General features: G+C 32.7%; 1 protein-coding gene and 1 non-coding gene across 2 annotated transcripts; one reads left to right on the top strand and one right to left on the bottom strand.

Moving 5' to 3' along the window:
* The first annotated feature begins 34,932 nt into the window (after positions 1 to 34,932).
* On the top strand, positions 34,933 to 131,869 carry HTR1F (5-hydroxytryptamine receptor 1F). Its single transcript, XM_016145827.2, has 2 exons — positions 34,933 to 35,020; positions 130,694 to 131,869. Exon 2 carries the CDS (start codon positions 130,740 to 130,742, stop codon positions 131,838 to 131,840), a length of 1,101 nt encoding a protein of 366 aa, XP_016001313.2. The 5' UTR covers positions 34,933 to 35,020; positions 130,694 to 130,739; the 3' UTR covers positions 131,841 to 131,869.
* On the bottom strand, positions 86,824 to 86,957 carry LOC118602354. Its single transcript, XR_004950693.1, has one exon. It is a non-coding gene; the product is annotated as a U11 spliceosomal RNA (small nuclear RNA).
* Positions 131,870 to 144,179: the final 12,310 nt, after the last annotated feature.

Below are 144,179 nucleotides of genomic sequence, written 5' to 3'. Positions count from 1 at the left end.
ATTCAATGCAAAGCACATATTTCACAAGTCTGCTAGCACTGGAGGTACTTGGGACAAAACTAGATGACTACTTGCTGAGTTTGTTAAGAGAATTCATGCATCTATTACAGTAGGGTTTAGAGTCAACCTCCCAATTTTGATAGTTGTTCTAAAAGATTTTACTCTACATTCAGCCCACTGTAGATAAATACTTAAAATAAAATTTCTTCATATCTGCCTTTTATTCCAAACTTATTTATTTCTCTACAAGTTGCAGTTATCTCCATTAGCTAAGAACTCACATTTGAGGAGTTGAACTAAACTTGTTTTATTGTATTTACATAGAGATAAATTGTCACAGACATTATTTATCTCTTTATATTATATGGTTCTCTTCAAGAAAAATTTATGCAGTGCCTCTAATTTTTTTACTTAAAAATTGCCAAAAACAACAACAACAACACCCTATAATGTTCCATGAGCAAAGAAGAAATGGAACTAAATGAGCAGAAAATATCAACCTAATGCCTGGAAATCAGACATAAGTTCCCAAGACCTCATCTTACAGGTTTTGAGAGTCTGATTATATTCCTGCCAATGAAGTATGGGTTTGCTGTCCAAAAAATTTCTGTTTAAAATTCTTAACATTTTCCCAAATGTTCTACATTGCTACCACAGATGAAATAAATATCCCCGCCAGCCACATCAGACTGATTGGAAAAAAATAAACAAACAAGTGCCAAATTGCATTTCTTAATGAATTCTCTTAGCAGAGAAATCCAGAGAGAGTACTAAAGTGAAATTTAAATTGGTGCTATGACTAAAGCAGACAATAGGGGGATGGGAATTAGAGGTCGGAAGTGTCAGACAGGGATAGAAACAGGTGAGTGTTCTAATGAATAAACTCGCAAGAAATAGACTAAGATTGGGTCGTAGATAAGAGACCAAAAATTTGATGATAAAAAAAAAAAAACAGAAACAAAAACTTCAATCTATATAAAGAGTTGGAATAAGTAGGAAGTTTCTATGAAGTTTCAGAGTCAGGTACTTTTCACCTGGTTATTCTGTCAACTTTACTTATGGGCAGAAGTATGTGGTATTAAAAGCCTATGGTTATGGTAGCTCAGATTTACCAAATAGAAACATTCCTAATTATCTGGGACTTCCTCTATCTGTATTTGAGGGAAGAATTATTCCCTCATACTGTTTGGGGATAGTAGGATTGATTTTCACAAGAGAGGTTTTGAATTAATCAGAGATGGTCCCAAAATCCTTGCCTAAAATGTTGAAAGATTTCAAATGATAAGGTCCTCAGAATATGTTGTCCAGAACTGAAAAGAGGGTAAAACTGTAGGATACACTGCTGTGTGCTCTGGTGTCTGCTACATAAAGCTGAGTTTAGCTTAGAAAATTTAATAGATATCAATTATAACCTTATTATTCTATTGATGTATTATAGTAAAAACTTACAAAGCATAGCTATGTTCTATCATTTAACTATTTAGTAAGTTGAAAACAGTGTATTCTGTATAAGCATTCCACACTTTTGAAGTGAAAATTTGTTAATTATATACTCACCAATCGTGAGATTTATAACATAGTTAGCATGCCCTTTCCCTTACATGCACAAACAATGGGATTCCTTGATATTTTTAATAGTATACCTATTTATAATAAAAATATGCAATTGCCTTTCCAAAATAATTCTCTTCAAAGAATATTCACTCTTCCAAATTTATCTCTCAAAAAACTAAAAGCATTTAAAACCAAAAATATCAATGCTAATATTTGTTTCATTTATGAGACATTTTTCACATGATGAAGTCATAATTATTATGAAAATTTATAGTCTTTGCTATTTACCTATTCTAGAACCTAGAGAAGACAGGCATGGTTGCTGAATTTGACTAGTGGCCACAGAAGTTAATACTAATAATATAACATTATGGCATGGTTAGTCCTATAAATGAACTAACAAGAATATGAATTTGAAGGGGATCAAAATTTTGCCACCTTAAAGCTGTCTTTTTGGATATTAAGTTGGTTATTAAGGAGAAAAAGACTCTGAAAGATCATTTAATACCTCCCCCCTTTCCTGTCCAAGAGATTCAGTTAGAAAAACCTGTAAATATTTGAATATGTAAATTAAGAAAATAATCATAATGCCACATAAAGAGAAAGCAATTGTTTTACCACCTCTGTCCTGGCACTCCCTGATAGTTAGCTATCAGAGAAGGAATGTGTTTATTAGGATGAAGAATAGAGTTAAACAGCAAATAATGTGTCATTATTAAAAATCAAACTTTAATGCGTAGGTTGGAAATTTCACTTATTTGCATTGTCAAGTAATAAAAAGCATTAGATAATTTCTATAAAATTTCTCAAATTGATTTTCAGATGTAGAGTTCATAATTTCTAGTAATAGGGGACTCCAGATAGATAAATCAGTACAAATTGCTTATTTCTGAATTATACTATATTTTATAAAAATTAAAAGATTAACTATTTCAAAAAATATCACAAGCAAATATGGATCCAGCATAAGCAGCTGTTACTCCATACATGGAAAATGTAATTACAATATTTTTGAATTGCATTCTTGAGAGAAGTATATCAAAATGACATGGCAGTTGACACAGGTGAAAACAGATATGTTGTATGTAGGGCACGACACTCAAATATCTCTCTCTTGTTTTACTATCCTCTTGTGCTCTGACTTAAGTGCGTTGGCTGATATAGTACTTGTAGGCTTGGAGGGGAATTTTCCCAGAGTGTCACCACTTCTATGTTTGCATGGGAAGAACAGGAAACAAACAGCCTCTAATATGTGAAGAGAATTTCTAAATCCAAAGATATGCTCAACATTCAAATACTATAGCAGCACAAAGCAGCTGCTCAGGGAAAAATTTTGGAGGATATTAGCTGCTAATATTTTTCTTCTACTTAGTTGAGGTTTATTAGGCCCTTCTTTTTCTGGCTTTTTATTAGAAGCTTAAAACATTAATTTTAGACCTTTCATATTTCCTAATATAAGGAGTTACTTTAATTCCTCTTGATAATGCTAATGCTTTCTCTGCAAAATTCTTGCAAATATTTTATTAGATTTCCTCTGAAAGGAATCTTAGTTTTGTAGACCTAAAGCTGCCTTTTGGAATATTGATTTTAAGCTGCTTATTAAGAAACAAAACTCAGAAAGAACCTTTGACCCTTCCCCTTTTCCTGACTAAGAGATTAAGATGGAATGGTCTACTCTAGGAAAGAAATTTTAACCTATTCATCTTAGCCTAATTTGAATTTGAATATGGTAGATGGGAAAGTGTAAAGCAGGGGACTGTTAGCTAGATACCCCCTTTGTCCCATTGTTTCTGAGTTTCCTAGCAAGAATTTCCCTGCCATGTGTGTTTCCGCTCTTTCTCAACTATCTGTGAATCACCTATTCTCAGCTCTGAAATCTAAGACCCTGTTCTCTCTTTTTCTCTTTTGTCCAAAGTGTTATACATACCCAATGTTGCCTCACTGTCTTAGGAATTTTCACATTTATGTGAATCCCTCATGCACATTTATTAAAAATTTGATTTTCTCCTGTTTGGTAATTTATTAGGCCAGCAAGAAGAACTTAGAAGGTGGGAGGAAAAATATTGTTGTTTTTTTTTTTTGTAGCCCCCACACCTCTTACGCAATAGATATTTTTCTTGTTACTAAAAATATTATCTTTTAACATTTTGTTTCTAACTTTTTTTTTCTTGGCTGGAAAACAACTTTCAATTTGATTACATACCCTAATAATTTATTCTTTCTACTATAATCTAGGAAGAATGTTCTGATGAACATTCATAGGCAATGACAAGATTTAAGTAAAAGACCTCCTTCCCCTCACCCCAAAAGTTCGTAAATCCTATAGAATGATACCTTATTATGTAAATGCTTCCCTATTGAAATAATTACTATCGACCAAGAAAAAATGGTACTCATAAATAATAACCATATCTTTCTTTAGCATAACTGGAATTTCCTCAATCTATTTATATAGATGACATCACATTTCTAGCAGCAGTTCAAATTTCACTGCCTCTTTCCTCCATGTAGTAATGTAAGAATTTCAGTAATTTAAAAATGGCTCATCTCACATTTTCTCTCCCAGTGCAATTATTCTACGAGTGATCAGAAAGCCTCTTCCAATTAGTACAAAATCCAGCTGATTCCTGAGAGGGTTACCAAATAGAGTTTGTCCACCTAGAATTAGCAGAGCCAAATGCTAAACTGCAGCAGAGAAAGACTGGCTATTATGAATGGTGCCACCCAGGAGAACAGGAGGCTAATGCTTAAAAGCCTGAACAACCTGATCCAGGGTTTGAGGCAGGTTTTTAAGAGTTTAGGGAGAAGGAGTATGTAGAAGTGCTGGCAGAGCAAGTTGTAATTGGAGGACCTTTGAGTCTGCTGACCATTTATGGTAAGGGAAGTCGGCACTAGATCTTCCTGGACAATGGACCCTTATCTTCGAAAAGGGTTCAGGTGCTCAAGTTCCAGTTTTGCCTCAGTCCTTTGTATCCATTGGGGTTGGGGGCATGAAGACCTTGCTTCTGGGTACAGCCAGAGTTCAGAGTTCTCTCCTCTGTGCAGGCTTCGGCTGCATGACTTGCAGTTTTGATCATGGTCTCTGAAAAGCAACTCAGTATCTCATTATACAGGATAGGATATTTTGAGTTGGTTCTATGGTTACACAAGGTGCTTCCACTTTTCTCCCGAGTTGTGCTACAATTCTGCAAAGATAGGTACTACTCACCAGATACCACCAGAGACACAGAGAAGATATTTCGTGCAAAGAGAGGTTGTGTTCAATCTTGGGAGAACTCCTTTCTCATCTCTTCTTCATTCTGTTGATATCTCAAAACCTTGATATTTATGCAGCAAAATTTGAGAGAGCTTTAGGTATAATGCATCTGCACTTAACAGAACTCAGTTGGGGCAGAGTCAGAAGATAAACCTAAATAATAGAAACTACAGTATTCCTAAGTAAATATTAAGTTACATCTTAATAATTACCCTTCCATGTATCCAGTTGCACAGGCAGATTTATATAAGTACGTACAATATGATACATGCTGCATGTGTAAGGGTGTGTTTGGAACTAACATAAGCAGAATTTTAAAAAACTAACAAATTTCTATTGATAATACAAAAACTCATGCAAGTAGAAAAGGACATCTTGTCACCTAGGAAGAAAACTGCAGACATGGCGGATACACAAAGACACAAAACAGATGTTCTTATAAAAACAAAGTCAAGTGTTATTTGTATTTATAATTTGAAAGATATTGATATGACTGTCACAATTTCCCTCAAACTGATGTTGAAGTTCCAGCATTTAGATTCATTTGTCTTAAGTTTTTACAGCTCATGTTATTTTGAACATGAAGTGATTGGTTAGGAGCACCTCGACTTACTGTGGCCAGGAAGGATATTTGAAAGATTTATGGAAGAAGAATGATGTCAGCCCTATGATAGTTGAAAGAAAGATTCTTTTGCCCTGCAAAGCTGAGTGAAAAGAGAACACTTTTCATACACATAAATGGAGACAAAGCCAACTCTGTGAAACATGTAGCAAGTATTTTTCAGAGCGAATCAGAGGGGAAAAATGTCCCCTACATATCCTTGGATAAAACTCTGGCATTTAAATTGAACTTTTAATTTTTGCATTAAATGGCAAATATAATGTCACTTTTTTTTTCCTGAAAATCCAATAAACCTACAGTAAAGGGACTTTAAAGACATAACCTAATAAACATGAAGCAACGGCAAAGGATACAACAAAAGACAAAAGACAGAACAGGTGAATCATACAGAATAGCCAAGAAAACCAAACCTGAGTTCGACAAGTGAAGAAAGCTGAGAAATAACCCAGTTTATACCACAGTGTACCAGAGGTATCACCAGATACCTCTATAATTGGAGAAGCAGGAAAACAAAAAAGTAAAGAAGATTGAGTGAATGTTGTTTGAGTAGCATTTAGATTGCCCTATCATACTCCTGTATAAAGCCCTCCCCAACCCAATTCCTTCAGCCTCACTACTTTTTCTGAAAATTTATTCATTAGAAAGGATATAATGAAGAGTCTTTGTGCTATATTATGCTAGATATGGTTGAGGATCTGGACTCTATACAAAAGTAAGGGAATTAGTGAATATACACATTTTGAATGCTAAATGCTAAGGATCACATATCTCTTCTACAATTTAATTCTCAGTAAACTGTTATTTTATGTGTAGACTAATTTTTTTTTTCTCTAGGAAATCTGTTAAGCCCAAAAGAAAAGACCTAAAAATACAGTATGAAGAGTTTCCAACAAATTTCTCATCTATGTTACTGTAGAACAAGGATTGTCAACAGTCCCCACTATAAAAAAATAGGGCAAGATTTTCAACCTAGGTATTATTCAAAGAAATGAAAATTAAAGTAACAAATACATACCATGTTTTAGTTATCAATTTAGAAAAATGAAAGTACATCGACAAATGAATGAAATGAAAATAGCCTTCTCATACTGGTGGGACTGTAAATTGATACAATTTTTTTGTAGAATATATATTATCCTTTAACCCAATAACTCAGAAATAGAAATAAATGTTAAAGAATATATTTACAAAGATGTTTCTATATCTCTAAGCTTACCAATATATAAGATTTATGAAAATGCAGATTCTTTGGAGCTTAATATGTTGGACTACTTAAAAATTTATTCTCCTTATAAATTTACTTTTAGATGTTGATTGTTTGCCAAAAGATGAGCAAATATAACATGGTCTGTGTCTTCACAGAGTTACAGAATCAGTTGGGAGGTTTATCAATTGGATCTCAAATTGAACTGCTCACAGCAAACTATTTTATCATAGCAAATTTTAGGACAAACTATATAATGACCTAATTTTAATTTAGTTCATTTATATTAACATAACTGTTTTTCATTTCAGAAGTGTTATCAATCAGATTCAATCAGAAGTGCAAATTCATTGGATATATATATTATATATGTATAATACATATATACATTTATAACATATAACATATATTTATATGCTTGGGTAAGGGAAATTTCTTTAGCAAATCTATACATGTGATTAGCAGTCTCTATAAGGCTGCTGCCTCCAAGTCTGTCCTTCAGGCAGAGGAATATATATTCATATACATACACAGCTTTTGTTAATATCTAGTTAACTTACAATATACTGCACATATTTGAGGTGTATAAAGTGGTGTGTACAACCATGAAATTCGTACAGTAATAGACTTGCTCCTCCCCCAAGTAGAAGAGATACATAGGGTAAAAAGATGCATACTTTACCCTATGCATCTCTTCTACTTGACTGTTCCTGAGTTATACTCTTTTATAATAAACCAGTCATCTAGAAAGTAAAATGTTTCTCTCAGTCCTGTGACCCACTCTAACAAATTAATCAAGCCCTGGGAGGAGGTGGTTGAAACCTCTGATCCATAGGCGGTCCATCAGAAGCACAGGTACAATTTGATGTCTAAAGTAGAGGGTGGGAGCAGTCTTGTAGGAATAAGTCCTTAACTTGTGGAATCTGATGCTATCTCCAGATAGATAGTGTCATTGTTGAGTTAATTAGTTGGTGGTGTGGGGAAAAATACACATGAGTTGAAATTAATCTTTTAGGAGAGACAGTTAAGCCACCACAAAACTATTATCTTTTGAAACAGTGGTAGGAAATAAGATTTGAAAAAAAATCTTAAAACTACACAGAGATGCAGAGAACATGAGAGACGTAATTCTTAGGAATATTGCTGCTTCTTTCACATTCATTTTGTAAAAATTTGTTCGAAAACGAATCGAGCATTAAAAAAGCATCCTCTCTTTTGGGGAATTTTAATAGATTACACATTCAATTTGGTTGTGTGCTTAGTGTTAACCTCAAACAAAAATTTAAGTAGTGAGATAAGATATCTACTTTATTAATATTAATCGACACATCCACATTCATATTTTAACCTATTCAATTTGCTTTGAGCACATTGAGAGTTAGTTACCTTTAATTTTCCTCATTAGCAGTAATGATGTAAGGAATTATATGGTTGATATATAGAATGATTAATTCTATCCCTCCTAAAAGACTCGAGACTTATGAACAAGCATAGTTCAGAGAAAGATGGCTGTGATATTATGTACAAAAGAAGCCACACTATTAAAATGTATATATGTAATTTTTTGTTACTTTTAAAATTGTTACTTTTCTAAGTGTTTTAAAATGCTCAGTCTATAGGTAGCTTGTATCTAAAGCACTAAATTTAGATTTATTTTTTTACTTTATTTTTCAATGTTGGTTTTATATTGTTTCTCTAATTGCTTTATATTTTTTAAATATTTGTATGCTCATGTTTATTAGTGAAAATCTTTCTCGGAATCAGAGAGAGCCAGGATGTGATAAGGCTGTTTTCTTAAGGTCAAGACAATTCTTCAAAGGTCTTTTATCACTAGTAATTTATATTTAACTTGTATCTCTACACCAAACAATATTGTTCATCCCTAGAATAATAAATACATCTTCTAGTAACTCAATGAAGAATGCATTTTTAAATGTTCTCAAAAGTACATTGAAAGGAGTGAAAATAAGTAAAAATAAGTAATCAATGCACAGCAGTTAAGACCTATTTTCCTTGGCCCTTCACCACCAAAGAGGAGCTTCAACACATACTCAGACTCTAGGTAGTTAAGCAGTATGTGTTTCACTTGAAATTCCTATTTGGCCCTTTCATTGGTTAACCAGAAAATCAGTTTGCTTTGAGTTAGGTCCAAATTAAAGGCTCACTGGAAACTTTTCAGCCAATTGGAGCATGTTCTCTACCTTTGGGTTTCACAATTCTATCGATCCTTTTGAGCTACAAATTTCTGTAATTGACATTTGAGAGACTGTCATGTGTGACATTTGACAGACTGTCCAGGATGGCAAAAACTTTAGCAGACATAATGACCTAAACTCTACCTTAATTTCTATTTCAAAGACTTGTCAATAGGAATTAACTTTGAAATGTTAAAGGAAAACAGACTTAGTAAAGAGTGACAATAATTTGAATGATGCTCCCTAGTGAAGATTGTTTAACCAGCACATTTAAATGTTGAAAGTGGTAACTAATACTATTTTATTAAGAATTTGTGGCAATATAAGGGCTTATTAATAATCTTTATTCATGCAGTCTTTTTTACAGAACCTAAAACATTCTGTCACTCATGTCATCTCAGTCAGTTTAGGTAGTCACTGAAAGAATTATGTATTTCAGTAGTTTATATGGTCTTCTTTATTGAGAACTATAATTATGCCTTCCCAACTTCCTAATTGTATGAACTAGAACTATTTTTTCACCTATGGCAAAAGAATGAAATTATTTGTCTTCTCTTTTATTACAGTTATAAAGAATGCCCAATTTAATTCCAGAAGTTTAAGGTATTTCCTATTATTTTACTGAAAATATCCACCTGAAATATCCAAGCAGGCAAGTAATCAAAAGGATTTTTAAAAGAACTAATCAACTTTTTACTTGTTTTCATTTCACATGTGAATCTTCACTGAAGGACCTTTGGATATTGACTGTATGCCTTCTGTGTTGGTAGTGGTGCTTTTGCTTGTTTTTCATAGAAACTGCATTTCAATAAGCAGCAAAACTTTAATAAGAACTTGAAGAAAATGCTATGGACTTCCTCATATAATATTCCCAAAATTCTTGAATCCCCTGGAAAATGAATATATTACTTTCTCTAGGACATATTTACTTTTTAAAATATTCTCTTAATATAAATAGTTGAAAGGGTTTCAGTGGGTTGAGCAAGTTATCAATAAAGGATTTATTACACTTCTTCCTTTTAAACTATAAGCACAACCTCACAGTCCTGGCTATTTTCTTCCCTTGTGATTCCCAAGATAAGTTCTAAAACCTTCTCCCCTTTCATAATTTATTTTCTCTGCAGAAAGTCTACTTACTGCCTTCACTATCCCTTCATAGAGACTTGTCAAATACAAACATAAAAGACATTTCTAAAAAAGAATCATTGGAAAATAATGACTTATTTGATATTGGGAGCAAGAGAGATGATGGCATTTAGATAATGGGAATTTGAAGACTTTGGTTATCAGTAGAAATCAAGGTAAGATATTTATTCTTACAAATGAGAATCATTTGCTATAGTTTCCTTACTGAAAACTTTGCTGTGGGCTTGGGTTCTGGAACATTTGCTGAAGTTTCTGCTGCTTTCCCCGAACAACGAAGAAACTGGGAGTGAGAAATTAGTACTTTTCTAATCATTCAGTCCAAGTCTCCATCTATTTTAGAGTGCTTTTTGTTATTATTTATCAAAATAGTTTAGATTTTTTCCTCTATGTTGCCTCATCTGAAAGTAGATCTTTTCTTCTAGATCTTAACTGTACACTTGAAACTGAGAACTTGAAAGCTTTTCACTAGAAAACATATTCTCCTTTGAAATGTGTTTATGTATAAAATGTTACAGGAAAATGGTATTTCTTGTCCCTGACTCTATAGAGCCCTATCCACTGTGATGCCAGACACTGTATTAGCACTGGGGATCCCAAGATAACTGAGAAAATTTCTCTGCCCCAAAAGGCTTAAAATTTAAATGTGCTAATAAATAAATACCATACAATACAGTATGTTTATGGTAAAAGGGAAAGGAGAAGAAATCTACAAGGAATTAACAAATTCTGCCTAGAGAATGAGGCATCATAAATGGCTTTGCAGAGGTGATGACCCTATCTACTTTTGAACAAGGAATAGGAGTTTGTGTTTCATGCGGAGAGAACAGGTAAGCATAGGTACAGATGCAGCAAACAGACTAATGTGCTCAAAGAATGGCAAGTAGATCAGTATGTATAAAACAACGACATTGGAGACAAGTGTTCTAAAGAGATAAAAATGGATAGGTAGGCAGGATTCACTATACAGAAGACTTATGACATTTCTAGGGGCACTGTGATTGCCTGTCCTATATCAACCTACCCCATCTCCATTGTGTGGCAGCCATGTAGTTTGAGTGGGATTCACTGCACTCCAAGTTCAGGGGTAACGGTGACTGATCTCAACAAACAAGGTAATCCCACTCCTCTTGCCACAAGTGGTTGGTTTAGTGGGAGACACTAACCAAGGCCAATTCCCCTCACAAAGGGATTTGTTGAAAGATAATCCAATCAGCATGAAGCTGAGGCCTCCTTTATATGGTTGTGGGAATTGACTGGAACTGCCCTTCTTCTGAAAATGGAAGTTTCCTATTCCATTTGAAGCTAAAACTAATGGAATGAAAGAGAGGGTAAAAAGAAGCGCATTTTAGAGAGATTATCTAGTCAATTGATTTAACCATTCAGACACAGTGTTCAGTCTTCTGATACAATATCCAAACAGAACCATTGAAATATTTTAGCTGGGAAGGATTTTTACCAATTTTATGCTTCATAAAAACCATTCAAGCCACAAATATAGAAAGAATTTTAAAAGCACAAGACTGTAGTCACAAGGAATAGGAAATGCCCAGGAAAGAAATAGAACTGAGAGGATGATGTATCAGAAACCAAGGAAGGAAAAATGACTGGGAGAGAATAAAGGAGAGGTTAAAAACACCACAGAAAGTAAGAAAGGAAATCACTCATCCATTCACAATGTATCATGCTCTAACTTTGTGCCACATGCAGTGTAAGTGCACACACAATGTACAGGCAGACAAAGTGCACATTCTCATGGAGCTTACAGTCTACTTGGGTTGTTTCTCACTTGGGACAGGGCAGTCTCAGTGCAGTAGTCAGGTCAAAATCCAAATTTCTGGTGTGTAAAAATAAATGGGGTATAAGGAAAACAAGACCTCAATTGTAGGCAGAAATGTTGAGAAGCACAGCTAGGGAGCAAGGAAAAGAAGGAGTAGATTAGTTCTGGAATAACCCATCACAAGCAACCTTTTATTTTGAAGATGATAATGAGCATTTTTAAGCTGTGGAACAAAAGAACACTAGAAAGAGACATTTGAAAATACAGATAAGAAAGGGAACAACAGTTATTATTCACAAGGTCTTAGAAGAGGTAAGGCGAGTTTGAATTAAGAGCAGAAATGTAGAACTGAGACTTGATTAAGAAACAAGATGTGAAAGTAAGGACTGTTTGGCCATTTTAAGCTCCCATAAGCAGGGGCTCTGCTTCATGGTCTTGCAAAGCCATTCATAAACCTCTACTTTATCGCTGTGAATATTTTTAAGTGTTTTTCTCCCCCAATGAACTATAAGCTCTGTGTAACCAACATTAATGTATATCAAGTTTCTCCAATAAAGAGGGTAATGCCTGGAATACAGCACATGCTTGACAAATGTATATTTGTAACAAAATGCTACCAGAACAGGACTGAGCATTCTTAACTAAAGGACTATATTCTAAAGTAAAGGAATTTTCAAATAACTCCATTTAACTCTCACTTTATTCCCATAAGGCCTCCAGAATCAGTAACATAAATAAAATGAAACCCTTCAAAGTTTACGTGGAGTTTTCTTTCTAGTTTTTATTTGATTTTCTTACTATCATAGCTACAAATAACATATACGAACAACTTTATATTTTTTCAACCTACACCCATGACAGTTGTCAAATATCTTCACTAAATAAAGGCCTTCCAAATAGGAATGGCTTATTTGCAGTTAACTCTTTCAAAAATGTGAGAAACACTCATATTGTGAGACCTTTAATTAACACTTCCACTTGGTATTTATACCAGTAGTATTTCTAAAGCATAAATCGATATAGAAATTCATAAAGTCCTTTGAATCAATAATAAAACCAGAACTATTTTCAGTTAAACAGAGTTCCTTAATGACTCATGTAATAAACATTCTCTATAAAAGAATGGGATTTAAATTCAAATTAGGTGCTTCCCTTTCTGCAACTACACACACAATTGTAGTCACCATTCTTGCTCTGTCTCTTTGGTCCCTAAATGTCTCTAATCATATAAACAAAGACCCTAGTTCATGACCCAGAAAACAAGAATGAAATGTTTTACTTTTGAAAAGAGATTGCAAATACCTTCAAACTTCATGTCACTGAATTTCATCATCCTTAGTTGATAAACTTGTTTTTAGTTCTTAAGGAGTGGACAGTAGAAAATAAAATATGAATATGTAGCCACTACCATTGACCTCTACAGTAAAGATTGTACCTTCTATTAAGAATAAATTATTGACATCTTGCATCACATTTCAAATTCAATTACAACTAAAAATTAATGTGATAGTGCTTTCCAAGCTTTCATCAATGACCCACTTAATTCGAAGGTTGTCAAAAATACAAAATTTGCTCTTTAAGTGTTGGCTATAATTTATGGTACTCTGTTACATCCTTATTGATCTGTTTCCATATATACACCTATTAGGAATTTGTTCCATGAAGTGACAGAAAATCCAGTTTATAATGACTTATACTAATAGGGGTTTATTGTTCTCACATAATGAGAAGCTGTAGTTGGTTCACCTGCTCAATAACATTTTCAAGGAATTGCTCCTTCTATCTCTCTGCTGTGCCGTCTTTAGAGTGTTAATTTGTTTCTCATGAATACCAGATTATGATCAAAATGTATCTGCTGCAGGTCCAGATACCTGTCTGTTTTCAGAGCAGAAAAAAAAAGATGCTGACCACCACTACTCCTTATTTCAAGAAAGAAAAAGCTTTTGCAGAAATCCGTTCTGGTACAATAATTTTGGTCTCATTTAGCCACTCTTAGATGCAAGAGACACCAGGAAAGCAAAGACCAGGATACTAGGATTAAGCCAAACATTATGTATTGCCCAAGGCTGTGATCATTTTTGTCCCAAACAAAATAAGAAAACAGAAAATAAATAAGAAAGTAATCAAAAAAAGGCAGGGGAGGAGATAGATTTTGGGTAGACAACAAACAATGTCTGCTACAATACATAATAAAGTATTATCTAGAATGTTTGGATAATACGATTTTTTTTAGGTAATAACAATTCTACTGTAAGTTCCTCAAAAGCAGGGACTGTGATTTGATGTCTTCATTACTTTGTTAAAACACAGATGCCATAACTGACATATTGCAGGTATCCAACAAACATTTGTGGATGGATAGATAAATGAATGGATGGATGAATGAATCCACATGCAAATAAACGATTTTCTAAGACTTGAATCCTTTAATATCATTTAGTACTAAAATTATATTGAGTAATAGATATTTTATAATAGATTATGTAGTTGTGATCCTCTCATGTTTTTAACTTCTTTTACAATTATTTTTGCTAGCTTTATTGAGATGTAATTGACATACAACATTGTGTAAGTTTAAGGTGTGCAACATGTTGATTTGATACGCTTATGTATGTATGGCACAATGATTATCACCATAGCATGAGTTAATGTCACATAGCTATCATTACTTTTTTGTGGTGAGAACACTTAAGATCTACTCTTTTAGCAACTTTCAAGCATATACTAAGTATTATTAACTATGATCACTGTTTTACATTAGATCCCCAGAATTTATTCATTTCACAGCAAACTTATTCATAAGTTTGTACTCTTTAACTAACATTTCTCTATCCCCTTCCCCAACCCCTGGTAATCATCATTCTAGTCTCTGTCTCCATGAGTTTAGATTTTTTAGATTCCACATATAAGTGATATCATATAATATTTATCTTTGTCTGATTTATTACACTTAACATAATGCCCTCAAGGTTTATTCATGTTGTTGCAAATGGCATAATTTTTTTATAGCTGAATAATATGCCACATGCATATATACAGTTCCACAGTTTCTTTACCCATTCATTCAGACACAGACTTAAGTTGTTTATATATCTTGCTCAGTGAATAATGCTGCAATGAAAATAGAAGTATAGACATGGGATTGTTGAATCATATGGTAACTCAATTTTTAAAATTTTGGGAAACCTCCATACTGTTTTCCATAGTGGTGGCATCAATTTACATTCCTACCAACAGTGCACAAGTGTTCCCTTTTCTCTACATTCTCTCCACTACTTTTTTAATCTCTTGTCTAACAGGTGTGAGGTGGTATTTCATTGTGGTTTTGATTTGCATTTTCCTGGTGATTAGTGATGTCGAGCATCTTCTCATGTACATGTTGACCATTTAAAAGTCTTCTTTGGGAAAATGTCTATTCAGTGGCTCTATCCGTTTTTAAATCAAATTGTTTAGTTTTTTGTTATGGAGTTGTGTGAGTTCTTTATGTATTTTGGATAGTAACTCTTTATTGGATGTATAATTTGCAAACATTTTCTCCTATTTCATAGATTCTTTTTCATTTTGTTGGTGATTTTCTTTGCTGTGCAGAGCTTTTCAGTTTGATTTAGTTCCCCTTATTTGTTTTTACTTTTGCTTCGTTTGCTTTTGGTGTCAAATTAAAAATGCATTGCCAAGACCAATGCCAGACAATACCTTATGTTTTCTTCTAGGAGTTTTATGGTTTCAGGTCTTACATTCAAATCTTTAATCCATTTTGAGTTGATTTTTGTATATGGTGTAAGATAGAGGTCCAGTTTTATTTTTTTCGCATGTGACTATCCTGTTTTTCCAAGGCCCTTTAATGAAGAGACTGTCTTTTCCCCATTGTATAATCTTGGCTCCTTTTCCATAAATAAGTTGACCTTCATTAGTTTTTTCTTTTTACTAACTTTGGGCTTAATTTGTTCTTTTCTTACATATTTTTAACTTCTGCAAAGCCATATGAAATTTAAGGGTGGTTTCTTTTCACAAAAGGGATCTGTTGAGTTATTTAAATATTAAGTATATTAAGGATGAATAAGAGCACAAATGTCTATGGTAATTGGGAAAAACAAAAAAGGAAAAGGGAAGAAGAAGGGAAGGATGCAAGGGGAAAAAAAGAAAAGAAGCATTCGAGATATCAAAAGATTACCTGGGTTTGAATAGCAGCCTAAGTTTCATGAGCAAAATTCAAAGTCCTGGAAAAACAAAAAAACAAACAAAAAAGTATATGTTGATTTAGGTGTGTCTTCTCAAGTATAAAAATAAAACTAGAATTACATTAAATAGTCTCTGATAATAAAGTACAATGGAAAAGTCTCTTGATTACTCCGGGGCATTAGAAGCTCTTTAAATAATAGTCAGAATGAAATCTATCTTTTCAAACAATTCTAAATAATATGAGGCAAGAAAGGATTTTTTTTTTCCCCTGTAACTGCGTTTCTCTATTGCTCAACCTTCTACTTAGACTTCCACTTTTAGCAAAAGGGAGTCATTGATTATATTGAGAAAAGGCTCCTGGATTGTCCAGTACGAAACTAAGCAAATCTTAATAGGAAAGGTAGAGAAAAATTTATACCATTTTCTGGACTCTATATGAGTCTAGGATATATAATAATAAGAGTATTTTCTTTTTGGAAAGAAGCTACCTTCACAACCTTGTAGATTGTAGTACAAAAGAGAAACTATCTTTTTTTAACAGTTATTTTTCAGAGATTTTAATTTTTACAGGAAAAAAAAGAGAGTTGATAAGTATCTTAAAAACATGAAAAACTTGTTAAACTGATGGACTGTACTCTCCTAGTACAAAGTTATTTTAATTGTAAGGCAAATAAGTAGGAGGGAAAAAAACCATAAATATGCCTGTGTAACCAAACCAGTCAAGTAATGCCAAATTCAGTAGAATCATAAAAATTTAAAGCAGAATAAGACTTTAGAGAACAATGATCCTAACCTCCTCATTTTAATGAAGAATAAACTCAACTTTAGAGCTATATAACTAGATGTCAGAGGCCAGACTAAACCCATGCACCTAAAAGCATGTGATTAATGCATTTCATCATGCTGTTGAAGGAAAGCAGAATTTTGTCACCCCAAAATGTGTCTTTTGAGTTATTGATTTTTAGCTGGAATTAAGGGACAAAAGACTCAAAAAGAGCTTTTTATGCTCTCCCATTAATTGCCTGAAGGAACTTAGGTAGAGCACCTGCTGCAGGAAGGCAGTTAACATCACAGGTAACTATAGTTAAATATAAACTAATGTGATAGACAGAGAGAAATACAGCAAGGCCCATTTGTTTGAAGTCTTCCCCGTGTCCCCTTGTTACAGATGGCCCAATAAACATGTATTTACCAGACATTTGTTTTTTCATCTCCATGTGAATTGCCTTCTCATCCTTTGAAGTCCCAAACTACAACCCCAACCCCCCCTCCTTAGCTCCAGAACAGAATATAAACCTCAACTATCCAGTACTTCCTTGGTTCTCACTTTTATGGCATTTCTGAATGTGCATCCATAAAAATAAACTTTGAATATTTTCTCATGTTAATCTGTCTCTATTAAATTTGATTATTAGTCAGCAAAAATAACTTAAAGGGGGGAAGAAATTTATTTTTTGCAGCTTCCACACTGTAAATCTTCTGAAAGCATAAAAGTGTCTCTTGTCTGAGTTTATCATTATAATCATCAGATGTATAAGCAAATTTACATGTAAATAGTTTAAGTTAATCCAAAAACAACTTTGACAGATTTTTGTCATCATTTGCCTAATAGCTAACATGATTATAAATTTTTAAATTGTCCATATTAAATTGGTGGCATATATGCATATAAAAATTAATGTGTGAAAGTTTATATATATACTTACTTGCCTGTTAAATTCTAATATACATATTGTAGACATTAAAGCTGGGGTAAAGTCTGTCAGAGCTATGCTGTAGCCAGTGAATATCAAATATATTGCTATTTGCCTTCAAGCTAATTGCAAATAACTTTTGTCTGAAATAGGAAAGCATTGCTGCAGTTTTTTTTTTTAATTTAAAATCAGTCCAGATTGTACATGTGGTTGCCACAGATTAGATTAAAAAGTTAATATTTCCATTGAAATAATCACCCGAAATAGTATGTACTAATACAAATATTATCTATCATGTCAGTTTCCCTAATTATATATTAAATGTTTTCTTAATTATATAAATAAATATAATGACCATGTTTTTATTTTATTAGTAATATGCAATTTACTGGAAGTTAGGTTTTTTTGTTGTCATTATTGTTTTTTAGAAGGATATCTCTGTATGTTTTATTCAGAAAATTAGTTGAAAATTATTTTATTGAACATATCAAAGTAAGTCTGATATAGTTTATTCTAATGAAACTTCAGTTATTTCTTTTGTGAAGTTATAACCATGTTTTCTAAAAATTCAATATTATATACTTTTATATTATCTTGTATGCCATTCTAAAATTTCTTAAATAGTGTCTTAAATAACAATATTACACTCATTTTAAATCTTTTTCTGCCTCAAAAATTAGTTAAATATTCATTCGAAAAGAGGTAGGAAGGTATGTTCCACACTCATTTGTCTTCACTGTACAAAGAAAAAAAGATGGTGACTACATCTAGTAAAGGAAGGTACAATCTTCAGGTGCTTGGAGATGTAGATCATTGTTGGCAGGAGAAGTACTGAGAGCACATATTAGGAGAGGAAAATGAGAAAATATAAGAAAAAAAAAGGAAGGAAGGAAGGAAGAGAAAGAAAGAAAGAAGAAAGAAAGAAAGAAAGAAAGAAAGAAAGAAAGAAAGAAAGAAAGAAAGAAAGAAAGAAAGAAAGAAAGAAAAAAGAAAGAAAGGAAATTCAGAAAGAGACACATGCATAGGAAATAAGGTCAGTTTTTGAAGTCCAGAGGACAAGGTAAATTTCATGGCAAAGGAACACAAATTTTATCTCTCAGCATTGTGTGCAGGCAAGACAGAACACAGGAGGTTTTCATGAGTGTCCTAGAGGAAATACACTGTCTATGGTTGTAATTTTACTTATATATTTTTGTAATTATTTGACTAATGTTCAATTTCTCAGATTCTGTTCTCCATCACATCCCCAGTCACTTGTGCAATGACTGGCAAAGAGCTGCTCCTTAAAAAATATTTTATGGGTGAATAAGTGCACAAGAGAGTGTTAATCGCAGAGGAAAAAGATAGCACCTGTTACACAAAGTGTAGTACTGTGACCAGCAGCAACATTGCCATGCCTTCAGTGCTTGCTAGAACTTTATAATCTTAGACCAAATGCAAAAATGATGGGATCAAAACCTACATTTTCACAAGATCCTCAAATGATTCTTATGTATTTTGAAGTTTAAGAAGCACAGAGATAGATTTTACATGTCTTCCAAACTTCAGATTGTGAGATTTAAAAGAGCTTAGCAAAAATAATAAGCATAATTTTATGAAATGAATCTATGGAAGAGATTATAGCAACAAATCAAAATTGAGGAGTTCTAGGAAGTGAAATTTTGATTGTACAAATCATCTTGATGATGAATAAATGACTATATAGCATGTAACAAAAAACAAAAACAACCCTAAAATGGTGTTAGGCAAAGAGTTATCAAGTATATTAGCTAATATTTAATGAGAGCTTTTTATATACTAGACGCAGTTCTAGGCTTTTTATATCAATTAACTTATTTCTCCCTTATTAAACAATTAATTAATTCAATTAAACCCTTGCAATGAGAGGGAATGCTGTCTTCACTATGTAGATGCAAATACTGAGAAACAAAGAAGTTAAGCAAATGCTTAACTTCAGGTATAAACAATTAATTAGTTGTGGAGGCAGGTTTCAAAACCAAGAAATCTCTTTTCTACAAAAGTCATAAGACTATTGAACTGACTTGTGATTATAGTGTTTCATAGGTTCAAAACCAAAATGAGGTTTGTTACAAGTCTACATATGACAAAAAGTCTTTTTCTTTCTTTTAAATTGAGTTTGAATGAAAGATCAAGAAAAAGATAGTCTCAGTGTTTGGGACCAAAGGTTTAATTGCTAATGGATGAAAATGGCAATAATCTTTTTACTGACAGAGGTAGAACAGAAATTTTTCAGAAAGACATATAAGCTTAACATGGATAAAGATTTGAAAATCTACTTTAAATGAGTTAGTCACTTGGCCACTTATACATGCGTGTGTTTTGATATAAATTTATTAAACAATGCAATGTCTAGAAAAACTTCATTGAAAGATAAATGTGTAGAAAAATTTGCTATAATATTTAGAGGCAAGCTCTTGGCGATTTTAAATATTTTTTTGTTTACTTATATTCCATAAAAATTATATAATGAATATGTATTATTTTTTATTTTTAAAAAATTTCATAAAGCAACATTTATTAAAGAGATGAACTTGTGAGCAAACCTCATCACTTCTTACAGGTTCATAAAGCCTGCTTCTTTCTTTGAGAATCAACAGATTAGTAGAGGGAGAATCATGGTAGCCAAAGAGGATTTATACCAAATAAGCAAATAAGGAATAGAAAGTAACTTCCTAAAACTGATAGAAAGCAGCTCATCTCAGTTTTAATCACAAATTGGGATTGAATTTTGTCAAAATATTTTTCTGCATCTACACAAGTGATCATATAATTTTTCTCCTACATACTGTTAATATGATAGATTACATTTATTAAGATTAGAATGTTAAGCCATTCCTGAGATAAACCCTACTTTTTTACAATGTGTTATGCTTTTCCTACATGTTTGTATTCAAAACACTGTCATAGTATCTTTTTAATGTATACAGAATGCACAGTGGTAACTCATCTTTCATTCACTAAAAATCTATTAGAACTATTGAACGAGCTCAGCAAGATTATGAGTTACATAATTAATCTATACACTTTGATTTTACTTCTACACATTAGCAATGAACAATAAAAAATAAAATTAACAAAACAATTCTATTTTTAATAGCATTAAAAAGAAGAAAATATTTAGGAACAAACTAAACAAAAGAAGTACAAAACTTATTCTGAAAAACACAATACAATGTTAAAAGAAATTAAAGAAGATCTAAATAATGGAAAGACATTCCTTTTTTAAAAAATTAGAATACTAACATGGTTAAGATGGCAATACTTCCCAAATTGATTTACACAACTGTCCCAATCCCTAACAAAACCCTGGTTGGCTTTATTGGAAAAATTTACAAGCTGACTAAAATTTACATGAAAATTCAAGGGACAGAGAATAGCCAAAAACATTTTGAAAAAGAAGAGTAAATTTGGAGAACTCATATTTCTCAATTTCAAAACTTACTACAAAGCTACAGAAATCAAAGAAACGTACTACTGGCATAAAAGTAAATATAACGATCAATGGAATAACATCAACAGTCTAGAAATAAACTGTTACATTTATGATCAATTGATATTCAGCAAGGTATTAAGATTTTTAAAATCTCCATTGAGGTTTTATTTTTACAAAATCTCAAGGACAATTTTATAAAAATAGGAATTTAAATTTTTCTCAGTGGAGGAAAATAATCTTTTCAAAAAATAGTGCTGAGACAACTAGATACTCAGTTGAAGGTGGATTCTCTCTTTGCGTCACATACAAAAACTAATCAAAGTAGATTAAATATCTAAATGTAAGAGCTAAAGCTTTTAGAAGTAACTATAAGAATACATTTTAATGATCATGGGTTAGGTAAACCTTCTTAGATATAACAACGAAACCAGACAAAAGAGAAAACAATAGATAATAAAAAACTTTACAGAACTCCATCTAAGAAAGTTAAAAAAACAACAACCATCGAATGGGAGAACATATTTTAAGATAATATATCAAATAAGGAACTTGTATGTAAAGTACATGAAAATGTTATGACTTAATAATAAAAGAACAAATAATACAAATAAAATGAGTAAAAGATATAAATAGATATATCTCTAAAGATATACAAATGACCAATAAGCACATGAAATTATGCTCAGCACCATTAGTAATTAGGAAAATGCAAATAAAAACATCAGTGGGGTATCAAGTCACCCAGCAGGATGGCTATCAACACGACAGATAATAACACAGTGGTATCACCATTTAGAAAAGAAAATTAAAGTGAAAGGAGTACATAGATAAATGTAGAGAAAGCAAGAAACTAATAAAAGTGGAGTCTCAAAAAGGAGAGGAAGAGCAAGAAAAGTAGATGCAACCAAGGGCAAATAATTATCGTCATTCCACCAATTTAAAAAATAGTTTCAGTTATGACAATAACATAAAAAAAGCAAAAGCAATATCAATTTTGTATTTTATAATATGATATTGCAACATAGCATAGTATATAATAATACATAATAATTAAGGCCAAACATTTATCTTTTTTCAGGGATCCTTTTTTAACTTTGAAAAGTTAATTAAGTAGTGTGTATTTGTGCATTTATCCATAACACCCTTGCTAAAACGGCAGTTTAAGAAATAAAATTATGTTAAGCCTCAGGAACAAAATGACAAAATAATAGACATGAGATTTCAAATTTCACTAGTACATGGGAGAACCGAAATCAGATAGATGAATGGTTACTGCCTCTCCACACCCATGAAAAGATCAAAACTGAAAAGCGTAAGGCATAAAAAGTGGGTGTAACACAGTGTTGAAAACAGGTGCATTGGTTATAAGTCTCGTATGTGTAATGGAAAAATATGGTTAAGTCTTGTGACCATACATGGTAGCTGGGCAATAATTTCTCTATCTTCAACCCAGGAGAAAGACAAGATTTACTCTCTAGGAAAATTGCACCAGATTTTTCTGCACAGAAAATAATAAGCACAGGGCATCTCATAGAGAGATTAAGAGAAAATCTGTGTAATGAAAAGTGGAATCCCCTAGTTCTCTCACTCCATACCATTCTCAGATGCTTCCAGAAAAAAAGACTGGAAAATTCTTCCCTGTAGTAGTTGAACGACCCCAGAGAATAGATTCTCTCTTTTCATGGAATACACAGGATGCTCCCATCAATTTTAATAAATCCCACTCTTAGGTAGAAACAACCTGGTACACAGAGACTCCGTGTCCTGCTTTTAAATATTAATAAGCATCCAAAGAACACCAGACATTTGAAGATATCTCCAACATGAAAAGCAGAGAGTGCTAGTGGGGAAAGAGAAAGGAGGAATATTTTATATAATATCATTGGATGACACTGTAAAAGGCACTGAATAACTTCTACCATTTAATGAATTTCATTTTTAAAAAACAGAAGTTAATATGTTTTATTTAGTACAGAAGTTAAAAATATATACCTGATATATTATTCTTGCATGTTTTAAAAATTACTGAGCATCTAATTTCTAGGTACTAGACAGAATACCAAGAGTTAGCAAAGATGAATAAAACAGTTGCTCCTTAAACTAGTTCAGAGTCCAGAAGAAAAGAGACAAATACATGAACACAAAAAACATTACAACAAAGTATGATAAATGATAAAGTAATAAGACAGACACCATCTGAGGCACCATTTGGGAAAAATAATTAAATGGGAGAGTCTGCTTCTCAAGCAGTATCGAGACATACTGTAAATCAAACTCACTAATAACATTACTTACATAAATATGTGCTTTTTAAGAAAACATAAGGAAAAATTTATAATTTAAAAATGTTGAGAAATTTTTTGTCTTTGAAAACTAAATATTTTATGAGTGAACCCAATTTCAAAGAAACTAACCACTTAATTAAATGTTCTTAATAGGAGTCCACTTATAACTTCAGGCTTACTTGTATTAATTAACTACCAAATTAGGCTCTCTGATTAGAGTAGTACTATGAAGGCGCTTTAACTTATTACAAAATTGGCATGGAGCTTTAAACAAATTGTATTAAAATCCTTTGGGGTGGAAAAAACATGGCAGATTGAGAGACATCCTCAGATCTCTCCCCTTGAAACAACAATAAGCTAGACATCTAAAACTAAATGAAACACACTCAAATTGCACACCACCACGTCTAAGCATGGGAACTGCACATAAAAGCTATCACAGGTCAGAACCCTGGGTGTTGAGTGGTGGACTGAGAGAAATAAAAAAAACTGCCTATTGTAGCCATTGGAGATCCTTGGAAGGGGAAGGGGAGGAGAGAAGGTGGGACAGTTTTCCTGAACAGCCCTGCCTGGGAGAGTTTGTGAGCTCCACTCAGGTGGCGGCAGGGCCCAGTCATCAGGGCAGAAGCAGAGAAGAAGATGGCAAGAAAATAATAGTTAATTTTTACCAACCATGGTTGCAAAACCTAGGCTGAGCCACAACCCCCAACACCCAATCCAAAAGGCCCCTACCTCATACACTCCGAGACCGATTACCGCGAAGCCCCAGAGGAATCTGAGCAAACGCTACTGAAACTGGTGCTAACACTGACAGGGACTGAAACTGAGAGTAGTGAGCATGACTAAATAGCTACAAGAAAAAAAAAGGCATTATATAAAAGCATTATTAAGGCTTTATATAAAACAGGGATCTAAGAGGCTTAGATGCCACCTACTGAAAACCAAAAGAAATGTGCCTTCTTTGCAGCAAGCTAAAGAGAGACCTTTATATAATAAATCTTATTTCTGGAAAAATAGCAGAATACATTTCCATAATGCCCAGGCAGAGAAATAGTCCATTAAACACCATGAACAACCAAGGTGACGAGACATCTCAGAAAGAAAGAGAAAAAATCTCCAGAAAATAAGCTTATAGACATAAAAATATGAAACTTAAATGACAGTGAGTTTCAAAATAAGTCATATCAACAATTTCGGGAAATGAAAAACAACTAGATGAGCAGAGCAAGGAGATTGAAACCCTCAAAAAGAACCAAATAGAACTTCTGGAGGTGAAGAACACACTGCAAGAGTTGAAAAATGAAATAGCAAGCTTGGGAAATAGAGTTGACCAAATGGAGGAAAGGATCAGTGATATCGAAGACAGAAATCTAGAAATAAATTAGAAGGAAGAAGAGAGAAACTGAAGAATGAAAAATAATGAAAGAGAAATTCAAGAACTAGCTGATACCATCTGGAGAGGAAACATAAGAATAATGGGTATTATCGAAGTCAAGGTAAAGAAGCAGGGACTAGAGAGCATTTCCAGACAAATAGTTGACAAGACTTTCCCAAAATTTAAGGAATGAGCTGGAGCTTGGAATTTAAGAATTCATCAGAACATCTAATTATCTCAACCCAAAAAAGCCTTCCCCAAGACACATTGTATTAAAAATTATCAAAAATCAATGACAAAGACAGAATTCTCTGGGTAGCCAGGGAGAAGAAAATGGTAACCTATAAAAAAAATTTTTTTTAAAACCATTAGATTATCCTCAAACTTCTCGGCACAACCCTTACAAGCCAAAAAAGGAATGGAATCAAATATTTAAACTATTAAGTGAAAGGAACCACCAGCCCAGATGATGTATCCAGCTAAGCTCTTCATTAGATATGAGCAGAAATTCAGATCTTTCCAGACATACAAAAGTTGAGGGACTTCTCCACTACGAGGCCTGCACTACAGGAAATACTGAAAGGGGTCAGCTCACTGAAAACAAAATGACCAAAAAACAAAAACAAAAACAAAAACCGTAATAAGGAGTAAAGTGACTATCAGGCAAATAGAAGAAGAGTACAACCCTTACTAAGAACAGAGCATTATAAGCTTAAATAATAAAAAGAGAATAGCTATAACAAGATAGTAATGAACGTTCAGTATACATAGAGACAAATTGAGATAACAATGACTGAAAAGGGGAAGATTCAAAGATCCAAATTTGCCAAGGAAAATGGAGATAAGGCACACACAGAAGAAAATAGACAACCGTGTATACACACACACACACACACACACATACACATAAACACATATATACATATATATGTATATATACACATATACATGTATATGTGTATATATACACATACATACATACATACATGTATATACATACACACACACACATATATATACATACATAAATATAAACTATCCTTTACTTATTCACAATGGTAACCACACACCAAAGATTCAGAACTGAAGTATATAATATAAAACAAAAACGACCAGAGGGAAAACCCACAAAAGCCAACCAAAACAGAAAAAAACAGAAATACAAGGACAGTAAGCAATGGAAACACCAAGCTACCACAAAACAAAAAATAAAATGCTATAAGAAGGGCTCATATTTCAATAATCACCCTAAATGTAAATAAACTGAACTCACCAATAAACAAAATCAATAAACGAAACCCAACCATATGCTGCCCCCAGGAGACACATGTCAGCTCCAAAGACAAATATAGACTCAAAGTAAAAGGGTGAAAAATGATATTTCAAGCAAATGGCATTCAGAGAAAAGCAGGAGTAGTGGTACTAATATCAGATGAAATAGACTTCAAAATCAAAAAGGTAAAAAAGATACTGAGAGACACTTCATAATGATAAAGGGAATCATGCACCAGGAAGACATAACACTTATTAATATCTATGCTCCCAATCAGGGAGCCCAGAAATATGTAAAGCAATTACTAACAGAACTAAAGGGAGAAGCATACCAAAACACTATCATAGTAAGGGACCTAAATACCCCACTGTCAAATATGGACCAATCATCCTAACAAAAAATCAATAAGGAAATAACATCCTTAAATGACATGTTAGATCAACTAGACATAATTGACATTTACAAAGTCTTCCATCCCAAAAATGTTTGCTTATACATTCTTCTCTAGTGCACATGGAACCTTCTCAAGAATTGATCACACACTTGGAAACAGATTGCCTGAACAAACATAAAAGGGTTGAAATCTTACCAACCATATTCTCTGATCATAATGCTTTGAAACTAAAGATCGACTACAAAAAAAAATTAGGAAGAACCATAAATGCATGGAGATTAAACAACATGCTACTGAAGAATAACTGGATCAGAGAAGAAATAAAAAGTGAAATCAAGAGATACATAGAAACAAATAATAATGATATTACAACATATCAAAATGTTTAGGACACAGCAAAACGATCATAAAAGGAAAGTTCATATCATTACAGGCCTATGTCCAAAAACAAGAACAAGCCCAAATAAACAACCTAACGCTTCATCTTAAAAAACTAGAAAAAGAAGAACAAATGAAGCCTAAAGTCGGCAGAAGGAAAGAAATCATCAAAATTAGAGCAGAAATAAATGAAACAAAACAAAACAAAACAAAACAAAAACAATAGAAAAAATAAATGCAACAAAAGCTGGTTTTTTGAGAAGGTTAATAAAATTGACAAACCTTTGGCTAGACTCATTAAAGAAAAAAGAGAAAGTACACAAATAAACAAAATTAGAGATGAAAGAGGGGAAATTATGATTAACATTACAGAAATATAAAGGATCATACAACAATACTATGAAAAAGTATATCACACCAAATTTAATAACCTAGAAGAAATAAACCAGTACTTAGAAAAATACAATCTTCCTAGACTGAGTCAAAAAGGATTAGAAAATCTGAATAGACTGATCAGCAGTATGGAAATTGAAACAATCATCAAAAACCTACCAAAAAGTAAAAGTCCAGGACCAGATGGCTTCACCAGTGAATTCTACGAAACGTTCAAAGAAGATTTGATATCTATTCTCCTCAAACTCTTCAAAAAAAAAAAAAAAAAAATCAGAGAGGCAAGACTTCCCAACTCATTTTATGAGGCCAATATTACTCTGATATCAAAACCTGGTAAGGATAACAAAAAAAGAACACTACAAACCAATATCTCTCATGAACACAGATGCAAAACTCCTAAATAAGATACCAGCGAACCAAATACAGCTACATATTAAAAAGATTATACGCCACAATCATGTGGGCTTTATCCCAGGGGCACAGAGATGGTTCAACATATACAAATTGATTAATATGATACACTACATAAACAAATTAAAAAATAAAAATTATATGATCATATCAATAGATGCGGAAAAAGCCTTCAACAAGATATAGCATCTATTTATGATCAAAACACTTAACAAAACTGATATAGAAGCAAAGTATCTTACTATAATAAAGGCCATCTATAACAAACTCTCATTATACTGAATGGTGAAAAACTAAAAAACTTCCCACTAAGATCAGGAACAAGACAAAGCTGTCTGTCCACTATCGCCACTGTTATTAAATATAACTTTGGAGGTCCTAGAGTGTACAATCAGACAAGAGAAAGATATAAGGCATTGAAATAGGAAATGAAGAATTTAGACTGTCACTATTTGCCGATGACATGATTCTCTATATAGAAAATCCTAAAGACTCCACAAGAACACTACTAGAAACAATAAGCAAATACAGTAAAGTGGCTACAAAATCAATGTTCAAAAACAATAGCGTTCCTATACTCTAATAATGAAGTGTCAAAAAAAGAAGTGGAAATAATAATTCCTTTTGCAATTGCAACAAAAAGAATAAAATATCTAGAAATAAATTTAATGAAACATGTGAAGGACCTACATAACGAAAACTACAAGACCCTATAAAAAAACCAAAGATGATACAAAGAAATGAAAATATATTCTGTGTTCTTGGATTGGAAGTTTCAACATAGTTAAAATGACCTTATTACCTAAAGCATTATACAGATTTAATGCAATCCCCTTCGAAATCCTGCCAGCATTTTTTTTAAAGAAATAGAACAAAAAATTATCAGCTTTGTATGGAAGCACGAAAGATCCAGAATTGCCAAAGCTATCTGAGAAAAAAAGAACAAGACTGGAGGCATCACTCTGCCTGACTTCAAATTATACTACAAAGCGATAGTAATCAGAATGGCATGGTATTGGCAGAAAAACAGACACACAGACCAGTGGAACAGAATCAAGAGTCCAGAAGTAAACCCATATTTATACAGTTAAATAAATTTCGACAACAAAGCCGAAAACATACAGTTGAGAAAGAAAAGCGTCTTCAATAAATGGTGCTGAGAAACCTGGAAAGCCACCTGTAAAAGAATGAAACTAGACTTCTATCACCACATACCAAAATTAATTCAAAATGGATTAAGGACCTGAATATAAGACCTGAAACAATAAAAAGCATAGAAGAAAACATAGGAACTAAACTCAAGGACTTTAAACTTAAAGAAGATTTTATGAATTCGACCTCAAAAGCAAGGGAAGTAAAAGCTAAAATAAATGAATAGGACTACATCAAACTAGAAAGCTTCTGCTCAGCAAAAGAAATCATCAACAAGGTAAAGAGACAACCATTCAAATGGGAAAATACATTTGCATGCAATGTCTCTGATAAGTGTCTAATATTCGAAATATACAAAGAACTCATACAACTCAATAACAACAAAAAAAACAAGCAATCTAACCAAAAAATAGGCAGAGGACCTGAACAGACACTTCTCCCTAGAGGATATACAAATGACCAACAAATATATGAAAAGATGCTCAACATTGCTAGCTCCTAGGGAAATATAAATCAAAACCACAATGAGATATCGTCTCACACCTGTTAGAACAGCTATCATCGACAGGACAAGTAAAAACAAATGCTGGAGATGATGCGGAGGAAAAAGACCCCTCATACACTGCTGGTGGTACAGCCCCTACGAAAAATAGTATGGAATTTCCTCAAAAAACTAAGACTTGATTTACCATATGATCCAGCAATCCCTCTACTGGATATTTGCCCCAAAGACTTGAAAATCCATATCCAAAAAGATATTTGCACACCAATGTTTATAACAGCGTTATTCACAGTGGCCAGGACATGGAAGCAACTGAAGTGTCCTCCAATAGATGATTGGCTAAAGAAGCTGTGGTACTATATACATTGGAATATTACTCAGCTATAAGAACAGATGAAATACTGCCCTTTGTGACAACATGGATGGACCTCGAGATAATCATGCTAAGCAAAATAAGCCAGACAGAAAAAGTTGAAAATCACTTATATGTGGGATAGACACCTAAGAGCAACAAATGAAGAGGACAAACAAACAGAGACTCATGGACATGGACTACAAACTAGTGATTACCAGAGGTTAGGGGGTGGGAGAGGAAGGGGAAGGCTGACGGGTAAAGAGGGTCAAATATAGGGGGCTAGGAGGAGAGTGAAGTAGGTAAAAGGGATCAAATATAGGGTAGCTGAAGGAAACTGGACTTTGGGTGGTAAACACACAATAGAATATACAAACGTCAAATTATAATGTATACCTGAAAATTATATAATTATATTAACCAATGTTACCCCAATAAACTTAATTTAAAAATAATTAAAAATTAATTTAAAAATACCATTTGGGAACTTCATTTAATTAATATGGATTTATCAATATATAGAGATAGAATAAATATATTATTTATATATTATTTTTTAAATAATCACTATTTGTTCTCTATCAAGGACACATATTGGTCAATATTCTAATGGCTAATTGTTTTGGGATTTTATTCCTTTTTTAAAACACTCTGAATCTCTTTTTTTGTCCCAGTATATTTCCAAGAGTAGACCTTAATCTGAGTAAAGGCTCTTTTATATATTATTAAGTACTGACCTGGTATAAGATTTTACCTTTATTTTTCAAAAGCATCCTAGTTTTCATTGGCATTATCTCATAACTAAATCTATGTAAAAAAAAAATCAGGACATTGTGAGGATAAGAGAGAAAGAGCTATATATCTTAACTACATACTGGTTTTTTTTCAGTGTTGCCTTTCAGTATTCCAATTGGTTGAGTACTCACTGGTACGAATGCATGCAAAGCACCTATCTGGCTGTTCAGAGGCTGTGCAGTTCAAATTATACTTCTACAAAATATCTTCACTTTAAAATTTGGTTTATATGTGTTGACATGATAATATTCTGATACAGAAAAAAAACTGGCAATCTTGAAGGTATCTCATTAAGTGTTAAAACCTAATGATTTTGTTCTGATCTTATTGCTAACTTTCTTCATACAAAGTTAACATTCTGCTGTGTAATACTTTACCCTATCTATGAAAGTTCATATACTATATTCCAGTGTACTCAGGGTAACTTCTATAGCTAAATAAATTTGGCTTTATTCCCGAATGAAATTTTAGAAAGCTGAAACTGAGAAAAATTGCATTTTACTTAAGTCACCAAATTGGTTAATGACTAGACAAAATTAAGAGTCAAGTTAGTTCAACTCTAATTCAGAGCTCCTCGTGATCTTTATGCCTAGCTTTCTCACAAATGCAGAAAGATAACTGCAATTTTCCTATTGTCTTACCAAATACAGAATAAATGAGAAATTGTAAAATGATACTGAAAATATTAAGACTAAGATAAACAATGGCTATAAGTAAAATACAATTATACTGAGAATAGCATCAAAATTATTAAGAGATATAGAGTTATTGGTATTGACTATCTGTTGAGATAACTCAAGTTTTTAGCCAGTGGTTTCAATTATATAGTAGGTAAATGTTCTTAGTATTTCTTTAACTGAATTGATGAGCAGTTATTTTGTTATTATGCCATCACAGTAGACTTGGTAACCACTCATTTTTACATATCATACAGTCTTCAAGTTTTTGCCCAACCTTATTACATATTACTGTATGCAAAATACCATGCTGCAATTTTTTCAGTTATGGAACCACAGAACAATGTGGAAACATTGGAGAATATCAATTAAGAGTTTGAGTTTATCTTGTTTACTATCCTCTTAATGAACTAATCGTGCTACTATTCACCTATGATAAGGTTGTTTCATAGCAACGGACCTGGAAACTTCTAATTAAGTAGTCTTTCTGCTACATCACATTCCATGCTTTAAAAATGACATAAATTTAGCTAACTTGAATGAGAATTTTAATGATTTTTTTTAAAAGAACCAATCTAAATCACATCAAAAGGTCACTTTTTAGGGGCATATTTTAAGTACCATTCCCTTCAATTTTGGAAAAAACGCCGCAGAGTAAACTAAATATTGATGATCAAATAATTGACCTCTCCCTAAGTTTATGGGAAAAGCATTTTAAAGAACCCAAATGTTCTGTCAGTGTTTAAGATATGAGAATATTCTCTCAGTTGCCCATGCATATTTTCTACTTACAAAAAAATAAGCATTATTATATGATAGTGATTATTTCTAAATCAAGTTTTTCCCTGCATATTATGAAACTGTAAATTATATTTATTCAAACTCTTCAAAGCTTTCTATTTGACTTCTAAAAGATCTGAACACTTACCTGATGAATTTAATGAATGAATAAAGTCAATCTGAATTATTACCAAAAAATAAAACTGCTTTCCCTATAAACTTAGGGAGAGGTCAATTATTTGATCATCAATATTTTGTTTACTCTGCAGTGTTTTTTCCAAAATAGAAGGGAATGGTACTTAAAATAATGCTCTTAAAAAGTGACCATTCGACATGATAGAATGAGTCAGTGGATCTTGCTTGTGAGGTTTATGAAGTTAGGTTAAGATTTTGTAGTTAAGCAAATAACACAAGAAAAGCACAAGCCATTAGGAAAAGGTTAAATTATTTATGCCTATACTGTGGTTAATTCTGTCTTCACTAACATCATTTTACAACTTCTCAGCTTTTTTCTTAACTTTGCACTTTTTAGCTGGCTTTTATAGTTATTAATATATTCAGCTTAACTGGGAAAAAAGGGGAGGAATTTACACTTAGTCGTAAATTGAGATCAATATTATCAAAATAGTGCAATTTGTCCTGAATGAAAATCTACTTTCTGGCAAAAGCTCAAGGAATAGACTATTAGTGTCTTGCCTATAAATACATGTGTCCCCATACACGTAAGATGAAAAACAAACAAGACCTTTAAGTACTGACACTTTCTAGATCTGTCACCTAAGCTTTCAAAAAGAACTTGTCTGTGATGATCTCATTCATCCTAAATGACTTAAAAGCCAGTGAACTTAAAAACTGACTGAGATTCTTGGTCTCTTTCTCACTGAGATTGAGGCTTCTAAAATATAATAAGATAACTCAAGAAACAGCCTAGTTACTCATCCTGTACTTACTCAGAGTAACCCATGCTGAGCCTTATGACTATGTCTTGCCTGCTGTTGAATATCTGTGTACTGAATATCAAGTGGAACATCTCTAGGGCACAACGTCTTCTTGCAGCAATACTAGGTGAATTTTCATGATTGATACCTCAGCAATTTTTTTTACTGCAGTAGCAATAGGAGAAACATTTGAAATTTAAATCCCCTTTGCATCATAGGTATTGTCTTTCCCATATCTTCCTATACGTACTATAGAATTGTTAACTTCGATTCCAAGTCCAAACATGGATCTGGAAATATCCCTTTATGTAGAAGGTGAATACATTCCTAACTACTTCTTGAGGTGGTATAAACATGGATTGTCATCTCTAATATTTGTTAAGAATTACTCTAATTTAAACTGTAAAATCGAGGTAGTCAATATTATATCTTCTAGGGAAATTACTATTCCCCTAGAATATGTATTCTACTAGGAAAGTTATCAATCTTGACTTCCTCTTGGATTATTTTTATAATGCTTTACTAAATGAGAAGCTATAATCACATAGTCAGATATTTAGAAATGACAAGAGCTGGAACTGTGCAAATCATGGCACAGGGAATCAAAGTTTAAGAATTATGTGAGAAAAAAAAAAAACATGAAGAAAATGTTATTGATAATCTGAAGTCATTAGCCATAACAATTCAGCTATCATTTCTTGAGCATTAAGTGCCAAATATTATGTTTAGTGTTTACAGGTTTAGTCTACAAAGGAGATTTATATAAGATTGTCTTTGGACAGCAAAAAGTATTGGGAGGTAAGCGAGCAGAAAGGATCTTCAGTGACAGGCACTCTTTTCTGGTATAAAAATGGTTCAAGAACAGTCAGGCCCAGGGTGAAACAGGGTCAACCTGTGGACTGTGACGGTGGTGCTCTGTACAAAAATGCTGTCCCACCCTTCCCAGCACTGGAGATCTGTTTCAGCGCTGGAAAATCGCCACCTTTCAAGATGCACCAAAACAGGGTCAGTCCAAACAGATTTGTGGAGTTCTTGGTAGGGTACAGCTGAAGGGACTCTACTGGGGAATAATACATTAGTCCGGGGTGGGGGTGGGGGAGATTTAAAGCTAGTAGCAGGAAAAGATCAAGTATTTTTTCAAGGTCAAATACTGATTAAAACACTAGAGATGTATTCTAAGTCATTTCCATAGCAAACCACAATGGATGCCTTAGAATAGAGCCTCTAATGAACCCTGTCCCCATTACCCTGCCTGTCTGTCTTGTCTCACCTCTAAGCTCATTTATTTTTCAGTAAATGCCTGATTTGTGAAATTGCTAATAAACAGATCTCTGAGCTCATTCAAGGCGACTGGTTCTAAAGCCCACTTCCGAAGACTGCTACCTCTAACTCTCTCTCCCTTTCCTTATCTGACCTCTCCTCAATCCTAGCCACCTAAGCGGACGCAAAGAGCCACACTGGGAAGGAGATGCAAAGATGAAAAGAAAAAAAGACTAAAACAGTTTTATTCTAGATGCTTTCAAAAAGGTTGTTAACGTCATTTCCAGATTCCACGAACAGATAATCTCCAAGGTATCATTCAAGTTAAAGAGACAGGACTTTTTCCCTCCCCCGTCCTTCTCCACGCATCAGTGGAAGGGAGGGAGGAGACGTCTGAGAGAAGAGGGAGGAGGGGGGAAAAAGTGAGCGAAGCACAATGAGAGAAGGGTGTAGAAGGAAGGAAGAGATGAAGGCAAGAAGAGAGGAGCGTTAGCGGTGGTGGCGATCCCCGGGCCTCAGACGGCCTGCCAGCGCTTGGTACCCACCCGGCGCCCCAGTTCCTCAGCGCGCAGCTAGCTCGGCGGCCTTGGGAGCACGGGAACGCACCACACGACCGCGGCTGGCGCCCCGCACGGCCGCCCCTGCCAGCCCACTTTGGACCTAGGTGGGCATCTTTCCCTCTCCAGACCTCTGCGGTGTAGCGCTCACCGTGAGTGTGCGGCTCTGCTCCCAGCAAGGGAGAGCGCGCGGCGTCCGCGACCGGCACGCAGGTGGGAAGGGAACCGGGGAGCCCCGGGCAGCGCCTGCTCTCGGAAGGAGGGAAAGACCTGAGGGGCAGGTGCAAAGTCCTTTTCGACACTCTGGGGAGAACGAGCAGCGCTGGAATTCAAGAATTGTCCTTCCCCGTTCCGTCCACAACCTCAGCTCCCTCGGAGCGAAGTTGCAAGGAGCAGGCGTGGTCCTGGGCGGAGCAGGTGGGACAAACTCAGAAGGAGGGAGGGGCACGGCCTTGGCGCAAGGGCGAGGGGTGGCGGGAGGAGGGAGCGGGAGACGCCTCCCTTAGAGCGCAGACTCCCGGCCATCCTGGTTTGAAGAGTCTCCAGGGTGAGAGAGACGGGGCACGGGTCAGAATACAGCGCCGGAAAGACCCAGAGTCTTCGAATCCACCCTTGGTGGAATCTGGAAAGGATTCTGGGGGGAAATTATAAGATAAATGAGGAGCTGGGCAGATAGGTAGATCGGGAAAGGGTTGCAGTTATTCTAACTTGATTTCCCGCGGGTAGAAATCGCTGAGGAAAAAGGGCAGCAGAGAGCTTCCACCCTGAGGCTGCAACGTGCCTACACTGCCGCAGGTCCTGGACATCCAAGGAAGGCACCCTCCTATTTGGAAGGGCGATTGAGCAGAGAAAAGGGGATCCGAGTGAGCGTTCATAGTCAGGGTTCCTGTCCCCAAAGGAGCTGGGAGAGCAGTAGTTGTGTCCCCAGAAAGTTAAAAAATGAAATGGAAGCGGCAAGAGAAAAAAAATACATATGTAGTTTAATATTTTGGGTGCCCCAAATGCTGGATTTGGGTTTGGGGTTATTTCCGTTTGCACTTAGAGGTGGCTCTGATAGGGCACTGGATGGGGACAGAAAGCTCGCTGCCACGTATTTTGAGAACTTCATTTTCTGTGTGTAAAGTACATCCCAGGAACCTTTATAATTGTAGTATAGTCAAACTGGTTTAAGTGAACATTTAAGATAACACGAGCAGAGTGTTCATCCTCCTCTCCCCTCAGTTTTTCTGGAATATCTATGTACTCAACCGGAAAAATGAAACAAATTCAAAATAAGTTTCACTCAGGTTCCACTTACATATAAATCTTTGAAATTTGATTTGGTGATCCACAATCTAATGGTCCTTCAGTTTGAGTTGCCCCATTTTGTTTATGTGTTTGTGGAGGGAGGCGGACTGGACCTGGAGCTGGCTGATTTTCGCTCATCAAGTAGGAGTGTCAACAGCTAAAGAAAACCTGAAGAAGACTATGTCATTCCTCTGGGCTTACAATTGCTGTTCCTCCTCTTTCCCTTTTCCCTCTCCAAACACATAAGCAGGTTCAAGCATCATCACTTTGTGTCTCCTCCAAAGATAGTGTAGTTCTTGCTCCCTTCCACTCCATTTAAATTTGTGTCAGGGTCAGCCTTGGCAATGAAAATAATTTTTCACTGTTTCCATTAAGAAGTGGTTTTCTATGCTTTGGGTAGATTGTTCATTAAACTCAGATATTTCTAGAACAAATATTGTACTTGCCTGGTATTAGCTTAGGAGTTCCCAAATATGGAAAATAACTTGTTTTGCCCAAGAAATTTTAGTATGCCACCTCCCCCTCCCACTGCCCCACCATTTTGGCTAGTATAAATCATTTGCCAAACCTCATCCACTGAGGCTCCTTGCAGAGATAATGATCTGAAGTTGTATCAAGGGGTTGTTCCCTTTCAACAGTGTATAAAGAGCTCTATTGGAATGAAGATTTGAAGAATAATGCAATTTTTACCACTTTGCCTCATTAGGCAAATTTTATAGATGACTGGGATTTAGCAGTAGCATATTTGTAAAGAAAGCTTTTTCATTGTTTTATATAAATAATTGTAATGCTTAATTTGTTTTATGAAGTTCTTAGCCATATTCTTATAAAGACTGCCATAAAGCTGATAACAAAAATAATACAACACACCTTTCTTAGAAAACTTTTTGTTTTTAATTTAAAATTGGGTACATATCTCTTTTTGGAGACTTGCAAAATTCTAAAAATTCTTAATTGGAAATGAGAGGAGCAATAATTTGAATTTTCTTACCTAATAAATGTTCCTTTTGAATTTGATTAACTATTACTGAAATTGTTTCAACGATTTTTTAAGGATACTGTCTAGTCGATTAGTAGTAAATGGCTAATGTAGAACAACATAGACATGGTAATATTTGTAAGACATGGCAGGATACCTGTTTTTAAAGTATTAATTTAGAAGGTTAGAGGGATTTTTTTTTTTTTTGAGGCAGAGTAAATAAGATGTTGTGTGTTGTTTCCTGATTGCCTTTGACTGAACACATTGATAATCCTTAGGTGATGGAGTCCCCAAGACCCCTAGGGAAGCATCTGTAGTGATCCGGTATAGAACCACAACTCCTGTGCCCCGCCGTGGGAAACCTTGCCTTTTCATTCCCTAGGTCTTAAATAACACGGGCAAGAAATACTACTATATATTCTAAAAATGAAAAACGAAGTGTAGTAGGGAAACTCAGAATTGGCATCTGTAACAAAGTAATTACTTCCACCTGAATAAGGTACAAGGAGAAATATTTCAGAGCCTAGGAATGAACATAAATAGGCATAAACTATATCAATAAATGCACATGAGTTAGTTAAGAGGGGGCACTGTATTGATCTGATAATTTCTCCAATTCATTGATGGTGTTTCCTCTCAGAAGTAATAAGTGGCCTTTTAACTCATGGTAGGGAGTTTCCATTTTCTTCTATGTATAATAGAAAGCCATTAAAGCATTTCTAGTGAGAAACTGTTTACTAAGATACTCTTGCTAGTGTGTCAAGATAATCTGTTGAAAAACAAAAAGGTAAGTAAGGAGGCTGTTAGGAAGCTACTAGAGTTTCCTAGCCTCACTTTAAGTAGAGTGATAGCAGTAGAGAGAGTGAGCAGTGGCCAAATCCTGCACATATTTAGAAGTAGAGGTGGCAAGACTTGATAATGTATTACATGTGGTTGCTAACAGAAAGAAAGGAATCACAGCTCATGCCTAGATTTATGAGCAGAGCAACTGGAAGAATGCAGTTGCCACTGACTGATATATGAATAAGGAGAAGCATTTAGGTTTTGAGCAACCTCTCAGATATTCAGGTGTAGGCATCATATGGATAGTTGGGACAGAGCACAGAGGAAAAGAGATAAAAATGTGCGAATCATCAATGTATAAATAGTATTTAGAGTAATGGGATTTCATTAAGTGATTTAAGGAGAGATTGAATTAAAAGGACCAGACTGAAAAAAAAAAAAACTTTTAAACTGTCCAAAATACAGACATTGAAAAGAGTAGGAGCCAGAAAAGGAAATGAAGAAGGAATAATCAGCGAAATATGAGGAAATCCAGAAGTTTGTGATATAATGGAAGCCAAAAGAAGAAACTATTTTAAGAAGGAAGAAGTGATGATCAGCTAGGGCCAGTGCTGCTGAAGAGTTAAATTATATGAGGATAAAGAATTACCTTGGAATTTTATTTGACTGATAACAGCTATTTCAATTGAAATGGTAGTGACAAAAGATTGACCAATGAGGACTGAACTAAGACTGGTGACCTAGTGATTCTAATATTAGGAATTTATCTTACAGATATATTTGCACTTAAGAAAAATACTAGATGATCAAAGATACTCTTAACAGCTTTTTAAAATAAGTGAACAATTGAAAACAAATACCTCTAAATAGAAAACAACAAAATAAACTATGTACATCCTCCAATGGAATACTATGCGGCTGTTAAAATCATTAAGGCAGCTTTCTATGTACTAATATGAAAAGATCATCAATATGAAGGAGAAAAAGTTGCAATACAATACACATGATATGTTATCACTTACTAAAGAATAAAGAAAAATTAGCCTACATATGAAAGTATAACCCCCTACAAAAAAAAAAAAAAAAAGAATAATAGTGGTTACTTATAGGACAGAAACTGAGTGGTAGGGCACAATAATGGGAGAGAGAGATTAACTCTTGTATATACTTAAATACATTTGAATTATGTGCACATTGGATTAGCTATTCAAAATGCCAAACAAAACTTTATACATAAAACTGAAAAAAAATTTAACTTAAAATAATAGCAAGAGAAAAGAAAGATTAGGAGGTAAGGAAGTGAATACTCTATAAAATAACTTTTTCAAGAAGTTTTCAAGAAGAGTATTAAAGGTAGATAGAGTAGGCCATGAACTTTTTTTTTTAAATGGGAGCTGTTAACATCTGGAATTAGACCAGTAAGAATCAATGGAACAGAAGGGAAAGTCAATGATAAAGAACTAATGAGGACAACTATGGGAGCTCAATTTTTCAATAAGTAGTAGGGGAATGGCCTTCCAGGTACCACTGAGGGGGGAATCTAGTATCACTAGAGACAGAGTCTTTTTCTACAAACTCCCAGATCTGGATCAGTTCTTTGGTCGGCCTCCTGCATTCCTAAAGCTAAGTGCCACCTGGGATGTTTATATAAACTATTCCAGTCAGTGCTACTGTAAAGTCTTAGTTCTAATGTCACTTAGACCCTTAGCATCTCATCAAATCTTATCTGTCCATTGGTTGTCTTAGGAAGCTGGAGCACAGCTTGCCACACTTCTCAAACATAACTCTGTCTCCACCCCTGGCTCCTTTCACTCTCAAATGGATTCTTCTTTACTGGGAGTTTAGAAACTCTCAGGAACAAAGCTCCTTTGCCAGTTCTAACTCCTGCATATTCGTCTCCTTCTCTCCAATGTTATAATCAAACTGACCTCTCTCACTGATCTGGATTCCACAACTGCCCCTCTCCAATCTGAACTTTGCTTAGAAATCATTCTTTTTATCACTTGCAACTTTAATCTCTTTTTTTATTTAACTCCATCATTTAAGTGTATTATTAAGATCATATCACATCTATCCTTAAAAGAAGCAAACAGAAAAGCCTCTCATGGCTTTATTGGGGGAGGAGGAGTGAATTCCCCCTATAGCTAGTCTCCTATTTCATTTCTCCTTTTCACAGCCAGCTTCTAGAAAAAACTAATTTTTATTTCTTGTCACTCTCTTCTTCCCTTCCCTTAACTCCTTGCCCACCACAGCCTGGCTTCCACACCCAGCACTCCATGAAACTGTTCTGGCAATGGTTACTATATTATTAAATCAGAGACTACTGAAACCTATTAGCTCACTGATCTATGTAGGAGCATTTGACAAAGTTAACCATTAACCACACATCCCTTCTCTTTCCTTAGAATCAAAGATGTCTTTCTTCCTCTTGAAGAAAGTCAATGCAACGCTCTCTCGGTCCAATTTCTATATCTTTAAATTTTACTTCTCCATTCATTTGGTGACTCACTTCCACAGTCTGTCTTTAGTTTTCTTCTCCTTTCACTCCATTGTTCTTATTCTCTTTTAGTCAAAGATCCTTTTGAGAATCTAAAACCAAAACAAACAAACAAAAAACAACTATGATATATCTTCCCAGAAAAAAATACACATAGGTATAAATAGTTGCAGATAATTTTTGTCAATTAATGAAGTCATTGAAGCTCACCTTTGGGAGTTAGGAATCCTTCCTAAACTTTCTTATAAAATAATTTCATCAGCTACTATGGTTTCAGTTGAAAGACTGATATAAGGAAAATGGACCATATATTGTCCATTTCAAAAAAAAGTAGAAATGACTACAGGAATGATAATTTATGTTGTATAAAAAATAAAGGTATTAAATACTAAAGTGGGTTATTCAGTGAGATTGTATAATTTTTTTCCCTTAAACTTTTATTATATAAGAAAAATAGCCATTTGTCTCAGAAACTGAGTACAGAAGATTATGTTAGGAAGCGTCTTTGAGTTTTTTGGCCCTTTAATTTTATGAAATAGTTTGAAAGAGTAAAATGCCATAGATAGAGAGAGCCAAAAATGAAACAGAGAAAAAGAAATTTATGAAACAAGTTTTAGAAAATCATTCCCACCCAAGGGTATTTGCTAAGTGTTCAGTGCCACGGCTTGTTTGCAGGTGTTTTTACCTGAGGCACCGCGAGAGTAAGAGAAGTGTCCTTGTGAAGCCCTTTGTACCTATGGTTCACTTAGTCTGGGGAAAGAGAGAAGAAAAAGACTAAAATCCTGCCTCCAAAGACTCACCCATCTAAAGTTTAAGGGAAAAAAATTATACAATCTCACTGAATAACCCACTTTAGTATTTAATACCTTTATTTTTTATACAACATAAATTATCATTCCTGTAGTCATTTCTACATTTTTTGAAATGGACAATATATGGTCCATTTTCCTTATATCAGTCTTTCAACTATTTTAAAACTATGTCACCTTATGTTGGGCAAAAATATCTCAATTAAATCAAGAGTTATTCATCTTTTTCGAATGTTTAACTTTCAACTTCATCCAAGATACAAAGGTCTTTGACTCTAGTTTCAACTTCACTTTTTGTGTCATTTCTCCAACTTGCAATTAATATATAGCAGTTGATTAACAGTGTATTAACTCATAGTAGGAATTAATTAAATACAATTTTCTCTGAGATATGTTGTGTATAATTGGAAACTAGCATATGCGTTAAAACAGTCAAAGTTATGTTCAAATATCAAGCCATGAAAAGCCCTAGTTTTATAGTTATATTTTGGTCTTATAATACTTTGTTTTTCAAGGTATTTGTAATATTTTTAAAAGTAGATAAAATATAATTTTATTTTCTAATAACTATAGCAAGTAAGGTTCCCGACTACTGTGTTAATAGCTAAGGTAATTTCAGGAAGAGTAATTTGGCTCATGCTTACAAACAAGGGTGGCTTAGTTATGTGGCACAAGTAACAATGAATAATTAGTCACATATTTTCATGTATTCCTATTAAAAACATTTGAAATAATGAGTTCCAGATTTGGAATGTGGTCATTTCAACATTTTGTCTGCATATAATTCAGTGCAGCCACTGCAACACAGCACTAATAATTTAAGCTATCTTTTAGCTGTTCTTTGGAATCTTGGCAGCTGTACTTGATACGGCAAGGACTCTTCAATCTTTATAATTCTAGCCGAAATAAAAGCCCTGGAGCTCTCTATTCTTACCTTTCATAATCAAAGTCTGGACTGTATGATTTGGATCCTTTCTGTTTTCAGAAAAGGACCCTGAATTTCAAATGCTCAAAGAACCATTTTATATTAAATTCACTTGTGGATCTTTCTTTCCCCTTTTCCTGGTTAGGTTCAGTCAGCTGCCAGTAGCTCTCAATGATATCAGAAGAGAGAAACTAATATTCTTTCCTTCATAGTCATAACCCCGGAAAGGGCGTTCAAATGAATGGGTTAAAATGCTGACAAACTGTATTTTTTTCCTAAAGAAGTTTCCCAAGATTTAATTTAAATGCAAGTTTTTTTTTTCTATGCTCATCTTCTCAGTACAATCTTTCACTAAAAGTAGTTGCAACCTCTCATTAAACATCATTGCTATCTCAGGACCTCCTAAGTGGAGAAAATCTATCAAGTCTTTTTTTTAAAGTTTTATAAATGCATCACACCATTGTAAAATTGCAGATAGACAGTAATTCTGCAGTGGCTAGAGAAGGTTACACTAAAACTAGTTTCGCACACTGGAACATCCATTTTCTCAGAAAAGCATCTAATTTGATATGATACAAATATGCACAATTCATACTTAAACAGGAGGAAAGTAAGTACTTTCTAAATGAATATATTTATGATCACCTAGAGTATGCAAAAATGGTATTCGGAACTCACTAAATTAAAAGTAGAAGGAATGCTCCTGCCCTAGATACAAACTACTTGAGTAAGTAGAAGAATAATTGGCAAAGTTAGAATACATATACATAATTCCATGACTATAGTCATAATGGCTCGAGAAGAATTATTTTTACAGTGCATTCCAAGGTATTATTACATTTTATTTTTACATCCAGACACAAATGATGAGCTCCATTTTGTGGAAGATGGAAGTGATTCCCAGAAACTAAATGGTTTGTCCTACAGCTGGGGACTCGTAAATGGTGGAACTAGGGGCACAAAACCACATTTCATCTCAATCCAATCATCTTTCAAATATAGAATATGCTGGCCTTCAATTGTAAAGTATTTGAGGAAAAGCAAACTTCATCCTCCTCTAGATTTCTTTTTAAGATGCATTTTACCATTTTCATTGTTAGATTCAAAACAAAAATAAATTGCAAACTTTATATTTAAAATGTATTTTCTTTCATATTACTCACTTTACAGACGTTTCCAATATACAAAAATGTGATTTTATTCTAGTAACATTTTTCTCATTATTGAAAATATGATTATATAAAACTACTTAAAGACTAAAATAAAAATCTTAGTTTTTAACAATTTTTTGTGGAATTGATGGTCAAAATTATATATTCAATACAGTTTTCATTTGATTACCTATAGGGTTGAATATTTTTCGTCTTTATAGTCATTTGAATTTCTCCTGTCAGTTTTGCTCATATTACTATAGACATGTTTATGTTTTTCCAAAGCTATATCTGTCATATATTGCAAATTTTCCCATTTGTTGATCTCTTGGAACTTGTTCATGGTAATTATTCATAGCATATAAGTTTAAATTTTATGTAGTTAGTTCAACATTTCATTTTTTTTACTTCCATTTGATCTTAGTTTCATGAAACCAGAAATTGTTTTGAAAATTTCTAAATTTACAACTTTTCATCCCAAGATTAGTTGAATATTTGTTCATATTTTCCAATTTTAATGGGCTTATTTACTTTATTATTAGCTCTTTGATGAAGCTGTAATTTATTTTTACATATCATCTATGATGAGTTGCTGGCTTGATCTTTTTACTAAAGAGTTAGCTTATCATCCTAATACCCTATCTTGAAAAATTATTCCATCTCCACTAGTATCAAATATTAAATTTATCATCTCCTAGGTGTTTCTGTTTGCAGTGATAAGTTTAGTTAAATATTTTCTCTCCCAATTGTTGCAGCAGATGTGAACTACTTCTAAATATTGTAAATTTTATAATATTTTAGTAACTTTAGGGCAAGGTTTTTTTTCATTCTCTAAAATTTTATCATTCTCTAAACTTTTATTCTTTCCTATTTGTTGCCTCTCAGTGAACATAGATAATTTTGTGAGATATCAAAAAAGTTAAGAATTTTATTAGAATAGCATTTTGAGTAAAAAAAAAAAATAATGCAAAAGGACTGACAGAATTTCCCATGGAAGAATATGAAATCTCTCATTTCATTTAGGACTTATTTTATGTGTGTCAAAGAAGTTTATAAATGATGGATGGGTTCCACACATTTTTTTGTTTGGGTTTTTCTAGGTATTTTAAGTTATAAAATATTAATATAAATGGTGATTTTTAAAAAAAATCTCCTTTCAATTATAGCTAGTTCACAGAAAATTCACTTATTTTTATTCATGTGTCTTTAATATAATTTGCTAAATTCTTGTTACTATGAATAGACTTTTAGTTGATCTTGGCTATTTAAAGTAGGCAATAATGTATTTTGAATCTAAAATTTTGTCTGTTTAATGTTTTAAGCAAATTAATAGTATACAATCATATTTTTAGAGCTATTTTATTAGAATTGCTACATATTATTTTTTAATAATATAAACCGAATAGTGTACCATTGCATTCTAATATTTCTCTTTGACTCAAAAGTATGAAGGAGCTGTTATAAGTGATAGGGTTTGGAGTTTTTGTGTTTAAATATTTTCAGTCGATGCTTATGTTTATTATTGTATTGTAGATAGAAAATATGGCCATCATGATTTCTATTTGAGATGCCTAAGTAAGGTTTTCTTTTTGGTTTAAATATGTTCGACTTATGTGAAATTCCACAACATTCTTGAAAAACAGTGAATTATGTGCTGCATACAACACTAAAATTCAGCATGACATTGATCACTTCTATATTTTTGTTATTTTATATGATTTATCTGTCAATGATTTATAGAGATTTATTAAAGTCTCCTTCTACGATTGTATTTGGCTTTTCTCATTGAACATCCACCTTATGGTTATTTGTATATAGTGGTGTTTGATTATTGAGAACTTAAAGATATATGATTGTCTGGTTTTCTTATGTGAAATTTATTTTATTCTTTTTTCATTGAATTTACCTTTTCTGGTATTAGCCTTATTATCCTTCCTTTCTTTACATATGCCTAAAGTTTGTTGGCCTGTGTCATTTTATATTTGGGTTTTTCTTACAATCAAAATATTATTAGATTTTATTTTTTACCTAATCTTGATACTCAGTCTGAATATTTTTCTCTATTAAAAGGAAAAATATTCCCCTCACCTTATTTTTTTAATCAGCTGCCATAAATATCAAGTTCCATTGTACCTGCACCAAAGAATTTTCAGTATTCTCTTGTTCTTTCTTTTCTGTTTTGCCATCACCTTTTGACAATGATAATTTCTTGATTTTTTATTCTTTTGGAGAAAAATACATGTTTATTCAAATTGGAATTATACCCAAGTGGAATTGATATGGATTCTATCAGAAATTGGTATAGGCTATTGTTTGAACTCTTTATCATTTCCAAAATGCTATAGTCTCCTAGGAAGTTCTTGGCACAACTACACATTGAAATTGCAATGTTAAAAAGGGGCACGGAAGGGCTGTGAGTAAATAAGAGGGAAAAAGAAATTGATGAGTTTATTTCGTAATAGAATCTTTGAAGCCTAAAATACATGAACATGATATTTTGTGCCGACAGATGAAAACTAGTCTCTAAAAGATGTGTAATAGCAAAGGAAAGAGATTAATATTAAAATTATTTTTTTAAGATGCTTTTAAAGAATCAGATGAGTGTATTTTGGTTAGTGGTGCTCTGGTATATGCTTAACAGTCAGCTGGGGTAGGGGGAGCAAAATCCCTGATTCATAGAATTTTTCAGTTTTCATAGTGTAAATACTTTAACATGATCAATTTCAAACTATCAAGGTGAAGTCACTGAACACAGAATTGGAAAGAAATGTGCCCAGTGATTCTCATGAGACAGTGGGAGCCAACTCCAGCATATTATTGCTATGATCTTTGTAACATGTTTTTAAAAACTGTTTACCAGGCTACATAAGACCTAATGAATAAAGGTAAAGAATATCTTGTGCCTGGTAGTATGTACTTTCACACTTAAAGTAATGAATGAGGTGATATTGTACAATTCAAAATGATTGCTACCATAGGATCAGAAATTCGTGAGTTTGAATCCAAGCTTCATCTCTTTATGAGTTATTTTAGCAAAATTACCCAATTTATCTAAGCCTTAATTTATTTACTTGTAAAATTCTGAATAAAAGCTATTTCACAGACATCTTGTGATGATTAAAAGACACATAAAAATGTAGTTGGTATATAAAAAGATAATAAATATTTTTCTTTTGTCTTCTGTGATACTCATTTCCTTCTTCCTGTCTTTACTCATTAGAAAGGATTAAAATGAGGTCAGAATGTGGTATAATTAGTAAGAAGACTATCATGCCTCAGTTGTTTACACGCATATGTAGATACCTGAAAATCGTTCTCATATAGGAAGAAAGTTCTTAAGAAATGCAGTTGCTGTGGAAAGAATTGGGGAAGAATACCTACATTTGTTTTCCTTTCCATCTACAAAGTGTCAAAATAAAATAAACACAAAACTTTGAAGAAGCTATGAGGCAATGGCACATGGATAATCTCCATGACTGGATTTTGTTCCTTATCATTTTGCAACCTCTATGGTAAAAGAAAGGGAAGGCAAGGAATGTGAAAGGGGTATTGAGTGGGCCAACCCATGGTATCTGCCACAAATATACAATTCTAGAAAAGGTAGAAATAACATATCATGGAAAATCATGGAAGAGAATAGCTTTTGGCTATAATAAACAGGTTAGACTTAAAAGCCTGACATTTTTAAATGGTATTTGCAGAATTTTGATGGATAGAGATGGTCAGATTGAGCACATTGTGAGTGAATCAAAAAAAGTGAGCTGATACAGAAATAGAAGAGATTAATATTTTTAATTAAAAAGTAAGTAGCCTAATATATTACAAATGCAAAATAAGCCTAGTGTAGGATTTGGAGATATACTACAAATATAGTATGGTACCATATCAATCAATTATTATTTCCTGTATAATTAACACACTGAAGATACTATACTATACTTGCTCTTATATATATGTTTCTATTTCATTCCCAAATCAATACTAAAAAGAAAGCATCATCTCATTTTGTAGAAGAGGAAAACAACTACCTAGCTATACACGGATGATCTGAGGTTATAAAATTTATCACCAGAGAGACACTGAAGATTTTTAACCAAGGAGGTAAGGTGATGGAAACTATAAATTCCTACAAGGTAAAATGAGAAGCTATTGATTATTACATACATGGAAAGCTAATTTGTTATGTGGCAGATGATATTGTCTAGTAGCTTTCCTTATGAAAGCAAAGTGAAGTCCCCAGCATTTCACTTACCTCCCTTCCTCTTTGCAACATATCGTTGAAGGTGTTTTTGCCCTTACTATTGTGTAAACAAAAGTTATATAGGTAATTATATAGGTAATTTTCATTGAGAAATAAGTTAACCCATCTAATTCTGTGCAAAGCATTGGTTTGGAATAATTTTCCAGTTTGATTTGCAGAGAACTAAGCCTTTAAGAAATTTGAAACATGACAGGAAAATGTGATTAAGGAAAGGACAGTATTTGCAAACATATTATTTTAGTTGAGAGGAAGTACTTAGTTGAATGGATAGGGAGATATCATTCTCCTGTAATTGCTCTTATCTTATTGACACCACCTGTGACCTCCAAATTAATAAATCCAAAAAAGAATCTTTAGCCATCATCCTATCTTATTACTTGACAGTATTTGCTATAATTTACAGAAACTACTTTGTTTTTTTAACCACGTTATTGAAATATGATTGATATTCAAAAAGCTGTACATATTTAAGACATACAACCTTATTAATTTGGAGATAAGTATATATCTTTAAAACCATCACCACAATCTATGCCATAAATGTATCCCTCACTTCCAAAAGTTTTCTCTTGCCCTCTTTATTATTTATTTTTTTGGGGGGTAATAATATTTAAGTATGAAATACAGTATTGTTAATATTGGCACTATGTTGTACAATAGATCTCTAGGATGACTTCATTTCCTATAAAAGAAACTTGGTACCCTTTGACTAATACCTTCTCATTTCCTCTTCCCCCTTTTCCCTGGCAATCACCATTCTACTCTGCTTCTGTGAGTTTGACTATTTTAGATTCTTGATATAAAAGAGATTATGTAGTATTTGTCCTTCTGTGACTGGCTTTTATCACTTAGGATAATGTCCTCCAGGTCCATTCATGTTGCCACAAACAGCAGAATTTTCTTCTTTTTAAAACTGAATAAATATTTCATTATATATGTAATATACACATTATATAAATGTTCTTTATATACTCATGCGTCAAATTATTTTCAAGATCATTGTTTTAATTCCTTTGAATATACTCAGAAATGAGATTATTTGATTATACGGTAGTTTTACTTTTAATTTTTTGAGGCATCTTTATCCTGTTTTTCATAGTGACTGCTACAATTTACAATCCCACCAATATTGCACAAGGGTTCCCTTTTCTCCATATCCTGAACAAATTTATATCTTACCTTTTTTATAACACCAATCTTAACAGATGTGAAGTTGTTTTGATTTGCATTTCCTTGATGATTAGTAATACTGAGCACTTTTTAATATACCTGTTGGCCATTTGTATGTCTTCTTTGGAGAAATGTTTATTCAATTCCTTCACCCATTTTTCAATCAGAATTTTGTGTATGGGAAGAGGGTTTTGTTTTGTTTTGTTTTGCTATTGAGTTTTAGGAGTTCCATATATTTTTGGATATTAACCTTTTATCAGATAAATAGCTTGCAAATATTTTCTACTATTCCATAAGTTGCCTTTTTCATTCTGTTGATAGTTTCCTTTGCTGTGCAGTAGCTTTTTAATTTGATGTAGTGCTGCTTTTTTTCTTAATGTTATTTTTGCTTTTGTTGGCTGTGCTTTTGGTGTAGTATCCAAGAAATCATTGTCAAGATTAATGTCAAGAAACTTTCTCCTTTTTCTTCTAGGAGTTTTACAGTTTAACATCTTATGTTTAAGTCTTAAACCCACTGTCGAATTCAGTTTGCTAATATTTTGTAGGATTTTACATTGATATTCATCAAGAATATTGGCCTATATTCTGCCCCCCTCCCCCCCCCCCCTGCCGTTATATCTTTGTCAGGCTTCAATATCCGTGTGATATTGGCCTGGTAAAATGTTTAGAAGTATCTCCTTTTCTTCATCTTTGTAAAAGTTTAAGAAGGATCAATATTAATTGTTTAAATGTTTGGTGGTGTTCATCTATGAAGCCATCTAGTCCTGGGCTTTTCCTCTGTTAGAAGATTTTAAATTTCTGATTCAGTCTCCTTATTTGTCATTCACCTATTTATGCTTTCTATTTCTTCATGATTCAGTCTTGGTCAGTTGTATGTTTCCAAGAATGTATTCATTTCTTCCATATTTCCAGTTTCTTGGTGTATAATTAATTATTCATAGTGGTCTCTTACAATCTTTTTTTATTTCTGAAGTATCAATTGTAATGTCTCCTTCTCATTTCTGATATTTCAGTCAAGTCTTCTTTTTTCTTGGTTAGTCTAGTTAAGGATTTATTAATTTTATTGATCTTTTCAAAAAACATAGTGTTTTATTGATTTTTTCTATTGTTTTTCTGTTCTCTATTTCTTTTATTTCTACTCTAATCATTATTATTATTTTCTTTCTGCTAATTTGTTCTTGTTTTTTTAATTCCTTGAGGTATAAAGTTAGATTGCTTATTTAAGTTATTTCTTCTTTTTTAGTGTAGGCATTTATTACTATAGAATTTCCTCTTAGTATTACTTCCTTATATTCCATAAATTTTGGTATATTGTGTTTTTTTTTATGTTTGTTTATCTTGAGATAATTTCTAATTTCCCTTTTGATTTCTTCGACCCAATGGTTATTCAATAATGTGATGTTTCACTTCCATGAATTTGTGAGTTTTCTCAATTTCATTTTGTTTTATTTCAGTGTGATTGGAAAATATACTCAGAGAGATTTCAGTCTTCTTAAATTTCTCGAAATTTGTTTTGTGACCTAGTAGGTGATCTATCCTGGAAATGTTCTGCGTGCACTTGAGAAGAATGTGTATTCTGCTGCTGTTCGGTGAAATATTCTATATGAATCTGTTAAGTCTGTTTGTTTTATAATGTTGTTCAAGTCTGCTATTTCTGTATTGATTTTCTGTCTGGATGATCTATTCATTATTGGTAGTGGGGTATTGAAGTCTTTTACTATTATCGTATTGTTGTTTATTTCTTTCTTCAAACAAGAAGATGTTTGCTTTTTGTATTAGGTGCTCCAATGTTAGGTGCATATATATTTACAATTGTAGTTTTCTGGCGAATTGACCTTTTTGTAATAGTGTCTCTAAACATTTTGTCTCTAGAGACAGTTTTTGACTTAAAATCTCATTTGTCTGATTTAAGTACAGCCACCCTTGCTCTTTTTTGATTACCATTTGAATGGATTATCTTTTTTCATTCTTTCATTTTCATTTTATGTGTATCCTTAAATCCAAAGGGAATCTTTTATTAGACAGCATACAGTTGGAATTTTTAAAAAAATACATTCAACCACACTGTGTCTTTTGATTGGTAAGCTTAAGTGATTTGCATTTAAAGTAATTGTTGATAGAGAAGAACTTACTATTGCCATTATGTTCATTGTTTTGTCTGTTTTATAATTATTTTATTCTTCCCTTTCTCTTTCTATCTTCTTTTGTGATATGATGGATGTTTTTGTAAAATATACTTTGATTATTTTTATCATTTTTGTATCTACCTTAGTATTTTTCTTTATGGTTACCATTAAGCTTGCACACAACTTCTTATAGTTACAAGTCTACCATAAGCTGAAAACAACTTAACTTCAATTGCATACAAATAAATACTCTATATTTTCGCTTCCCCTACTTTATGTTATTGATGTCAGAATTTACTTCATTTGATATCATGTATTTGTAAACAAACTTTTCTGGTTACAATTAATCTTACCACTCTTGTCTTCAGAAACAACTTCTTAAAACTTTCTCTTATTTAGTTTCTATATCGAAACTCACCTAATTTTTTTGAATTTCAAGTATTCTTTCTATATTTTACATAATTCATTAATTTATTTGTGTTATTATGGTACTTAGGAATAAATAAGGTGTGACAAAAGCAAGGTAGTAGAAGAGTGATAAACTTAATTACATTATTCTGGTATAATGATTCTTCACAATCTGGCTTTTATCTACATTTTCAACATCATTTCTAAACCATATTAACTCACCATTCTGACTTTCTTAACCAAGAACCACTTAGCAATTATAGCCTCGACAAAATCCTTCTAGGGTCTCTCTAGAAGTTGTTATTTAATTTTCTAGCCTCTCACAGCCCTTGTTTGTATATATTTATAGCAGAACTTATGACATTTGTGTGTAATTTTTGTACAAAAATATTTCCCTCATCTTCAATATTTCACAGGCTTCCGAATGGCAAGAAACATGTATTTAGTCATTTTTTTACCCAGTGAGTAGTGACTAAAATAAGGTTTAAAACATCAACAAATGCATATTTAATGAGCAAATGAAAGTTTGATGAAGTAATCCTCCCTGGACCTCTTATTTGTAGTATCATCATGATCATGTCTCTAAACATGTCTCTTTTCATTTTCCTGAAGAAAATATAATAAGTCTTTACCTCCTTAAAATCTCACAATGTATTTGGTATCAAAATAAGAAAATGAATTACAGAAATATTTTATAAACCTAAGATAGTTTTTTTCAGAAAGTAAATCAAAGTTCCAAGTAGCACACACATGCATGTAGGATGTGTGTGCACACACATACATGCACAATATTAGATGTTACCAGATTTCTTATTCTTGATAATTCTTACATTTACCAGTGTGCAAAAAAAGTATTAGCTTCGCTACCAAAAAGAAATTGTTAACTTCATTTAACATAGTTTTTTGAATCATCTTAGTCTACATTATTATTGTTCTCTTAGATTTTAAGCCCTAAAAGATGAGAAGTGCATCTCTATGTAGTACATAATATACCATTACACATAAATAGACTATTTCAAAAAGCATCTTTCATAGTAGTAATGATTTTCAGAAGGTTTGTAAACAGTATTGAAAGTAAAAACTGAAAGGCAGCCAGAAAAGTCAAGCAATGGTTCTTATAATTCCCATTGTAAAATTTCTACACAGAATGGTATTTTTGCTAGCAAAACATTATTTCCAAGTCCTTGAAACTGTACCATTTGGGAATGCTATACTCACTGAATTTCTGAGAGCTCAGGCCTTTTATTATTACTCTGTATATGAAACAAGTAATGATTTCAGCATTCAGCAAACTGTTAAATTTTACAAGTGAGATGCGCAGCTGGAATGTGACTTGACCTCTGCTTTAGGCAGTTCTTCAGATTCCTTTAATCCAAGTGATATGAAGAAAATTTAAACTTTTAAAAGTTAAAGAAAGCAAACAGTAAGATTACTGTGATGTTTTAAATATGTCAAAATTTTCACCATTTGTTGATTTTGTAGCTCTCACCTCAGTAATATTGCTCATGTTGATGATGAAGCCATGTTATATAAAGCACAGCTCTGTCAAAGTCAAGAGAGTTAGTAGAAAGATATTCTTTGTCAGAAATGGAATTGACAAGTACAAATTCTGTGGAAACTGATAGCCTTCAGAAATGACACTCTACTTTTGTAGGATCCCAAAGTGACACCATTATCAGGAAGGAAAACAAGAGTTCTTGTTATTTGTTCTTGGTTGCTCTAAAGAATTATGCAAATGCATGTAACTGGGAATTCTGCACATGTTTATTTGTTTCATGTTTAAAGAGCTCTCAACAGACAGACCTCAGCTAAACTATAAAACAACCCTCTGAATGAATCAGAGAAATGGAAAAAGCTACAATATATATTTTTGTTATATATATGTATATATGTATATATACATATATATAACAAAATTTTCAGATTTTTTCCCAGTATTGACAATATTAATATCAATTGATATAGAAAACAAAGTTTGTGACAGGAACTTTAAAAATAACCTATGCACAAAGTGATGGGGCTGATGAAATGGTGACAGTGAAGAGTTGTCACACTTTGCTAAACTCAGTCTTTAGCAAAACAAGAGGAAATCTTGAAGATACCTGTATTTGGACCATCCCATCAGTACTCCACCACAAAGGCTGCTCCCAGAGACAACTCCAGAAGCAAAAGGATATGAGGAGCATAGGTGACCTATAATCCTGCCACACCAAATAACGGACTTGTAGGCTCCTCCACTACCAGTCCCCTTTCCGCCTTCCATTCTCCACCCTCCTGTACCTGCCTCTCTTTAATTATGGTTTTCCCTGTTTATATATCCTATATATATACCATCAAGTCTCAGGCCAAATCACTATCTAATAGGAAATAAGCCTAGAGCACAATATTTAAGGAGGCATTTATTCTCTGAACTTTGCAAGTACTTCCTTAAATTTTACATACTAGAAACATCACTTGCCTCACTCTAGACCCAGGTGTGAGAGGAGAGTATAATTGGGTGTCTTAGTCAGTTTGAGCTTCTATAAAAATATACCATAGACTGGGTGGCTTCTAAACAATAGAACTTTACTCCCCATAGTTCTGGAGATTAAAAAGTCTGAGGTCAAAGTGCTGGCAGATTCAGTATCTGTTAAGAGAACTTCCTGGTTCATAGATGGCCCTTGTCCATCTGTGTCATCACATGGTGGAAGGAAAGAGGGCTCTCTCTGGGGTCTCGTTTATAAGGATACTAATTCCATTCACGAGAGCTCTAACTTCATGACCTAATTACCACTCCCCAAAGGACCACATCCAAACACCATTATATTCGGGATTAGGTTTTGACATAATGAATTTTGGGAGGACATAAGCTATCAGGCTATATAGCACAGGGTAACTTTAAAATCTTCTCCATAAAATCTGCAGGAATTTGGCTTTAACTACTAGAACCTCTGGTAAATTTATAAACATATATTGGGTTCTTGTTGCTTTCTGTCTACAACTTTGGCCTGGAATTTCAGGAAACAAGAAAAATGTCCTTCAACACCCCATTCCATATAGGACAACAGAAAGAGTTTTCTTCCAGGTTTTCACTATTATGAACAGTTCAATTAATTGCCGAATGTGCATTTTACTTTATTTAAATTATTTTACTTTATTTAAATTATTTCTGTATGATAAATATTCAACGGTAGGATTACTAGTCAAATGATATGAACATTTTGGAGCTGTGTTGCTTACTGCTAAGGTTCTTTTAGAAAGAATTTTACCAATTATCACTGTGAATTTGTACAGTTGTGCTCATTTTCCCACAATCTGACACACACTCACACATATATACATATTTTTAATTGCTAATCCAATTAACATAAAATGATAAGATGTTTTTTTAACTAGAATATTTTTATACGGTTATGTCAATTGTTTTATCTTTTGTCTTATCTTTATAGGGTAGTTTTACTTTTCATATAGTTATGAGTTTGGATCTTTTAAATTCATAGAAGAATGCTAGTAGAATTTCAGTGAAATACATGCTAACTAAACTCTCCCATTATTTTTCCTCTTGCTTTCTTTTTTTGTTCACATTGTCATTATAATGCTCTTCCTTTTCAAAATATCTTCTGCCTTTGTTTTTCACATTTATATTCATACTGGGATTTGGCAAGTTATAGAAAGAAATAAAATAGAAAAATATGAATTATTTATTTAGGAAAAAACTTTATAATTGACCAGTATATCTATCATGCCAAACTGTAAGAGTATAATGTTTAATGTATATAAGATAATAAAAGAAAATTAGTTAATATGAAGCAAAATATTTTTGTATTTTATAAATTCCCCAAAATGAGATTCAATATTAATTGCTGTTTAAACCAAAATCCATTGCTTACTATTGACAAACTTTAGACTTTGAATGAGAAAAAAATAAATAAATATTTAATTTGAACACCTTAATCTTTCTTAAGCTTATTGAGTCTGTTTTCAAGCACTAATATATAATCAAAAATTTTCACTTTAATATTCTGCTTTTTTAGATTTCCATGTGGATATTTGAATTTCTCCTCGAAAAGTAGAAATACTTTGAAAACTAGTAATAATGATCAAGTCTAAAACCTAAAATAAGGTAGACAAAGAAATGAAAGATATAGGAATGAGTAAAGATTTCAATAACACTATTTTCCTAGAATCATGAACCACTTGGATGTGATTTATTCTCATATGTAGAGAATGGGATATGTTGCTTCCTGCCATCTATAAAATGTTGAGAAATATGCAATAGGATGGTCGCATGCCATCAAAGATATTAAATATACCTTTAATATATTTGGAAATATACTAATATGTTGTTTTAGAATAATTAATGGCACTTCATAAAATGATTCATCACATTTTTATATTGTTTAAATTCAAAAGGTAAATTTTAAGTAATAAATTTGAGATTTAATACTGGTATACCTGGTTAAAATTAATCTCATAAATTTGTTGTTATTAATATTACTAGTTTTTTCTATTTTAAAGGGAAAGGAATGAGCCTAACATAAAGTGGCTAAGATTTAAAGATTCAGTCTGCAGTAGCATGTATTACCCTATTTATATTCTGTAAAGTTTTGCATGACCATTTGAATGTTCACTCAGGTAAATCAAATTTTAAACTTATCTTAAATGATATTAAACATGACTAAATCAAGAGTCAGTCTAAGCATTTTAGAACATGTCAAAAAGACCAAATATTTTCCAACCGAAATTAATGTCCATTTATTTTCTAACTAATCACTTTAGACAAGTAATAGTAGAATTGCCAATGAGTAAACCAATCCTTTGTTAATATTTCTCATTGCATATCAATACCGATTTAGTCAACATTTTATTCTTGCCTAAGGATTCTAAATAATGATACATGCTTTTAGTACAAAGAGATTATTTAAATTATTTTAATAATAAACATTATTTTGAATTTTAAGATTCACATGTATTTTCCATTATGTTCTTTTATTGAAAGCTACTGTAAAGAATTCCAAGAACTCATTAAAAATTACATTTATGTATTCTTTATATTTTCCATTGTACTTATAAGTACATTATCTCCTTTGATCCTCTTACCAACTCTATAAAATAAGAAAGACCAGTGTTATTGGTTCCTTTTATTTTCACTGGAAATGGACTCCAGCATACATAACCAGCAATTTTATGGTAGTCTTATGGTAGTCTACCCTTATCCATTAGCATATTCTATATTAAAATGTTAACAATTTGATGTCCCCTACCTGCTAGAAATGTTCTTCCTATAATCCCATCCTATAATACCTCAAATCCCAAAATATTCACGATTGTCTTTTGATTACTTACTGGTAACACTAGTCCTGCTCTCCAGTGTAGAACAGTGTCAGAAAGAGCAGGTCAATGAAACCACGGTTCCAAGTGTCATAATTAAATTTACTCCCAGTTCTCTAATTGATTCTCTAATCAAATATCTAGTGCATATTGATAAATGTTACTTACTAAAGGAAGAAGCCAAATATCCTCACTTAGTATTCATTTTATAATGCAAGTATTATAGTTTACCTTCACCAAAAAAAAAAAAGGGGCTTTTTCTTTTCTTTGACTTTTAAACATGATGTTTCACTTTAAAAAGTAGCTATCAGTGGGGGAGGGGAGGGAGGACTACAGTTATATCCATACATTAGAGCCGGGGTATATTATGACTGGAGAAATTTCAGGAGAATAGGAAGAAAATATTTGTTTCACTTATTTTTTTAAGGAGGGGCTAATGTGAGACTAAAATCAACTGTGAACCTTTCATTAACTTCTCACAAGAACAGGAACATGAGGAAGCAGAGCGGTGATGAAAACCAATAATTCAATCTATCACAATATGGTGAACATTCTCAGATACAAATGATAAAGAAAAATAAGTTGAAAATTAGGGAGAAAAAATGCAAAAACAATGTGGTAAATCAAGGAACTAAAAGCAGAAGTGACACTGAGGGAATTAAAGTCAGTATGACTTTTACTGTTTCTGGGAAGGCCACCACTATTGATTGATTAGTTTACTGATGGTCAATAGCATTTAAAGGTGAAAGGAAGCAGGGTCTCAAGAATCTCTTGGAAGAAGAGAGGCTAGAAACTTATGAATGTTCATAAGTAAATATGAATTAAGGATAAAGTGATTCAGAGAAATGCTTCTAGGAAATGAAAAAATAGACGTAAAATAATATGTCAGAAAGAAAACCTGCAGAATTTTAAATTTAACAAATAATCTTAATAATAATAATCATTTGGAAAATCTAATTTTTCTTCCTTATTATTTAGAAGGAAGATAATTATCCCTGATGGAACAATAAACTGATTTTAGTGCTTATCTCTCCATGTATCTGGGGCTATTTGAAGTAGTAGTATTATTTTAAACAGAGTCAGTACCTATACTGCTCAGACTGTTTATTGCCCAGTGTGAGAGAGCCATTCACAGCTTACCCATGCAATATATGACCTGCATGACCCACGTGCATGCCTCTAATTCTAAGTATAAATAAAAACTGAACTACCTAATAAATGGTGACCTTGGGAAAAACAGTGGATTAGGAATTGTAAGATCATTATTCAGGTCACATATCCGCTAGTTCCTCAAATTAATCAACCTCTCTGAATCCCAGTATCCTTATTAGCAAAACAGTTATAATAATATTCAACATCCCAACCTTATATATGTTTGAGTTACCAGCAAAATTTCAAGTGTTATAGAAATGTGCATTATTATTTAGAAGATTAATGCAACCATAAGATAATCATGTTGCCAATATTTGTGGACTTTAATATTTTTGAAGAGACAGTATGGCATACTATATCATCTAAGCTACAGTTCCAAAGCTAGAAATGTCCGTTTAATAAATGAACTATTACATTTTGTTAGATAGCCATAATGCTAACATCTGTGAAAAATATCATTAAGTGTATACTAATTTGTAATGCTATATATTAGATTTAGAAATCCCAATGGTCCCCATTTTCCCTAATATTCTTTTTTTTAAGTTATTATTTTCCCTGTGCATTGATTTTCAGTTATGATAGGCAATATATTCATTTTCCAAGCTGTAGTCAATTGCCATTTTGAGTAGAAGTAATATAGAGAACAGAAGTATTTTGTTTCAAGACCCTCTTGCCCATGCACAGTCTACTCTGCAGCTCATCCTCCTTTTCAGACCCTCTAGATGTTGGAATGTTCTAGGAGTCTCCTTTCAACCTTCTTTCCTTCTTTATCCACATTCAGGAGCCCCTGTTCCTGTGGCTTAAAAAATCTTATATCTGCAGAAGTTTTCCAGATTTACAGCCCCATCCCTAAATTATTTTTTACCTCTAAACTTAGATTGTTCTGCTACATCTTCCTTTGTACACCTAATCTACATCTCAAAACAAACAAGTCCCAAGTCCACTTCTTTTTTTATGAATAATATATATTTTTTTTATTTTTCAGTTATAGTTGGCATGCAATACTATATTAGTTTCAGGTATGCAACATAGTGATTAGATGTCTATCTAACTCACCGTTATCACCCCCAATAAATCTAGTATCCCACTGACATTGTACATAGTTATTAAAATATTATTGGCTATATTTCTTATAACATACTTTCTTTTTCATGACTATTTTGTAACTACCCCATTTGTAGTTCTTAAAACCTTCCTCCTTTTTTACCAATTTCCTCAATCCCTCTCCCATCTGGTAACCCTCAAAATGGTCTCTGTATCTGAGACTGATTCTGTTTTTTTGTTTGTTTATTTTGTTCTTTAGATTCCACATATATGTGCAATCATATGGCACTTTTCTTTCTCTATCTGACTTACTCCACTCATCACACTACTCTCCAGGTCTATCACCAAGTCAACTTCTTGATGTTCTATCTAAAATTGTTCCTCATCAAATCTTTCCTATTTTTCTTATAATACCACTAAACTGCTGATTGCTTAGGCCAAAAATATTGGTGTCATTCTTGATCCCTCTTTTTCCCTTTCACCCCCATTCAATCCATCAGCAAGTCCTATTGGTTCTATTCTAGTATATACCCCTTACTATACCCTATAACATGCTACATGATTGAATCCCTGGACACTATTTCAAGCTCATCTATGTAAAACAGGTCATTTCATTTACCATTCAAAACACAACGCCTTCCTGAAAATTATATTTATATTTATTTGTTTATCTATTTGTCTCTATCCCTAATTAAGGAAAGACTTTTTAGTTTTATTCTCATATCCATACCTAGAATGCTGCCTGGCACATTGTGGACACTCAATAATACTTGTGAATGAATTAATTCATAGCCATAATATGAACAGATTTAGAAGTATTGGGAATCAGATTGACAGCTGTATATAACCATTAGTGTGTTAGATATGCTTTTATAAACACATTCTTTGTTGATGAAATACATCCTTGGCATTTCTTTTGAATACAGAGAGTCAAAAATATTATATTATTTCAAAGAAATAATTCTACCAATTTTCAACTCCAGGTAATTCTATAAGAATGAAAACTCTCTAAAACAAAACAAAGAAAAGTCTACTTGTTTTTGTCTGAATGATCTATCTCTCTAAGCATCCTTCCTTACCTCCTGAATTTTAATACATAGGGACATATTTTCTCCCTTTTCCCATAGTTGAAAATTAAGTTCAGACTTGATAGTGATCATAAGAAATACTATTATGCCAAATCATTTCAAATTGTGCAGTAGCCAAAACACATAAAAATATATCATGGCAATAAATCTGTTTTCCTATCCTTCATAATGTCTTATTTGCCCTAACAAATTTTCAGACAATAGCCACAATAAATTAACTTTCCAGTGTGGGTTGCATATCTCTCACCAAAAAACAATGTGTTTTTCAGATCTTAAAGTTGTTTTTGATATATTTAAATGATCCTAAGTAATAATCCTCTGAGTTGTCCTGACCTAACTGATAATGAATTTTATAGTTCACTATAGTGTTCATTTGCCTGGGCCTGCGATAAATTAATTACAAGGAAAATGAAAAATGCTTTGGTAAAATCCTTGGATTCTCTCTCCTGAATTTATTTAGACAATTACTAAAGTATTACTCATTGTTTTTCGGTCAAATTTAATCTCTAATCATAGATCTTGTTCCCCTCTTCGTATTTTATATTCATTTTTTTTTTTTTTTGGTGCATTCTCTCAAGTTAGAAGAGTCAATCCTTAATGCCCAGTTTTCCTTCATTTCATATGTCAAATGAGTCACTATATCCTCTCAGTTCTTTTGTAAAATAACTTACAAAAACCTCTGACATCAACTCCTTTTTTCCCCAGCATCATGACATCTTTTAAAGATTGACTCATTCTAGTCTCACAGGGGTTCATTCCCCTGGCTTCTCACTGCACCATCTTCTCCATAAAACCAGAAAGACATCGGCTCAGAATCATGTCCCAAAGTCTTGAACAGCAAGTAATAGGATTTTGGAATGGTCAGCTGCACAGATGCCACTTAAGGTTGGAAATTCTACAAAAAGAGTACAAGTTGTGATACAGAGATTTGATAACAGAAAGGCAGAGTTTTAGATCCTGTCTCTGACTCTACTAGTGCTATCAAATTGGATGAGTTCACCTGTCTGGAACTTGATTTAACCATATTTAACTTTGAGATAATAATTCACTTTATAGGGTTATCCTGAAAATTATATAAGATCATGTGTACTGAAAGATATTTCCTGACATGTGCCAAATGCTCACCAGATGTTAGTTCTCTTCTGGCATTCTCCTAGCACTTCTAGGCATCATCATATGTTACCCAGAACACACCAGCAGAAATCCTGCATGCTTTCCTAGCTCTCTTGTACTGACTGATATTTTGGGAGCACTTAAAACTTCCTTATTTCTCAACCAGGATAAAGGAAACTGAGTGAAACTCTGTTCTGTCTCAGGGAACCATTGGCTTCAGTAAATCCTCATTCTAGAATAGTTGAAAATGATTTCTCTTCATGTTGTTTTCTCACTTTAATATATATCAATGATTTCACCTTAGCTTATGAACAAAAATACAGATTTCTTAGCCATCTCTACTCCACTCTGGCATACTTTTACAAAATCAGCTCTGACACTCATCCTTTTTAGCTACTTGGTTTTCTCATAAAGTTCATGATCTTTCACTCCTCTGTGCCCTACTTGGCCAGTCTCTCCAATCAGAATGCATTTCTCTCGTCGTTTGTCCAGTAAATGCTTAATATTCTCAGTTAAAATCCTCTATAAAGCTTGTCAACCATTGTTGTATCTTGGGAAGTCAGGTTTTTCCTCAGTTTAGTGTTACTATTGCACTTTTTGGTATGTCTCAATAAGCATGTATCTTGTCATGTTGGTACTATTTGTGTACTATTTGTCTTATCCACTATCGTGTAATTTCCTTGAATGGGTAACAGTAACACAGTACCTAAAATGTGCTTTGAAAGTCCATGAAAAATTAATTAAATATGAAAGGTATTATCATCATTATTGCCTTTACTATTTAAAACATTTTTTCCTAGATTTTCTCTGTCATACTGTGCTACCATTTTGTATTCTGTATCATAAACAAATATAATTTTTATGCAAATGTTATTTTCATGTAATTCTAAACACCAAGATTTAAAAACCTAGATGAATACTCCAGTATGTGTGCTTCTCTTATTTGCATGAAAGTAACTTTCTGCAATTGAGATTTCAAAGTTGAGAAATTTCAAAGCTCTGTTAAAACAAAACTTAAAAATTAATCATATTTTAGCCAGTTTATTAAATAAATTGGAAAGCAGTGAAGCATAATTTTTAACAAACTTCAAAATCAACACGCATCCCCAAATTTCTTTTAATATTCCAGTTTGGCACCAAAAAATATATATACCTACCTTGATAGCTCTGACAGAAATATCATACTTGGAAAAGGATGAAGAGACACAGAAACAACTGGCATCCAACTATTTTACCAGATTTAGCCTCAGTATACCCAGTCCAAAGAGTGCCGTGCTTACCTAGCCTCTATATTCTTCTCTCTTAAGAAACATAATGAACATCTCTGGTTCCCTGCACAGGATTTTCAGCACTGAGGTCAAGGTCAGAGAGAGGAGAGCATTTAAACATTTAAACAGACCACAAGGATTGAAGATTTCTATCATTTTAGTGGGGATAGAAAGAGTGATTACACTATCCCTTCCCATATTTGTAATGTATTTGATTTTATTTACATTATTTCAAGTTCCTTTTATAAATTCTGTCCCATCTTAGGAAATCTGGTTAGGTTTTCATATGTCTCTACATTCTTCAGTTTGTGCATGAGAATTTTCAAAAAACCACTTTGTAAAATAACTGATAAAGTGGAGAATTTGTACTTTCTCATATAACAGGAGTTAAGGATGTCATTCAAGTTTGATTAGTTAAAAATTAAAAAATATTAGTCTCATGCCTGGGAAAAGATAAGAATATATTTAGGCCCTTTCAATTACTTTAAGAAGAACTTCATAATAGATTCAGTTTAAATATAAATATAACTCTTAATTATCTGTAACAATAGGGAAAGGAAAATTGAAATCTACAGATAATCTGAAATTTTATTTTAAAGAGCACATTAAATCTTTCTTCCCAATGAGCTTCTTAACATTGCTCAGAGCTGACAATTAATTTGTGTGGATTCTGTCTTTTTAAAGTTGACGCTTCACCCATGGAGGAAGACCTGATCAGCAGTAAATTAAACACAAGGTAGAGAGTAGTGGAAATGAGTGAAATTAGAAACCAAAGGACTTGAATCAAAGATAAAATTTCTATTTAAGCCTTAAAAATTTTTAATGAACTAAATCTTCATTTTGTTTTTTTAATAGAAATAGACGTTCTAAGAACTAAATACAAAACATTTTGAGTGTGCAGATTTTCTAAACAGGATCCTCTCTTATTTGAAAATATTGTTTAATACTTTTTGATTCAGCTTTCTGGATCAAACAGTGCAAATAATAATTTTATATTTTATCAAATCCATTCTTTCTCAAGCAACAAAACAAAAGAAACAAACAAAAAACACTTTCTCTGTTTCTCTTCCGGATTTTTCCAGTGCTGTTTATCAACAGAAAATCATTGGTGAATGTAGTTCCGTTTCAAAGGTAAACAAGTAATGTTTTTTATTTGCTGTGCAAAGTCAGCATGCAAAAAAGAAAAAAAGACAATAAGGTCTGTTTTGATGCTCTTTGGTTCTGCCTCTCTCTTTGAAAAGGCCCAGCTAGCTAGGACAATAGAACAAACACAGCAGCAAACATGGAAGGCTTCTTTCATGGAACATTTCCTTCAGCATATTGCAAAAACTTAGTTTTGTCTCCAAACTCTGATATTTTGTTTGCATGACTTCTTAAGAATTATATACTCATTTCTAAAGAAGTATTTCTTTTCATTTATTATCATTTGAGGATAAGTGAATTCTATACTTATTTATAACATGCAGAATCTGAAACCTAGCATTGAAATTGCATAAGTGATATGTTGGATGTGCCTAAAGAAATTATCTTCTTTCCTAATAAACTAAAATCTAAATCCTCCAAAATTGGCACAGGGAGAAATCCTCAATTCATGAGAATGCACGCACATCACTACCCTTCACAATCTCTCCTGGGAGTTCTTATTTCCTTAGGGATCTCTAGATGACATTTTCACTTTAACTCTGGCTTAAGTGGAACTGAGAAGTGCTGCATCTAGGTTTGTACACTTGACTTCCATTCACCAAACATGTAATTACTACTCTTTGCTCCTTTGCAGCCATTCATGCAAGACCCATTGTTTTCATGGAGATAATAAATAAGTCCTCTTTTGGAGAGGGAATAACTTATTTAAATTGTGGGGAAAAAATGGTAATTTTGGTGTTTAGTCAAAGGTGTATACAATTTGTAAATAATTTGGAAATTACTTATATCCTCAGTTAAACCAATAATTAATGTTTTCAAAGAAGTGTAACTATGATTCCAATGAAATGACTACTATTCCTTATTTGAAATTTTAAACCCCAAAATAGTCTTTAGTCTGGCATATTAACCTAATTTAAGCAAACTTAAACTCTAGCTTTCTTTACAAAATAAATCGAGTCCTATTATTAGATTTGAATTTTTTTTTATTTTGAAAATAATTTGACAAAGCATAAAACAACAAATTCTCCCTGGGCATTTGAATATTTAAAGTACATACAAGTTTTTGTGATATATTTGTCACTCTAGAATATATTTCTAGGGGATCTGTGAGCTCCTGGAAATTATGTGCAAAAATGCACATGTCTTTGTATATATAATTTTGGGGGAGAAAGTAAGACAGCTTTCCTCAGAACCATAACATAAAGTAAAATACATTCACTGTCTAAATTTCTCTATGCATATGTGTTTTTTAATTTTGAAAAATAGGCATTTGTTTAGACTTACTGAAATGTATGAATATTGGTGTGTCCATCAGCATATGCACATAGATTTTTTTTTTTAGAACAGCAGGAATATTCTTGGTCATAACAAATGATATGCATTAAAATGATGCAATTTCATTATTCATTAGCTTATTTTATAATGCCCTGATTTATCATCATGAAGATATCAATTTCTTATGATTTCTTTTGTTTCCTTTATGAAACAAATTCCTCTTAAAAAAACATATTTTAAATTAATGGCAGTAGATAGATTTGAGAAGATCAGTTTAATGTGTATGTAGTGATGTCTTACTAAATCTTGATTACTTTATTTTACTTTATTTTTTTATTATTAAGTATATTGGGGTAACATTGGTTAGTACAATGATATAACTTTTCGGGTGTACATTATAATTTGACATATGTATATTCTATTGTGTGTTTACCACTCAAAGTCCAGTTTCCTTCAGCTACCCTATATTTGATCCCCTTTATTCATTTCACCCAACCCCTACCCCCTTATATTTGACTTCCTTTAACAGTCTACCTATCCCCTCCTCCCCCGCCCCCTACTCTCTGGTATTAGTAACTTTATTTTAAATACAGAAAAATATTTTGGATGTTTGAAAATGAATGTGCAGAGCTAGAGCTGCAACTGTGAGCAACATTATTATATTGTACCTATATCTTGAATTATGAGACACCAATGGACTTTAGATAATTTAAGTTGTGTTAAGAAATTCCTGAGTGAAAATCGATGCCACTTAATAAAAGTTCTTTGCCATGGGTTTTTTCTTAATCAATGATCATGGCACCTGTATTGACATTTGAAGTAGACATGAATTTTAAATAACATTACATATAAATATATATGAGATACAGTTCCCTGATCACTGTGCCTAATCCTGTGTAGTATCCTGAGTCTGACATTCAGTCAATAGTTGGTGAATGAGAAAACAAGCAATCAATATAAGCATTAAATCTGTAGTGATCCCTCTGGCTCCTGTGAGCAGTGTATGACCTCAGTACAACTAAAGTTACTCTCTAGGTGTTTTTATACATACTATAGAAATTTGCTAACATGATCGACAAATATTATGATATAGTAAAGTGATAACCTAATTGGAGTGAACAAAACATTTTGGCCTACGAAATACATATTAGTGATAAAAATATTAATAACTAACTCTGATAGAGTCCTTGTACATTAAATAGGATTAAGAAAAATTATTTAAGACTTACAAACAAGTAAACAAGACAAGGGGCATGCTTTTAGTATCTTATAGGCCCACTTCAAATTATTTAATAATTGAGAATGTGCTTTGGTACATTCAGTATTTGCTATTGATGAAAAGTCTTGACTTAGTCAAGTTACATGTTAACTTGTAGATGGCTTTTCCAACACAGATAGAAATAATTTCTATACAGGAGAAAAATAAACTCAACTGTTATGAATTATTAACCAATAGGACATTAATTAGTTTTGAATTTTTTCTAGAAATCTTGTGCCGACGTTGTTTCCAAATTCCTATAAGTACCCAGATCCTCAAAATGCTCTGAATTTGCCTTGACGTCTGATTGGTTTATTTATTCATTAATGAGTTGAATGAAATCTTTGATCCTTGGGTATTTTTTTATTTGTGTAAGACTCATGTTAACTTTTTGAAGATTATACAAGCATACCTCATTTTTTGGCACTTTGGGCACTTCCCAGATACTGTGTTTTTACAAATTGTAGATATGTAGCAACCCTGCATGGAGCAAGTCTATTAGTGCCACCATGCCAACATTTTTTGCTCACTTCATGTCTCTGTACTACATTTTGGCAGTACTAACACTATTTCAGACTTTTTCATTATTATTGTATTTGTTATAAGGATCTGTGATCAGTGATCTTTGACGTTACCAGGGCAAAAGTCACCATTAACAAAAAAGATTTCCATTTGCTGAAGGCTCACGTGGTGGTTAGCATTTTCAGCAATAAAGTATTTTTTAATTAAGGTATTACATTGTTTTTTAGACATAATGCTATTGCACACTTAAAGAGACCATAATATAGTATAAACATAACTTTTATATACATTAGGGAACCAAAAATTCTGTGTGATTTGCTTTACTGTGATATTCACTTTATTGTGGTGATATGGAATCTAAACCACCATATCGCCAAGATAGCCTGTACTTAAACAAAGATTATTGTAATCTTTACAATCACATGAAGTAGGTACTAAAATCATCCCATGAACCATATTACTAATAGTACGGTTGATATTACTGTCATTCCTAAAAGGACATTGAGAATTAGGAAGGTTAAATGAATTGTCCAAGGTCACACAGGTAGTAAAGATTGCAGGTTCTCTAATGACATGAGCCTGTGCTCTTAAACACTACACTCTGACAACTGCCTGGAGACTAGTAGAAAACTCACGCTGAATAAACTAAAGTTGAAAACCATATCTTGGGATCTTTGGAAACATGGCAGAGTGAGAAAGGTCCCCAGATCTTTCCCCTTGAAACAACAATAAGATGAACATCTAAAACTCAACCAACAAAAACCACCCAAACTGCACACCAGCACGCCTGAGTGTGGGATCTGCGCATAAGAGCTACCACAGGTCAGAAACCTGAGAGTCCCATGGTGGACTGGGACAAATGAAGAAGGTGCTTCTCTCTCACAGCAGCCAGACCTCCTTAAAAGAGGAGGGAGAAGGGTGTAAGTGTGGCAACTTCCCTGAAAAGACCTGCTTGGGAAAGCTGTGAGCTCCCAGCGGCCTGAGAGTGGCAGAGCCCAGTCATCAGGGCAGAAGTGGGATGGCAGAAAAACAACAGTTGATTTTTACCGGCCACATTTGCAAAACCAAGGCTGAGCCGCAGCCCACAACACCCAACCCCCCAACCTAGAAGGCCCCTCCCATCGTACCCTCTGAGACTGAACACCACAGAGCTCCAGGGAAATCTGGGAAAACCCTACCGAAACTGGTGCTAACACAGACTGAAACTGAGGGTAGTGAGCATGATTTAAATATCAGAAAATCAAAAAGGCATTTTTAAGGCTTTATATAAAGCAAGGATCCAAGAGACTTAGATGCCACCTAGTGAAAACCAAAAGAAAACTGCCTTCTTTGCAGCAGGCTAAAGAGAGACCTTTATATAATAAATCTTCTTTCTGGAAAAACAGCAGAATACATTTCCATTAATGCCCAGGTGGAGAACATTAAACATCATGAACAACCCAAGTAACAAGACATCTCAGAAAGAAAGAGAAAAATTTCCAGAAAATAAGCTTACAGACATAGAAATGTGCAACTTAAATGACAGAGAATTCAAGATGATACTTCTGAAAAAACAGTGAATTCTGAAACGAGTCATATTAGCAGTTTCAGGAATTGTAGAAACACCTGGATGACCAGAGCAAAATGATTGAAACTCTCAAAAAGAACAGAATAGAACTTCTGGAAATGGAGAACACATTGCAAGAGTTGAAAAATAAAATAGCAAGCTTGGAAAATAGAGTCGACCAAATGGAGGAAAGGATCAGGGCAGCCAGGGAGAAGAAAACTGTAACTTATAAAGGAAAATTTATTATATTATCATCGGACTTCTCAGCACAGATGTTACAAGCCAGAAAGGAATGGAATCAAAAATATTTAAACTATTAAGTGAAAGAAACTACCCAACCATATGCTGCCTCCAGGAGGCACATCTCAGCTCCAAAGACAAATATAGACTCAAAGAGAAAGGGTGGAAAAGGATATTTCAAGCAAATGGCATTCTGAGAAAAGTGACATAAAAGGAATCATGCACCAAGAAGACATAACACTTATCTATGCCCCCAATCAGTTCATGTCATTATAGGCCTACCTCCAAAAATAAGAATGAGCCCAAATTAACAACCTAATGCTTCATCTTAAAAGACTAGAAAAGGAAGAACAAATGAAGCCTAAAGTCAGTGGAAGAAAATAAATAATCAAAATTAGAACAGAAATAAATGAAATTGAAAACAAACAGAAAAATTGAAAAAATAAATGCAACAAAGAGCTGGTTCTTTGAGAAAGTTAATAAAATTGACAGACCTCTGGCTAGACTCACTAAAGAAAAGAAGAGAATGGACACAAATAAATAAAATCAGGAATAAAAGAGGGGAAATTACAACTGACTGCAGAAATACAAAGGATCATACAAGAATACTATTAAAAAGTATATAACACCAAATTTAATAAGCTAGAAGAAGTGGACCAGTACTTAGAAAAATATCTTCTTCCTAGACTGAATCAAGAAGAACTGGAAAATCTAAATAGACCAATCAGTAGTATGGAAATTGAAACAATCATCAAAAACCTACCTATAAGTAAAAGTCCAAGACCAGATGGCTTCACCAGTGAATTCTACCAAACATTCAAAGAAAACTTAATACCTATTCTCCTCAAACTCTTCCAAAAAATCAAAGAGGAGGCAAAACTTCCCAACTCATTTTATGAAGCCAATATTACTCTGATATAAAAACTTGGTAAGGATAACACAAAAAAGAAAACTACGGACCAATATCTCTCATGAACACGATGCGAAAATACTAAATAAGATACTAGCAGTCTGAATACAACAACATATTAAAAAGATTATACACCACAATCAAGTGGGCCTCATCCTGGAGGTTCAGGGTTGGTTCCATATACACAAATCAATTAATGTGATACACCATATAAACAAATTAAAAAATAAGAATCACATGATCATATCAATAGATTGAGAAAAAGCTTTTGACAAGATACAGCATCCATTAATGATCAAAACACTTATCAAAATCAGTATAGAAGGAAAGTACCTTAACATAATAACATAATAAAGGCCACATATGACAAGGCCTGTAATAATATGAACTTTCCTCTTTTGACCGTTCTTGCCATGTCCCAAAAGTTTTGATAAGTTGTACTATTATTATCATTCATTTATATGTGTATCTTGATCTCTTTTTTTATTTCTTCTCTCACCTGATTATTCTTCAGTAGTGCATTGTTTATTCTCCATATCTTTGTGGTTCTTCCTGCTTTCTTTTTGCAGTTGATCTCTTGTTTCAAAGCATTATGATCAGAGAATATGATTGGTATGATTTCAACCCTCTTATATTTGATGAGGTTATCTCCGTATTTCAGTATATGGTTGATCCTTGAGAATGTTCCATGTGCACTAGAGAAGAATGTATAAGCAGCTGTTTTGGGATGGGAGGCTCTGTAAATGTCAATTATGTCCAGTTGGTCTAATGTGTCATTTAAAGATGTTAGTTCCTTATTGATTTTCTGTTTGGATGATCTGTCCATATCCTACAATACTGTTTTGGTCTGTTTCTCCCTTTAGTTCTGTTAGTAATTGCTTTACATGTTTTGAAGTTCCCTGATTGGGAGCATAGATATTAATGTGTTATGTCTTCTTGGTTCATGATTGCCTTTATCATTATAAGTGTCCCTCAGTATCTTTTTTTACCTTTTTTGGGGGGAAGTCTATTTTATCTGATATTAGTATCACTACTCTCGCTTTTCTCAGAATGCCATTTGCTTGAAATATCATTTTTTGTACCTTTCACTTTGAGTCTATATTTGTCTTTAAAGCTGAGATGTGTCTCCCGGAGGCAGCATATGGTTGGGTTTTGTTTTTTGATCCATTCTTCAACTCCGTGCCTTTTTATTGGTGAATTCAGTCCATTTACATTTAGGGTGATTATTGAAATATGAGGTCCTCTTATAGCCATTTTATCCTTTGCTTTCTGGTAGCTCGGTGTTTCTATTACTTCCTTGTCCTTGTCTTTCTGTTTTCTTTATTTTGGTTGGCTTTTGTAGGTTTTCCCTCTGGTTCTTCTTTCTTTATGTTATACAATTCAGTTCTGAATCTTTGGTGTGTGGTTACCATTATGAATATGAAAAGGACAGTTATATATATATATATATATATATATATATATATACAGTTGTCCATTTTCTTTAGCACGTGCCTTATCTCCATTCCTCTTTGCGAATTTGGATCTTTGAATCTTCCCCTTTTCAGTCATTGTTATTTCAGTTTATCTGTATGTATGCTGAACATTTATTATTATCTTGTTATAACAATTCTCTTCTGATTATTTAAGCTATAATGTTCTGTTCTTATAAGGGTTTTACTCCTCTGCTTCTATTTGCCTGATGGTCACTTCACTCCTAATTACTTTATGACATCCCATTAATTATTCTAAAACAACATATTAGTATATTTCCAAATATATTAATGATATATTTAATATCTTTGATGGTATGTGACCATCCTATTGCATATTTCTCAACATTTTATAGATGGCAATAAGCAACATATTTCATTCTCTACATATGTGCATAAATCATGTCCAAGTGGTTCACGATTCTAGGAAAATAGTGTTATTGAAATCTTTACTCATTCCTATTTCTTTCATTTGTTTTAGGTGAGCTGACCTCTTTCAGTATTTCCTGTAGTGCAGGCCTCGTACTGGAGAATTCCCTCAATTTTCGTATCTGGAAAGGTCTTAATTTCTTATTCATATCTAAAGGAGCACTTAGCCAGATACATTATCTGGGCTGGTAGTTCCTTTCACTTAATAGTTTAAATATTTGATTCCATTTCTTTCTGGCTTGTAAGGTCTACACTGGTAAGTCTGAGTAGAATCTAATGGGTTTTCCTTTATAAGTTACCATTTTCTTCTCCCTGGCTGCCTTGAAAATTCCATCTTAGTCGTTGATTTTTGATAATTTTAATACAATGTGTCTTGGTGAAGGCCTTTTTGGGTTGAGATAATTAGGTGTTCTGTTGACTTGAATTCCAAGCTCCAACTCATTCCTTAAATTTGGGAAAGTCTTGTCAACTATTTGTCTGAAAATGCTCTCTAGTCCCTGTTTCTTTACCTCGACTTCGATAATACCCATTATTCTTATGTTTCCTCTCCAGATGGTATCAGCTAATTCTTGAATTTCTCTTTTCATTATTTTTCATTCTTCAGTTTCTCTCTTCTTCCTTCTTATTTATTTCTAAATTTCTGTCTTTGCTATTACTGATCCTTTCCTCCATTTGGTCAACTCTTACTGTGTGTTTTTTATCTCCACAATTCTTGCAATTGTTGACATGTCTTGTTTTGGAACTCAACGAATTTTTTCAGAAGTACTATCCTAAAGTCTCTGTCATTTAAGTTGCATATATAAAGCCTGAAAAATGCCTTTTTTATTTTCTTTTAAATATTTAATCATGCTCGCTATCCTCAGTTTCGATCCCTGTCAATGTCAGCAACAGTCTCAGCAGTGTTTGCTCAAATTGCCCTGGGGCTCCGTGGAGATTGGTCCTAGAGGTTATGGGGGGAGGGGCCTTCTGTGTTAGGAGTTGGGGGCTGCGGCTCAGCCTCAGTTTTGCGACCACAGCAAGTAAAAATCTACTATTATTTTTCTACTATGGTCCCATCCTGCTTCTCTGCTTTCTGCCCTGATGACTGGGCCCTGCTGCCAACTGCACGGAACTCACAACTCTCCCAGGCAGGGCTCTTCAGGGATTTAGTTGCTCCTTCTCCCCTCCCCCTCCTCCGATAGGGAGCTCCAGTGCCTGTGAGAGGCAGCTTCTTAATTTCTCCCAGTCCGCCACTAAACACCCGGGCTTCTGATCTGTGGTAGCTCTTATGTGCAGATCCCATGCTCAGATGTGCTGGTGAGCTGTTTGGGTGTTTTTAAAGAAGTTTTTAATGTTCAGCTTATTGCTTTTTCAAGGGGAGAGATCTAGGGATGTCTCTCACTTTGCCATGTTTTCTCAGGATTCCTAAATTCATTTCTTAAGTGTTGTTCCTGAGTTTGCTATATCAAAATAACTTAATCTACTTGTTTAAAAAATTGTTTATTGCTTGACCTCCTTCCTGACCTACTGGATCAGAATCTATGAGCTGAGATCAGGGAAAAAATATTTCAACAAACAAATCCGATGACCCATACATTATAAAGCACTTTTTTAAAAAATTTGTCTTTATATTTTTATACAACTTGTACTCAGATTCTGAACTTTTTACTCTGAAAAAGTTATCTACTTGCACTTTAAATAACTAACTTAAGAAACAAAACTTACATGGTAAATTCTGATTAAAGGAAAGTTATTTTGTTTTATCTTCAAAAAATATATAAGTTGTCTGCTTAACCAAGGAGGCTATTTTGTATAATGTATGGCAAGAAACAACATAGCTGTATGAATATACAAACTGTTGCAAACTGATAGTTGCATTCCTAATTTATTTCAATGGCCATATCTAGGATAGAAATGATATATTTGGATGTAAAACCTGAATTGGGATTCTTCTAATTTTTAAACTACATGAGACATGTGATTGAATTTCTAAATTAGAATTATAAGATGTGTGTGTGTTTATTATTTTCTACATATGTATCATAAAGAATAGTTTTATACTGATTTTTTTTTGAGTTTTTTCTTTTATATTTGTAGAGCACCAATGCTTAATAAATGTTAAATTTTTGGAGAAAATTACTAGACAATGATAGCTACTAACATTTATACAAATCTTTAGCTTTTATAAAGCAATTTCTATCTTCATATTTAACCTTCTTAATAGATATTATTGTTGCTTTTTGATGATAGTAATAGACACTAATACACACTATTATAACCATCACTCTTACCCTTCCGATCTCATCTCCCCCCATACTACTATATCATTTTGTGCATGTATTATATAGGATGATAATTATTTGTTTAAGTGTGTCTCCTCCATGAGACACACTTAAACAGAGTTGAGTAGTTGAAACAGTGGCCATATGGCCTACAAGGCTGAAATATTTACCATTTGGCCTTCTACAGTTAAGTTTACTGATTCTTTGGTTTAGACAGATTAACCGTCTTATCCAAGGTACTACAACAAGTAAATTATAGACCTGGAATCAAAGCCAGGTGTTCTGACTCCAAATGAATGCCTTTTCCTCCATACTGTCATAAACCTGGAAAATTGATTTTACTTCTAGACCATGCACCCTTGGTTCCAATTCTAGAGGTTCTTGATTTTAGGCAGAGCTGGATTTGAATCTTAACTCTACTCACAATCATCTACTTTATTTGTAGGGTCCAGTGCAAAATGAAAATGTCAGGTTCTGGCCAGGACACACAGACTCATCCCATGGCAGATAAGATGTGCTAAATGTGGAAGCAGGCTATTCAGTCCCCAGCTGAAAGTTTAAGGTTGCTGCCTATCCCTGTAAGGGAATACCTCTGTCTCCTCTGCCATCCCTCAAGACCCATGAGACACATGCCCAATACTGACTCTCCAAGGCTGAGATGGCAGTGATCAAGGAGGGACAGGCTATTAATTGTGGTTCAAAGCACCAAGGGGCAGAAGTAGAAGTGCATATCAGGTGAGGCTCCAAGCCCCTGACTCATGCTTCATTGTCTCATCAAACTTTACTCAATAAATTCAAAGATAAAATTACTAAACATCTCAAGAGAGCAACATAGAGAATCAAACCTCAAGTATGGGCCCATTCTGAGTCCATTCACACCAGATTTACTGCCATAAAGTCAGCCCTGACTCTCCTACATAACAAGATATGATGCCTTCTCAAGTTAAAGAATCTACGTGAGCCCCAGTTTTCCACAATGATGCAATGTTGTTGATGGTATCTATCTCATAAAGTCTGGGAGTCACAATAGGCCATAAAACAATTAGCAGTGTTTTGGGTAATTTATTTTTAATTTCTACTACTTCCTTCCAGAATTGAATCTAGAAATATTATTCCTATTATTAAAGCCTAACTGCTATTTCCCTATTTTTGTTTTTAAGTTAAAACCAAATTCCTTGCTAGTATGAACTTCATCAATGATTAGATCATACATTTTCCTAAAGAAATCCCAAAATGAGAGGTAAGTTGAGCCTCTTAGAGTCATTTTGGTTCCTTCTGTGTAAATATTTCCCTGGGCACTTGTTAGCTAGTGTGTACTGTCTGAGTCTGCACCTTGTAAAACAAATGAGAAGCATTACTCAGGACACTATCAGACTTTTGCATTAGTTGTAGTGTGCCAGTGTAAAAGATCCTAAGTTGATACTTTTGTCATCATAAGCACTAAAACTACACCAACACCTAGTATTGTTTATTCTGAATTCTACCCAGCAGAAAGAGAAGTATCATCCATTCCTCTTACTACCAGCAAAATAGTCAATATACATTTTACTGTCTGTGGATATACTACCTTCTTGATCAAATTCATTCCACACTAGAGCTCAACTTCTTGTGGAGGTCTTTGTGATTCTATGTAACCACTTCACAGCTTTAGAAAGAAGGCAATAATTCTATTATGTTACCACAGAAAACTAAGATTGTGAACAAACTCAACATACTCATAAAAGTACCATTAGCAAGATTATCTCACTCCTCATGATGTTGGTTGTTTTGAATATGAGGAAGGTCATTTCCTCTTTTAGTTTTTGCTTTCTGTGCTTACAAGTCACAAAATAATGGATCCTAATATAATAATTTCCCAGTAGATCTTTTTGTTCTTCACGCTGAGTCACACTCAACTTTTGTAAAATAATTTTAGTATCACGAGTGATTTGTTTTTTAATAAAAACTAGTCATTCATTTTCAATAATAGAAATATTCAATAAATGTTGACATAGGTAAAGCTTCAGAATTCCTTAATACTTTAACTTTAATTAGTTTGCAACTTATTAAGGACTGATACTTATAGATATGTTGATATCTCCCATCAAATTATAACTCCCAATTATATTTGTAATGCCCCAGCTCTGAAAAGCTGACAGCACTGTACAGTAATAATTCACTGAGCCTCAAAATACTTTTGTACTCCAGTATCTATTTGTTCTTATCCTGAGTTAGATAATTATAATTTCGATAATTAAATGGTGGTAAAATTTAACTTTGAGTAATTAATATAGTATTACTACAACAAAATAATACTTTGTAGATTACAGAAAGAACATTTCATACTATCTATATCAATGATATGTTGTGATAAGTTTTCGTAATAAGAAACATCAAATTTTTTTCACAGATTTATCATGTTTAGAAAAAATTCTGGACATGGCATCCTTAACATAGTTTATTGGTCAATATTAATTCCCTAACTGTCATGGATATTCACTTTCAAAAGTATTAAATAGGATTTTTTTTTTTTAGTTACAATATCAGCAATCCAATCAAAGTATCTTCTGTTAATAAAAAAGAAAAAGTTTGACTTATATAACAGAACAGGCCAGGGGTTTCAGGTCTTACACAATGTCATAAAGACTCACTTGTTCTTCATATTTCTCAGCTCTGCTTTCTTCTGTAAATTTCATTATCAAGCCATCATTATAGAAATAAGGCAGTCACAGCAACTCCATGCTCATATTTTACTAGCTTAGAAATGCAAACAGAACAAAAAGCTTCTTTTCCAATCGTTTCAGCAAAAATCATGAGATTAAATATTATTGCAATCTTTGATTAGCCAACCTGAGATATGTTCACAGTTCAGAAGCTGAATACATGGCCAACGTCATCTAAATTGCAGGGGAAAAGAGTGAAAAGGAGTAATTCCCTGAGAAAAATCAGGGTGCTGTTACTGGGAGTGAGAATAATGGATTCTCCATGAGGAAAAACAAGAAATGTCTTCCACAGTTTAACAATGCAAATAGCTGAATCTTAAAGACATTAGATGTGTCCTGATATTACATATTGATTGCAAGTTTTTAAATTCTTGCTTTATATTTTCTTGTGTGAATACCACATGTTTTTTAGCTGAATGATACTTAACTCATTACCCTAGGTTAAAATACATTGAATGTGTTCAGCTAAGATAAAATGTTATTACTATGTCATAGTTGTTGCTACTGAAAAATCTTTTTATTTTATCTTTTACCTAAAATTGGTTTATTGTATTTTTATTTACTTAGTAATATTTTCTTGAGGATCTACTTTACCTATGAAAATACTCTCTGGAAATAATAACTGAGATTACCGAATAATTTTTTTTCAGAAAGTAAAAGGATGATTTTTTTGAGATCTCTGGAAAGAAACCAGATTTATATTTAAAAAAAAAAAAAAAGCCTACTCACAATGAATCTTAATTATATAATAATTCTTAATAGGATCTGACCATTTGGGAGAAAAAAAATGTTAAGGGCTGAGTTAAATGATGGAGGAAGCTACTACTAATCAAAACACCATTCCTGTAATTCTTTTTCTCCTCTCAATGGAAGAGGGTCCTTTCTAGGGCCAGAACAAATATTTTTCTTTTGCTTTGAATTCCATCCCTTCCAGTCACTTCAAGGATCTCGATCTACCAATTATCCCTCATGTTTCTCTGTCTTCATCCACTTTACATGATTCTGTCTCTTCCTCTCATAAGATCTCCCTCACTCTAGTTTTTTTCTTACTATCCATCTCTTTATTTGGCATCTATGATCCTGAGAATAATTTCACTTAATATCTTTCACTTTTTTATTTATTCCTTAACTATACACTCACTAAACTCAAATCACTTTCACTAAAATTACAGTGTCTATGCATTTGCCAATTCCAGCAGATGCTGTGGGTCCTTGTACTATTTAAACTTGTTAGATAATTTGGCTCTTTAGACTGATCCCTGACATATACTTGGATCCTTTTCACCACTGATTTCCATTAACAAGAAGTTAACTATCCTGACTCCATTAGTTTTTCCTTCATTAACCCTCAGCTCACTTTAAACTAGCTTTTACCAAGTGGAGTTACCTGATGAAGTCAACAGCTAGCAAATCACACAGCCAAAAGTCAAAAACAATTTGATTGGTCTAAGATTCATAAGCTTCTAGTATGAACCCTGTAGAAAATACATCATCACATTTACCATTTTCAATCTTCAGTTTATACAGGAACTCTACGACAGAAGATATATTTCCATAGACCTATTTACTGACACAAAAGAAATTTTTAGGAATATATACAGACAACTCAATAAAAATTCATGAAACTAATCATTTTCTTCCTTCTCAGTTTGGCACTTCTTAAATCATTTTGGCTCGTGCATTTATTATAATAAGTTTTCTTGAATTTTGATTCTTACCATATATTTCATATGTTTTTACTTGTTATGAAATATAATAGACAGGGGAAGTGATTGAACATAAAAGATATTTTTGATCTTATGAAACACAGACTTCAAAATTTCAAATTTGGATTTATTTGGTTTCTGTATTATATAAGTGAATATTTTTAAAATTTATCTTAAATTACAAATAAAATTCATGAGTGAAAGTTTCAAGTTTTTAAGCAACTATTTGTAATAATAATGGTTCTTTTTATTATATTGAGATAAGAAATAGATTCACAAGAAGATGCAAAACAGTACAAAGATGTCCCATGTACCTTTCGCCCAATTATCTTTGGTAAAATGTGCTTGTATATTTTTGTGTCATTGTATCAAATGCATAGATTTATGTAACTACCATTACCACAAAAAAAAAAAAAGATACAAAACTATTCCATCACTACAAAGCTCCCACTCATGCAATGTTATTTTCATTCTCAGAACTCCTAGCCTCTGACAACCACTGCTCTGTTTTCCATTGCTATAATTTTGTCATTTTAATAAGATTTATGTAAATTGGTTATATAATATGTGAAAATTTGAGATTGGTTTTTTTCACTCAACATAATGCCTTTGAGGTGCATCCAAGTTATTATATGTATCAATAATTTGTTCTTTTTTATTGTTATGATTGCCTTTTGTTGTTTAGTAGTTGAAAAGCATTTTGTATTTAAATTGTTGCAATATCATGCAATAATGGGCTGAAATAAAAACTAGTTGAACTATACACATGCATTTGTTATAGAAATAGTAGATAAGAAAAGGAAACAATTAGATAAATCCATCTTCTTAAAATCTAACAATCTCTTTGATGGGAAGTTCTAGAAAGGACCTTACCTGTGCCTGAGTGGGTACCTGCTGCATGTAGTAATTTGAGTGGATCTGAAAGATTCCTTCCTCAAAAAAAAAAAAAACTCCTCTAGCCTTGTCTTAGTCCCTAAATCCCCTCATAAAACAGTCTTTTTAATAATAACTGGCAATGAAAACTCTTCTATACTTATAATTACATTATATGTTTGAAAGGACCTGGAGGAACTAAAATATTAATACATTAATTGTAATAGCAAATATATGAGGGGACAAGGGGATTTGAGAACTCTGGTCAGTGAAGCAAGTAGTTTAAAGAAAAATCATAAAAAATACAAATATCTCACTGTACGTATTTTCTTCCAGACATCTAAATCATGATGTGTTGGCCTAAATTGATAACTCATTAGAAACCTAACAGATTCCAATCAAACAGGAAAACAATAATAAAAACAGAGGAATATGAACATTTAATTTTCACTAAAAATGCTGTTCTTAAGGGTGCAGTCTTTCAGATATGACCACTTATGCAAAATATCTATGTGAACAGTCTTTACCTTGGGTAAGATAAGGGAAAGAGGAGATCAGTAGCAAAGCTCCTTCCTTTCCTTGGCACTTCTAAATTTTCTCTTCTTTCCAGACCTCAAATCAAATGAATTTTACAGCTTCTCCAATTTCTCTTTTTTATTATATTTCCAAAGCACTTTACAAATAGGAAACAAACATGGATTGGATAATTGATGCTGGCTTCAATGAAGGACAGAGAATGAGCTGCATCTTAAGAAATGTGTTCAGTTCGAATAGACTGAGAATATAGGAGAAGGCTAGAAGGTAGGAATACAAATGAAGTGAAAAATAAAAACAAAGAAAATGCTTGTAAGCTGTTTCTAGCCATTACTACAAGTTATTTGTTGTTAGTTTATATCTTGCCCTAGGTCTTTGCTTGAACTTGAGTTTTATTAAAAGTCTATTGAATTGATGTCATATTGCAGTTGATAAAAACAATACTCAGTTTGTTAATGCTACAGAACATAGAAAGTCTACTGTTGTTTTCATCTTTCAGTAGAAATATGCAATTAACACTCTTCCCAAAAAACTTCCATATATATAGATATGATATAACCACTTTCAAGTAGAAAATTAAAAATAAATTTGGATTTGTGCTTTTTAAGTATGTATATGACAATCATATAGAACTTGTTGAAATCATATGTGCTATGAATCTGTTCTTGGTTGCCTGTAGATTTCAACAAAGTAGTTTTTTCTTTAAAAGTATACTGGAAGTCAAAAGTGATGACATGATTTGCAATCTGAGTGTAAATGTAGTGCATAGTATAAATTATTTTAGGTAGAAATACTGTTTGTCAAAAGATTTTTGAAAATTCTCAATTAAAATATTCACCATGAGAGTTATACTTAATTATATTTCACTTTCTGATTTTACTTCTACGATATAATTCTGTTCCTTCTTGATATCTTAATAACTGTATAACTTCCTTAAAACATGGTCCTCATATGTAAAATGGGAGAATAAAAGTATTTACCTGAAGGATGTCATTAAGATTAAATAAAATAATGAGTTTAAAGTGCTTAGCACGATACTTAGTACAAAATAAGCCCTCAAGGAATGTTAGTGTTCATAATTCCTATTATTGCAGAAGGAACTGAAGGAGATATATTCATAAAATTGTGAATGACTAAATTAACAATAAAAAAATGCATATTTTTCATCTTACCAGCTGCCATTCCCCAATTATATGGAAGACTTGTATTTTTAGATTTCAGGTTGTTCCAAGAAGACTTTAACGTTTCTAAAACACAAAAGATATGGTTTTAACAATTTAAATCTAGAGAACATATTTTTTCCTCCAAATTAGAACGAATTTTCTGACTGAGAACACGAAGTGAAAAAGAATCTCATATATCTAGGATTGAAATGCAACAAGGAAAATGTTAAGCGATTAAAATGTCCAGTGATTAAAATGTCCTGTTTGATGATCCAGACTACAGCATTATTGAATGGTTTTTTTTTTTCTATTAAATTAGCCATGTTTAATCGTTTAACATTTACCACTTGATTTTTTAACTGGAAACCTGTTGTGCTCAGTAATTGCCAGCCTGCTGAATCTGACAAGTGAACTTCTGATATAAATGAGATTAATAATTTTACTCTGATTTAGACATGATAGTCTTTTAATTTGGATAATAAATCTTACATCAGGGACCTTCGCTGAAAATATATAATTTGGAGTTCATTAAAGTAATGAAACATTTTTAAATTTCATTAGAATATTTCATATTTTCCTAGTATCAAATTATCAAAGAACAATGATAAAGGTGATCAATTTTGTGATTTTAATGGGAGTATTAGAACTTTCTATTATGCATGTGTATTTCTTAACTTATATGTATTTTATGTCCTAAACTGTCCAGCAGGGACCCAGATAATGTAACCATAGATTACGCCTACAGTGTCCTTTTAAAGAGTTTGTTTTGTCCAATCACTAAACCAAAATCTGTGTTTCATTGATGAAGAATTTGTTTATCAAACGTTGTGGCATTTCAAGGAAGCAAAAATAATTCAAAATGATATTTAGTACATTAATATGCTTAGATAAAATGTATTCCTATTTTTAAATATATACTTTAAAACTTACCCTCAAAAATATGCCCTAGGAAATATAATTGCCTAAAACTTTGCAGTTTCCATAAAACTTCATATCTACTCATATCTGTTATGGATCCTATTAGCAATCTTTTAATGAAGAAAGGATGGTTTATAGAGATTGGAGTTTTCAAAAGGTTAATGATTGGAAGAGAAGAGATAAATCTTTCTTACAGAAGAATTTAAATAATAGATAACTCCCGCCTCCAGAAGGTTAATCTTAGCTCCCAACTTTAATCTTTGAGTCTGGGCTGGACTTAGAATAGAATAGCGAAAGGGAAAAACGGTAACTTTACAGCGCAGAAACTTGGCAAAGCTACCTTAATTAAGTAATCAAGATTAACATCACCAGTAATGACAGATAGATATCAGCTACTCTCTAATATGATGGAATGAGAAAGACATTTTTCATTTTCGCAAACCATTCCATAATAAAGTTTTTCTTTTAAAAATGTACTTACATATTGATGCTAGTACTTGAGCTAAAGTGAATTCCAGTTGAAAGTATCCCTGCACTCCCCAAATAAATGATTTCTTAATGTCCACAAAGAAAATATGGTGCATATATACCAAAAAAAAAAAAAAATGCTTGCAGTGGTGTATATTTTAATTTGCACTCAATTTATTAAAATTACTATTAAATTAATTCTTTTTAAATCTTCAAAGACAAATTCCACCTTATAAATGCACAAATAAATTTTAGTATTTTTTTGTTAAAAACCATGCAGTTCTCCCTTATTCTTTGATCAATGCTCAATTGATTTATAAATTTGACAGATTATTTTCCTTAAACATTTGGCACCATTTATATACTTGATTAACTCCATTTCCTTTGTCATTTGAAATTACAATTACGAATTTTAAAACATTCAAATTTCTCAAGCATTTCAAACACCAAACAAGAAAGATTTACAAATCTAATAAACAACAATCTCTTAAGCACTTAACCACTACTTATAAGCCTAAAAAGTCTAAATTTCTACAGTATTAAAGTATCAAATATTTAAAAAATCAAATATTATATACAAACAACTCTTTTCTTACAGTTGTCAATTTTAAATAAGTACAAAATGTGTACCTCAATTATTTTATCTTAAAATCAAAATTCTAACATCAAATAATCCTGAAAAATTCAAACCAAAGGCTGTAAGTTTAATATCAATCATATTTTCTTAAACATTTAAATTAAAATGACAAATCCAACATCACAGATTCCCTGATGTCAAATTATCTTCAACATTTGCAAACTTAACAAAACACACACATTATCATGAGGGTTATAAAACCTATTTTTAAACTTAACATAAATGTATTATTATAGACCTAACTTCCATATTTTCTCTGTACTAATATATAAATATGTCCATTGTTGCAAATGACTTGGAGGGTCTTTCGTTAACTACAAGGGAAAGAATATCAAGCAGGCCAGACTTAAGTTGTTGGTAAACAAAGACACTAGCATAGGGGAATCTGAGTTCATCTTTTAGGATGATTAAGTCGGCATCTTTTCTCTAAAGGTCTTTTCTTATAAAAATGGAACATTCCAAACATTGTCCTTTCCTTGCAAAAAAATTTATATAACTTTTGCCTAAATGGAATTGAGATTTGGCATACCAATGCACACTACAGATAACCTGCTCACTACCTGGTTGGTTTCTGAACACTATGTTTTACTTTCTTATGTAAGACCCATTGTCATTTAGGGTCATTTTATTGAAACATCATTGCCGCTTCTCAATTTATGACACCCATTTAGCTGTGTGTGTGTGTGTGTGTGTGTGTGTGTGTGTGTGTGTGTAGGAATGCCCACAAATATTGCCTATTCCAATCTCCAATTAGTCATATGTCATGTCCCTCAAATTCTTTGTTCCATTCATTAAGATGTAATTAATTCAGGGAATTTTGCAATTCAGTTATCAACTCCACAGTTGCCATCCTTTGTAATTCATCTCTTTGACTACAATATAATATCAGGGAATAAGGAAAATAAAGACATTTCAATACAAGTTCATATTTCTGCTGAGATACCAGCTCAATACATATTTTTACTCTCCCACAAAGTATTTTCTCTACTCCCTCAAATTTTGTATAAACCTAATGGGGAAGATTGCATTGAACTCAAGTGAGTGTTGCAACCCTATCTCTGATATCAGTATCCTTGTTTCTTGCCAGAGCCTATCAATAGCTTTGTGAATTAAATTAAATTAAATTAAAATTCTATTTAATTTAGACAAGCCAAAGATTGTAATCTGGAGACATTGTTGTAAGATGACATTTGTAATGCTACCCAGTACAGTTGGCACACAGTAGGTGTTCCAGAAATATTAGTACTTTTTTTATGTCATTGTTTTTCAACTTAGATTCACTTGTGGTATAAATTATATTTTAAAAAATGTTTCGTATTTGAATACAACATTTTTAAATAAGACAAAATTATATTATTGTGTACCTTTTGGGGTGTTTTGTTTTGTTTTCATCTATTCTGCAATGAAAAGCAGTTAGTTTGGGCAGAGCTATAAATACTTTTGTGATGGAGCTAATATCACAATTGTTTAAGAAAGAATGATATGCTACATCACCTATCAGGACCAATCTTATCAAAGAATTTTATGAAGAATTGATTAAATCTCTTAAAAAATAAAAGTCACTAACATACTAAAAATAGACAGGGTTATCATTGCCTTTCTTACAGAACTATAGATTATTAGATTATAGGCATTTGACAGCTGAAAAGGCCTCTTCCAACTTGAAGATTTCACTAAAGAGGAAACTGAAATCCTGAGAGATATGGCACAACTCTCAGTTTATATGGCAAATGAGCAATTGAATCCAGATCTCCTGAATCCCATTTAACTGATACACATTAAACCATGCAGCCTTAATAAGAAACTTATGTTTCTTCAACCAGAATTCTTTAGAGCAATGATTCATTAGTCATCCTTTTAATTCCAGTTCTTATTAAACCCAAATTTTGTCTTTTTGATGTCCATTTGTATGTGGCTCAAGCTTCAAATGCAATTTCAGATTCATCTTTATTTGGTTTGATAGTGAAAACATTTAACACTGACTTATTCAAAAACATTATGAAACAAAGACACAAATGCAAAATGCTAACCTAATTGAAATAGCTATCTTATGTTCTCACTTTTATTTTAAAAATGTCAGGAAGCATTCTTTTCATTGAAAAGTGAATGGTATTTAGGCGCCATTTGGTCTGAATATTCTGGCACTATAGTGACCACATAAGTCAGTCGTTGTCTCATTTGAGCTCCCTTTTCAGACTGCTCCCAAAACCCACCTGAGTGGCCGAGGGACTTCAGAACCCTGGATCCAAACCCAACTAACCAATCAGATTCTTCTTCTTCTTCTTCTTTTTTTTTTTTTGTATTTGAATTTGGAACACAAAATTATAATTAGAATATATTGATGAGATGTAGTGAAGTATTAGGGCTAAGACAACAATATCTATATTCATGCAGAGCAAAGGAAGACAATCAACTGAGAGAAAAATAAAGCAGTTATGCAGACAGAAACAAAATCAAGAAAGCAGGCTGTTTTGAGAGAGAGGTAAAGTTCTGGTTTGTGTCCTGTGACTCTTCAGCTGATGGTTATCTCCTGTGTGGTTCTGACCAGAATTTCTTCCCTAAACACTATGAAGTTTTCCTTGATTCCCAACATATATCTTTTATTGTTTCAATCCATTCATTTTTATGCTTACATATTTTTTGTTTTGCTTTTCGAAATTAAATAATTCCTAGAACAAGCATTAACTTGCTATTTTTCTCTTTGGAAAAGTTATTATTCTCTCTCACCGTTAATTTCCAAGCCTGTCTTAATGAAATATAACATGTTTTGTGTAAATTTGTTATAGTGATTTCAGTGTAAATTAGTAAATTATTAAACATATATACATTTGACTGAAATATAGTTTTGAGAAATTGATTACATTAAAAAATATTGTTTTTAAAGCCTTGCTACCCAAAGTAGTGTTCAGGTACCAGCAGCAACAGCATCCTGTGGAGCTCGTTAAAAATGTAGAATCTCAGGTCTTACTCCAGACCTACTATATTTTAACAGATCTTCAGGTGATTCATATATACTTCAAAGTTTAAAAATACTGTTTTGGAGATTATATAGAGTATTGACTCTTTCTGTCTCTGTCTCTCTGTCCTTCTGTCTGTATTTAGTGAGCATTCGTAATTTTTTTTAATTCGTTAAAGACTGATGAATTTTTAATTCGTTAAAGACTGATGAATTTTTGCATTTTCTAACAGTTCATTAAATTCTGTTGAGGTAAGATATGGGTTAATAGCATAGGCACTAAAAAAGAGAGGTAGAGGGAGAGAAACACTGACAGGTGGTGTGATGAGCAAGTGTTCTATAGTAATAATGAATTGAAGCCCTTCAAAAAGATGTATCTACTAAAAGTGCTTTAAAAATGTCACCTAGACTGCTAAATTATAAATACTTTTTAAAACGAAATGAGAAGGAGAAATTGTTGTGAATCATTGATTTATTCAATGATTAAATAATTGTGGGACAGTGACATTGCTAGGGAACAGCAGACGGCCTACTGGTCCCTGAATGCTGCTTTCTCCCAGTACTGCTCAACTAGGAACTTTTTGACTATCTGTTCATCTGGTTCCTCCCAAAGTCTATTTACTGAAAGGGGCTTTACCTGTTCAGTTTCTTTGCTAATGGTCACAGCAATAGCCAGCGCATCCTTCTGATTGCGGTAAGGAACCTAGAACTTAACCAGTTTCAGGGAAGGAGGTTACAATTTATCTACCATTTTGTCTGATTGCCTATTGTATGTGAGGCACTATGCTAGACATCATTGCATTATTATATTGCCTAAGATAGAACATTCCTTGTATTTTTATTCAAATTAATTAGCTGAAAGACATCTAAGTGTCTTAAACTTAAAAATAGGTCTACCTAACCTAAATTTTTGGACTCTGTAAATGACATAAAAAATATTCTTGGCATTAAAATTGCAATTTTAAAATTTGATCTGTTCTCCACTGTCTGTCACATTTATTTTAGAATATCCTGTTGTAGAAACAGTTTGTTCAGCTGAAAGGAATCTCAAAAGTAATTTTGATTTTTCCAGGAACTCAACAAGAGTTTTGTCTAAATAACTTTGTCTACACTGGTTCATAACAATGGTGGATGTTTACTATCATTTTTAATTAAGCAAAAGATTGTGTGGTGCCTTTAGATTCCCGAGTCCTTATTTTTGTAGTAAATAATATTGAATGCTCTCTAAGGTGAATTTTAATCGAAATTGTTAAGTGCCTATCTCTGTTACAAGGAAGACTCCTTATGATTGCAATGCTGCTGCAATGGAAAAGCTATAAAGCTTTTATCGAATAAGGAAAATTTAACAAAATCTCTGAAATTTAATTAAGCTGAGCTTCAGCTTTTAGAATATCCCATTGTGATAATTAATATTTTTCTTCATGCTTTTCCTCAAAATAAAAGTAATTTCACTATTTCTGATTATTAAATCGATATAGTATCAATGGTATAAAATGTGAATACTATAGAGATGTATAAATAAGGATGCAAAATTTTCCTATAATCTACCTCCAAGGAAATAACCATTGTTAATTAGTCTTTTTTGGCCCAATATTCGAGTTATTTATTTTTATTAGTTGAATCTCTCAACAATATGTTAGCTATGTATAGACCTTTTTTTTTTTTATAATTCCGCCATTAAAAAAAAAAACTTTCTTAATGAACAGACCACATAACTAATTCAACCTTATCAGACAAGAGCGCTTATTCAATTTTGCTTGAATATAAAAAGTAATAACCATTTTTAATTTCTTAATGTATATAGTGATCCCATGAAAAGATTAGTTTTTTTGGGGGAGGGGGGGCAGGACCAATGATCACTAACTGCCCAGGTACCAAAAAAATATGCTTCCGAAATCTCTTATTGTCAATTCTGCATGAAGAACAACCAAGCTGCCCTATGTGTGCCACTCACAACAGAAGCTCTTTTTGCAAGATTAGTTTTTTGAGCTTATTAACTCACATCTGTCCTATGAAGATTTTACTAACTCAGTAAGACTTGTTATGGTATATGGAACCATTTGTAATCTGATGGCACCAGTTTTCCCAGCCTCAATTCCTGTTACCATCTTTTTTTTGCCTCTCCATAAACACGCACACATAGCCTATCACAGAAGCAACAAATTTGCTTTCCCTGCTCTTCATGTTATATCACACCCCTGTACATGTCATTTATTTTCTTTCATTCTATTTTCCTACAGCATCTTGAAAGTCTTACTTTTAACTCTTACTGGAAATTTTCCCTATCCCCAACCAACTTTGTGATTCATATAATTTTATGGTACTTATTTATTATTCTTATCTCAGTATCTTATAATCAGGATAAATGTGTCAACATCATAAGCCTGACACAGATTAAATGCTTAATATTTAGTTAAATGAGGAGTGGATGGATAGATCAATGGATATATGTTGGATGCATGGTTGGGTGAATAAATAGATGGATGGAAAAAGAGGGGACTAAATAACTAAATGCATAGTTGGAAGGGTATAAATAACCAAGTGAAATTCCCTGATACAAAGGAACCCTATTCATTCTAAGAACCCAAGGATCTGCTCTCTAAATGAGAGGTAATATGTAGAAGCATGCACAATGACTAAATGTTTAAAACATTAGGGAAAAAGTTGACATTGATAGTGGTTTATGTCCTAGAGATTTTTTTAAAAGAAGAAAACATATTCCAATTATAGTCATTTATATGAACTGCTTACACTAATATCTAATTATCATTCAAGGGAAAAACATTATACATTATTAAACATATGTCAGATTAACTGTATATTTGTTAGAATTAAAAACAACATGCTTATGTGTCCACTGCTTATAACTTTCATTACATTATACTGCATTTTGTAGTATTGTATATTTTATGGTATAGTATATTATAGTGTGGTACAGTATAGTATAATATAGTATAGCATCATATAGCATTATTATCTGTGAATATTTTCCATGGTTTACATTATCCTAAATGAGGCACTTGGGTTTCTAAATTAGTTATTATCTATAGCTAATTCAGAGATTTCAACATATCAGGAGTCTGAATTTACTATACTCCCATTGTTACTCTGCAACTGACAGTGTTAAAATCTACCCTAAAATACCACATGAAATAGAATTCTCTAATGGCTTTTTTATACTTAAAGCAAAAACAAAACAACACAAACTAAACTAAAAACTAAAACCAAGCATAAAGATTTTAATAGCGTGAACAGCACACTGTGCTGTAAGTGTGGGTTATTGATGAATTCCTCTTATGTACCAGGTAAGGTGTCAAGCTCTGGAGACACAAGCATATCAGACATGGTCCTTACCTTTCAAGTACTCAGTCTCAAGGGGAATTTAGACTAAATAAGCTGCTTTAAATTCTTATCAGGGAACAATGTGGGCTAAAAATAAAATAAATGAAAAAGCCCAAATTACAATACAGTGCAATAAGAGCTCTGAGAAAGATGAAGCAGTTCTACAACATGTGAGTTTATTGTATAGTCTTAGAATCATGGAATGGTAAAGCCTGGAATTCATCTTAAGTTGTCTAGTCCTAACCTCTTATTTTAAGATATAAAAAATGAATCCCAGAAATATTAAATCATTTGAGGCCTTGGGTAAGTCACTTAGCCTTAATAGGTTTTAGCTTATACTGATGTTTTCCTATACACATGAAGAGAATAAGTAGGAATAAATTGGCAAATGCTATAAACCTAAATCATAATTTAAGATTAAGGTAGCATGCTTTGTTAATATAATTGAGTTCTTCTCTAACATTATAGTTTTTCCTAGAAAAAAAAATCGATATAAAAGTTGAATTTATTTTTTTATTTAAAAATATAAAATCAGTACCTACCAAGTACTAGACTGGTTTATATAACTACTGAGATATGGTAGTTGATCACTTATTTTTTCTTTTTGGCCATTTCTTTTTACTTTTGTAAAAATGCTTTTGATTTACATAAATACAATATTTTATTTATTTTCTGAGTTATAATTATTTTCCTGCTGAAATTATTTTTATAATAAATGTTGCTTAATGCTAGCTCAGGGAAATTCAAATTATATTTTAAAAATAGATGTTTGGATATTTGAGAGCTTGATATAGCAGTTATTTCTGAAGCGAAACATTTGTTTCCTCCATGTGTTTTCCATACCTGAAAAATATAGTCAGTCCCTTTACGAGAGAACTATTTCCCCTCTGTTCTGAAATTTTAACAAGCCCTGTAAGAAACGAAACATGGAATATACTTAATATGTTCCCTCTAGGAAGTAAGCATGACATTCCTTTTTTGTAACAGAACTAATTTTTATCTTTTATGGTCCTCTTTTAGCCTTATTAATTTTTCATTTCTCAAAATTAATATAAATAACACAAGTAAGCGTTGCCCTTTGACAGCACTAGCCTAGCCAAATAATGTAATAGAAAAACTAAAGTGACTTATTTTTTTCAGTCTCAAACAGAAAGAAGAAAATGCTGTAGGTGTTCTTATTATTAATTTACCATTAATTATTAATATACCATGACATATTTTAAATATACTTTTCTTTGACCACAGTGAATACTACCAGAATTCTTTCATTAATATAGCTTCTTAAAATGTCCACACTTAGCTATTCTTGGTAGCCAGTTCCTTAATTCTTGTTTTACTTGTAATAAAATGGGAACCAGCTGAACACCTGTTAATTTACAAAGGATTTAGTTGTGTATTTATAAAAATTAAAGCTCATGAAATAAGGTAGGTAATTTTATAACTTCTATAGAATACATTTTAATCTTAACTAACCCAATATAAATATTTGACTTGAGACATAATGTATTACTTTTAGATGCATGGAATCCATCACCGATTCAAATAAATGAAAATTTCTGTCCACATAGGTCCTACACATGTGTGTAGAAATACAGGTATAAAATAAAATAAATAAGTTCTTTGCATAATGTTTTATGGTAATAAGTGGTATAAAGAAAAAAAGAGGTTGGAAGATGGAACAGCACAAAAAGCACAGTCAGGATAAGTCTCATGGAGAGGATGCCATTTGAATAATAACTTGAAAAAGGCAAAAGAAATCATATCATGCAGATATACAGGAAAAAAACTTTTATGTCTGGAAACCATATAGTGCACTACCTGTCTCTGTCAGGAAATGGCAAGGGGGCCCGTGTAGCTGGAGCTGGGTGGGTAAGGGGGAGAGTTGTCAGAGATAAGTCCAGACAAGTATTTGGGACCAAGTTTTACAGACCATTGTGCTGATTTCTGCTTTTATCTAAATAATATACGAAGTCATTGGAGGGTCTGCAGAGATGAAGAGGCATGATCTGAGTAGATACATAAATCTGGAAATCATCAAGGCATATACAAATATGGTAAGAAAAGCTATAAGATTGATTAGCAAGGAAATGAGTACACATAGAGAAGAAAGAAATCCAAGAACTGGATCTGGGATGAGCACTTCAATGGAAGAGAGGGAAAACACATTATCAAGTACAGCTTTGCAGGAAAGCAATCTTTTTCCACTAGCTTAGTAGTAGCTAGAATACAGCTATACTGGCACAATAAAAATAATAAAAAGTATTATATTGTTTACTTGGTTTTCATACATCTTCATTTTTAAAAACTATGATGAGATACCTGTACTAACACACAGTGCCTCTGAATGGGACTATATTTCTAAGTAGAGTCTCTAAAGAGGTAATGATGGTAAAATTAGGTCATGGGGTGGGACCCAATCCAGTATGGTCAGTGTCCTTATAAGAAGAGGAGATAATAACCAACACACACAGTGGGAAGACCATGTGAAGACGCCATAGGAAGACAGCAATCTACAAGCCAAGGAGAGACTCGATTAGATAAATCAATTCCACCAACACCTTGATCTTGGACTTCTATCCTCCAGAACTATGAGAAACTAAATTTCTGTCCAAGACACCTAGTTTGCAGTATTTTCTTAGGGCATTCCTAGCAAACTACTACAATACCCTAAAAAATTAATAGTGCCTGAAATTTTCTAGACCTCTTTTTCTAGATCCAATTTTCTATTATTAGATGACTATATTAAGATAGATATGAAGAATGAAATTAAGGCAGCTACTTAAGTGAATGTGTATTAGATATGATTGTTTTTTAAAGATACACAATTTACATATACTCATCAAAAATGGGGGTGGGGAAGTTCTCTTTTTAGTATTCTAAGTAATAACTAACATAGTACCATGGCTAGTTTTCTCCATCACAGGCATCAGAAATAACCTTTCTAGTAATTTATTTATTTAATTTAGTCTCAAGTGGGCTAGCTTCAAAACCATCCAATATTTGGAGTTAAATCTAACAAAATACCAGCAAGGTCCCCATAAAGTAATTGCTAAATATTAGTGAGATAAGGTTAAAAAGAGTTAAATAAATCAAATAATATACCATGGTTAGAAGCCCTTAATGTTGTGAAGATATTAATTCTTTCATAAATTGAGCAAAATGATTTTAATCAAAATCAGGATTTTGTGGAAATAGATTCTAAGATTTATCTATAAATATAAGACAGTCTTGAAGAATAAAAATAAAACTGGGTGTCTTAAACTGCCATATATCAAGATTTTTAAAATTACTGTGATTAACGTTGACATTTTTGTAAGGGCAGAAAAATACAATAGAATGGAATAAAGATTTTGGAAAAATATCCACACATATACAGTTTTTTAATTTATAATCAAGATCAAGCTATTGTTACATGTCACTGAGTTGGCTCTGACTCCTGGCAGCCCTATGAATGATATTTGCAATGTCCTTTCCTTAAGAGCTTTGTTCAGCTCCTATAGATTCATGCCTGAGACTTATTTTTTTTCTCGTCTTTATTGAAATATAATAGAAAACTAGTTGCCTGCATTTATATTGTGCAATTCGATGAGGTTTTTTTTAATTATAGTTGGTATAAAGCACACTAGCTTCAGCTGTACAGCATACTGATCAGAGATCTACGCAACTTGCAAAGCACTCACCCCACCAAATCTAGCACCCCTCTTCCCACCGATGTATTCATTCCCACATTATTAACTGTCTTTCCCATGCTATACTCTACATCCCATGTCTACTCTACAACCATCCACCCGCATCTCTCAATCCCTTTGCCCTCTTCCTGCCCAACCCCCATCTCATCTAGTATCCCTCAAAATATTCTCTGTAACTATAAATTTATTTCTGCTTTTGTTGTTGCTGTTGTTGATTTTGTTCTTTAGATTCCACATGTATGTGAAATCATGCAATATTTGTCTTTTTCTATCCAACCCATTTCATTCAATACAATACCCTCTAGGTCTATCAAGGCAATATCTTTTTCCATCCCCTTCCTTTTAGTCTGTGTATGTCTTTTAATATGAAGTGAGTCTCTTTACACAGCATAAGTAAGGATCTTGTTTTTTATCCGTTCAGCCATTGTATCTTTTGATTGGAGTACTTAATTCTTTTCTATTTGAGATACTTGTTGATAGTAATGTAGTTGTTACCATTCTTTATTCCTGTTTTTGATACATGTTTTTTCTTCTTAAAGAAGTCCTTCCAACATTTCCTGTAATATTGTCTTGGTGATGATAAATTCCTTTAGCTTATTTTTGTCTGGGAAGCTCTTTACCTGTACTTCAACTCTAAATGATAGCTTTGCTGGATAAAGTATTCTTGGTTGTAGACTCTGGGTTTTCATCACATCGAATATTTTGTGCCAAGCCCTTCTGTCCTACATAGTTTCTTTTGAGAAATCAGCTGCCAGTCTTAAGAGTGCTCCCTTGTAGGGAACAATCTGCTTTTCTCTTGCTGCTTTTAAGATTCTCTCTTTGTATTTAATCCTTGGCATTTTAATTATGATGTGTCTTAGTGTGGGCCTCTTTGGGTTCCTGGTTTTTGGACCTTACTGAGCATCTTGGGGTTTTATGTCCATTTCTTTCATCGGATTAGGGAAGTTTTCCATCATTATTTCTTCAAATAGCTGTTCAACATCTTGTTTTTCCTTGAGTACTTCGACGACATAGATATTTTTACCTTTAATAGTGTCCAATAAGCTTCTTAAATTATTATTATAGACTTGATTTCTCTTTTCTTGCCATTATGATTGAGTGTCCTGATTGGCTTTCTTGTCCTCTATATAGATCATTTGATCGTCTTCTTTATTCACTTTATTTATTCCATTTAATATTCTTGTTATGTCAGATAATGTGTTCATTTCTGAATGGTTCTCTTTTATAAGTTCCACTTCAATTTTATGTTTTTTATCTCTTTTTTGAGATTCTCACTGAATTTATCTACCCTTCTCATAAGTTCTTTGAGCATTTTTATAACCAGTGTTTTGAACTCTGCATCTGTTAGATTACTTGACTCCATTATTTCTGTTATTTCATATGGTTTCTGCTTCTTTGTCTTCCTATTTTGGCTGCCTTTCCATATCTATGTACTAAGCAAAGCTTCTAAATTTCCTAGTCTTATTAGGACAGCTTTGTGTAGTAAGTATTTAGTGGCACAGTCCTGAGAGGGGCTCAGCTGCAGGCCAAATTTAGCCCAAGCCTGTGCTCCTCCAGGGCCACCTGTTAAGATTTACCAAGCAATCCACAGATGCTGTGCTTAGAATTGCCTCAAAGGTCACACCAGAAACTGAGGCCAATGTGAGTCTTGGCTCTGCTCATCAAGGAGCACCTGGCTCCCTGAGGATACACCTAGATGTGGCTTGAGTGGGGACATGAGTTGAGGGAAACAGAGTTTCAGGAAATTCTCTGGGTGAAGTGACCTCTGTCATCCATTTTGATGACATCTCTGCTGTGGTGGTGCTGAATCCATGCACTGGGAGTGGGAAGGGCTCAACAGAGGAACAATGGATACTGCCAGTACTTCTGCTGGGGAGAGAGCTTTGCTGTGGCTTTACTCAAAAAACTTAGTGTCATCCTGTAAGTCCCTGTGCAGCTGAACTGACACTGGTGCTCAGAGCAAGCAGGTCCATCGCCATGGAAGTCCACTGGTGACACAGCTTCTTTAAGAGACATCTGCACTTGCTACAGCATCTGTTCCACTCAGCCACTCGGGACCAAGCAGCCTCTCATCCTCACCCCATTCTACATTCTGCCATTGCAGGGTGACTTCTTAGATTTCTCCCTAGTTGTATGGTGTGTTTGTCTAGCTCCTAGGTGATTTTTCTTTGCTGTTTGCTCCTCGTTTCTGTCACAACTTTGATTTGGTTGCCAGAGGGATGAACAGAGCCTCTATTATCTACACCATTTTTTCCCCTCTTGCCTGTGACTTCTTTTATGGAATCAATCCATCCCATGTTTGGTCTTCCTTTATTCCTATTGCCTTATATTTTATATAGTTTATATTTTATATTTTGCACATATATTTATATATTAATGTTTTACATTTTATATCAAGATACAGTTCTAATGTAAAGGGATAAAATATTCTCTTCAATAATTATTCTGGATCAATTTAATTTCATCGGGGGAAAAAATGAATCATTCTCTTTATCCTTCAATATGCACAAAAGTTGGTTCCAGATGGATTATAGTACTAAATGTAAAAAGATAACATGAAATTATCTAGAAGATAATATATCTTCGCAACCATGAGGTGGGCCAAAATTTCTTAAATAGAACACACACAAAAAAAACAAAACAAGAAAGATAAATATGAACTCAATTACAGTTAAGAACATTTAATAACCAAAAGATTAAGAAGTTAAAGTTAAGCTACAATTAACTAGATAGTTTTAATACATCTATCTGATGAAAAAAATTATATGTAAACTATATTTTTAAAACTCTACGAATTAATAAAAAAAAAAGAGACAGACAATGCAATTAAGCAAAAATGAGCAAAGTTGTGAATCAACGTTTCACAAAAGAGGGTAGCCGATGGCTAATTAACATAAGAAAAGATGTTTTTCAGATGACTTCTTAGTCATGAGAAACAAATAAGGTGAAACCATAATGATATACCATTGCACATTTAACACAATGGCTAAAAGTTAAATGTTTTCATTTATATAAAATTTGAATACCAGAAAATTAGAACAGTGGTTACTTTTAGTGAGGATGGGAGTAATACTGTCTAGGAGGAGACATGAGAGGACCTTCTCGGGTGCTCATAGTGCTTTACAGCCTGATCTGAGAGAAAATTTATGATACATTCACTTTATAAAAACTCAGAAAGTTGTACTTTGAAGATTTGTGTACCTTTCCATATTATTTTATTCTTCAATAAAATTATTTGTCAAAAAAACAAAGAAAGATAAATGTATGTCTCTTACATTAATAGTTGGCCTAGGCTTATCCAAAATTCCCTACTCAAAAGTTGACTTTTTTCTCTTACTTCTTTTCTCTACTTTTGATTTTTAAAATATACATACTTTCTTTTTCCTCCTGGGTAAATAGGCTGAGATAATTGCTAGTAACAAAAATATTGTGTGGTCCATACAAAGAAAGAAGTGCTAAAAAATAAGTTGTAAAGAGTTTGGATTCCTTCTATGACAACATTAACTGTCATTAAGATATTTTAAAATTTATTTTTTTCTAAAAATGTTATTACTGATGGTCTCTATTTGGGGTGAATAGGAGAGCAATATAAATTATATTCCTAGAGGACTTAGTGATTAACATTTTCTATTTTAAAGACTTTTATTTAGCAAAAATGGAAACTCATTCAACTCTTCCCTTTGAGAAACTGGCACAAAAATAGCATTTTTTAAAACTTCAAAATAAAATGCTTAAAGACTAAACTGTAGATTTAAGGATGCACATTTGAGTGAAAACCCACAAAGAAACACAGGCATTTGATATCTGTGAAAGTCAAAATAATAGTTATCGTTTGATCAGGAACAAAGAGAGACTTCTGGGATGGCTAGCAAGTTCCTATTTCTTGACCTGGATGATGGTTACAAGAGTGTTTTCACCTTAAAACAATTCACTGAAGTAAAAAATAGTTTTGTGTTTCATTTTATAGTAAAAGGAAAAATTACAAATACTTAAATTCTCACTTGAAAGAAAAGTGTCACAATATATGATTCAGGGAAAAAATACTAAAGACTAAGGCTACAGACTACCTTTTCAAAACTGGGCTTCTGTAACTAGCATTCATTGAAACTGTTTACTTGTGGAGTCTCATGAAACTGTTTACTTGTGGGGTCTCATGAAACTCATGATGTCTCTGACATCATGCTGTATTGATATCAAACTGACAAAAAAGCAATCTACAGTTAAACAAGTCACTGTAGAAATGCTATGCCAAAATTGTTTTCTTACATTCAATTTTGAAACAAATATCCTTTCCCATTGAGTCTGCTGATAATATTGCTTGCTGAACTGTTTTAATTAGTAGAAAAGAAGAGTTAACGACATTTTTAATCAAATGATTTGAATATAACAGGAAAAAGGCATGAAACTCAAGGGACTATTTTTCATAATAAAAACAGTAAGTTGTCCAGAATAAAACTGATTTGAAAGACCTTGTTAAATTATTGCAACTTCATCATGTTTTAAATGTAAAAAACAATCATAGTGACCATTTATTCCAGAAACATTTATACCATATCTATCATGAGAATGCGCTATTCTAGGTTAAAAAGTGTGCAGGAAAGAAGGAATAAGTAAGGTAAGTATTAAATAACTAGATCAGAGGCAAGAGAATAAAATAAATCATAATATTAGAATTAAATGTAGTAAATAATAATGAGGTTTCTGAACAGGAAGAGACTTTCTTAGCATAAAAGCAGTGGAAGAAAAAGCAAAGAAATAGAATAATTTTGATAAGGTTTTTATATCAAAATAAAAACTATCAATAAACTGATTATATATTGAAGTACAATTTAGTATAAGTTTTTAGAAGCAATTTGAAAGTGTCTGTTGAATTTGTTCTTTTATATTTCTATTCATATCCTTCATTTACTTTTCAAGAGAATTCAAGAAGGTTTTATTTACAAAAGTGTGACACCAGCAGGAGCCATAAAAGAAAGTATAAGAATTCAGGCCCTCAACCATCATTTCTAGGCCTGAGGTAGTTCTTTCGCAGATCCCATGCTCAGACATGCTGGTGTGCAATTTGGGTGTGTTTTGTTGAGCTTTAGATGTTCAGCTTATTGTTGTTCAAGGGGAGAGATCTGGAGATGTCTCTCACTCCACCATGCTTATCCAAACTCTCCTTTTTCATACCCTTTAAGCTAATATTGCCATTTCAAGTAATCCATCCTAAAGAAATAATTAGAATTGGGAAAAACACTTTCTAAATATTTCCAAAAGTGTTATGCCAACACATAACACAAATATAAATAGCAGCTTCTTTATTGAGGTGTTTCCCATCATAGATTTTCCCCAATTTATTATTAAAAATGTTGCCTTTACTGCTACAAATTTATCATAAGAGATTGTCATACAGTGATACTTTATTTAGAGCAGCTCAATAAATACCATTTTAAGGAAACCAAATGAATTAGATTGATGACTTTTGAATTAAAATACCAGTGAATCTTGTATTTTGTGAAAATAGCCACATTGTTACATTATTGTTATAAAATGTTTATGCAACTAGCTAGCTCAGCTGGTTAAGAAAGTCTTCTCAGGATCTTATCCACAGAGATATCTTATTTGTGTGTGTGTGTGTGTGTGTATGTGTGTGTGTGTGTGTGTGTGTGTGTGTGTGTGTATATATATATATATATATATTTTTTTTTTTTTTTAATTCCCCACCTGGGATAAATGTCACTGCAATATTTTAATCATGATGATATAATTAGTTTCCAAGAACTATCTGATAACTTAAATGTATTTAGAGGTTATGATATAGTTGCTGTGTTCTGAATAAAATTATATTTCAAGAGAGAATTCTAGAAATATTTAGAGCCATTTCTATGTCTCTTCTCAAATCCTTCCTATACCTTGGTTTCAATAGGTTTTATACAAACTGCACTTAACAAATGTTTGATCCATGTCTGCTAAATGAATGAATGAATGAATGAATGAATGAATAAACCTGTGTCAGTGCTGTGAATCTTCAGGATTTAGTGCTCATCTTCTTAAGCAAAGTGACTCAGTTAAATTGCCTTATACCTTCCAAAGAGAGATTAGTCTTGTAGAAATTCTTATCTAGAAATATTTTTTTCTCAAGAAATTAAATTAACTATAGTGAAATTTTATAAACAAAAGGTAAAAACATTATCATTGTGCATTAAATGTTTTCACATAGATTATTTTACATGTTCGGAAGGTATTAGATAATATTCTCCACTGTTCACTTTCCTTCTGCTTCTGTATATAAGGAAGACTATATTTCGCTACCCCTTAAAGTCGGTTCTGACAAATAAAATATGAGAGGAGATATGTGTCATGAACAGTAAATAATGGTGCTATAAAAATATCTAGCCCACTCTTCCCCTTCTATACAAAGGAGATATTATATGGTGTGGAGTGACTACAGGGAAAAGAGCCTCCCATCAACCCATGTTGTATATATACAGTGAGGAAGAAATGTTGTTTTAAGTCATTGAAATGTTGGCATCATTTATTACCATAGTATAACCTAGCCCATATGTTTCAAGATACCTCTGGTCTATCTCTACATACAAAGACTGTCTTTGAGACCATTCATATATTCAATAAAGTGAAAAAAAAGTCAATTGGTATACATGATATGCTTCATCTCCTTGATTTAAAGAATAATTCAGTAGATTAATCAAATCAAAGTTTCTCATTCCTTTTCCCTTTAAGAACCTACTAATGGTAGATACTTTGTAGAAATTCAAAGGCCCTGGAGATACAGAATCAGTCTCTATAAGAAGAATTAAGTTCAGCAGTAAAACAGTAATAAAACAAAAAAGATTTCCTTAGACATGATAGAAGTTGATTTTTCTTTTGTGTGAAGGAAGCTGAGCTTGAAACCTAAGGCTTATGTAGCAAATCTACAGTATTTTCAGATATTCAGGTTCCTATCTTCCTGTTCTACCTTCTTCAGTTTATGATTTTGTCTAAAAGGCCACCTCTTTGGTCCAAAATGACTACTAAAGCTCCAGACATTGCACTGGCATCCAGGCCTGCAAAAGGAGAAAGAGAAAATTTTAAAAAGATGCTGTATCCAGCTTTCTTTAAGCAGCTTTCATGATTCTCCCTGGAAATTCCCCACAACACTTCCTGTTACATCTTGTTGGAAATTCCCTGCAACACTTCCTGTTACATCTCATTGGGCAGAACTTGGTCACATATACTCAATGACCTGCAAATGTGACTTGGAAATATATTCTTATAGCTAAAAGTATGAGGGGGATTGAATATTAGATGGCAACTACAATCTAGGCCATATCCCTTGCCAAGGATTCTATCTTATGTTGCCTACAATAATTTTTTATATAAATATTATTTTAACCCCTTAAAATATAACTTCTGCATCTACTCATCTTTTACATATATATTGATATTACTCTCTTAAGTATTATACCTTTTCCTCTATTCTTGATAAATGCAATGATCCTTTTTGATTCCAAATCGTATTGGCACCTATTACAACCTAAAACTTTTCCAAAATGAGAGAATTCTACTTTTCTTCTGTTCTTCTTCTTTCTTCTCTGATAATATCTTTTCTTGTGTTTTAATTTACAGTCTCACAAGGTCTCCTCCATAGCTCAGTATTTGGGTATTTGATGCAATTCTACAAATTATACACACGACTGAGTTTTTTGTTATCATTGAAAAAGTAAACTTATCTCATATTTAAAGATGATTCAAAAATAGAAGCCATCTATTGCTGGATGTTTGAAGGAATTATTAAAATAAGAATAAACCAATATAACATATCAGAATATAACTCTGTTGTATTAACAGTCTAAAACAAAATAACAAATTACAGAGCACCTAGCGTTTAATGTACTGACTGGATTTAACATACGCTCTTTTGTGTGCGTTGATAAGTTATCAATAGAATGGAGTTTCTGTTGTAAATTTGCCACAAAGGTAAGGTATTAAGTAATAATTGTTAAATTTATGTGCAAGACAAGTTCCAATAGGTCATGAACTTTTTAACTTGAAATATATTCTTTACTCTTTGCTTTTTCAAAAAGCAGATGTATTCATTTTATATTTTAAGGCATGAGCTAACATGAATCTCTTTCACAGCAATACAACCATATTCACGTATTTGCATTCCATTGACATTACTGAAATGAGAGTATCTAAGTAAATAAAGTTGGTATTGATAAAGTTGCATGATATAAACCTTGGAAGTTCTATCCATGATTCCCTTAAAAGATATTCCTTGCAGGTGACTAAGTATTAACTCTCAAGTTTAACAGGGACTTTAGATTAACCAGATACTTTACCTTAGACAGTAGACCAAATTCAAATATTTATATACACAAGATCCTTTTTGAAACAATATCTTTCCTGAATCTCACTCGTTAGCACAACCTCAAGTAGGTGCCTCTTCTATATACTCCCTTAGAACCTTATTCTGCTCTTTATAATATTCTATTAATTTATTTACATATCTTTATTCTATGAACCTCTTTTGATGAAACACAACTCATTCATTTTTTAATTCTAGACTGTTTAGAGACCACAAATGGTATATTATATTTGAAAATCTCGAATGCCACATTTTATAAAACTATTTGTTCTTCAAATAAGGAAAGAAAAAAATGAATATGAGCCGTCATGGTACAAATTTATTATGATTTTTCTTTCTAACTATCTGTGCTATATGTAGATATACCATTAGCATTTACAAATACCTCAACTAAATTATTGTATTTATTCATTTATTATTCAGCAGATATTTATTGATGCCTATCTTGTGCAAAACATAGTGTTATACACTAGAGATACAAAAGTAAGTAAGACTGGGAACAATGCATAGCAAATAAGCCCTCAAAGATCTGAATACACAATAACATGTCAATTAATTTTACAAGTGGTGATTCTACAGGGAATTAATTTTAAAGTGTTTTTTAAAATTTTGCATCAGAGATCATCATGAACAGGGTAAAAAATCTTCACTCATGTCTTAATAAATGATTTTGTAAAAGTACTTTCTGTTCCTTAAATTGTGTGTACAAATATCAGTAGTTTAGATCATCTTCATTTACTTCCAGTTGCAAAATGCATATGTGGTTTCTTTAGCTATTGAAATTTATAAATGGAATATGCTTAATTTGGATAGCTTGAACAGTTCTAAGTAATAGTTAAGGTGGTTTGGGATCACTTGTTCATATACTTTTTTAAATTTTATGATTAAATATGATTTCTTATATCCTCAAATGAATATTTTCACTTGTATAAATACAACTCACTTGTACAGAGTCAATTCATTTATCAGAAACAAGTCCTGCTGGTTGCCATGGTGCATATGTAATCTTATTACCTGCTAAAAACATTGCTGAAATCAATTGCCTTCCTTGGGTTTTTATTCTCCTCAATTTATGCTTTGGTTTTAGTCCTTCATTCTTCTGCTTACCAATTTGCCTTTTATCAGCTTAATTTTCCTACTGTGAGGTAAAAAATACAGAAACTAGGCAAGACCACTCTTCATCAGGAGAAAAGGCAAATACTAACTCATAAAGAGGAAGAAGGAAACACACATTCTGTGTGTGAGGGTGCAACATATCAGTTCCAGATGACAAGAAAGCTATCGCTGAAAAAACCTTTGAGTCTAACAGCTCCTTGGAGCAGCTTAACTCATAATGTGGTGAGAGCACATCCATTTTAATGTACAAGAATGCAGTGTGTGAGCTCAGAGAAATAAGACCTCTCACTTTTTATATATTACCTTGTCTACTAGAGGTAAACAGTGATAAGAGGCATGATGAATTTAGATTTGAGGAATGAAAACTGGAGACTAATAGGAATCAGTTATGATCTGGAAGCAAGTTTCAACAGTTAAGATATTTCCATTCAGACAATGTTGATAGCTGCTTGAGTGAAACAATAACCAACAGCCATGAAAAGTACATTGCACCTGGCATTTTAGTGATAAGAGAAAGTACAGTGGTCTGAGTGACAGAGTTCTGCATCAGAACGAAGAATTTTCCTATTGCTGACTTGACAGGTCAGTGAAAATGTGGTATCAGTGAGGGTATGGGGGAGTCTTCCTGGTTGCCATTTTGATTGTCTTTCCCAACTCTTAAGGTCTTTTAGTCATTAAGTGATATTCTACACTCAGATAGCCTACTCAGCCAACACACTTTCTACAATATTCTATTGGTTAAGGTTCTTTAGGTTTTAACTAACAGAATCTAATTATAACTCTTTGATTGAAAAGGATATTTGAATACTGGCGTATCTCGCAGAAACCAGGAAAGAATGACCACATCAGAAATTAAGACAGTTCCAGGGACCTCATGAATCTACTTCCTAGAATGCTGCCATTAACAGGACTCAACTACCAACCTGTTCTGGTCTGTGTATCTCTCACTTTAAACATTCAGATATCCTGGAGAAGAGTGTCTGATTGGCTCAGTTTTGGTCTTAGATCTCTCTCTAGGATATTCAGCTAATCCTCCAGGGAGAAAATTGAGTATTATGACTATGGCTGCTAAGAGCTTGTCCTTATGGGAAGAGTGGCCAGTTTCCACTAGGTTTGCCCTCCAAAGACCTTGCAGCCTCTGATCTGAAATCTCAAATGAGCCATAGTTTTTGGATAATATTATTAGGGTTGCGTCTGAGCATAAGAAGTTTTAGAAGAGAGTCTTCTAAAATTATAATTTATACACCAATAGTAAGGCTGGGGCTTGAAAATAAAAGTAGTCAGAAGTTTTTTTATTTGTTTGTTTCCAAAAATTAAACCAAATGTCATAGTAAAGTAAGGATTTAAAATTAGGAAACTTGTTATATTGTTTTACTTTTATTAATATGTTTAACAAATATTTGCTGTATGTTCATTAGAAGCCAAGGACACATCGCACTTACTAAATGTAAGACTGTAGGTAATTCTTTTAACTCCTTTGATGTTCAGTTCTTTCCTCTGTTTAAGAATGAACTTCATACTTCCCTTCTCTCCCAGAGGAGATATTTTCATTTTCCTCAATTTTCACCTAAATAATTTCACAAGGGTGAGACTCCTGCCATTGGCCCATCTTCACTAGGAATTTCCTACTAAATTAAACTGCTCACTTCTTCAAAAGACCTACTCCTGAACTGGAAATTTACAACTTGAAATTCCTAACTAGTTTAAAATATTCTACCAAATGTACTCCAATTAAAATTTAAAACTATCAAATAATCTAGAAATAAATCATTTTGGTGTTTATTAGTTTTTCTATTTTGTTGAAAAGTATGTTAGAATCATAAAATCATGATAGTTTTTATTAAATTTCTCCATGTGAGAAACTGATTTAATAGATGCAAATGAAATTATTGGGGTAAGAAAGTTACTGTCTTTAAGTTTAGGCTTAATAATAGTTTCTTACATTTTTAGTTTTTTCAATGTTTGTTGATTCCACTGTCTATCACATCTTCTAAATAATATTTTAATACTCTTGACAAGTTTTACACAATGGAGCATTTTTAAAATTATAGTTATGCATTCAGTATCTGAAATTAAGTGTTCTGTCTTCTGTTATAGCTTTTAATATGTAAAATTAAGAAAATAAAAGTGAATAATTTATAAATGACACTATAGAATATACTGTATTTTGATTAAAAGATTAATAGTTCTTTCTTCTAGCAACCTGAGTCTCCACGTCTGCTTGAATTACAGGTTTGGATATTTTTTTAAATTCATCCTTTAGTCATTGATTCCACTAGAGACAATGATAAAGGTTTACTTTTTTAAATAAAAAAATGAACATGTCATAAAAAAAATTATGATTTTTCTTTTTTTTAACACTACAGTGAGATGCTGAAAACAGTGAAGGCAAAATTTATAATGTTTCTGACTGCATATTGCAGCAAAACTTCTTAAAGATATTAAGTTATAAAATATAAGACAAAGAACTAGAGTGAATTTTAAAGCACAAAAAAATACATAATTTAAAGTTGATTTTATACATGAACATAAACAACTGAAATAAATTTTGTTAGGGGTTGAAAGTAGCCAATACTTTTAATAATAAGCCTGTTTTATGACATACTAGGATGTGTAAACACACAAATCCATTCCTTTGATTGAGATACCATTTTATATTGAAAGTGTATATTAATGTTGATCATGGGAAATTTATTTTTTCTTTCCCTGACCTGTGATTTTCACACTTTTTGGAATAAATGTGTCTTTAATAACCAGGAAAAATATATGCTAAAAAATGTAAGGTATAATTGATCCACAAAGTTAAAAAAGACTTGGAAATCCTAATTTATCTACATTTGGAGAAACATTGGCAAATATTAGTTCATATAAACTATGAAAACATTGGCATTTCTATAGTATTGGAATAAAAAGCAAATAAATAACAACTTAAAAATGTTGAGCATTAACATTATCGTTAATTCAAAGGAGTATACTTGATCTTACATAATACTCTGTTTTAATATCTCAAAGTTTACATTGTAAAAATCAATTATTACTATATTTTTCTGTAGATACAGGCAGTAAAAAAGAGATAAAGCTAAAATTGCAATGCCTATTCCTATTTTTCCATTCTATTTCTTTTGTTCTGAACGTAAGTTCTAAGAATAATTTTGAAAACCACTAAAATATAATTTTAAAAACTCTATAATTTTGCTACCCAAAGAATGTAGCATACTATAGTACTTGAATGTAGTTGATTGTTATTTATAAGAATAAAACAAATACAGGTTTCTCTAACTTCTCTAAAAACAAATTTTTATTTACAGTAAAAAATGTTTAATGTTCCTAACAAACATGGATAAAAGGATAGGGATAATTCACATATACCAGTAAGCCTAGGGAAGAAGTGAAAAGGAAAGAAAAAATAAGGTTCTGTCCCTAAATATTCTGAATTATTAATGTTATAATTTAATGACTATATTGAAAATGGTCATGAATATTTTTAGTCTAGGAACACATTTGGTTTTTCTCTTCAAGTATTTCTTTTAAAGGCGTGTCTTTGAACCTCTTTTAAAATGAAATCAGTACTTTAAAATCAGCAATCTACAGTATTATTTAATATAATTCTTTACTCTCAAAGTAATATTAATACCATCCCAATATTTTCTCTTTTTCATTTAGGGTAATTTTAAATTTTCATTACTAGAATGACTATGCTAAACAAAGGTCTTTTGCTTTCAAATTGTCTTTGAGTTAGATGTTAAAGTACAGGAAAAGTGTGGTTTGAGTAGATAACTCAAGGTAACATTATTATATGTGGAATGCCAGAATAGTTCTCTTTTAATTTCCAATGAACATTAGAGGAACTATTTTCATATATGGTATTACATAAATTTTCAACATTTAGAAAGGTAGAAATATTTTTGTTAGCTATAACTGCAAATGTCAAAAGTACAAAATATTAGAGAAGCTCTATAGTATAGTATTTAAAAGCTTGAGTTTGGGGGTTTGAAAGCCAAGAATAGCCACTTTCTAGTTACAGGCCCTCGGCAAAATTATTTAAACTTTCTAAGCCTTATTTACCTCATTTGTAAAATAGGATAATTACACCATTGCATGAGATTTTGATGAAGATTAATGGAGATAATGTATGTGAAAACTAAAATGCTTGGCACAAAGCAACTGCTCAAACTAATTAGCCATCTTTATGCTTATTATTATTATTATTATGTTTATGTTTATTAACAAGGCTAGTTACCATTGAACTTGATTAACGAAATACTTATGGCTCTTTCCTTTATCGCATCCAACAAGAATAATGTTGATGTATGTGTGCAGTCAAAGTTTAAGATTGTCAGCATCAAATCTGCTATGTTTTAAATTTTATTATACCACTCATATGTATGGTTTTGTCAAAGAATGAAATAAAAATATTTTTATCTGGTAATAGTAATCTTCTTAGATCCTTACCTCATTGAAAAATATTACATTCAGAAAAAATATTATAAAACATTAAAGCTTATCCTAATATCCTAGAGGAATAAAGAAAAGTAAATATAGTCAACCTTCGGTTGATTACTCTCACTGCTTCATTTATTTTGGCTGGCCTACCAACTTTTAGAGCAGCCTAGTTGATTATTATATTACCTTCTTCAAACTAAATGGATTTGAAAGACCAAAAAACAGCTACCCTTACTCAAACAGGAAAAAGTCACTAAGATAAAAAGTCTCCAAGACATTGTATTGTGTCGAAAACTTCATATATTTGTCCTGCCAAACTCTTCATTAAATCCATCTATGCATAAATCGAAAGTCCCAAGTAAGGTGGGGACTTAAAGTAAGTCACATTTCAGTTCTTCTATCAGCCAGTATTCTATTTTACATACTGCTCTTAATATCACAATTTCAGGACTATTCTGAGAAAACTTTAATTTTTAATACTATGTTTGCATCTCAATAAGTTATAGAACTTTGTTTTAAAAGTACCTAACCCTCCCTGCCGCCAACATTCTCAGTGCTGTTAAACACTGAAACTTTACTCTGAGCATATTTACCAATGTTTATTAAAGAGAAAGTGTTTATTTTCAGATTAGTTACATAAACTATTCTGTTTTAAACCAAAATTTGTGTCTCTAAATTCAATCAGTATTTACTTTAGCACTGGTATTGAGAATGATGGTTTTTAAAGACAGTTCTCAAACCAGACTCCTAACTTACTAAGGTGTGTGCAAATTTCTTCTTCACATACTTACACAAAAATAGAAGTTAAGTCAAGTAGACCAAAGATCCTTTATGGGATAGTTTCTAACACTGCCTTACAAATAACTCCATTCTGAAATCTCAGGAAATAATTAATTACTTAAGTGCTTCTACTACCGACAGATCAATCAGTTACTAAGAATAGCAGCAGCTTAGATGTATGAATCTACATCTCAAGAAGAGAAGGTTATTTTAGAAAATGAATCCAGACTCCTTTTGCCCCAGTCCTTGAGGAAGGATGACTTTTTCAGAAGGATAGGCTGTTGTAAAGGACTGCTAAATTTCTTCAAGTCTGATATATGTGCTGAGGAAAAGTTACACTGGGAAAAGTAAACAGTTTAATGGCAGGTCAAAGTTCAAAGAAAAGTCACTATCATCTTTCTTCCATCTCTTGGAGCCAGGAGGACAGGCTGACATTCTCCTTGTTTCTTCTTGCCACTTCCACCTTTACTCTCGCATCCAACCCCAAAAGTAGATTGAACATTCATGTACAAGGCTTTTTGTGGACATATTTTTATTTCTCATGATTAAAGACATAATAATGGAATGGCTGAGTCATTAAAAATGCAAATTGTTTTCCAAAGTAGTTTGTGAAATTTTATACTCCCATTAATAATGCATGAAAATTCCACTTGTTTCAAATTTTCACCAATAATTGTTCTTTTCCATCATTTTAGTATTAGCCATTCTAATAATAATTTCACTATCATTTTAAATTATACTTCCCTGATGATTATGATATTGATCATATTTCATGGTAATCAAGCTATTCCAATGTCTTCTATTATGAAGTGTTTGAAACTTGCATCTACTTTTTAAAAACAGATTGTCTTATTATTAACTTGTAAGAGATCTTTGTATATTCTGGATACAAATATTTTGTCATTTACATGTTGAATTGATATTATCTCCTGTTCTATGGCTGGACTTTTTATTTCTTGACAGTGTTTTTCCGAAATCAAAAGTTTAAAGCATTGATAAAGTTCAATTTAATGATTTTCTTCAACTACGGCTTGTACTAATTTATCCTATATGAGAAAGCTTTGTTTAAACTAAAGTGACTAAGATTTTCTCCTCTTTTTTATTTAAGAAGTTTTAAAGTTTGGACTTTTATATCTATGATCCATGTCAAGTAATTTTTGTGTATTGTAAAGGATCAATATTCATTTTTTTATATGAATAACCAAGGATTACAGCACAATTTATTGAAAAGACTATCTCTCCTCAATGGATTACCTTGACACTTCTTTAAAAATCAATTAACCATATATGTATGAATCTACATTCCTATAATTTATGTCTATCTTTTCACCAATATTACAGTCTCTATTACAATAACTTTAAAGTAAATCTTAAAATCAAGAACTGTACATCTTTAAATTACGTTCTTTTTTAAAATAAGTTTATCTTTCCATATAAATTTTAGAATTGGTTTGCCAATTTCTAAAACCGATCCTACTTGAATTTTGACTGGGACTCTTTTGAATGTATATATAAATTCGTAGATAATTACCATCTTCATCACTCTGAATCTTTGAATGCGTGTCTCTCTATTTATTTAGGTCTTTAAATTTCTCTCAACCATGTCTTGTGATTTTCAGAGGAGACAATTTGCATTTGTTTTGTAAAATTCTCAAACACTTTGAGTGTTGTTGACTTTTTAAAGTTTTATTTACCACTATATAAAACTATATTGATTTCATTAACTTTATATCCTTAAAACTTGGCAAAATTCACTTATTCTAACTGTCGATTTTTAGATTCTATAGATTTTGTAAATAAACAGATGTGTCATCTACAAGTAGAGAAAGACTTCCTTCTTCCTTCCAGATCCTTATGAATTTTTTTTCTTGCTATTTTTGCCATGTCAGTGACATACAATGTTAAACAGAAGTGGTAAGAGCAAGCCTCTCTGCCTATTCCCAATTTTAGGAGTAGCATTCGGACTTGAACAAGGAAGTATGATGTTAACTTTAGATTTCTTATAGATAATTTTATTAGGTGGAGAAAGTTCTCCTTTATTCCTACTTTCCTGAGAGTTTTTACCATGAATGGGTGTTAAATTCTATCAAATATTTTTTCCTACTTCTACTGAAATGACAATATAATTTTTCTCCTTTATTCTATTAATATGTCGAATCACATCGACTTTTTAAAATGTTAATGTAAGTTTGCATTCATGAACTAAATAAATCTCATTTGGTCACAGTGTGTTATTCTTTTAAAATATTGCATGATTCAGTTGTTAGTATTTTAGTAAGGATTTTAACATCCAGGTTAATGGAGATATTGGAGTTTCAGTTTTGGTTTTTAATGTCCTTCTGAGGTTTTGGTATCTGGATAATGGTGATTTCATAAAATTAGTTGGAAATATTCCGGCCTCTTCCATTTACTTAAAGTATTTTTATTAATTTTATATCATTTATTTTTAAAATATTTGGTAGAATTCACCACTGAAACCATGTGGAATTAGAATTTTCCTTCTGGGAAGATATTCGATGATTGATTCAATTTCTTTCATTGACATAAGACTCTTTAGGTTATCTTTTTCTTTTTCTTTTTTTATTTTTTTTGTGTGTAGGCTTCGGTAATTTGTGTCTTTCAAGGTATTTATTTTATCTAAATTGTCTAAATTTGTTGAGATTATTCTTCCTACTATGCTCTTATTATTTCTTTAATATCTGTATGATTTATTTAGAAAATCCCTCTTTTATTTCTGAAATTGCTGATTTGGTTTTAATCTTTTATTTTCTTGATCAATATAGAATTTCATCACTTTTCTTGATCTTTTCAAAAAACTATCTTTGCCTTTATTAATTTTTTTCTTTTTTTAACATCATTGATTTCTGCTCTTCTCTTTATTATTTCCTTCTTTCTACTTCAATTTAGTTTGCTTTTCTAGTTTACTGAGATAGAATCTTTGGTCATTGATTTTATTAACCAGAAGGAACAAAGAATGGCTGCTGGCAGGTCAGCTTCTTGTTACTTTGCCTCTATTTATCTTTTCTTTTATTTCTAATATAATAAATAAGCTCTAAATTTTTATCTAAGAACTATTGTCTCCAGAAATTTTGATAAATGGTATTTTTATAATTCAATTCCACATATTTTAATTTTTCTTTCAATTCTTTATTTGACCAACAAATTATTAGAAGTATAATATTCAATTGTTAAATACTTAGGGTTTTACTAAACATCTTATGTGCATTTTGTACTTGTTGGGTATTTTGTAAATAAAATTAGAGCATAGTGAATTTTTGTTGTTTAGATCCTCTATGTTCTTGCCCTTTTATTTCCTTTCTTTTTGCCGGGGAGGGGTTGAGGGAGAGCAAGTCTTATTGTTCTATCATTTGCTGAGTGAGGACTTTTTAAAAACTTCTATTATGCTGTCTATTTCTCTCTTTAATTCTTTAATTCTGTGTACCCTTGAGCACAAAGAATCCTCAAGTAAAGTTCAATGGTTCATGGCAGGACCCAGTGTTAAAAACTCTTCTTATTTTATACTTCCTCCTTTGGTTATTTTATCTAACCACCTCCTCCATGTATAAGTACCCACATCTTCTCCATCACCGAATTTTCCCCTGAATTCTAGATCCATATTGTCAACTGCCTGGTGAATACATTTCGAGGTAAAATTTCAGCACCCCAAATTACACATGTCTAAGTACAAACTCATTACCATGATATTTTCCTTGAAACTATTAGTTTACTTGAATTATATACATATATTACTTGACATAACCAATCTTTCAGTCACTCAAGCTGAAAGCACTAACATTTTGAAGAAGGCAATAACATGTAGTGGTTAGCAGTATAGGTTCTAGAGCCAACTTTTTGAGTTCAAAGCCTGCTCTCTGAGACTCAATTCCCCCAATCATGTAGTTAAGGCAGTAATAATTCCTAAATCCTAGCATTGTTGAGAGTGTTAAAGGAGACATGACTTTAATACAATCAGTGCACCATATATTTTTACCAACCTTATTATATTCAGATTCTTTCTTGCTTACTACACCCATTCATTCCACAGCCTGGCAATTTGAACTCTTTGCCTTTTCAATAATACCCATTGTTATTGTCACTATTACTTTATCATTTGCTTTTAAAATTAAAATTATACTAATTATTACCAAAACAAATCTAATAAAGTCTTCTTCTTTAATTTTGTAGATTAGAAAAAAAATAATATCCAAAACTAAAGAATAGTTTGAAAAAAATGTTTTAGTTACATTAGAACAGAGTTAATTTGCTTTAGTTCACTTTATGAGACTTCAGACAGTGTTAATGCAAGAGAGACAAAAATGAGATGTAAAAAGGGAGTTAGTAAAAGGATTTAAGACATTGCCATGGGAATATTTCATGCTGTTTTGATAATGTGATTTTCTTGGTGTAATAATTAAATCTACATTGAAATGTGATGTGAGACCACCATGACCTGAGAAGGATTTTGAGTTTTACAGATTAAATAGAAATGACTCAGTAACCTAACTAATGAAATAAGTACGTATTTTACATCACAGTACCCCAACTGAATGCAAATATCATTTAAATAGGAAAAGATATCAAGTTTCAACTTGCTCACCGTCCATCTAAAAAAATTTTTTGACTCAGTGGCTATTAAGAAATTTGAGCTTGTTAAATAAAAGGTATCGTTAACACATTTTCTTTGTTCTTTTTGCAAATACTTATATGTTGATCTTGATCCCAAAAAATGGTGTTTCTTAGCCTGACTGCACATTCTAATCACTTAGGTAGTGTTTCAAAATCCCAATGCACATGCCACAACTCAGATCCATTAAATTGGGATTTCTAGGGCTGAGACACAGACATCAACTTTTTTTTTAATGTATTCAGATGATTTCAAAATGGAACTAGGCAAATTGAAAACAGCTGCCTTTCCACTACTTGAGGAACTATTATTTACCCTGCGATTTGTTACTGATCTGCGATTTGAAAAACATCCTAAATGAACCACAAAAGAAGTAGTCTTTGTAATACTAGAAAATAGTAGCCATGCAGATGATTAGTAATCATTGCTGACTAGATTAGAGATGGCAATAGGGTGGTAATTCTCAAAACTGAAGGAGTACTCTGGGTATTTCTAGGGATAGCAGAAGCCAAAAGAAACTAAGTAGATTTTATGAGTAGGGGGAAAATATGGGTTTGAAGCCTTAAGATCCTGAATCAAATCCAACTTGTGCCAACTTAGCTCTGTGTGACAATAAACAATCACTAAACTTCACTGAATTTCTGAGTTTCTTCATATATAAAAGGATACAACACTTTCATTGTGAAGATATTATACAAATCATATAAGCTATATAAGGAATCTTGTGTGGTTTCTAGTACCATAGAAGATGCTCAACAAAAGTTATTTCCAGTATTCCCTTTTCCCAGACCTTTGCCTTCCATATTTCCTATTCATGTTACTTGTTAATTGAGTTGATTCCGTTTAAGTTAACCCACCAACAATCAGAAGGAGCCATTTGAAATCTGTCCTAGTTGACACAGCCTGACTGAGATTGTGGTAGACTGGTTTCTGACAACTATCATACTACGCTAGTCCTCAAACCACCTGTGATCTGGAAATCAGTTGAAAATGAGTTGGAACCTTCTTTAGAATTCACAAATGATGTTTCCTAGAACTCCAGTGTCTCACAAAATATACGTGGTGTGCCACACATATAAAAAAAGTCTATAGTCAAAAAAGTTATGGAAAAGTAGTGTCCTGTGGTCCCCTTTTCCAGATGCTCAGTGAAAAGCAGCATACTGAACCTTCAGAGAAGTTCTGCTGTAGCCATGGGCCTTTAACCCAGAATATTCCAATTTCATTTGACCACCTCTCCCCACAGAGGTGCCTATTAATAGCTTTACTGGTCCAAGTACAAGGAATAGAGCTTGAGAAGTACTACTGAATGGTATAACTAGTCAAAAGCCAGAAAACTAATTTTAACTGGTCCCTCCTTGCCATTGGAAGAGAGCTCATCCTCAGCCAACTCAAGGGAGGAAACCTAAAAGCTTTTAAAGTCATCTCTGAGATAAAATGTTAACCTGTAGATTTAGAGATGAAAGTGTCACCAGGATTATAGCTATTTGTTGTGCTGCTAATTTTTTAAATAAGTTTTTATAAGTTTAATGTATTATATGTAAACATAGTATCTAGTATCTTACTTTGCAAGACTATATAGAAAAAATTAAATAACTGAATTCATTGTTTTCTCATTTTGTAATTTAAAGAATAGCAAATAAAGGAGATAATGTAAAAGAGAGGAGATAGGATCTAAAAAAGAATGCAGTGTTTACCCAAATCCTACCAAATATGGTAATATATGTTAGGGTTTCCAGATAAAGTACAGGACACCAAGTCAAATTTGAATTTCAGATAAACCATAAATATATTTTGTCAGCATAGCATTCTAGACATACTAAAAAGTTATTCATTATTTATCTGAAATTCATATTTAACTGGGCATTCTATTTTTTAATTGCTTAATCTAGCAACCTAAATATCCTAAATATCTAAATTGCATCCAAAATGACTTGTATAGAATACAAGCAATAAAAATAGATAATTTTTTAGTTTTTAGATATTGACATGCCAAAATTAAAAATAAAGAGAGAAAGGCAACTTCAGTTTCTTGCAAACAAATGATAAAAATTAGAATCTGACTGGGAATTCAGAATTGCTGCTTTGACAACTACTTAGAACAGCAATAATTAAAGAGAAAAATAGAAAACTAATAAATCTTAATTACATTTCACAAAAACTGCTTGGAAACGGAGATTGATAGTGTCATAAACAGCTACAAAGGCTATTTTAAACTGCAATTTTTTAAAAAAATCATACACCTATAAACAGCTTTTATTTTTTAAGTAAATATATAATTCCTTTTGCATAAACTTAAAGATAAACCAAGAGAGAAATTAATATACAAAAAGAAAACATGAAGTTCTTTATATTTAAGTCAATATATGAGAATTGTACTGTTAGAGTTGTTTCTAAAAGTACAAAAGGAAGCTAAATGTATATCTGTGTTATGAACTAATTTGTTACAAACTTAATAGATTTTTCCTTTATATTTCAATTAGCAAGATATGAAGTAAGCAGAAATTCTTTTGAAAATGAAATTATATTAATTGCATCGATTGGTATTTTATTTCAGTATTTATATTCCTCAGCTTTATATAACAGAATTTCTTAAGTAGCTAATTAATGGGGGGAGGGACAAAAAAAAAAAACAAGTGACAGTTTGCTTTGTCTTTGTTTAGAAAGATCATTTAAAAATAATCAAAATTAAATTGTTTTCAAGTAGCTCTTAAGCAAATGTAAACTACCCACATTCTTACCCTCACCCCAAATATTTTCTCTTCAGTTACACAGTTTGACCTAACCTAATGGTCTGTATGTATAATAAGTATTACTTTAATAACACCAAAAATTAAACTTTGTTTTTTGAATTTCTTCAGAAATTAATAATAGACTAAATAATTGTGTGTGATTTCATCTATTTCAGTAGTTATATTGAGATAAAGTAAAATAACAGATTTTATACTCTGATAATGATATTTTTACTAGATTTTTCAATAAATATAAAATTAGCAGTCTCAGGCAAAGGTTAGTGACACGTTTAACCTTTCTAACCAAAGAAGTATACCAAATATAAATTATTAGACTTTTTATTTATTGAAACATCCTTGTTTTCTTGATTTGTTTTTCATAGTTGATTTTTTAATGAAAAGCCAAATTTACCCTTAGAACATTTTCATTGGCTTCAAACATTAGGAACATGTGTATGAAACTAAAATATAGTGACTCCTCAATAAAGATTGCTTTGGGACAATAACCAGAAACGGTTATACTATTTCTGGAAAAAGTATTGCGTTATGGAAAAAAAAGTTCCTGTCACAACTATCTCTAAAAATACTTTTTGTAACATATAACATGATAGATAGGAAGGAGATGCTGAGCTGTATTATTTTTGGAGGGTGACTTTGGTTAACAAAATCCAGTGTTTCAGGTGTACAGTTTAACAGTAAGGCATATATGCATATATGTATGTGTATATGTATATATATATATTTATATACACACATATATATATTGCATTGTGAGGTCTCCTTCCATAGTTAGATTTCTTTCTGTCACCGCATATTTGACTCCTTTTACCCCATTTACTTCCCTTCTACCCTCTCTCCTCCTACCTTCTAGTAACCACAATAAATCGATGAGCCATTTGCTGTTCCCTACGACACTAAACTATCGCTTTTTTCTTACAAAGTTGCAAGCCTCAGATTCTGTGCTTTTTTGCATTCCTGTTGACCCCAAAGTGTTAACTACATATTGGGTTTTGTTTAGTCAACCCATGATTTTGTAGTTCAGAGCGAAGAATTTTATGACTCCTCACATTCCATGGATTTGAAAGGATTCAGGAGAAAGCATCCGTGCTTGTATCCCAGAGCTAGAGATCTTAGCTTTCTACAAGTTCACTGTATATCTTATCTGAACCTATCTAGCAATAAGTTATGTGTCTTTCCTACTGAGTTCTAAACCCTTTGAAAGCAGGGCCTATAATTGGTTCTTAGTTTCCATAGTTCCAGAACACCAGGCTTCATACTTGGTAGGGGCTTGTTAAACATTTAGAGATTAATACAAAGAAATTAAACGAATCTTTCCTCTGTTTAGCTCCAGGACGTTTCTCTAGTCCAGACCAGTTTCTGGGTTTTTCTTTCTCTCCTTGTAACAGGACTCAGAAACTCAAACCAATTTTCTTTCTCCACAGCACCCACACAAGCAGCTTGAGGTTCTTATCCTCTAGAACTGATTACATAGTAGTACACATTTATGTAGTTCTCTACTTATTTAGTTCTCTTATTTAAAGATTTAGATATACTCTTCACAAAGAAGTAAGACAGAGAGAGAGAGGGTGGCCAAAAAATCTGGCACTATAAGAAGCAAGTTTTTGAGAGTTTTCTTCTGGGACTGCCTTGATACAGTCTTACAAATACAAAGTGACTAGAAAGGAAGATTTAATCACACTTCAAAGAGATTGGGGCAACATCTGTATAAATTGCCAAAAAATATCATGACCACAAGGTTCTCTTCTGATCTGGTTTTCCTCAAGCCTTTGTAGAATGCCAACGTATTCAACTTCTTTCCAGAATGTTCTAATGGCAAGTAGGAAAATGCTATAGAATTGTCCACAAATGTTGGACTGTAAAAAAGCAACATAGTCCTTAACATTACTCTGAATCCTCTCATCTTCAACTGAGGATACATTAGGCCAAAATAACACTTCTAAGACTATGATGTCATTTATTTACTCTGGCCATAAATATACCAATAAAAAGTATCAACGTGAAGTAATCAATAATTTAACTCTTCAATACTACTTAATATTGAGATTTGGTGACATAGTTTGGAGTAATCACCATTCTGTAAAATTATTTTTGCTATCTACCCCTCTCCCCTTGCCGTAGCTCCTAACTCCACTCTGCTGGCAACATCTAACAACACCTTACTCTAAAACCAATTCAGACTTTCTCCTCAGAATATCAATAGGACAGGGAGATACTGAGTCAATTAACTGCTGAATGAAGGAGGCAATTGAACGGAAAGGTTATATAACACTGGGGCCAGGACCTCTTGTTGGTTGACATGCAAGCAGAGAAAGTTAATAAAGAAAAGGGCAAAGACAAATGCAGATGAAGAGATCACTCAAATCTGGAAAGAAAGTAAGACAATTCCTTTTTAAGTCTCCTGAGTGACCCAGTTATACTTTATTTCCTGACCTTGTAAGATATTAAGTCACTTGTTCTATGACTGTCTTTTCTTAAGTTGACTTGGTTGGATTTCTTTTTTCTTTGTATTAAGTCATGCCCTTCATAAACCTTAACTAATTAAATTAATAACATATTAATTCAATTAATGACATAAATTTGAGGAAACTCTGAATTAGTGAATTAGTGCAAATTATTCGCTACATTATGTGGTCTTTAAAAAGATGTTCCAAAAAAATTTTTAGTAGACATTTTCTATAATTTTTGCATTATTCATTTACTTTTTCATATATATCACAAAAGTAAACTTCAGTCCAAAGGAGGTGACTAATTCAAATTATGAAACAGAAGAAAAGAAATTGTACGATTGAACTGGACCATACAAAACCAAGGTAAAATATGGGAAAGGATCCAGTTTCATTCTGGACCTTCTATACAGACAAAAAAGCATATTGATCACATGTTGCATTCTTAAAGGTAAAATTAATAGGCATATGCCAAGGATGGTAGATATTAATTACATCTTTAGGAGAATAACTGGCAGCATACCCTATGAGCAATAAGTTTTGCAAGGTCATGTATTTTGAGGATACTCTGCAAGCACAGAATTAACACAAATGTCAAGTATTATATCCACAAACTACTCATTTTATAAGGCTTGTGCAATACAAATTTAGCCAATAGGGATCAAGGCAAGGAATAACCATGTGCCCATGAATTGTTCTGTGAGTCAAAGCCAAAAGTATTGACTAAGGCTGTCCCTACCTAAATTAGAATGTCATCAACTGGAACTAACACGCTGCTCTGTCCTTAATTCCCCTGTATCTCACATGACCTTTTGAATTCTTTACTAAAATAAAATGTCCTATAAAGACTTCATATAATGTCCTCCTCTTCTTGGAGTAGGACAGCAAGAAAGATATCAGAACAGTTGCATAATTAACTTCTGAATCATTCTTTCTCCCACTTTTGTGAGCTTTTTCCATCCAAAGGAAAATACTGATTGCTAAATGTGGTACTTTATTTCTATTGCATGTTAAACTTCAGCTTTGATAGAATAATAATGGTCTGTCACATGGACACCTTTTGCATTGTAATTTCTTTTCATTTTATGACAATTGACATTTGAGAGAAAATGATAAATAATTTAAATATTAAGTTGATGAGTCAACCCAAATGACAAAAAAAAAACCAACTTTATCAGCAATCTAAGATTCAAAAAAGATATTTGTCGATTAATTAGATTGTTTATACCCTTTTTTAAACTCATAAGATAAAAGACAACTCTGTTTTGACAAGGCTTAGAAAAATCTTTCAAATACATTAACTCATATACTTTTAATTATTCTGCTTGCAGAACCTACAAAGGGGGTTTGCTTCCAGAATTATTGATATGATCCATTGATTTTGAAAACTTTTATTACAGTACAGATCATTGAACTATTAAGCTAAATCTATTCTGGTAGTAAAAAATTTAAACATAAATGGATTATATGATATATATTGAACTTTTTTATTTATAGAACTCATATTTATGGTTTTTAAAGCCTTTTTAAGCAAAAGATCAATACTTCAAGTGAGCTGGAAACAAGTGACTAAGAAATAAATAGAATTTTTAGATATATTTCATTTCCTGAGTAGTATAGACATTCTACCATAATATCATTGTCAAATGATACAAGTAAATTTTGTTTTAGAAAGGCTGTTACACTTTAGGTATGTAGAAATATGGATATATGCAAAGTAAACAGTGACAGGAGTATACAGAGTCTGGAAGACAAGTCTGAGTAGGCTCCCCTATCAACAACCACGCCCTTCAGACAATGTGGAGACACCAGAGCTGAGAGAAAAGGTCACGTTTCTCCATTACCCAACCACATCTTTCCCTCTCCTACCAGCTCTTTAAATCTTTCATTCAGCACTACTTTAGAAGTCAAGAAATCAGTCTGTGTTTTAAAATCTTGCCTCATACCCTCTGACCCCTTTCCCTGCTGCTACGTTGGATTAGTCCTCTGCTTCCATAGAAGCCCTTATGCTTTGCTCTTAAATAACACTTATCATAGCACATGAAATTGTGTTTCTTTTCTTATTCTCAAACTCTTAACTTAAAGTTTCTCCAGAAAAAGAATTAATTTTTTTTTACATCAAAATCGTGTTACCAGAATAAACCCTGGCATTGAGGGAGCATGCAATAACAAGTTTATCAAAGTATTTATTGAAAGTTTACATATTAGGTATTTTTCCTGGCACTGAATTTACAGTTGGGATCATAATCATTTAACTTTAGCTACTTTTCTGCTAACATTCTCAACTCCCTTGCCACCTTGTGCTTATCCCACAACAAGACACACAATCCAGTTTACTCATTTTTCAAATCTTAGTTTAAGTTTACACTCCAGTATAAGGTCTTTCCTGGTCTTCTCAGGCAGAACTGCTACCTCTTGTGAATAATCATGGCTTTTTATATGCTAATTATATTAGTCAATATATAGTTTTTATACATTGACTAATGCACATAGTTCGTTTCAGATTACTAGCACTGGCTTCATTCTCTGGCTTTATGTGGTGGCAAAGGTATTTCAGGAGATCCAAGCTTAAATAATCACAGCTATATGTCCAGTGGAAAAATTAATATTAAAATTTCCCTTCCTGGAAACTCCCATAAAATTACTAAGATTCATTTGTCTTTGGTTACATGCTTACTACCAAATGAATCATTGTTAGTTACAATCATTGCAGAGGGAGTTACGATTTTTATTTTCAGTCAGGTTCCCAACAGGAAATAGATGGCACACTCAAACTAGGATAATTCAAACAGAATTTCTTTACAAAGGGACTAATTACAAAGATGTTGTGTAAGTAGGAAAACTATAAACAGCATTGCTAGGCACCCTGCCTGCGCACCATGGCCAGGGATGAACCTAGATTTCAGACTCCCACAAGACCTAGACCCAGAGACAGGTCTCAATGACAACATGACACCTGGTATGTCAAATACCAGTAGAGCGGCAGGCAATAATTGCTCCTGCCCATGCTGCAACCTTGGTTCTCTGCTCAGCTGCCAGCCAGGGAAACCAGCTTCAGTGTAGAAATCACATCCAGGTCTTATTACCCACCAAGGGTCAACATCTTTGCAGAACTTGAAGTTTCATGAAGTAGAGATAATTTCTTAAAAGCAGTAATACCGTTTCTCATTTTGAATCCTCCTTCAAATTCTAATGAACTAACAGCAATTGTATTCGAAACTGTGCCTACATATTTTTCACATTTAAGTGTGAATAAGAGAACACTACTTCAATAATTGTCTTATTGATTTGAATTAATGAGCTTATTTCAGAGTATATGTTATTAGATAAACTGGTAGAATTTTTAACATTTTATTTGCTAACTCATATAAAAGCATTTCAATATTGAATATCCAACAAATATAACTGTTAACATCTCTACTATTATAAGAAAAAAAGGTTTAGATGCCTGGAATTTTTTTTTTTTTGTAAATGACTACTATAATATATTATCTCAACATAGTGTGATAATCTGTACAACCTAATAGTAAACTCTTAGAGAAAATGTTTTAGGACACATTCATTTTTATACTCAGAGTGCCAACTACAATGCTGAAACTAAATAAATGTTTGATGAGTAGTTGTAGGTCTCTTTGCCCCAACTACTGATAAACTATATACTCCTTGATGGCATGGACTGCATCTTGTGTGTGTGTGTGTGTGTGTGTGTGTGTGTGTGTGTGTGTACATATACACACACACATACATATATACATATATATGTGTATATATATATATTACATTCAGAACATAACACATATGACATTGCTTAATAAATATTGATTGACTAATGCTCAAAACTTAGGCTCAACTTTGTATTCCCTAATATTTTGTCATTCTGTTCAGATAACATTTAGATTTCTTCTATGCTAAGTTTTTACTAGGTAAATTATAAATCATTATCATTTAACCATGTCATTTCTGAAATATCAACACGCTATACTTTTTTATAATATCCTCTAAAACATATGACTTTACTAGCATCATTTCCAAGTACATTTATTAAAATGCTTTTAATCTAGAGATAATAATAATAATAGCCACAATTATAATAGCATTTAAAGTAAAAGAAGGATAGAAGTGGTTGAGGTTACTGAAAGAGAACTGCTTTTTATGTTTTAAGAAGCTAGCTCGAAAACCTTGGAGAAGAGAAAAACTAATTGGTATCAATTTCAGTCTTCTCAAATGGAAAAAAAAAATGTTGTCAATGTACATGAAGAGTTCTTCTTTCTTGTCATTCAGATATAGACAAATTTCTCATAACTATCACGAGGCTGAATCATAAGATGTTGCTATCTTAACCATACTCTGTGCTTTAATTCATATCTTGGCATTCTAAGATATTTTACTGTGTAAAATTGAGATGAACAAGATATTACATTCCACATCATTAAGTAAAGCCAACCAAATAAAATAAATATAGAAAGATATCTATCTTATTTAAAATTGTGGTCACTTACTATTTTATATTTATGGTAAACCAGTGTGTTTTTGAGCTAAACATCTTAGTCAAGCATTACTTGTCTTATCCAAGTTGAAAAGTTAAGGTTTTCTTCATATTTTAGTTAAAAGCCTTGGTTCGCTAGCTGACTGGAGAACCAGACTGCATTTAAGCGGAGCTCCAAATCATGACTTTATAATATCTGCCTTGTGTTCAATGCTGAATATTCTATAATATTCTTAATTGAAGATGACAAATCAACTACCTAATTTCATATGACAGCAGTCAAGCACTTATGCTATGTTACTAGATTTCTGCTTTGTACACCAGCTCCATTGACCCAATGATATTAAATAAATTAATCAATTTTAAGCATTTGTTTTATTTATGATACTCAGGCAGCTGGTACTACCTAAACCAACTAGATGTAAATATGTATTTTATAAAGCTTAAGTAAAGGTGGTCAAAAGAGAGTAAATGAATTAAAGATGAAAGAAAAGGAAGAGAAATTCTTCCGATTTAACATATTTTAAAAAGTAGAATAAAATAGAAGAGCATACATCATGACTAAGTTAAATAGCTTTCATTCCATTAGTTACATTTGCATAAAATATAAGAAACAGTCACCTGTCTTTTAGTGCTAATTTAAAAAAAAGAAAGAAAGAAAGGAAAGAGAGAGGAATTAAAAGAAAAGAGATTGTTATGCTTGAAATTACTTCAACCTTGCCAGCTTAGTTTGGTTAATAATTACACATAAAAAAGGTTAAAGTTGTTAAATTAAATATCACCACTAAAATTAGATTTTTTTAACTTCACAAAAACAGCTTTCATTAAATTTTAACACATCCTAAGCATGTGACTTTTTTCCAAATAATTTACCAGGATATTTTTATTCATGTTTAAATAAACTTAGCTATTGTCTCCATAAATTTGTAGATAAACTTTGTCCAATCTAATATTTTATTATAAAGTGAGAATAAAAAATTAAATACCTAGATTAAGCTATTTTTCAGATTGTCAATAACTAACTTTAGAAAGAAATTTTTAAAAATATTTTTTCATACATAAGATAAAGTTAAAACTCACCTTTTCAGTAATTTTTCAGGAAAGTTACAGAATTTCTAGATTCTTTATTTAATTCCTGGTGATCACCACTTACATAAAATATTATACCCAATGTCACTATGGAGTGAACTATTTGTCTTACTGAATACTCGAGGAGAGGAAATGTGAAGCAAAGAAGAAGGAAAGACCATGAACATGTTCTTTCAAAATTTCCATCTCAACTCAAATATTGAAAGAATACATCTTTCCTCATTCATGGTGATTAATGTTGTTTCCTTCCACTGTCACCTTTTTATAGTGGAATTAAAAATCTTGATATTAGACTATAATGGTACTATAGGTACTTTAAAATTAAGACTGAAGTAAAAATAAAAATAATACCTTTTACCTGATTAGGCCTATGTCCTGATTTCTTTAATGCTTACAATAACCCTAAAGGTAAAGATTTCTAGTTCCATAATACAGATAACGAATATAAATATTGAGTTTACATTTGTCTGGCACCTAAGAGATTTATATTTAATCTTCAACAACACTTTCTAAGGTTTGATTCTCACTATTTTTTCTTTACAGATATTTATTCTTTACAGATAATGAAGCTGAGTCTTTGAGAGTTGAAATGACTTTCCTGAGCTCACGATAGTGAGGAAGGCAGGCTTCCACTGAAGTTTTGTTTAGCTCTAGTATATGTGGATTTTATTCACAATGCTTGATAGATCTCTTAATAAACTGAAGTCTCAATCTCAGGAATAAGCATCAGTTCCTAGTACCTTCACAACCTCTCCTCCTCCATAAACCCCCTTCCCTCTTAAGCTCATACACAAACACTCAGTTTCCTTCCTCTTCAGGTTTCAGCCACAGTCAAACAAGGAAAATAGTATAGCATACTAAGTTTGTGTATTTGCTTCCTTTTCTATAGCATTTATAGCTCATTCCACGGTATTCATTGAATGTGATGCAGTTTTCCTTAAGATTTTTATCGTTGCAATTTAATTATTTTACCAGTTGTAGTAGTTACTACTCATATGTCTCTTGAAGACAATAACAGAATAATTCAAGCAAAGAATTATGAATATGTAAATTTTATTTAAAATACTCCCTTTCCAAATATTTTCGAGATTTGGTCAAAGATTTGGTCAAAGCTAGTAAACACTTTAATGGTTAAAGCTACTTTCATTAATGATTCTAATAAAAATTCTGCTTAATATTTTTAAGATATAGTTAAAGCTGCTTTGGTTATGAATTTCTAATAATGAATTAGCAATGTATCTCCTTGTATGAGTCTAGAACTTGTCAGGGTAACAGAGTCAGGACAACTATTGCTAGAATAAAGGGATTTAATGAAAATGTTAGAGTTTATATTAATGTTGGCAAAGCTTGGGAGAAAGGCCAGGAAACCCAACATTTAATTAAATCCAGTTGCTGCCTAAAGTTAAAGACACAGACCTTGAAGCGCCTCTGCCTAAAGCCTCAGAGTAGGAGGCTCTCATAGGCTTTCTTGGAAACTATTGTATTTTTCAAATATTTGAGAAATTTTCCAACGACTGTTTTCCAAGAGCACACAGAAGCTCCTGTCAATGTCTGCTCACAAGTCTGGCACATTCAAAGAGTCATCAGCTCTCTTCCTCTCTACCTCCCAAATTGTGGGAACTTCAAAGTCTCATCAAACTGTAAAGTCAGACTCTTTAGAGAAAGGGATTCTGGAAGATGTAGTTCCCTGCATCCCCTTTACACTGCAGGAACTGGGAGGGAGCTCAGAGTGATGTCAAACTGACAACAAAAAATCCAGCACAGTCCATCCTTGTTGACTCAGCATCAGTACTCATGACATTGGCTTTGGGGCCAGGTGACATAGAGAAATTGAAAAAATAATGAGGAAATGATTTGAGAACAAACTTTTAGTGGTGCCTGGAAAGGAGGTGCTGAAACCACCTTGGAGACTAGAAAGAAAACAATCTATGATTTGTAGTAGCAAAACAATTTATAAGTAACTTAAAAGGTTAAATATGTTTGATGAATTTGTGGATCTAAGAGGATATGCAGGCAGTATGTTTAAAGTTCTAATTGATAGTTTTTATCAGCTGTATGTAATAAAGTGTGAAAAGGAAGAAATTAAAGTTTGCAAGGAGAATTTAAAAGACATATAAGAACTAAGGCTTTCTAAATAGGAAAACAAAGCTATTTCTCCTCACTGATCTGTCAAGATAGCAAAAGATTCTAAGTATAAACATGGCCGTAGGGTAAAGAACAGATCAAGAGTACAGCTGTAAAATTCTTTATTAAGACTTCAAAAAGGTTTAAGAGGCTGCCTAGTGAAGCCTCTCATCTAGACAAAAGGGCTTCTAAGAATCTTAAAGGTGTCATCCCACAGGCCTAATTTACTGTGTAAAATAGAAGTTTGTCTTGAAAAATTATGAATGTGGCATTTTGGGGCATGTTGTGACTTCCAATCAGAATCATAAGGAAACACAAAGTTTTTAAGAGAATTATACTAAGTTGCATCAAAGGGGAAAGAAACAATTCAATATGAAAAGATTGTCTATAATAAGCAGGAAGCAGGCTGAGAAGTCTACATAGCTGTAGATCCGAGCTATTTCTCATAGAAAAAACAGGACCTCTCTGAGAGCAGAGTCAAGAGCCCAGAGAATTCAAGAACCACAGAGTACAGTGGAATAAGCCACCAAATTAGGGAGCAGAAGTGGGTTTCTGAAGATGTATTTCTACCTCTCAGAATAGAGCACTCTGACATTTGTCTGGGTGGATTTCAGATCAGTGGCCACTATGTGCCTCTCTTTACCTCATGTTTTTGAAAAGGGAGGTCTATTGGAAGCATCCTGTCCCTGACTCATCATTACATATTGGGGATTGCAGAGCAGATAACTTTTTAGTTCATGGGTTTCTAAATCAAGAGGCAACGCAGCCTCAAGGAGCTTCATCTGCTTCTTGACCGCAAGCAAAGCACAAGATTATGAACTGGTGCCATAATTAGCTGAGTTTTGGGTGAGCAGGAGAGAGAGTGAATGTATTCTGAGTATGAGAGAAATGGAAATTATTAGATCCAGTGCACAAACTAAGGGAATGATAATCCATAGGGTAAGAATGACACTTAGTCTGATGTCTGAGAATCACAGGCATGTCACCTAAATTGGATCTGGGCAGAGTTCAAGCAAGATGAGATAGGAAGGGCTGGGCTTCCAAAACCAAAAAGGCAGTTGAGTTGACAAATCTGAACAGAGTATATAAAGAACAAGAATTTAAGAGACTTAGAGATTCGATCTAGCAAGCAGTGATGAAGAAATAGAGAATGAAAATTTATACACATACATGGAAAATGCAAGCAACATTGCATTGACTTCACAAATGCTGTAAAGTCTTTGTGAAAACCCACATTGCTCCCTGTAAGCAAGTCCTTACTGGTTTGAAGGAATGAGAGCAATTCTTAACATTTTCATATCCTAGCCCTGGAATCACTCCTTAAATTTGAAATGCTATAATTCCAGGCTCTGAGTGTAACTGCAATCTCTCCTTTTTTCATCCTTGCATGTTACCTGAACCTACATTAAAACTGCTCCTTTATCTCATCAAGACCTCGAATTACTCAGCCTTGGCCTGTTTCCTCATTGAATTACTTCTCTTGTCTGTTCTTTTCTAAAACTGACATTGATCCAGTATCACCACCAACATTTTCCCTTGGCCTTTGAACCTAGACTGCATCTAATTCCCTATCCTATCTTGAATCGATTCAATTATCTCTCTAGAATATAATTTCTAATTTTGGAGTACTGATGGAGGATAACAAAGTCCTAGACCAAATTTATTCCAATGGCCTTCTAAAGCCGCTGATTTTAGCTACCTGCTCAAGTGCTCTGTAATCTTTTTCCTTACGCCTTCTCCCTAGAGCAATAGTAGTACTCCCTCCAAGCTGTATCACCCTACCTGCACATCTCACTCTGCAAAAACACAGATCTTATCCTTTCACTTCCCTTCTTAAACATTTTGAATACTACTGACTGCCAATAAAATAAAATCCAGTGTCTGGATCATAGCATGCCAGCCCCTTCATTGTCTTTCTAGTTAACTTTCATCCCTCACCTCCAACCTTGGTGATAATGTGCCTTTGCAGTGTCCCTATTGAACTACTTACTTCACATGTCTGAATGCATCCTGCCTTTTTATGCCCCTGCTTTTATTCATACTTTACTCTCTACCTGGAAATGTTTTCACTGTTTCACCATGGTGTGATTAATTCTTCCTCACCAGTATTTCTAGGACACTTTATAGATACCTCTATAATGCCTTTATTGTATTGTATGATTATATTATAAGTTTGCATTTAGCTGTTTCATGAACAAGAACAATGTGCTATTTTGCTGCTTTGTTTTGTTGAAGGTAGGTTTGTTTGCTTATTTCTCTCTGTTTCTCTCTCTCTCTCTCTCTCTCTCTCTCTCTCTCTCTGTATCTTTTACACCTAGAAGATTAATGAGCACATAAATAGCTCTCAAATAGTTCTTAAAGAAATAAATGGAAGCAAAGATATATAATAAACCCAGAGAAAATCTCAGAATTATCCAGGAAGTAAAATAAAATTTGAAAACACTATGAACAAATTCTTACTATTACAATTTATACATTTAGACCTGGTCAATATCTTAAACATTCTCAGAAAGAAATAAGCAGGTTATTCCACTGGATATTTGCCTCCATTTGAAAACAACTGTTACTCTGTAACAAAATCTTTATTTTACAGAAAAAGTAGTTATTTTATAGACCTCAATACTTGAAGAGAGTTTTTAAGTAAAGTAACAAATCTCAAAGGACAGTAAAATGGTGATAAGGTAACAGTTTTGTTCCACTAATCAGTTGTTATATTGTTATTGTAGAGAAGTTCATTAAACATCTATAGTTCAGTTTTCTTATCTATGAAATGGGAGATAGTAACTCTACCCACCTCACAGATTAGCACTGACAATTAAATTAGTTAGTATATGTAAAGTACTTAGCACAGTCCCTGGGGAAGTAAATACCCAGAAAAATAAATATTGTTATTTTAATTGGAGCCACCAACTTGTAGGTTCTCACGAGGTCTTGATAGAATTGAATTTTACTTTCTTGCCTTTTTACAATGCTATTGCTAAAATTACATGTGTATGACACTCTCCCCCCCCCCCCCCGCCAAGGTTATTTATAATATATTAAATTAAATTAAACTATCCCCTTAGGAACTTACAGTTTGACCTGAATGGTAACAATATAATTGTACATCAGGATAAACACCTGAACACTAATCAACTTTAGAGTTTTTTAAAAACCACGTATAACAGAAAGACAAAATTCATAATATAGCAAAATCAATAAATTGGCAAGTATTCATGCTGAGTAAATCCTGGGATGTTTTTATCCTTTGTTATTATCAAGAAGACTACATATAATTAATAGGACTACAGGCTCTATGAAAAGAGTAATCCTGACTACTACTCGGTGATGACATTGAAAATACAGAATGCAATCTATATTTTAAGATCAGGAGAAACATGTGTGACATGGCCTACATCCAGTAACCTAGAGCTGGTCCCTAGCACCATGAGGATTCACAGAGGTGAAAAGGAATGTGAAAGAATCTGACAAGAGGCTATGTTTGCGTTAATGATGGTAGATGATTTATTGAGATTCTAATTGTAAGCGGCAAAGGAAATAAGACAAAAAAATAAAGAAACTCAATTGTGATTGGCTACATTTGTTTTCCTGTTTTCTTTGTTTTCTATAAACACAACTATCAGAAGATTAATTAGTTCTTTAAATTTAATAATGGGAAGATTTCTTATAAACTGCAATAGAATTTATATGATACATTTTGATTTTTTTTCCTTAATACCAACTACCACTTTATTAAGCTTAATTTAAATGCCACAATGTGATGTTTAGAGAAATCAGTTAAATTATCAAATAATTTATCTTCTAATTTTAAGCTGGCTCATTTTCCTACCGAATAACTTTGTTATGGAAATACACTTAACTCTTTCCAAACAAGTTTCTCTTGTTTAATATTCTATTCAAAATATAATTTGAGGACTATCTTTTTTATTAGGCAAATGAAAGTGGAAAGTTATTTTTGCTTATAACATGCCAAACATCAGCATTTTTAAATCAATTCTCATAACTAAATAAACACTATTGCAAGGAAATTAACCAATTAAGAAAACATTTAGCCTTTTTTATTGAATATATAATGCAAATTATATGATGTAAGAATGGGGATGGGAATTAGAAGGAAGGTAGAAATTAATTAATCTTCCATGTTTCTGATATGTCTAAATGGCTTCAGAGTAAGCATTGACCTCCCTCACACCATCCAATGATGTTTCCAGGGAAAATATCTAAAGACTGTGAGGCCCACTGATATTGAAAGTACATATCAAGGATTTCTATGACAGTCCTGATGGTGTTGATGAGCACACCATTATGTCTCAGGCCTGTGATCCAATATTGATTAAGGAAATATGTTCATAGGGCACAACTCTCATAACAGGCTGAAAAACGTGGAAAGTGTTATTAAGCCCAGAGCAGGAGGTCCAAGAGCTGCACTATAGACTGCAATAAAAAATAGGGAAACATCAGGAGAAAAGCTAGAATAAGATCATTTATTTGAGAAAATCCAAGAAATGTTAGAAATATGAGAAAGACAGATGTAGAGAAAGTTGTGCAGCAGAAATGTCAATGGAGAGGAGCTCATGGATGAGAAACTCATAGCAGTAAAAGGATTAGACAAACAGCTAAGGAACAACCATGGCAATGACCCCCACAAACCTGACATGAGACTTTATCTTTCTTCTTCTCTTATTCTATGGGAGGATGGAGGGGATTATGGAGGGGGAGGCAGGAGGGTGAGGTTTAGGGGTTGAGGAGTAGGAGGATAAGAGTAAGGAGAAGAGGAAGAGTACTATCCTACTCCTCGTCCTACTCCTCCTCCGCCTCCTCCTCCTCCTCCTCCTCCTCCTCCTCCTCCTCTTCTTCTTCTTCTTCTTCTTCTTCTTCTTCTTCTTCTTCCTCTTCTTCTTCTTCGTATCCTTCAACTTTACAGCATTCATTTATTCTTTTTAATAGTTTTTTTGGTACAGTGTTTTGGGTTTTCTCTTTCTCTCTCTCTTTTTTAAATTAGTCTCAGGTACTCAGATTGTATAAGTCTGTCACCTGTTAGCCTCCATTCTTTATCTGGGGTTGTCTTACTTGCCCTTTACAAATAGGCAAATCAAGTAGATATACAACTCCTTTTCAGTCACACATAGGAGAAGTACTCATTTTCTGGGTAATAGGTATTCAAATTTCTTCTGTCATTCAGTTTCCTTAGGAGCAAAACATTTGTAATTGTCTTCAATGAATATGAGAAAATAAAAATTAAATTTAGTACTGGTAACCCAAACACAAGTAGAATATTAAATATGCTGTATTTCAATATTTTAAAATATATATACACACAGGTCATAAGAAGCACTCAAAATAAAAATCAGTTATTTTAAATTATTGTTCTATTAGTTCCAACAGATGAAACATAACTTTAAAGTAAAGACTATTTAAAGAATATAGAAACACAATAATAGTTATAACTAGAATAAAGTTTCAGGTTTCTATCATCTCCATCTCTTCCTAAAATTTAGGGAGCTGCTAAAAGATTATTTGAGAAAGAGAAAAAGGTTGATGGGGGAAAAACATATAAAAATAATTAATCTTATTTGATGATACTGATTGCTCTTATGTGACTTGTAAGCAAAAATTATAAGCCACATTTGGAGGATTTTCTTTCAAAGTAAGGTTACAGGGTCTTTACAATGGTGACTTGTAAAGAAGAATAATTTCCATTTCAGGGTGCGTGCCATTATGAGCTCTCACTACTGACAAACTTACCTTCTTAAACGAGTTTTTGGTTATACATGTTATTGTAATGGGCAGCATTGTCCAGTTATTGGGCTCCAACTAATTAAATTTCATTTTAAACCAAATTAACTATTTATATCCACAAAGACATTCTGACATACTCCTAATTTCATAAAATAATTATGGAATGCTAGAAATATACTAAAAATATTTTGTTTTTATTTATTTTTCTTTTTATAGCCTTTATATCCTGACATAAATACATTAAAAGTTCCTTTTGTCTCTATAAGCCCAATAGTAATATTTTCAATGTAACTTTGAATTAAGTATGGTATTGTTTATGATCTTTAATGAAGCCTTTTATTACATTATATAATGCACAAATATATATTAATGGCATGTGCTTTTAAACTTTATCTGCTGCAGACAAAGAGAAAAACAAAATATAGCTAGAATTAATATAGTTTTTTAATGCAATTCTATAATGGTAGAAATTTTATTGAAATACAGTTTACTCATAAAAATTGTTTTGTTTGAGCTGTATTTTAAGAAATGTTTTGAAAGTTATTGTTTGATACTTTTCTCATTGTTTTCTTAAATTAAATGAAAAAGAAAATTTGGAATCTGAATTCATTTTTTTCTATCCATGGAATATTCTGGGGAAACATACACATAAATATTTTTTAAAATTATTCTGAAAGGAAGAGAAAAATTTTTGAAGGTTTCTCTGAACGGTTTCTTTCCTTTGTTACAGGTATCCATTTTTTCCAGCTATATTAATCTTTTGAAGCAAAAAAAATATGGATTTCTTAAACTCATCTGATCAAAATATGACTTCAGAAGAACTGTTAAATAGAATGCCATCTAAAATTCTTGTGTCCCTCACTCTCTCCGGGCTGGCGTTAATGACAACGACCATCAATTCCCTTGTGATCGCTGCAATTATCGTGACCCGGAAGCTGCACCATCCAGCCAACTACTTAATTTGCTCCCTTGCAGTCACAGATTTTCTTGTAGCTATCTTGGTGATGCCTTTCAGCATTGTGTATATTGTGAGAGAGAGCTGGATTATGGGGCAAGTAGTCTGTGACATTTGGCTAAGTGTTGACATTACATGCTGCACGTGCTCCATCTTGCATCTCTCTGCTATAGCTTTGGATCGGTATCGAGCAATCACAGATGCTGTAGAGTACGCAAGGAAAAGGACTCCTAAGCACGCAGGCATTATGATTACAGTAGTTTGGATTATATCTATTTTTATCTCTATGCCTCCTCTATTCTGGAGACACCAAGGAACTAGCCGAGATGATGAGTGTATCATCAAACACGACCACATTGTTTCCACCATTTACTCAACATTTGGAGCTTTTTACATACCATTGACATTGATTTTGATCCTTTACTACAAAATATATAAAGCAGCAAAGACGTTATACCACAAGAGACAAGCAAGCAGGATTGCCAAAGAGGAGCTGAACGGTCAAGTCCTTTTGGAGAGTGGTGAGAAAAGCATTAGACTGGTCTCCACGCCCTACGTGCTAGAAAAGTCTTTATCCGATCCATCAACAGACTTTGATAAGATTCGCAGCACAGTGAAAAGTCCCAGGTCTGAATTCAAGCATGAGAAATCTTGGAGAAGGCAAAAGATCTCAGGCACAAGAGAACGAAAAGCAGCCACTACCTTGGGATTAATCTTGGGCGCATTCGTAATATGTTGGCTTCCATTTTTTGTAAAAGAATTGGTTGTTAATGTCTGTGAGAAGTGTAAAATTTCTGATGAAATGTCAAATTTTTTAACATGGCTTGGATATCTTAATTCTCTTATAAATCCACTGATTTATACAATCTTTAATGAAGATTTCAAAAAAGCATTCCAAAAGCTTGTGCGATGTCAATGTTAGTTTAAAAGTTCATTATTAAAGGGTTGTGGTTTTTGTGAGGTAAAGTTACTGAATAAAACATTTAAATTTTTAGAAGGAAATAAATTAGAATTGCTAAAGTTATAAGAATATTATCTATATTTTAATAACCACATGAATATAAACTTTATTGATTGATTTAAAGATGTATCTCTTGACCATCCTTCTAGAGTATTCAAAATCAGAAAATATTTTATTATTTGAAAACAACATTTTGTCTATGCAATGTTCCTAAAATGCTAACTGGAAATATATGTACATATATTATTAACAGTGATTTTCCAGGTTTATGTCTCAGAAAAATTATAGAAGTATTCTATTAATGCTCAATTAACAACATACCTTCATCCACAATTTCTATAGAATCTTAGTATTTTATTACATATTCTATTATTTTATAGAGAATAGATTATTCCTCACAAAGCACACATTTTTTCTTCCTAACCATTCTTGTCCCCTCTCCATCTTACCCTGAGCAAAGGGGAGGGGAGAAGGAGCTGACAAGAACCCTTAGTTATTATGGCTGGAGGAAATGTAAAAGTTAGGATTGAAATTGTCTTTGTATTTAGATAGTAAAGAGTAATCATAAAATGAGTTAGGCACTGCTGAATTTTGTGCATATTAAAAATATTCTTTTTGGTTAATATGAATTCTCAGAAGAATATTTTCTTAACTATCTATTATCAACATTTGAAATCAGAGCCTTACCCTAATAGCAATAACTTAAGGTGGGAAGTTGGGGGGAGGTGTTATACTCGCCCCATGTTTATTTAGAAATGAAATTTAAAACACTAAGTACCCTAGGCTACTTATCAGTTATTATACTCATAATGTCTTTTTAAGAACATAAAATATATTTCATTTCTGTTCATGTTAATAAGCTCAATTGCTAACTAAGACGTTCATGGTATTTTGTACTTCAGCAGCTTCATACCTTAGATTTAAATATTATTTCTCTTTTAATAGAAAGAATGTGATAGAAACCTTTAGAACTTTCCAATGACTTCAAGAAAAGCTCTAGTTTTCCAATTGGTATAAATATAAATAAGCAAAGATTCATTATACAAACTATATATATATATAAAATGATCATTAAATATGCATATATCTCCCTATTAGTCATTCTACTAGTTCAGTGAGCCAAAGTAGTTCTATAAGTTTCTCTTCCACATTTATACAAGGATTTGAAAACAATAGAACAAAAATACTTTTAAAAAATAGATTATTTTATGCTTCTGAGAAGGTTACAACTACATTTCGGAAGGCTTACCATCAACCAAGATCATTTGAAAAATATATATATTTCTTTTTTTAAAGCTACACCACTATGTATATTCTCAACATTCTTTCTTGGTAGGATGCTTTAGGTACATTACATCAATTTTTTATCTCTCTGCAACACAGTACTCTCAAATTAATAAATATTTGTATAGTTTTTATTTTATATAAGGCATTAAGATGTACTATATACAGGATACAGAAAATAACGAAATACAGTTTCTTCCCTTAACATGTTTACAATCTAAAAGGTAAAACGAAAAAAAAATACAAAAAATAGAAAAGAAAAAAACAAGATCTGGCACGCGCAGAAGTTGTTTACATAATTATAATAGTTCAAATGAAAAATTGATCACATCTGATTGAAAAAAATCAAGAACATTTCAAAAGTATCTATCTAAAATGTTATTAAATAAATAATATTTGGGTAAGAGAAAGGAAAGAACATTCTTCAGGTGGTGGCATCACCAGTAGTTCAGACTGCAACCTACAAGTATTCTGTAGTGCATGATCATGAAAGGGAAGATAAGTTTGACAAGTACTTAAAACAACAGAAAAGATTAGCAGAGAAATTGGTCATTATTGTGGCTGACTTTTAATATCAGAAAAAAGACATCTACTGTCAATTTGACTGCTGTCTGTCAATAGGTGGTCACTGATACTTTTTAGCAGAAAAATTAGGGTAGATATGTATATGGATTCAAAGAAAGAGGGGACTGGAGATAATGCCTTCTTGTTAGAAAGCAAAGGAATAATCCAGGCAAGAGATAATACAGTCCTGAATTTGATTCTGAGGATAAGAATGTACAGGAAAAAATAGATGAGAGATAGTATGGAGGTAGTATCTATAGGATATAAAGACAAAAAGATGTGAGTCACTAAGATATCTTGTCCTCAATTAAAATGAGAAACTCAGGAGAAAGGGCCTATTGGTGAAATGATGACTTCAGTTTTGCTTATGTTAAGCACATAAAGACACATCAGAGCTCACAGGCACTACTTAGCCATCTGGCCCAAGCAAAACTAACAAGTAGATGAGGTTTATCTAAGGCTCCTGCCACTTCTTTTGTCCTCTTATCTTTATCTCTCAGGGCCCTTGGGCTGTTAACAATTCAAAGCCTGCTCTAGTCCCTATCCTTTTCTGCTTATTTCTCTGTCTTCTTCTCACCAAAATTTGATTCTGTGATTTATTCATCTAAAGGCCTTGCTAAAGTTAAAATGATCTGTTAAATTAATTCATTTTTATATACTTGAGAAATTTATTTATACTGGAGAACTCTTAAGAGACACAGCCCATCAATCCAAAGGAACAAATCTCGAACTGGGTGAGGTTCACCCATATACACATAGCACCTACTATTCTGAGTTGTACTAAAGCTCAAATCTAGGGAAACAATACTGTAAGTGACAAAGAAGTGATATCTCACTTCATAGCTCCAGGTAGAATCAAGTTTATTATTTCTGTGTGTACAGACTATTTTTTTAACCAAAGGGATCACAGTACATTACAATAATTTTCACTTCATTATGTGTTTCCCTCATATGCAAGAGGTAGATAGAGATCATGGCATCCCTCATGAACAAACATGAGTGATTTCTTTTTATAATCTTGAAGTAGCAGGAAATGTAGAACTAATAATCGGCAATTTGCACTTTCTTTGCAATTTAGGAAGATCAGATTACATATAACATGATATACTTTCTTGAAAATGTAAGATTTATGTAATAAAAAAATTTTAATGAAAAATTTCAGTTACTAAAAGTTGAGGATATTTACAGAAAAAAATATTATAACAATGTGTATCTTTTACTTATAAGGTAGGGGAAGAAAATATAAATACCATAGAAACAATTACATATTAGATAATAAAGGTTAACTTCCTGCTACAATTTTAAATATACAAGCACCAGAAAAGTAAGTAGAGGTTTATTTTTGCTCAGCTTCTTCTAAATATTTTTAAATGAAGGATGTATAAAGGTAAGGACAAAACACAAAAGAAAGACAGGAAGTTAAACTACTATATAACTAAATTCAGTCCTATACTCTATCATTCAGCATAGTTATGTATAAATTGTATTTGAAAACCAACTTCTACTTATGAAATGTGGTCTTTTTTTATAAAGCTGGAGAAAGATTATAGATTGTCTACCTTAATAGTTTGTTTATTTTGTTTCACAATAAACACACAAGATCAAACCCATAGCACAAACAGTTTATCCAGATACCAGCAGTTGATGGTTCAGCTTCCATACTGAATTTCCAAAACCAACTTCGCTTTTCTGTTCTGGTAAACTTGATTTCCAAAACCCTTCATCCCAATGTGCTCTAGGGTATGCACGTTCCCTGCTTGCAAGTGAAGAGAAGCTACTTGAGGGCCCACTTCCACATTCTTGCTTATGTCAGCTTTGTAGCTTTGTCAGTTCCAAATATAAAAATTTCCTATATTCACAGACTCAATTTTAAACTTGCCCCTTTGTAGCCAAGAGTTGTGTGTCATTAAAAAAAAAAAAAAAAAAAGGATCACTAATTGGAAGCCAATTACTAGAAAATGCATTGGCTTGCTCCACCAAATGTTATGAAAGTGGTGGTGGTCATATGCTTCTTGGTGACATGCTTTTCTCTACTCCAAGGAATGGAAAATTTTCTCATTAATTTATATAAGACTTTTTTTGACGTACGGGTGAAAATTCAGCTTTACTGTATTACAGTAGAAAGGAAACTTACAAATTTTTCTTTAACATATTCTAAAGTCCTTCAAAAATAATCCTGTTCAATTCAAAGTGTGTCCACTTAAAGTAATTTGTTTCAGAAAATGTGTGTTTCTAATATGCTCCTAATAACTAAAATGATTATATTCAGATCTTTATTTTACAAGAAAATATTTCTAAAGGCAAGTTAATATTTCTGTCATGAATAAAGAAAAGGTTTTCTTATGACACTATGATCATTTTTCTTGGTCTTGTGAATCAATATACTTTCTCTCATTATTTCAATGAGGAACTTGTTGAGAGAGATATTTTCTAACATTATAATAAATTTTCAGTTATTGACATATAATGTCTTTCTGTATAAAATGTGATAGTACTCAAAATACACCTGGGAAGGATAAAAAATTTTTTCAAAGAATTAACACCCCTTGGATAGGCCAGAAATCATAAAAATTCTGAGAAAAAAATGTATAATATTATTTTTAGCAACAGCAGCAACAATAAATTTTGTCAAAGTAGCCTTGCATTAAAGCTTGTGTTTAGTCACATTTCCATTTTCTGCCGTGGAGAATTTCCACCTCTGCAAGGGCAATAAAATGACCTTATTAGTTTATGTAGACACTGCAAAGATTGCTATGTCTTTCATTCTATGCTCTCCAATATCCTTTTCATTATATTTCTAAGCTATATGTAATTAATATTCATTCCTAAAATTTATAATTCTATCATGTATTTTATATATTGCATTATTATTATTATTATTATATAGTTATAATTCTATTATACTGCTGGATCTGCTGCCTTGGAGTTTCACTCACCCTAACCCAATTAATGAATGAAAATTTAGTCCTCCTTACCCCTTCCTCCCCCACTCCCCGCCCCCCACACACACATTAACCATTTCTTCTTCATGTTAGTTGGCTTGGCTAAGATTTGAGGGGATTTGTGGCCCTAGCAGCAGTGTGTGTGTGTGTGTGTGTGTGTGTGTGTGTGTGTGTTTCATTTTTCAAATGTTAAGGACTCAAATAGAAGGGGGATCTTTTTGGTATACAAACCATTGAACTTGAAGAAGGAAAGAGAGCAAGAGGAGAGTAATTCTTCAATAGGAATAAGGAGGAATTCTAATCTCAGATTTCTTAAAACTGGTATACAGAAGAATCACCTGAGATACTGGTTATAAAGGCAGAGTCCAAAGATTCTAAGTCTGTAAGTCCAGAGTGGAACCCAAGAATTAGTCCTTAGCAAGTTTCTCAACTATTCTAATGAAGGTGGAGCTTAAAACTTTTCTATACCATGAAAAGCTCCTAGCTAGCTAGTTAAGTGTTTTGTGGGACCTAGTTAATGTAAGTGAAAATGAAATTTTGCCACTGTTTCACTAAGAGTCACATTCAGAATCCAGAAAACTACTTTGCTACTAGATGAAAAGTGCCTAATGCAAAACCGAATAGAAGTAAAAGTTATGTCAACATTGCTGAGTGGATTATAAAGCATTCAAAGGGGAAAATAAAACAACTATTAAAATCTATTCTCAATCAGCATATTATTTAGGGCAAAAAATAAATCGTTTTCATCACATATGAAGCAGCAACTTAGAGTAGAGAGCTCTCTAGATGTAAAATCAGAAAAGACTAGGTTGGAGTCCTGATTCTGCTAATTATTAACTTGATGCTGAGCAAGTTTCTTCTATTTTGCTTTCTTAAGATAAGAGTTGAAAGATGAAGGAAATAGAGTGGTATAAAGCAAATGCTCTTTAAAAACACTACAGGACTACCAAATATAAATTAACATTATTAGTAGTAGTATTCTCTCTGGTAGGTCTGGAATGAGTCAGAGTGCGCTTGACATGGAACCTAGTATTCTGTATCATGCACTGCCTATTTCTGAGTCTGGAGGGAATCAAGTTGTGGATGCCTGTTAGTCCCAGACATCCCTGCAAGCTCTATCTTTGGTGAGCAGTAACACCCAACAACCCTGTCATCAGCTACAAAAAATGCCTCCCTACTGGCAAAGCACTAGTCTCTTCCCTTGCTCTATCCTCCCATCCCTATTAGTATTTTTACCTTTCTAGAAGGATGCAATACAATCCTTATACCCTATTAAAATCCTAACTGCAATTATCCAAGAATTAATTTCTTCTATTGATATATTCAAAGGCAATTTCCTATGTTTCTGGATAAGGGTTGTATTTTAATCCTTTCAATACTAAAAGGGAAATTTTCATTTGGAATGAGAATTCTCGGTTAATGAAAATAAGACAAGAGACTTAATTTTATACTCACCCGAGTATAAGAAAAAAACACTATTAATTTGCATAAAAATATTGAAATTTAAAGAAACTATGCAATAATCGTTCCCTATTGCTTATTATATTGCATCCAAATTTTCTTGATTGGCTTTTGCATCTTAATATCAATAGCAAAAGATACTACTCTCTAGAATATCTTATTTCTCACAATCCCCTAGCCTCCACAACGCTCTTTTCTCCAATCCAATCTAACTTTGCTGTCCTCACCATGTGCCTTGCTCATTCTTCTCTCCAGTACTCTTTTCACTGTTTTTTCCTCCCACCTGAACTGCCCTCCACCTCCTTGATGTTTAAGAAAGTTATCCTTGAAAGAACAGATTAAGTTCCACTTCCTTCTTGAAACTGAATTCATATGCAGTTTCCATATTATGAAAATACAATATTATCTCCAATAATTCCTTATTTGTTTTTAATCTAATTTCTTCATGAATGTTTGGTTTTATACCAACTAAAAAGAATAACGCAAGTTACTTAAAGAATATATTTATTTCTTTATATTCCTTCCATACCTATCGCAAATATTTGTGAATACTAATCTCCTTCTCTGAGTCTGGTCCATTGCACTGTCTTAGTAACTAAAATATAGGTACAGTTGATTTATCTTTATTCTTAAATGTAATAAAAAGAAATACAAGCAAGTTATTATCAGAAAGGAAACTGATAGGTAATATGTATTTTGCTAAAAAGAGAAAACTAGCTCTTATTTTTTTAATGATTGGGGAATATCTCACTGGCAATGAAATATATGAAATTCATAAAATATTAATTTTTTGGAAATATCTATGCATAAATTTCAATAAGCACCTTGGCAATTATAAATTATAAAACACATATGCACTACATAAAAATGCTTTAAATTATCTATTTCTAAAGATATATTTTGATTACTATTTTAAAACATATATAAATGAATACACTTAGTCATATTAAAATTCGACTATTGGCTTTCGGACCACCTGTTGTGAAATCTCTCTTCTTAATACCCCCTCCCTGTCCTCAGACCCCCTCTGCTCCACAATTTGTATGTGGATGAAAAAGGATAGCATTTTTAGTAGAAAATATCTCTGCAATGAAATAGAAAATGCAGTATGTTCCTCAGATGAAAAGGAACAGTACTTAATTCCTGCAGAATTATAGAAATCATTCTATATATTTTTAAAAGCTGAAGAAATAATATTTTTTAACATTCTCAGTTAGCTCAAACATCTTAAAATAGATCAAAAGTAATTGGGTCCCACACCTACTGACCATCCTATATAATTTTGGTACAAGCACTCTTAGGCTGAGCAAAAAGAGAAATGTCAACTCTTCACATCTGCCGGACACTGTAGTAAGCAGCCGAGAATCACTCCAACATAGGAACATGGTATATGATCTCTGGCTACTAAACAAAACTTGCTCTCCACAGAACCTGTCATGATTGTTCCTTCATCCAGGAACTCTAATTACACACTCTCTTAAAAAGAAATAATGCTACTCTGAACAACCCCGATCTCGGAAGCTAAGCAGGGTTGGGCCTGGTTTGTACTTGGATGGGAGACCACTTAGGAAGACCAGGTGCTATAGGTGTAAAAAATAAAAAATAAGGGATTGTAAACTGACAAGGTCTTTGTAATCTGTGAGGTCAATCAAGAGTTGCTTCTCTTAAAAAATAAAATAAAGTAATGAAAAAGGGAATAAAAGGTAAATTGAAAATTTATATTTATCTCTTGTATTTTCACTTAAGCTGATGTTTCAATATATAAATCTGAACTCAGCAATGACTTTTTGTGTTAAGCTTGGTTTTCTTTTCTACTATATTTTCTTATTAATCTAAAAGTTTATATAGTATCTATTCTATTTGTCATACATATACTAAAATAACTCCAATTACAAATGCATGCATGAATAAAGAATCTTCTGGCCTTTTCCTTGTTCTCATAGCATGTCATAAGCAAAACATCTGGAGGCTTAGATTAGATAATCGACTTTCTATATTTTTATTTTCATTGAGTAATGGCTGAACTAGAGTTGTATATGTACATTATTACACCTGAGCCAAAACTTTAAATGTATTTTTTCTCAAAATCTTCCCATCGATGAAATATAATATATAGTTGTTATTATCTGTAGTGAAAACAAAAGAAACATGAAAAACCACTTAGGTTTATTTTAACAGTTTTAATAGCAATTGCCCAAACTATAGAAAATGTTCAAACATTAATTTTAAAAGTCTATGAACCATGAAAATCTACTCAGTTTGTTGCTATTAAATAAATGTATGCTGGAATTTGATTTGGTTAGCCCAAAAAACATAATAAAATGTGAAATAAACCATATTGTTTAAATAATGAGTGTTGGCTTTAACTTAATGATTTCAAAATACTCTATAGCATTTTACTTTTAAAAAAAAACTACAAAGGAAGAATAAAAATATGTCATAGACATGGATTTTAAGTGTCTAAGTGTTATTCCACAGAGTTTGTGGAAGCCTGAGCTATGAAATGAGTCTCTCTTATTTGTCCATACAACCTGCAATAACCATTTCTGGTCCTTCATCTCACTTAACTCAAATAATTTACTCTTACTTTTAAAACTCCATTTAGAACGAAGACAATTTCTTTTATTTTCCTGAATGAAAAATATTATCAGTAAAAATTAGTTATTGAAATACTGTTACTAAATAACATTCAAGTGTAGATGTAAAAAAAAAAACTGATGGGAGTTTTCTTCATTTCTACATTAAATTTTATTCTGAGTTCCAATCTTTCAAGTATAGTTTTGGGTGTAATTATATTGCATTATGTATTAGATTCTGAGAAACAGCTTCATTCAACTTTTCCCTCTCAAAATAAATCTTTATAAAGACGAAGTGAAAGAAGCGTTGGCATTGAAAGACAGAAGAAAAGGTTGCAGTGCCTGTTAAATAAAATGTTTGCACATATACTATAGAAAACGATATATATGATCATTAATTATTAAGTAAACTATGTTATAAAGAAATACTAGGAAAACGACATTTACACCTATTCCCAAATATTCCTGAATGGGTAATTGTACTTGGAGAGATGTGAATTTGTTTGCTTTTATTTGTTTATTATTCTTCTCCTTCTTTCTCTCCATCTCCCTCCTTTTGATTTTAGTACCAATTTAGTATGCACAGCTGTAATTTACACAGTGCAGCTTTGAAGAGTTTTTGAGACTTGATTGCTGAGGTGCTTAATGAAATCTGAAGCCAAACCGGTAGCCTATGCCTCAGACATAAAACCCACAAACATATCTGCCCCCTTGCGTTCACTTTCGGTTTAGCCTCATTCAAGGAAGAACTGGGCTAGGAGTTGCATGCACAGTCACAGGAGCCTCGCAGGTTCCTTGAGTACGGGGATCTCTGCGCTTCATATCAGCGACAGGGTTCTTGCAGAACTTACTTGATTGTACAAAGACCACGATATTCATTTTCCACTACTCAGCTTGAGGTAACCATTTTTTCCACACAGTGGATCTCTTTGTGGAGTCTCTGAGCAAATAGTATCTTGTACTTTGTCCGCTTGACTCCGCCGATTTTGACTTAATACCGCCAAAATTGCCTGTGTGTGTGTGTGTGTGTGTGTGTGTGTGTGTGTGTGTGTGTGTACGCGCATGGCACGGGTCTTACAAATGTCAACTAAAACCGAACCTTTCCAATTGACAAAAAGAAAAAAAAAAGACATTCAGGAATAAGATATGCAGGATAGGAAACTTAGTTCTTTTCCAAGTATTTGGGGGAAAGAATAAGATAAAATATTTCTTCGCCTGTTTTATTTCACAAGTTCTAAAAACTTGTCACTCAATCAGTGTCTTCAGATATAACCCCTACTCCATTCTCTCTCTTTTTCTTCCCCTCCCTCCCGCTTTCCGATCTCTCCTCCTCCTCCCCTCTTCTCCTTCTAGAATTCTAGTCTAGATATATATTAGACTATCTTATTCTGTTCTAATGTTTTTTTCATATTTGTTACTTTTTTGGATCTCTGACTTCAATTATAGACCATTTGGGGTAAGCCATCCATTGGGCTTTAAATTTCTATCAAATTATCATTTCTAGAAGTGTTGGGTTTTTTACACGTCTGGTTTTTACTCATGATTTTATGCCTTTTTATATTTTAAAACATTTTGAGGCATGTGATGTTGGTGGATTTCTTCATGGGAGGATTAGCATTTGTTTCTGTTAGACACCTGTGGACATTATCAATGCTGTATCAATTTAAATTATTGACAAAGGTTTTTGCTTCTGTTTGGTCATGTGTGTGTTTCACAATACCACGAGATGTGAATTAAGGATACAAACTTAAATGGAAGCTAGATCGTGATTATGAATTTTCAAGAAAAATCCTTTTGCACCTCCTATTACAATAAATATTCAATGTTCAAATTTGAAGATGGGCAATTTTCTTTTTTTTTTTTCCATTGCAGATTGGTGTCAGAGTATATTTCTAGTTCATTCTTAAACTGAGAATACACTTTAGAGTCTAGTTTTATATAAAATGGGCACCTAATATAATTTCTAACTTGAGTGAAATATGAGCTCTGTCTCCTATCCTTGAAACCTTAAAAAATAGTGCTTGAAATAATCTGAGCTCAGCAATGCCAGTAGGGTTTTAAAAAGCCACCTTAGTGTTTTGTTTATTTCTCAGAGTTCCTGCCTTTAATTTATTTTAGACCTAAGTAGTACTTTTTTTTTTGGCAGAATTTGAATGCATTTAAGATTATTAAAAATATTTTTGCTCAGCAGTTTTATTTGTTTTCAGCAATAGGATCATTTCAAGTATTTAGTTTACCAGGTTACCAGTAATGGAAGCAAAATTGCTTTAAATTTTGCTTTTTCTTGGGCATTCATTACAATTAGCAAGATTTTATTTTAGTATCTTTTTCTACTTGCTATTTCTGATATTATAATTTATTTGTTAGATCTACAATTATGGGTCAGTTCTCAAATCATTTTCTTATCTGTGAAATTTCTTTTTAACCTTTTAATTATAATCATCTTGGTTTTTAGCTCTTTTTTTTTTTTTGGATAATTTGTCATTATGTTATTGCATAGCATAAAACCTTATGGGGACTCTGCCTCTGTAGTTTGAGTTATATATGCTTAGTTGCAGACTTTTGAATATCATGAACTGTTAAGTCTCTCTCTCTTTCTTCCTTGTTTTCTTCCTCCTTTCCATTCCTCCTTCCTCCTTCCTTTTTACTGTTCTACGGTTTCATAATTGCCCTGTGATTTATTTTTACCTTGGTCACATTTATCATCATGCATTACTGCCCAGTTCCAACAGTATTGATTCACTTCCCATCTTATCCAAAATCAGCTAACCTTTACTTCAAACATATGAGCAAAAACAGAGATGACAGGGGTGGAGGCTGAGCATGCTGGGATGGCAGAGGTGGAGCACTGCTGTGGAGAAGTGTTACCCTTGCTGGAGATCTGGCATCTGAGTTCTTTTCTGAGATTCTGTTATGAGTAGATTCTTAGATTGGCTGTCAGCCCAACATTGCACAGTTCCATTAAAGACAGTAGTAAACCCATCAGCCTTTCTTATCTCTGATGAATTCTCAAGTTAGGGTTATATTATTGTGGGTCTCTCATTCATTTTTCTCAAGACTACCTACTTAACTCCTCAATCCATTTATTTTCTAATTCTATGACATTAGTGAGGATTTTCAAGATACTCTAGACTCAGTTTTCCCAATAATTCTTCTGAAAGGTAAAGGCATATTTAGGAGATATAATACAATGTAACAATATTTACTGTATCTTGCTTTCACCCCATTTCTTTATGGTATTAGGTTGTGACTGTTTTGTTACTATCAGTAAAGTTTACCACCACCCTCCCACCGTTTGTAAGTTTTCATAATTATTTATTTGCTCATTGACTTAATTATTGGGGAATCTTGTTTCATTCCACCGTCCTTACCCAAGTAAAACTTGCTTTACAAATACCATCCTACAATAAAAATTATTCTTTTTATGAAAAAGCAAAGCTTTATTTTAGATAATTAGGTTTCAGAAACATATA

Source organism: Rousettus aegyptiacus, unplaced genomic scaffold (genome assembly GCF_014176215.1).
Source record: "Rousettus aegyptiacus isolate mRouAeg1 unplaced genomic scaffold, mRouAeg1.p scaffold_m13_p_4, whole genome shotgun sequence".
NCBI lineage: Eukaryota > Metazoa > Chordata > Mammalia > Chiroptera > Pteropodidae > Rousettus > Rousettus aegyptiacus.
Note: the sequence above shows the minus strand (reverse complement) of the source record. Positions and strands in the feature narration are given on the sequence as shown.

Excerpts from the sequence above, each read along its gene's own strand:
- HTR1F (XM_016145827.2), top strand. The coding sequence starts at position 130,740 with ATGGATTTCTTAAACTCATCTGATCAAAATATGACTTCAGAAGAACTG.